The sequence below is a fragment of the Lynx canadensis genome, chromosome A2, assembly GCF_007474595.2.
Source record: "Lynx canadensis isolate LIC74 chromosome A2, mLynCan4.pri.v2, whole genome shotgun sequence".
NCBI classification, from domain to species: domain Eukaryota; kingdom Metazoa; phylum Chordata; class Mammalia; order Carnivora; family Felidae; genus Lynx; species Lynx canadensis.
In genome coordinates, this window is record NC_044304.2 from 69,524,021 (window position 1) to 69,663,216 (window position 139,196).

General features: G+C 39.6%; 1 protein-coding gene and 1 long non-coding RNA gene across 2 annotated transcripts; both read left to right on the forward strand.

Annotated features, from left to right (window-relative positions):
* Window positions 1-48,788: 48,788 nt before the first annotated feature.
* Window positions 48,789-110,147, forward strand: LANCL2 (LanC like 2). Its single transcript, XM_030307688.1, has 9 exons — window positions 48,789-49,263; window positions 74,329-74,446; window positions 88,697-88,904; window positions 89,962-90,109; window positions 91,125-91,271; window positions 95,310-95,492; window positions 103,651-103,827; window positions 104,103-104,175; window positions 107,531-110,147. The coding sequence occupies exons 1-9, from the start codon at window positions 49,060-49,062 to the stop codon at window positions 107,635-107,637; spliced, it is 1,365 nt and encodes a 454-aa protein (XP_030163548.1). The 5' UTR covers window positions 48,789-49,059; the 3' UTR covers window positions 107,638-110,147.
* LOC115508709 lies at window positions 76,577-77,252 on the forward strand. The gene is made up of 2 exons (XR_003967088.1): window positions 76,577-76,610; window positions 76,660-77,252. It is a non-coding gene; the product is annotated as an uncharacterized LOC115508709 (long non-coding RNA).
* Window positions 110,148-139,196: the final 29,049 nt, after the last annotated feature.

Below are 139,196 nucleotides of genomic sequence, written 5' to 3' on the forward strand. Positions count from 1 at the left end.
GAGAAACCATTCCCCTGCTTGGAGTGCATTTGGGAGGGGCACCAAGGCCTCTCCAGGGACAAAAGAACGGGGATGACAATGTGTTTCAGTGTTCCCAGGCATAGGAGTATTGAGGCTGGTGGAGGGCAGTGAGACTTGGTACCAGATTTCTGCTCCATTTTGCCATAAACTCCAAACTGCTACATTGGTTGTGTGACCACTTTTCTGGGACTGGCCAACAAACGGCAAATGTGTGGCAAGACCATCCCCCAGACGACCAGTATGGGGCCATGCCCAGTGAGTCCCTAAAATTTGGAGTTTAAAAACCCAACCACACACCTGAGATATGCCACCTGGCAGGTGGACAGCTTGGACACAGACAGGGTGAAGGCAGGAATCTGATGGAAGCTGGGGACACAAGAGGAGTGATTGTTTACCTTTCCGTGAGGGCTCCCTAAAGAGTGCCAGTCGCAGGCTCTTGGCTCCAGGGACAAGAGAGCAGGGCAAAGCCATTTTGACCCTGCCCATCAGCACTGACCATCTTCAGTGAGCTAAACAGCACCACCAAGTGGAGACTAGAGCCGCTTATACCAAGTGGAGACGAGAGCCGCTTACACCAAGCACCACCCCCTCTGCCCCCTACAGGTACATCTCTATGGGGGCAAGACAGCCCAAGAATCAGCACAACAGGCCCTTCCCCCCAGAAGACCAGTATAAATCTCTCACACACACTAAGTCTACTGCTCATAGAGTGCTACACAACTCCAACTCCAAGGGAAAAAGGATCTAGACTCCTGTTTGTTGTTTTAATTGTGTATATATATATATATATATATATATATATATATGTGTGTGTGTATGTATGTGTGTGTGTGTATAAATATATATATATACATATATATATATATATATATATATATATATATATTTTATTTTGGATCTACCTTCTTTTAGCAAGCAGACCAAAACACACCTAGGAGGTCTAGCTTTTTCTTTCTTTCTTTCTTTCTTTCTTTCTTTCTTTCTTTCTTTCTTTATTTCTTTCTTTCTTTCAGACAATATGACAAATGGAGGAATTCACCCCAAAAGAAAGAACAGGAAGTAGAAGTAATGGCAGGGAATTAATCAATACAGATATAAGTAACATGTCTGAACTAGAATTTAAAACAACAACTATAAGGATACTAGCTGGACTTGAAAAAGCATAGAAGACACTACAAAATCCCTTCCTGCAGAGATAAAATAACTGAAATCTAGTCAGGCTGAAATTAAAAATGCAAACCCCGAATGGTTGCCATGACAATGAAGATGAATGAATCAGGGGAACTAATCAGTGATACAGAAGATAAAATTATGGAAAATAATAAATTGAAAAGAAGAGGAAAAGAAAGGTATTGGATCATGAAGGTAAACTTAGTGAACTCAGTGACTTCTTAAAATGTAGTAACATTTGTAACTCCTATTATAGGAGTCCCAGAAGATGAAGAAAGAGAAAAAGGGGAGGAAGGTTTATTTGAGCAATCATAGCTGAAAACTTTCCTAACCTGGGGAAGGATGCAGACATTGAAATCCTAAGAGCACAGACAACTCACATTAAATTGAACAAAATCAGGCCCTGACGTAGACATATAGTAAAATTCACAAAATACACAGACAAGGAAAGAATCCTGAAAACACCAAGGGAAAAGAAAGTCCTTAACCTACAAGGGAAGACAGATCAGGTTTAAAGCAGCTCTGTCCACAGAAACATGGCAGGCTAGGGGCGCCTGGGTGGCGCAGTCGGTTAAGCGTCCGACTTCAGCCAGGTCACGATCTCGCCGTCTGTGAGTTCGAGCCCCGCGTCAGGCTCTGGGCTGATGGCTCAGAGCCTGGAGCCTGTTTCCGATTCTGTGTCTCCCTCTCTCTCTGCCCCTCCCCCGTTCATGCTCTGTCTCTCTCTGTCCCAAAAATAAATAAATTAAAAAAAAAAAAAAAAAAAAGAAACATGGCAGGCTAGAAGAGAATGGCAGGATATATTCAACATGCTGAATGGGGAAAATATGCAGCCAAAAAGGCTTTATCCAACAAGGCTGCCATTCAGAATAGAAGGAGAAACAAAAAGTTTCCCACACAAACAAAAATTAAAGGAGTTCATGACCACTAAATCAGCCCTGCAAGAAATATTAAAGGGAATACTTAATAGGGAATAAAACTTAGTAGGGAATAAAATGCCAAAAGCAACAAACACTAGACAAGAATACAGAGTATCATCAGAAACATCAGCTTTACAGGTAACACAATGGCACAGAATTCATAGTTTTAAATAATCACTCTGAATGTAAATGGACTAAATGCTCCAATCAAAAGATATAGTGTATCAGAATGGATAAAAAAACAAGATCCATCTACATGCTGTCTACAAGAGATTCACTTTAGACCTAAAGACAACTGAAGATTGAAAGTAAGGGGATGTAGAAATATCTATCATGCTAATAGACTTCAAAACAAAGCTGGAGGCACCTGGGTGGCTCAGCCAGTTTAGCTGACTCTAGATTTCAGCTCAGGTCATGATCTCACAGTTGTGTGATTGGGTCCCACGGTGGGCTCTGCAATGGGCATGAAGCCTGCCTAAGATTCTCTCTCACCCTCTCTCTCTCCCTCTGCTCCCCTCTAGCTTGTGCACTTGCTCCTTCCTTCTCTCTCTCTCAAAAAACAAAAACAAAAACAAAAACCTTCAAATTCTAAAAAAAGAAAGAAAACAAAGCTGGGGTAGCCATGCTTATATAAGACAAACCAGATTTTAAACCAAAGACTGTAACAAGAGATGAAGAAGTGCATTATATCATAATTAAGGGGTCTAACGATTCTACCATGAAACTCATTGGTAATAATACAGTAATAATAGGGAATTTTTAACACCCCACTTACAGCAAGCATCTAAGCTTACATATAAGCAGAAAAATCAACACGGAAACAGGTGACTTTGAAGAACACACTGGACCAGATGGACATAACAGATGTATTCAGAACACATGGAACATTGTCCAGAATAGATCACATACTGGGTCGCAAATCAGGCCTCAACTACTACAAAAATATTGAGATCATACTATGCATATTTTAAGACCATAATGCTATGAAACAGGAAGTCAACCACAAGAAAAATTTGGAAAGACCACGAATACTTGGAGGTTAAAGAACCTCTACTAAAGAATGAATGGGTTAACCAGGAATTTAAAAAAGAAATTAAAAAATACATGGAAGCAAATGAAAATGAGAACACGATAGTCCACAACCTTTGGGATGCAGCAAAGGCAGTCCTAAGAAGGAAGGATATTGCAATATAGGACTATCTCAAGAAGCAATAAAAGTTTCAAATACACAATCTAACCTTACACCTAAAGGAGCTAGAAAAGGAACAGCCAATAAAACCTAAAGCCAGCAGTGGAAAGGAAATAACAAAGATTACAGCTGAAATAAATAACACAGAAATAAAAAAAAAAGAGAAAAGATCAAGAAATTAAGAGGTGGTTTTTGAAAGAATTAATAAAATTGCTAAATCCCTAGCCAGAGTTATCAAAAAGAAAAAAGAAAGGATGCAAATAAATAAAATCGTAAATGGAAGAGGAGATATCACAACCAACACCACAGAAATACAAACATTTGTGAGAGAATATTATGAAAAATTATATACCAACAAACTGGGAAATCTGGAAGGAAGGAATGAATAAATGTCTAGAAACATACAAACTGCCAAACTGAAACAAGAAGGAATAGAAAATTTGAACAGACCTATAACCAGTAAAGAAATTGAATCAGTCATCAAAAATCTCCCAACAAACAAGAGTCCTGGGCCAGATGGCTTCCCAGGGGAATTTTATCAGACATTTAAAGAAGAGTTAATCCCTATTCTTTTCAAATTGTTCCATAAAACAGAAATGGAAGGAAAACATCCAAGCTCCTTCTACAAGGCTAACATGACTTTAATTCCAAAACCAAAGACCCCATTAAAAAGGAGAATCACAGGCCAATATCCCTGATGAACATCAATGCAAAAATTCTCAACAAGATACTAGCAAATTGAATCCAACTATATATTGAAAGAATCATCCACCACAATCAAGTGGGACTTATTCCTGGGCTTCAAGGCTAGTTCAATATTCACAAATCAATCAACATGATACACCACATTAATAAAAGAAAGGATAAGAATCAAATGATACTCTTAATAGATGCAGAAAAATCATCTGACAAAATACAGCGTCCATTCTTGATAAAAATTCTCAACAAAATAGGGGCGAATGGAACATAGCTCAACATCATAAAGGCCTATATGAAAGACCCACAGCTAATATCCTCAATGGGGAAAACCTGAGAACTTTTTCTCTACAGTCAGGAACCAGGCAAGAATGTCCACTCTCACCATTACTACTTAGCATGGTACGGGAAGTCCTAGACTCAGCAATCAGGCAACAACAAAGAAAGAAAGGTATCCAAATCAGCAAGGAAGAAGTCAAACTTTCTCTATTTGCACATGACATGACACTGTATGTAGAAAATCTGAAAGACTCCACCAAAAAATTGCTAGAACTGATACATGAATTCAGCAAAACCACAAGATACAAAATCAACGTACAGGAATCTATTGCCTTTCTATACACCAATAATGAAGCAGCAGAAAAAGAAATCAAGGAATTGATCCATTTACAATTACACCAAAACCCATAAGATATCTAGGAATAAATCTAACCAAAGAAGTAAAAAGATCTATACTCTGAAAACTATAGAAAGCTTACAAAGGAAATTGAAGAGGACACAAAGAAATGGAAAAACCAAAAAAACAAACAAACAAAAAGAAATGGAAAACATCTCATGCTCATGGAGTGGAAGAGCAAACGTTGTGAAAATGTCTACACTACTCAAAGCAATCTACACATTAAATGCAATATCTATCAAAATACCACCAGCATTTTTCATAGAGCTAGAACAAACAACCCTAAAATTTGTATGGAACCACAGAAGACCCCAAATAGCCAAAACAATCCTGAAAAAGAAAACCAAAGCTGGAGGCATCACAATTCTGACTTCAAGCTATATTACAAAACTGTAGTTATCAAGACAGTATGGTACTGGGAAAAAAACAGACACATAGATCAATGGAACAGAAGAGAAACCCAGAAATGGACACACAACTGTATTGCCGACTAATCTTTGATAAACTAGAAAAGAATATCCAATGGGAAAAAACACAGTGTCTTCAACAAATGGTGTTGGGAAAGCTGGACAGTAACATGCAGAAAAATGAGGCTGGGCCACTCTTTTGCACCATACCCAAAAATAAATTCAAAATGAATAAAAAACCTAAATGTAGATACAGGAAGTCATCAAAATCCTAGAGAACACAGGCAGCAACCTCTTTGGCCAGAACAACTTCTTACTAGGCATGTTTCTAGAGGCAAGGGAAACAAAAGCAAACATGAACTATTAGGACTTCCTCAATATAAAAACCTCTGCACAGTGAAGGAAACAATCAACAATTTGATATTTGCAAATGATATATCTGATAAAAGGTTAGTATTCAAAATCTATAATGAACTTATCAAATTCAACATCCAAAAACCAAATAATCCAGTGAAGAAATGGGCAGAAGACATGAATAAATACTTTTCAAAGGAAGACATCTAGATGGTTAATAGACACATGAAAAGATGCTCAACATCACTTGTCATCAGGGAAATATGAATCAACCTGTCAGAATGGCTAAAATTAACAACACAAGAAACAATTGGTGTTGGCAAGGAGGCAGAGAAAAGGAAACCCTCTCACACTGTTGGTGGGAATGCCATGGGTGAGTCACTCTGGAAAACAGTATGGAGATTCCTCAAAAAGTTACAAATAGAACTACCCTATGATCCAGAAATTGCATTACTAGGTATTTACGCAAGGAATACAAAATCATAGGTTCAAAGGGTACATGTATCCCAATGTTATAGCAGCATTACTAACGATACCTTATAGAAAGAGCTCAAATGTCCATTGACTGATGAATGGATAAAGAAAATGTGGTATACACACACACACACACACTCACTCACTGGAATATTACTTACTCATCAAGAAGAATGAAATTTTGGGGTGTGTCAGTTGTTTGAGCATCCAACTCTTGATTTTGGCTCAGGTCACAAACTCATTGTTCATGGGTTCGAGCCCCTCCTCAGGCTCTGCCTGTCACTGAGGTGCCTGCTTGGGATTCTTTCTCTCCTCTCTCTCTACCTCACCACTCCCCCAACATAAATAAACAAACAAAAAAGAATGAAATCTTGCCATTTGCAAGGACATGGATGGAAGTAGAAGGTATTATGCTAAGCTAAAGAAGTCAGTAAGAAAAAGACAAATACCCTATGACTTCACTCATATTTGGAATTTAACAAACCAACAGAGGAACATAAGTGAAGGGGGGAAGAGCGAGAGAAACAAACCATAAGAGATTCTTTATGATAGAGAACAAACTGAGGGTTGATGGAAGGAATGGGTAGGGAATGGGCTAGATGGATGATGGGTACTAAGAAGGGCACTTGTTTTCATGAACACTGGGTGGTATATGTAAGTGATGAATCACTGAATTCTACTCATGAAACCAACATTGCACTGTATGTTAACTAACTAGAATTTAAATAAAAATTTTGGGAGCAAAAGTCCATTGTTTAATTTGCACAATTGTGTGAATTTTTCAGTTCTTCTGTTGATTTCTATCTTGATATTGCTGTAATCAGAGCATACACTTTGTATAATACCTACTTTTTAAAAATATATTAAGGCTTGGGGCACTTGGATATCTCAGTCAGTTGAGCTTCTGACTTTGGCCTAGGTCATGATCTCACAGTTCACGAGTTCAAGTCCCACATCAGGCTCTGTGCTGACAGCTCAGAGCCTGGACCCTGCTTCAGATTCTGTGTATTCTTCTCTCTCTGCCCCTCCCCAGCTCATTCTCTCTCTCTCAAAAATAAATAAAAACATTAATATATATGTATTAAGGCTTCACTTGGGACCTGGCATATGGTGGCTCCTGGAAAATATCCTATATGCCCTTGGGAAGAATGTTTATGCTATTGTTGTTGAGTCTGTGTTCTACTACAAACACTGGTTTATCATGTTGTTCAAGTTCTCCATTTCCTCACTTATATCTCTATGGTTATTCTATTCATTATTGTAAGTAGATTAAATCTTACACTATTATTGTAGAACTATTATTTTTTCCTTTTTATTCTGTAAGTTTTTGCTTCATATATTTTCATGGTCTGTCATTGAGCACATAACTGTTTATAATGGTTATATCCTCTTGCTGTATTAAACCTTTTATTAATATGTAATGTCTTTCTTTGTCTCATAAACTTTTAAAATTTAAATTCTATTTTGTCTGATATCAGCAGAACTACCCCTGCCTTCCTTTGGTTACTATTTATGTGGAATATTTCTTTTCATTCTTTCATTTTCAAACTGTTTATGCCTTTGGAGAAAAAGTAAATAAATCTCTTGTAGACAACTTGTAGTTGAATTGTGTTTTTACCCATTCTGTCACTGTCTTTTAATTAGAAAGTTTAGTCCATTTACATACAAAGAATTTCTGGTAGAGACGTATTTAATTTCTGTCATTTTGCTCATTGTTTTCTATGTGCCTTACAGCTTTTTTTTGTCTCTCATTTCCTACCTTACTATCTTCTTTTGTGTTCAGTTGATTTTTTTGTTGTGAAATGTTTAAATTTCTTTTTCACTTTCTTTTATGAATATTCTACAGCTATTTTCTTTATGGTTACCATGGAAACTACATTTAATAGCCTAACATTACAGCACTGATTGAAATCATACCAGCTTAACTCCAAAAACAAAAAATCTCCTTTACAGCTCTGTTTCCACTTATTTTGGTTGCTGATGTCACAAAATCATACCTTTATACATTGTGTGCCCCAAAACATAAGCTAATAATTCTTTCAAATGCATTAGTCTCTTAAAGTATGTAGAAAATAAGATTAGTTGTTGTAAACAAATGTTACAGTAATGCTAGCTTTTATACTGTTTTTTTTCTAATGTATGAGTCTCTTAAATCGTGTAGAAAACAAAAAGTAAAGTTATAAACCGTTGTTACAATAATGTTAGCTTTATAATCGCCATGGCATTTATCTTTGTTGAGAGGTTTATTCCTCTGTATGGCTTCAGGTTACTGTCTAGTGTGCTTTCACTTCACCTTGCAGGACTCCTTTGAGCACTTCCTGTAGGGCAGTTCTACTGGTGATGGACTCCTTCAGCTTCTGTTTATCTGGGAATGCCTTAATTTCTCCCTCACCACTAAAGGATAGTTTTGTCAGATATAGGATTCATGGTTAATAGTTCTTCTCTTTTAGCACTTTGAATATATTGGCCCACTGAGTTCTGGCCTCCGAAGTTTCTGATGAGAAATCTGCTTTTGATCTTGAGGGACACTTGTATGTGATGACTCACTTTTCTCATGCTGTTTTCAAGATTTATCCCACAAAACTTTTAGACCCTATTTACCTTTTAAAGAATCTTTTTTAAATTATCTGTTCCTCAGTGTGAGAAGTAAGAGAGATGATTCATTTTCAGAAATACCAAATAAAAGCTGTGCTGTCCCCTTAATAATAGGTTTACAACCTACTGGAATATGTTTGAACCCTTCCCACAATGGAGTCCCAAACCCTTAGACACTTCACTTCCTGGTTCTTCTTCCTCGCTCTGTTTCATGGGCTTATTTTTGCAGACTTAGTTTCACAGGCTTAGTTTCATGGGCTTTGCAATAGGCATGCCCCATAGGATAAAGGGAGTGACTGAAAGTCTTGGTGTCACCTCAGGGAATGTATGTTTGCTCCATCCAGACTACTTTTTGCCTTATGTGGACTTAGGCGACATCTGGGTAAGGCTGTAACCTCGGTAGCACTTAGCCAATGAGGAACCAGGGGAGGAACTTGCATGCTAGGAGATAAATTGCCTGCTGTGACTGCCCGGGGCGTGCCTGTCCATCAGACACCTGCTCTTGAATGAACATCGATTAAAGCCTCTCTTCACTGTGCTCCAGTCTCCAAGTCCCTCCTTTGATTGGGTCAGTGGACTCATTTCTCACACTCAGATTAGATAATCTCCATTGTTTTATCTTCAAGTTTGCTGATCCTTTTTTCAAATGCTCAAATCTACCTTTGAATCCATGTAGTGAACTTTTCATTTCAGCTATTGTACTTCTCAGCTCCAGAATTCTTTTGTTTCCTTTAAAGTTTCCTAATCCTTGGGGCGCCTGTGTGGCTCGGTCAGTTGCATGTCCAACGCTTGATTTCGGCTTGGGTCATGATCCCAGGGTTGTGGATTGAGCCTCAGCATGGAACCTGCTTAGGATTCTTTCTCTCTCTCCCTCTGCCCCTCCCTCACACAAGCTCCCTCTCTCTCTATCAAATAAAAAAAAATAATTAAAATTTTCCATTCCTTTATTGATATTTCCCATTTTTTCGCACTGTTTTTTGTTTTTGTTTGTTTACTTTCCCCATTTTCTTTCTCTGAGCATGCTAAAGACAACTATTTTTATATCTTTGTCTAGTGTGTTCATCATTAGATATTTTTCAGGGACAATTTCTATGGATTTAGTTTTTCCTTTGAGTGGCCCATACATTCCTGTTTCTTCATATGTCTTGTGATATTTTTGTTGAACAGTGGGCATTTTACTCTAACAACGTGGTAACTCTTAAAATCATATTCTTCCTATTCCCCTGGTTTGCTGTTTTTTGTTATCATTCATTGTTTTTGTTTATATATTTATTATAAGCTTTCTCTGTACCAACTATGGTCTTAAACATAAACTTAACATCTTCTCAGATCTTTTCTGAACTAATTAGTTTTATCTACATTTCTTTTTGCCTTTGTTCTCCACATCATATCCCATTACATATCTGTTCTTAAGACAAATGATAACTAGTCTTCAAGTAAGAGGACTTACAGAATCATTTGTCACACACAGTTCATCCTACTTTCACCTGGTAATTTGTGGTATCCACCTGTGTTTGCAAATTGCTTTTATCCAAAGGAAAAATAACACTTCTCATATTTTTATGACAGGAGATAGGTTTATAACTTGGAGCAGGTGCCCTCCCACAAAATCTTTCTTAATATTTAGGTTTCAAGGAGCTCCCAAGCCCTTGACAAAAACATCCCTGGGTTGTAAAACTGGCAAAAAGATTATTTAAATTTTGTTTACATATATCTTTAAGGGACAGAGAAAGAAATCACAAGTTTCCTAAAGTAAATGTTCTAAGGAAAGTGGAGGTAGGGGGAGTCTTCACTTTTTGCACAAAGAAAAATTCCTTTTTTTTTTTTTTTAAGATTTGTATTTATCCTTATGCCAGCATCCAAGTAGGCTCCCTCTGCCTCTGTTTTGGGGATCCTATCACCACTCACTGCTTACATGTTTTGCTGCAAGGACTCAACTGACTCAAATATTCAGGGCTAAAGTTTATTATAGCAAAAGTCCCAGTGCAAGAAATCTAGAGGTCAGGCACAGGCTTCCCAGTCCTCTCTTTGCTGCTTGACCAGCTGCAGACCACAGACACAGGACTCCTTTACTGCCCAGGCAACCTTACTTGAATTTTACAGTCTGGAGTCCTTAACAGGAAGCTAGTCACATGGACACATGCCTGCTACATGACCAACTGTGATAGAAACTGAGGGGCTCAGACCAGATACCAGAAGCTGTCAGGGAGGAAGATCTTCCTCTGCCCGTGGTCCTCATAGCTGGACTTAGAATCAAACTGACAGGAGACAGACTAGCAGGAGAAAATCAAATTCAGTAGGTGTACCTACTGGGAATCCACACAGATATGAGATCCCAAAGACAATGAGGCAACACAAAAGCTTATATGAGAGTAGAGGGGTAGATTTGAGGGTACAAAGGGGAGAACGTTCATTAGCAAGAAGGTGAAAGAAGATATTTGGAAAAACAAGGTTGCCCTATCATGCAGATGAATTCTTTAGGTAAAGGAGGGTCCCCATTAATGCTCTCCTCCTGTTACAGGATCTCCTTTCCAATGAGAATTTAGGCAGTTGTGAGGGAGGCAGAGAAATTTTCCTGCATCTGCTGGGTTTTCATTACTTTTAACTCAAAATCATCTTTTTGCCAAAGTGGTCCATCTTGGGGCAGCCTGCCCTGGGCCCCTACAGTGCACCCCATGAAACGTGGTGTTTATGTTACACACTGCTGACAGCTGGAACATTCTTCCCTCACTGCCTTCGGCATACAAGATGACATCACTAAGCAGTGATTGTTGTGACCATTCCAGAAGCTTGATTTTGGTCAAGGCCCATTATCAGGATTCAAGGTGTCCTCAGAGAGAAGAACTGAGTGCAGAAGACCTGCTGTGTCCCATCTCCTCACACTCTGACATACAGAAACCTCCAGAGGGAATTACTCCTCTAGCCTCTAGCAGAATTTCTTTGACTTATTTTGAAGTCATGTTTACCAGTATTTTATTTCTTCTTTCTGCTGAGTAGTGTTCTATTGTGTGTATAAACCACAACTTATTGACTCATTCTCCTGTTGATGGATATTTGGGTTGTTTCCAGTCTTGAGGTCATATGAATGCAGCTGCTATACACATTCTTGTGTTGGCACTGTAAGCCTGACTCCTAATTCCTGTTTAAGTGCTCTGGATAGCCATTCTTCAGCTTCCTGGTGTGAGAGGCAGTGGGACAACAGCAGCAGGAGGATGGGCTTCCTTATGGCATAGCCTTAGTGATAGTCTATGAAGTAACATCCTTCATAGTAGTAAGGACTCACATTTCCTGCCATCATTCCAGGAGGCCTTGAAACTGCTTCTTCCAAACAACCTTCCAAGTACCTAATTCCTGAATTAAATCTATGACTCATTAAAGTACTTGGAGTGATTTCTGTCTCCTGTTCCAAATCCTGAATGACACAAGCAGTAATTTCAAATTTGCCCTTCAATGGGCAAAATGTTCTGTTATTTAAATATTTCTAGTAATTAGCCCTGCTTCTTAGGACTGAAAGCTTCTGAGTCTAGTCTGAAAGCAGGAGGATGGTAGAAAGCACTGATAGTTTGCAAAACTGTGGGTGTGGATCTTTGCGGATTGTTTTGTATTTAGGAAATTATTATCCTCTCTAATATCAATAAAGTCTCTGAAAATTAGTGTTTGTCCTCAGAAGATTATGTAACGTGCGTGCGTGCGTGTGTGTGTGTGTGTGTGTGTGTGTGAGCGCGCACGTGTGTGTGTGTGTGTGTATTTAAGCAAATTGATGTGGAGATGTTGGGGTTCAGAGTGAACGGACAAGAAGGAATTTTTGAGATGTCTTTGGTCCCAAAAGGTGTTTTTATTAAAGTACAGGGACAAGACCAGTGTACAGAAAGAGCTGCACTGGGGTTGTGACAGGTGACTGATTATATACTTTCAAGTTGGGAGGGGGTTAGGGATAGCATAAGTCTCTAAGGAATTTTGAAAGCAAAATTTCCAGGACCTCAAGAGGGCTAGCTCTTGTTAGGAAAGGGTCATTTACTACTGTCTAGTAAAACCTTAGTCATGAGACCCTTCAGATGTACATCAGTGGGCCATATGCTTGGAGGATGATTGCTAATATATATTTGGGGTGGGGAGATAAAGCAAGTTTCCAAAGGAATTTTTATATGTTAAAGAAGATTTACAGGATCTTGGAGTCTGGGATAATGTTAAGGTAAGATTGCCTTTTGCCCATAGTAAAGTGTTAACATCAAGGTAGTTGAGTTCCTAGAAGAAGGTCACTCTACCTGTCTCAAGGAATTGTCAATAGGTTGTAAGTTGTAAGGAGATTTAGTATTTTTTTTCTTTTGTCTTTGTTCTCCACATCACACACCATTTTCTATTAGTTGACTGAGCATTGTTCTGCTGAAAGTTCCTCCCTTACAACTTGATATTGCTATAGTTTGATTAAATCAGATTTAGGAAACATACTGATGTGGTTATCACAGTATAGGAATATACTTGTGGGTGAGGAAATAGATCCCAGGGTGACATTAATTCCTGGAGTAGATAACTTAGTCTGGATTCCCCCACATACATTAGATGCAGTTAGTTTATTTGGAAAGAGGATCTCAGGAAACAGAGCAGAAACAGGGAAGGGAGAAAAGTCAATAAAGGGTGTATTTTTGAGCTGTAATTACTGTAGGCAAGTGGGGCTCAACCCATCTGGCAGGCCTTTGAGAAACTAAGTAGTAGACATGTCTAAAAAATGCCTCAGGATGACTGGGGCATGTGTCCATGGGTTTCCATCTTTCATGAGCTGAGGGTCACCCCCAGGGGCTTTAAATCTTTTGCTCTGGAGCATGGGCTGAGTGTCCTTCTAGGCCTTGGCAGAAAGCCTGTGAGACACTGGTGGTGGAAATCTGATGAGCCCAAGACATAAGCAAATTGTAAAGTTAGGGATGGAGTTTCCCTAGAAGTGGAGATTCATGCTGAAGATGTTTTGGGGAAGGAAGCCAAGTCTTCAGGACAAGGAGCTAGGCTGAGAACTGGGAAGTATCCTAAGAGAAACTCTTATAAAAGTTTATCATATACTTTATTTTCCCAAGAACAATGAGACTAATTGTATTTCCCAGTAGTGCTCAACATTTAAATATTCTCTAGATAGCATGAAACATCTACATAACAGTTATCTAAATTCATCTACTGTTCATATTTTGTCACATTTTCATTAGCTGTATGTATTGTATCTATTTGTATGTGTGCAAAGTGTATGTTTTATATAACATAAATATATTAATAACACAAATATATTTTGTATATAGTTTATATATAATTTTTATAATTTATATAATAAAATATATAGAGATATAAAACAGATGACTTAAAAGTAAGCTATAGACATTATGTCATTTCACTCAGCATGCTTCTCTTAAGAATGACATTCTCCTACAAAACCGTTCCCATAGCTACAAAGATAATTCAAGAATATCATCTAAGAGAGAAACTACATTCAAATTACCCAATTGTCTCAAAAATGTCATTTAAAGCTTTTGTTTTCCTGGATCCAATTAAATTCACACATTGTAACTTATTAAATGTTAGTTTCTGGGGTGCCTGGGTGGCTCAGTAGGTCAAGCCTCCAACTCTTGATTTCAGCTCAGGTCATGATCTCAGTTTGTGAGTTCAAACGCCACGACATGTGGGGATTCTCTTGAGCTTAAGATTCTCTCTCTTTCCCTTTCCCTCTGTCCCTCCCCCACTCTTGCTCACTTTCTCTCTCAAAATAAATATATTTTTTTAAAAATGTTACTTTCTTCTAGTCTAGAACTTTCCCCATGATTCTTCTTCTTTTTTTTTTTTTAAATGATAATTGACTGTTTTCAAAGAATTCAGGTCAGCTGTCAAGTAAATTTGTCTGACAGTTTCCTTATAAGGTTCAAGCTAAATACTTTGGAGGACAGTACTACCCAGAAGATATTATATATTTTTTATTACATCACATCATGAATTCCTCAAAGTTAGATTTTCCCACTATTGGTGGTATTAAATTGGATCATTTGGGTAAGGAACCAACCAATTCCTCAATTCTGAAATTACATTTTCCCTGTTATAATTAGTAATTAATTTATATATCTGTGGGATGATTTTTTGTGTATAATATCCTGTCCCCACGACATTTTTTCTTATAGTTTTATCATCTAGCTAATAATTATTGTTTAACTCAATTACCACTTTGCAGTGTTGCTTAAAATTCTATCATTCTTTTGCTGGTATTTGTTAATAAGAGTTTTCCCTCTTCTACTTTTTCTCCTTCTTTCTCTATTTGAATATTATATGTATTCATGTAATATTGTACTTTGTTATAACTCATTATTGTCATTATTCTTTTTGACAAACTGACCAATTTTTGGACAGTGGGAGCCTCTTCCAGACCATTTAAAACAAATTTTAATGTTTATTTATTTTTGAGAGATAGAGACAGAGCCTGAGCAGAGAAGGGGCAGAGTGAGTGGAAGACACAGAATCCGAAGCAGGCTCCAGGCTCTGAGCCATCAGCACAGAGCCTGACGCAGGACTTGAACTCACAAAACGTGAGATCATGACCTGAGCCAAAGTAGGACGCTTAACCGACTGAGCCACCCAGGTGCCCCGACCAATTTTTTTTATTTATTTAAAAAAAAAAATGTTTAGGGCGCCTGGGTGGCGCAGTCGGTTAAGCGTCCGACTTCAGCCAGGTCACGATCTCGCGGTCCGTGAGTTCGAGCCCCGCGTCAGGCTCTGGGCTGATGGCTCAGAGCCTGGAGCCTGTTTCAGATTCTGTGTCTCCCTCTCTCTCTGCCCCTCCCCCGTTCATGCTCTGTCTCTCTCTGTCCCAAAAATAAATAAACGTTGAAAAAAAAAATTTTTTTTTTAAATGTTTAACATTGATTTATTATTGAGAGACAGATAGAGACAGAGCATGAGCAGGGGAGGGGCCGAGAGACGGGGAGACACAGAATCCAAAGCAGGCTCCAGGCTCTGAGCTGTCAGCACAGCCCAACGCGAGGCTCAAAACTCACAAACCGCGAGATCATGACCTGAGCCGAAGTTGGACGCTCAACCGACAGAGCCACCCAGGCACCCCCCCAACCATTTTTTTTAATTATTGTAAATGTTATTGAGAAATACAATAAAAACAGAAAAGTAAATCCTGTGTCCTTTTGGCCTGATCCATCCATCTTTGAAAATTTGCTTGATTTCTGATAAAACAAGATGATATCTAGGCTTCAGATCAGACTCCCTAGACCCACTGTCAGACATTTCTTCAAGGAGTCTTGCTTCCCTTTTGGGAAAAATGGGATTTAGGAACTAAGATCAGAGTCTTACATGTGCTCATTGCTTCTAGGCCATTTCATTGTATATACCTTAAAAAGGGAATATATAGTATTTTTAAATGGTGACATGGCATTAGAGAAAAAAATAAAATCAGAAAGAGAGGGCAAGGATAACAATTTTAAAAGAAAATAAAGGAATAGGGAATAGGGAATGAGAACAAATGGAAGAGTAGAGCATGAAGGTGAGCACAGTCTTCTCCATGGCCACCCTCCAGATGAAGCTGGAAAGAGGGCAGAGGTAGTGTTGAGTTTGGAGGAAACCAGCAGAATGGCAGGAAGTAGTGGGAGGAGCATGTTGCATGGAGAGGCCATGACAGCTGAGAGGACAACTCAGGAACAGACTCAGAACTAACCCTCTCTCCCAACCATACTGGAGAGAAGTGGGTACCTGTGCTGAAGGAGTGGGGTGAACAAGGTATGGCGTGAGAATCTGAAAGGATTACATAACCATGGCCATTTTGAAGAGGGATGATCATTTTGCATCACAGATACATTCATTTGTTCATCTAGAACATAGGCCAGTTGTTCACCAATATACTACAACAAGGCAGACTTTTGGCATAGCTACTCACTTCACTGTTGAAAGTGTCTTAATCTTTCATCATTTCTTCAGGAAAATCTTTAGGAATAAAGTTATCTTAAGGGTTTTTTGATACATCTTGGGGCTTTGATTCTGTGAACAGGAATTGGTTATGGACTAAGTCACCCTGTTTCAAATTCTATTAAAGGACCTACACTTCTATTTTACTGAGAAATTCAAGATATAAAGCAATGGTCTTCTGATAGATCATATAATTTTCTTTGATGGAAATCATATTTTTTTACATTTAATTCACACTAAAATGATTCTATACAATTGTTTTCTTGCCCATTTAAGTGCCAAGCTCATTGTTTGAGATTTTCTTCCATTTAAATGTGTATAATTTTCCTCTAAACATTGCTTTAGCTGTGTTTCACAAGTTTTTATATGTGGTATTTTTATTACCATTCAGGTCAAACTATGGTCTAATTTTCATTATGATTTTAGACCTACAAGATTTTGGAGTTATTTTTTTGTTATTAATTTATTGACTGTTTTTGACCACATTGTGGTCAGATAATGAAATCTGTTTTATTCCAATTGTTTGAAATCACATACACACGCGCACACACACACACTTTATATATATATATACTTTACACTAAGAGTGGAGGTATTGGAAGTCCAACATTGTGGGAAAGGATCAGGCTCTGGGCTTTCTTTTTTCCTTTCTATGATGTAACTGAAGTTGTATGGTGTGTGGATGAAAAACAAACCTCAAGTTCTCCAGGTTTGGCAAATACTCTTGCTACGTAAACAGGGTACAGTGATGCCTGTCCTTAATCTAGAAACTGGCCTGACAATGCCTACCTCTCCATCATGTCAAAAAAGTTTTTAAGGAGGGTAAACACAAATTTACACAGGCGTTTTCGTGGTTTTCAAGCAAATTGGTTCATGTGGGTATCTAGCTTATGATTTTACTAAAAATGGATGCCCTTGAAGCTGTGTTTTGCAGTGACCTTGAGGCTCTTAATTATATATAAATGAGCAGAGAAACCACGAGGCTCAGGGTTCAGTGGAGGACGAAGGAAAACTTGGTTGAGAAAGTAGTTTAAAGGAGTGGAAGGACTCTAAAATAAAGCCATTTTATGGAGAATGGTTCTGTTTGATGTAATGTTTACATTGGTTTTTATTTTAATGGTTCAATTGAGCCTTTCCTTGTACCAGCTGTAAACATTTTTCAGGGTACAAATATTGTATTACCTACTATTCTATGATGTACCAGATTCAATGTTTTTTACTTCTTTTCTCTGTGTTTGAGCAAAACCACAATCCAAATCATTTCTTGGAAAAAAATGTTTTGGGAAAATAATTCAAGAGTTTTTAAATTTCTTAAAATTTCATTTGATCCACTGATTGTACTGCCAGGAATAGTTATGGTGAAATAATTCAATATATGAAGAGATACAAATAAAAGTATTTCTCAAGTGTTAGTAATAACATAGAGAAACTGAATATACATTAGAGTCCAAAAATAGGGGACTACTTAAAAAGTTAGGGTGTTTGGGGGCACCTGGTTAACTTAGTCACGTTAGCCTCTGACTCTTGATTTTGGCTCAGGTCATGAATTTATGGTTGGTGGGTCAAACCCTGCATCAGGATCCATGCTAACAGTGCAGAGCCTGCTTAGGATTCTCTCTCTCTCTCTCTCTCTCTGCTCCTCCCTACTCTCTCTTTCTCAAAATAAATGAATAGACTTTTAAAAAAGTCAGGATATTTTCATTAGATGAAACATTACACAACCCACTAAGATTACATTTTGGCAAACTGCAGCATAGCTTGGGAAAATGCAAATGACAAAATGTTTATGGTAAAAGTCAGGATATATATCTATATGTAGCTATATATTTATTTGAAAAGTATATAAATATATTTATATATTTATATATTTATATATTTATATGGCTCAGTCAGTTAAGCATCAGACTTCGGCTCAGGTCATGATCTCACACTTAATGAGTTCAAGGGTCATGATCTCACAGTTTGTGGGTTCGAGCCCTGCATGGGACTCTGTGCTGACAGCTCGGAGCCTGGAGCCTGCTTCACATTCTGTGTCTCCCTCTTTCTCTGCCCCTCCCCCATTTGCGCACACACGCGCTCTCTCTCTCTCTCTCTCTCTCTCTCAAAAGTAAACGTTAAAAAAAAAGATAACAGCAGATAAATGATGGTGAAAGCTTTCACATAATTGCTAAACATTTGTTGATGGAACAAAAGATATATTTGATGGAACAGTTAAGCATTTAGGCCCCTGACATGTTTTTGGATGGATAATTAGAATATTACCAGAAAAGGGGAGGGATGAGAACATGTAAAAACTGAATTAGTAAAATATTAGACTAGTCATCAAAAATATTGCAGTACTGAAATTCTTTTTTTTAATGTTTATTTTTGAGAGAGAGAGAGACAGCTCAAGTACCCGCTCACAAGTGGGGGAGCGGCAGAGAAGGGGGACAGAGGATCTGAAATGGGCTCCATGCTGAGAGCAGCAAGTCTGATGTGGGGCTCAAAGTCACAAACCTTGAGATCATGACCTGAGCCAAGGTTGGACGCTCAACCAACTGAGCCACCCAGGTGCCCCTGCAGTTCTGAAATTCTTGGGCAAAATTGTACATACTTTCTTACAGATTATTAAATAAATAAATGCAAAGTCTCAGTCTTTCATCCAAATTATAATTAATGTCACCAGCAGAAACAATCAATACAAAATACTGGCAACAATATACTGCACACAGAAAAATGTTTGTTAGATATTTTATAAACCTGATAAAAGAATCATGTTAAAATCTAGAACTCTTGACTTGGTAGAATTAACAACAAAAAAATAAACTCTGAATTTCTAGATTTTTGTCACGAGAAATCAATTGCTTTAAAAGTGTAGTAAATAAATTTTCCATGATCAATTTTATTGAAAGTTTATTCCCAGACTAACTGAGAAGGATAGATAGTTTCATTTAATTTGTAGACCCTCAAATAGCAGGACTAGTCTTCCTGGAAAGTCAGCAGGAGCTCAGAAAGGAGCAGTCATAGGGTGAACATGGGGAGAATGGAACGGGCGTCACTGTTGAGGTGGTCAAGAACCTATACGAGAACCCCATAGCACAGAATGAAGCAGAGGAAAGCCCCACCTGCAAGGAACCAAAAGACCTTGAACAAAGGGCAAATTGACAGTGACTAGTGTGATCTACAAAATGATGGGCTTTTCTTCAGTGATCTGGATCCTTTGTGCTATTCTTGTAGAAGAGACAACATCTGTGCTGGTTATATTCTGTTCTTCTCTGGCCCTAACCCCTTAATTCTACACTTTCTTCTATTCTGCTTTGTGCTTACCCTCTGGCTTTCTGAATGGTTTGGCCAATGAGAGGCGCTGACTAAAGTTCAGAAAGGGAGGAGAGAGAGAGGCCAAAGACACATTTTCTTTCTCCTTGCTTTGGCATGTTCCTGGCAGGGAATGCATCATTCTATGAATAGATTTTCTTCCAAAACTCTAGTTTTCATGCAGACTCTCATAACACCATTCCCATTGCCACTTTGGATGTTGGCCTGATAGTTTCCCATTAGTATTAGTCTCTGGGTACCTCAGCACACAGTATGTGTCCCTTAATCCTGCTTAATCTCTATAAATGTTTCCTCCATTTAAAAGTCTCTTCAAACATTCCAGCCAACTGTGAACTATTGCCATAAACTCCATATGGGTTCTATCTCAAAAGCATAAGAGGATACCAAACCCAAGTGGACTAATCAGGACTGTTGGCACCACTACCATATTAGAAAGGAAGTCAAGGTCATTTGCTCAGGGGAGAGAACAAATTCTTCAAATCATAATCATTTTCTATATGCTTGGCTGTCATGTACCTGCCTTTTTTTTTGATTCAAAATTGAAGGAGGCTCTGGGTATCTGTGGGAACTGTAAATACAAGACAACTCGTTCTAAATTGCCACCCTCTTGTGCATTCTTTAGAAACCAGCACACACACCACCTCCCTTTTTCATCTAGAGGTAATAGAACTTCCCCATAACATAATGTGTTCTTCTCAACTGAAGAATAATGAAATTAATGTTCTCAAAAATAGGGCATTTTGAAAGGATTCTAGGAAGATGGTAGAATAGGAACCACCAGGAAATGCCTAGAATAGTCAAAAGTATAGAGACAGAAAGCAGAATTGTAGTTTCCAGCAGATAGGGAGGGGGATGGAGAAAGGGTGAATTTATTGTTTAATGAGTTTCAGTTTTGTAAGATAAAGAGTTCTGGTGATGGGTGGTGGTGATTGATGGTTGCACATCGATATCAATGTACTTAATACCTCTGAACTGTACACTTAAGAATAGTTAAGATAGTAAACGTTGTTATATGTATTTTACAACCATAAAAGTTTGGGGAAAAAAGAAAAATTGCCGGTTCAGTGACCACCTTTAGTCTTCTCAAAAGCTCAAGGAGGAAAACAGGGATGTGGCTGCCCAGAAACCTCACATTTCCAATCTTGTTTGCCAGTAGCAATGGCCAAGACCTGAAAAAGGCGGGGGGGGGGGGGGTCTCCACCAAATTTCCTTCCATCCAAATCTCATGCTACTGTATCACATTGGCATAATTCAATTCTTATCCAGAAGAGTTTGAAAAATGTAATTTTAGCTTTGCAATTATTTCAAATAGAAGGAAGATCCAACAGAGGTTGAGAAAATTAATCCAAGTATCTTCTGCAATGATTTTCTATATCTTAGGATAAATAACATTGTTAAGCAGCATGTTGAGTCGAGTGAATTCCAGCAAACCATAGAATTAATGGATAATGATGGGGCATCATATACTTGATTAGAGAGAAGGAAGTTTTGGCATGAAAAAAGTCACTGGAAAAATGGCAGAGCAGGAGGATCCTAAGTTCACCTCATGTTAGGGACACATCTAGATAATAGCCACATGAGTGCACCCAACCTGAAAAATGACCCAAAGACTAGCAGGCAATTATAGAAAGGAGGTCCCATCAAAAATGGCAAGAGTGGTGGAGATGTGATCTGGAATCAAACTGCCAATGAGACAAACCACAAACGGGAGTGACATCACAAGCACAAAGAAAGGGAGAAGCAGACCTCACACCAGACATCCCAGGCACAGGTGTTCTGCACTGGGAAGATGAATCCCCATAACATTAGGCTTTGAAAACCAGAGGGGTTTAACTTTGTGTGTTTTTATAACCAGCAGGGCTTATCTGCAAGTACTTTAAAAATCAGGAGGCTTGGCTCTGGAAGATGGGGACTTGAGTCCCCACCCTTTAAAGAGAAAGCATGACAAACAACCCGCTGAGATACAGCATACACGCAGCAGTTTGAAAAGCGCGTGGAGTATACTTGAAGGAGATATATTTATTAATCTCAGAATAGGGGTTGGAGATACAAGGATCTTTAGGAGACTTCAAGAATAAAATATCTAGTGGGCACCACTTCCCTCCTCCTGTCCCCATCCTAGACAACAGGACACCTGTGGGGACCAGTGCAAACACTCTCCACCTGTCTTGTTAACACATATGGCCCAGTACTGCTTTGTCCTGTGGATCCACCCTATCCAACCAGCCCCACCAGCTCTGGAGTACCTCCAGAGCAGCTCCTTCCCTTCTCATCCCACAAGTAGTAATAGTAGGGACCAGCACCACTCCAAAGTGACTTCTTCTCTGGGGAGAGAGAAAGATAACTACACACACTAATTTGATTGCATCCCTTCAGGAAAACCTTACAACTGGCAGTACAGAGAGTGCCCTACTGATCAGTATGTCTGCAGCAGCAGACTGTAGGGGCAGGTATCTGATCTGACTGCCAGCCTTGCCCATCAACAAAAACCTCTCAGGGGTAGCACAGGGAGGGAACTCTGAAGTTCAGGGTCACTGCAGTCTGGGCAGATGGATTGGAGGCAATTATCTGGTTTGTGTGCAGACTTTAACCACCAACTAAGGCTTCTCAGGGGACCACACAGGGAGAGTGACCTCAGCAAAGGGACTGAGGACAGGAATCTGGTCTGACTGCTGAAAATGCTCAACTACAAGCCCATGATGGCTCCAGACTGGCCCCTTCACAGCATAGGAAGCAAAACTTTCCTACAACAGGCAAAATGGGTCATTGTAGCTGACTCAACTAAAAACAAATGAGGCCCAGCCACAACATTATGTAACCTACATAGGAGACACCCCTGAAATGTCTAGTTCTGGAGAACAGGGGACACTGTGCTACAGGGAACAAGCCTCTTCATAAGATCGCTACTTTCAAGATTAGTTAACATAAGTGACTTTCTGAATACATAACAACAAACACAAAGAGTTAGACAAAATAAGGAGACAGAGGAGTAAGTCTCAAATGAAAGAAAAGGACAAGGCCCCAGCAAATGGGCTAAATGAAATGGAGAAAAGCAATATGCCTTATAGATCATAAATCTATCTGTGCCTTATAGTATAGATCCGTACTTACTGAACTTGAGAAAAAATGGAGAATCCCAGTGAGACCTTGAAAAGAGAGATAGAAAATATTTTAAAAGAAAGAATCAGAGATGAAGAACTTAACATCTGAAATTAAAAATACACTAGAAGGGTGGTGCCTGGGTGGTTCAGTTGGTTAAGTATCCGACCTCAGGTCAGGTCATGATCTCACGGTTCGTGAGTTCGAGCCCTGCATTGGGCTCTGTGCTGACAGCTCAGAGCCTGGAGCCTGCTTCCAATTCTGTGTCTCCCTCTTTCTCAGTCCCTCTCCCCCTCATGCTCTGTCTCTCTCTCTCTCAAAAATAAAAATAAAATGTTAAAAAAAAACTTAAAAAAATATACTAGAAGGAATCATTAATAGACTAGAGAAGGCAAAAGAATGGATCAGAAAAATGGAAGACTGAGTAATGGGAAACAACCAAGACCTCCCCCCCCCAAAAAAAAGAACAGCAAAAACAAAAAAAGAATAAAAATAATTGAGGATAGGTTAAGGAAACTCAGCAACATCATCAAGCATAACAACATTCACATCATAGGAATCCCAGAAGGAGAAGGAGGAGTAAAGGGAGAGAGAAAAATTATTTGAAGAAATAATAGCTGCAAACTTCCTTAATTTGGGCAAGAAAACAGACTTCTAGATCCAAGAGGCACAGAGAGCGTCCAACAAAATCAACCTAAGGAGGTCCACACCAACACACATAATAATTAAAATGGCAAAAGATAGTGATAAAGAGTAAAATTTTTAAGCAGCTAGAGAAAACAAAACAGTTCCATACAAGGGAAAAAACCATAAAGCTATCTGCTGATATTTCAACAGAAACTTTGCAAGCCAGAGGGGAGTGGCATGACATATTCAAAGCTGAAAGACAAAAACCGGCAACCAAGAATACTCTATCCAGCAAAGTTATCATTAAGAATAGAAAGAGAGAAAAGCATTCCTAGGCAAACAAAAGTTAAAAGAGTTCATCTCTCCTAAACCAGCCTTACAAGAAATGCTAAAGGAAATTCACTGAGTGGAAAGGAGGGCCCATAATCAGGAGTAAGAAAATTAGGAAAGAAAAAAATTTCACAGGTAAATATGAATATAACAAAAGTAGTCGATTATTCACTTAAAACTAGTATGGAGGTTAAAGCACAGAAAGAGTAAAATCAATTTTATCTATAAATCAGCCAAGGGATTCACAAAATAAAAGGATTTAAAGTGTGACATTATAAGCACACACACAAAAAAGGGATTAAGATTTAGTGCTTTTAGAATGGGTTCAAACTTATATGACCATCAATTTAATATAGACTGTTATGTGCATAAGATGTTATATACAAGCCTAATGGTAACTACAAATCAAAAACTTCTAACAGATATGCAATAAATACAGAGAAAGAAATTCAAGCATATTACTTAGGCAAGCCATAAAACCATAAAAGAAGTGAACAAGAGAAGAAAGAAACAAAGGCCTACAAAAGCACCATAGATGAAGTAACAAAATGTCAATAAGTACACACCAACAACAATTACTTCAAATGTAAGTAGACTAAATGGTCCATTCAAAAGACATAGAATGAATAAATGTATAAAAATAACAATGACAACAACAACACCCATCTACATGTTGCATACAGGAGACTCACTTCAGACATGCAGGTTAAAAGCAAAGGGATGGAGAAACATTTACTATGAAATGGAAGCAAAAAGAAAATTGGGATATCAATACTTAAATAGAACAAAATAGACTTTAAAACAAGACTGTAACAGAGACAAAGAAGGACATTACATAATCATAAAGGGAATAATTGAACAAGAAGATATAACAATTTAAATATTTATGCACCCAACATTGTAGGATCTAAATACATAAAGCAACTATTAACAGACATTAAGAAAGAGGCTGACAGTAATACAATAATAGTAGGGGACCTTAACAACCCACTTATATCAATGGCTAGATCATCCAAATAGAAAATCAACAAGGAAACCATGGCTTTGTATGACACATTGGACCAAATGAACCGAACACATATATTCAGAACACTCCATCCAAAAAAGAGCAGAATATAAATTCTTTTTAAGTGTATGTGAAACATTCTCAAAAACATATCATGTTAGGCTGCAAAACAAGTCTCAATAAATGCAAAAGGATTGAAATCATGTCATGCATCTTTTATAACCACAATGGTATGAAACTAAAAATCAATCACAAGAAAAAATCTGGAAAAACAAAAATCTGTGGAGGCCAAATAATATGCTACTAAACAATGAATGAGTCAACTAATAAATCAAAGAGGAAATTAAAAAATAGAGAGAGACAAATGAAAATTAAAACAACAACTCAAAATACTTGGGATGCAGCAAAAACTATTCTGAGAAAAAAGATTATAGCAATATAGGTCTACTCAAGAAGCAGAAAAAGATCTTAAATAAACAACCTAACTTTACTGCTAAAGGAGCTAGAAAAAGAAGAATAAACAAAGCCCAAAGCCAGTAGAAGGAAGAAAATAATATATAGTAGAAATAGATGAAACCAAAAACTAAAATAATAATAGAACAGATCGATGAAACCAGAAGCTGGTTTTTTGAAAAGATCAACAAAATGGATAAATATTTAGTCAAACTCATCAAAAAAGAAGAGAGAGGACTTAAATAAAATCAGAAATGAAGGAGGAGATATAACAACTTACACCACAGAAATACAAAGGATAATGAGAATATTATAAAAAATTGTATGCCCAAAAGTTGGACAACCAAGAAGAAATGGATAAATTCCTATAAACATCACCTTCCAAGAATGAGTCAGAGGGCTTCCTGAGTGGTTCAGTTGGTTAAACTTCTGACTTTGGCTCAGTTCATGATCTCACAGCTCATTAATTCAAGCCCTGCGTTGGGTTCTGTGCTGACACCTTGGAGCCCAATTTGGATTCTGTGTCCCCCTCTCTCTCTGCCCCTCCCTGCTTGCACTCTGTCTCTCTCTGTCCCTCAAAAATAAATAAATATTTTAAAAAATAACAAAAAAACAGAAAACAAAAAACAAAAAAATGAGTCAGAAATAAATAGAAAACTTGAAGAGACTGATTATTAGCAATGATACTGAGCGAGTAATCAAACTTCTAAAAAACAGAGATCCAGGAAAAAATGGCTTCATGGGTAAATTTTATGAAACATTTAAAGATGAGTTACAACCCATTCTCCTCAAGCAATTCCAGAAAATAGAAGAGGGAAGAAAACTTCCAAATTTATTCTACCAGGTCAGCATCATCTTGATGTCAAAACCAAATAAAGACACTCCAAAAAGAAAACTACAGGCCAATGTATTTTATGAACATAGATGCAAAAATCCTCAACAAAATATCAGCAAACAGAATCTAACAATATATTAAAAAATCATTCACCACAATCAAGTGAGATTTATTCCAGGGATGCAAAGGTGGTTCAATATTCACAACTTAATCAACATGATGCATTGCATCAATAAGAGAAAGGATAGAAACCATATGATCATCTCAATAGATGCATAAAAAGCAATGGACAAAGTACAACATCCATTTGCAATAAAAAATTCTCAACAAAGTAGGTTTATAGGGAATATACCTTAATAAAGGCCATATATGAAAAACCAACAGTGAGCATCATATTCAGGTGGTGAAAAGCTGAGAACTTTTCTCATAAGATCAAGAACAAGAAAATGATGTCCACACTCACCATTTTTATTCAACTTAGTACTAGAAGTCCTAGCCAAAGTAATCAGACATGAAAAAGAAATGAGGCATCCAAACTGGTAAACAAGAAGAAAAACTTTCATGATTTGCAGATGGCATAATACTATATGTAGAAAACCTTAAAGACTACCAAAAAATTAATAGAACTGATAAATTCTGTAAAGTTCCAGGATACAAAATCAATATACAGAAATCTGTTGCACTTTCTATACATTGATAATAAAGTAGCAGAGAGAGAAATTAAGAAAGCAACCCCATTTATAATTGCACCCAAATAATAAAATATCCAGGAATAAGATTAACCAAAGACCTGTAGCCTAAAAATGGTAAAACATTAACAAAAGAAATTGTTGCGCTATTAGTGGGAAAAAATTGAAGATGACGAAAACAAATGGAAAGATATTTCATGTTTATGAATTAGAAGAACCAAGCAATTTACAAATTTAATGCAATCCTTATCCAAATACCAACAACAATTTTTACAGACCTAGAACAAATAATACTAACATTTATATGAAGCCATGAAATACCATGAATAGCAAAAGAAATCTTGAGAAATAAGAAAAAAGCTAGAGGTATCACTATTCCAGATTTCACGATATAGTACAAAGCTGAAGTGATCAAAGAAGTGTGGCATTGGCACAAAAATAGACACATAGATTAGTGGAACAGAACTGAAAGTCCAGAGATAAAACCAGGATAATATGGTCAGTTAGTCTATGCCAAAGGAGGCAAGAATGTGCAATGAGAAAAAGGCAGTCTCTTCAGTCTCTTTAACAAAAGGTGTTGGGAAAACTGGACAGCTACATGTGAAAGAATGAAATTGGACCATTTTCTTACACCATCCTCAAAAATAAACTCAAAATAAAGACCTAAATGTGAAACCTGAAACCATAAAACTCCTAGAATAAAATATAGGCAGTAATTCCTTTGACATCAGCTGTAGCAACATTTTCCTGGATACATCTCCTGAGGCAAGGTAATCAAAAGCAAAAATAAACAATTGGAACTCCATCTAATTAAAAAGTGTTTGCACAGTGCACAGTGCACTAAAAAGTAGTACACTGAGTGGGAGATGATATTTGTAGATGATAGACAAATGAGGGATTAATATCCAAAATATATAAAGAACTCATGCAATGCACACATACACATAATAATGATGATAATAATAATAATAACACTTTAAAAATGGGCAGAGGACTTAAATAGACATTTTTCAAAGAGATATAAATGGCCAGCAAATACATGAAAAGATGCTTAGGATCACTAACCATCAGGAATATAAAAAGTAAATTTACAATGAGATATCATCTTATACCTGTCAGAATGGCTAATATCAAAAATACAAGAAATAAAAAAGATTGGTGAGGATGTGGAGATAAAGAAAACTTCATGTACTATTAGTGGGAATATGAATAGGTATAGTGACTGCAGAAAACAATATGGAGGTTCTTAAAATATTAAAGGTAGAATTACCATATGATCCAGTAATTCCACAACTGGGTATTTACCCAAAGAAAATGAAAACACTAATACAAAAAGATAAATGCATCACTATGTTTATTATAGCATGATTTACAATAACCAAAATATTGAAGCAACTCAAGTGCTCAATGATAGATGAATAAACAAAGAAGATATGGTGTATATATAGTATGGATGTTACCCAGTAATAAAAAAGAATGAAATCTTGCCATTTGCAACAACATGGATGGACCTAGAAGGTATAAAGCTAAGTGAAATAAGTCAGCCACAGAAAGACAAATAGATAATGATTTCACTCAGGTGTGAAATTTAAGAGACAAAATAAATGAACAAAAACTAAAAAAAAAAAAAAGACAAACAAAAGACCACACTCTTAAATATAGAGAACAAACTGGTGGTTGCCAGAAAGGAGATAGGTAGGAGGATAGGGGAAATAGATAAAGCAGATTAAGGGTACACTTATCTTGAGGAGCACTGAGAAATGTATAGAATTGTTGAATCATTATATTGTATACATGAAACTAATACAACGTTCTATGTTAATTATACTCGAATAAAAAAAGAAATGCAGATGGTACATAAGCATATGAAAAGATGCTCCACATTATATGTCATTCAGGAAATGCAAATTAAAACAACCAGTTACAATTACACACCCCCTGGTGGGAATGTAAAATGTGCAGCTACTTTGGGCAATTTCTTAAAAAACTAAATATACTCTTACCATATGATTCAGCAGTCACATTGCTTGGCATTTACCCAAAGAACTTGAAAACTATCTCCACACAAAACCTGCACGCAGATGTTTATAGCAGCTTTTTTCATAATGGTCAAACTTTGGAATCTAATCTACTTCAGTAGATTAATGGTTAAATAAACTGTGGTCCATCTAGACAATGAAATATTAGTAGTAAAGAAAAGTTAGCTATCAAGCCATGAAAAGTCATGGAGGCATCTTAAATGTATATTGCTAAATAAAAAAGCCAATCTGAAAAGGTTACATACTGTATGATTCCAACTCTATAACATTCTGAAAAAGGCATGACCGTGGAGACACTAACTAGATCAGTGGTTGCCAGGGTTCGGAAGGAGAGAGCAGAAGAGAGATGAAGACATGGCATAAAGGGGATTTTAGGGCAGTGCAACTATTATTCTGTATGATACCTTATGATGAATACACATTATTACACTTTTTCAAAAACCATAGAATGTGCAACACCAAGAGTAATCCTAAAGTAAATTATGGATTTTGGTTAATAATAATGTACAACATTGGTTCATCAACTGCAACAAATGTACCACATTAGTGTGAGATGCTAGAAATACGGGAAATTGTAGGGCTGATGAGTTAAGGGATTATACAAGTATCCTGGGTACTTTTCATTTAATTTTTTCTGCAACCTAAAACTGCTAAAAACCCATTAATCAAAAAAATAAAGGTTTTATCTTCTTAGAGTAAGAATATAGATGAAGGCAGACAAAACCAGGGTTTTAAATTTGTTTTAAATTTTCATTTGTAGTTGACATATAATATTAAATTTAATTTCAGGTGTACAACACAGTGATTCAAAAGTTACATACATTACAAAATGTTCGCCACAATAAGTGTATCACAATATGATTTACTATATTCCCTATGCTATACTTATCCCAGTGACTTATTTATTTTATAACTGAAAGGTTGTATCTTTTAACCCCCTTCACTCATTTTGTCCACCATCCCCAACCCACTCCACTTTGGCAACCATCAGTTTTTTCTCTATGAGTCTATTTCTCCCTTTTTTGTTGTTGTTGTTTGTTTCTTTCTTTTATTTTCTAGATTCCAAGTATAGATTAAATCATATGGTAATTTATCTTTTTCTGTCTGGTTTATTTCACATAGCAAAATACTTTCCAGGTCCATCCATATTTTAAATGACAAGATTTCCTGCTTCTTATGGCTTAGTAATGTTACATTATGTATATATACACATCTTTTTTTCCCCTTTGAGTATAGTTGGCACACAATATTACATTAGTTTAAGGTATACAACATAGTGATTTAACAACTTTATACGTTATGATATGCTTACTACAAGTGTAGCTACCATGTGTCACCATACAACACTATTACAGTATCATTGACTTTATTCCCTATGCTGTGCCTTTTATTCCCATGACTTAATTATTCCATAACTGGAAGCCTGGATCTCCTACTTCTCTTCACCTATTTTGCCCATCCCTCTCATCCCTCTTCTTCTCTCGCAACCACCACTTTTTTCCCTGTATTTACAGGTCTGATTCTGATTTTTGTTTATTTATTTATTCATTTTGTTTTTCTTAATTCCACATATAAGTGAAATCATATGGCATTTGTTATTCTTAGTCTGACTTATTTCATTTAGCAGAATATCCTCTAGGTCCATCCATGTTGTCGCAAATGGCATGACCTCATCCTTTTACATGGCTGACTAATATTGCAGTGTGTGTGTGTGTACCATATCTTCTTTATCCATTCATCTATCAATGGACACTGGGGTTGCTTCCATATTTTGGCTATAGAAAATAATGCTGCAATGAACATAGGGGTGCATATATCTTTTTGAGTTAGTGTTTTCATTTTCTTTGGGTAAAAACCCAGAAGTAGAATTACAAGAACATATGGTATTTCTAGTTTTAATTTTTTGAGGAACCTCCCTACTATTTTCTATAGTGGCTGTACCAACTTATATTCCCACCAATAGCGAATAAGAGTTTCCTTTTCTCTACACCCTTACCAATAAATGCCATATATGACAAACTCACAGCTAACATCATCATCAATGGTGAAAAATTGAGAGCTTTTCCTCTAATATCAGGAATAAGACAAGGATGTCCACTCTCACTACTTTTGTTTAACATAGTACTGGAAGTCCTAGCCATAGCAAACAGACAAGAAAAAGAAATAAAGAGAATCCAAGTTAGTAAGGAAGAAGTAAAAGTCACTATTTGCAGATGACATACTATATATAGAAAACCCTAAAGTCTCCACCAAAAAAACTATTATATTTAATAGATGAATTCAGTAAAGTTGCAGGATACAAAATCAATATACAGAAATCTGAGCATTTCTATACACTAATAACAAAAAAGCAGAAAGGGAAGTAAAGAAAACAATCCTATTTACAATAGCATCAAAGAGAATATAATGCTTATGAATAATTTTTTGTTATTTATTTCTAACTTATTTAAATTCAAGTTAGTAAACATACAGTGAAGTATTTGTTTCAGGAGTAGAACCCAGTGATTCATCACTTACATATAACACCCAATGCTCATCCCAAAAAGTTCCCTTCTTAATGCCCATCACCCCTTCCACCTCCCTTCCAGAAACCCTCAGTTTGTTCTATTTAAGAGTCTCTTATGGTTTGCCTCCCTCTCTGTTTTATCTTATTTTTCCTTTCCTTCCCATATGTTCATCTGTTTTGTTTCTTAAATTCCACATATGAGTGAAATCATATGATATTTTTCTTTCTCTGACTGATTTATTTCACTTAGCATAAATACACTCTAGTTCCATCCACGTATTCTTTTTGATTGCCAAGTACACACACACACACACACACACACACACACACACACACACACATCTTCTTTATCCATTCATCAGTTGATGGACATTTGGGCGTAGGAATGGTTTCAACCAAAGGGGTAAAGACTTGTACTGTGAGAACTAAGGCATTGTTAAAAGAAATTAAACATCCAAAGAAAAGGAATGGTATACAATGCTTATGGATTGGAAGAACCAATATTGTTAACATGTCTATACTGCCCAAAGCATTCTACATACTCAGTGAAATCCCTATCATGTTACCAACAGCATTTTTCATAGAACTAGAACAAATAATCCTAAAATTTATATGAAACTACAAAAGATCCCAAAGAGCCAAAACAATCCTAACAAAAAAGGACAAAGCTGGAAGTATCACATTCCCAGATTTCAAGATATACTACAATGGTATAACAATCAAAACATCATGGTACCTGCACAAAAACAAACACAGAGATTAGTAGAACAGAACTGATAGCCCAGATATAAACCCATGCATATATGGTCAGTTAATTTATGATAAAGGAGGCAAAAGTATACAATGAGGTAAAAACATTCTTCAATAAATGATACTGGGAAAACTAGACAGCTACCTGCAAAAAAATAAAAACTGGACCACTTTCTTAACACTATACACAAAAATAAACTTAAAATGGAAGAAAGACCTAAATATCAAACCTGAATCCATAAAATTCTTAGAAGAAAGCATAGGCAATAATTATTTTAATGAATTTATTTCTTTTGAGAGAGAGAGAAAGAGAAAGCATGAGGAGGGGAGGAGCAGAGAGAGAGAGAGGGAGAGAGAGAACCCTAAACAGGCTCCACACTCTCAGCATGGAGCCCAACGCAGGGTTTGAACTCACGAACTGTGAGATCATGACCTGAGCTGAAACCAAGAGGGAGACGCTCAACTAACTGAGCCACCTAGGTGCCCGGCAATAATTTCTTTGACATCAGCTGTAGCAACATTTTCCAAGATACATTTCCTGAGATGAGGTAAGCAAAACAAAAATAAACAATTGGAACTACATTTAATTAAAAAGTGTTTGTACAGTGTAGAAAACCACCAAGAAGACGAAAAGGCAGTATACTGAGTGGGAGAAGATATTTGTAGATGATATATACGATAAGGGGTTAATATCTAAAATATATAAAGAATTCATACGACCCACATCAAAAAATACCCAAATAACATGATTTAAAAATGAACAGAGGACCTGAATAGACATTTTCCCAAAGACAACATACAGATGGCCCGGGGACACATGAAAAGATACTCAACATCTCCAATCATTAAGGAAATGCAACTTTAAAACTACAATGAAATATCACTTTATAACAGTCATAAAGGCTAGAATCAAAAATACTACAATGAAAGTTTATTACTCTCAGTTACAAGTAAACTTCCAAGGATCAAGGAATATAAATGTAGCTTGTTTCTCCAGTTACAACTATAGTTGGGGTCCAAGCAGACAAAAATATACGAGTTTATAAAAGTACAGGTTACCAAGGATTGGAGCCAATCTTCTAAGTATCCTTAGATCCTTCAGGAGGAAAAAATATTGCCTGAATTCTTTGCTTGGCTCTAGTTTTTGAGCTTGGCTCTAGTTTCGTATCTGCAGAGATTGGTAGAGTGGACCTTGGTATAACAAACCAAGTGGGACTTTTCTATTTGTCCCAGAATTAATGACTAAGGTTTAATGCCAAGGATAGGAAGATGCTGAGTATACCCACCACAGTCCAGCTCAGATATTGAACCCTGCCCCCAGGACTGAAAAAGGAGACTGTCTCTCAACTGCATCTCTCCACCAGCCTCACCCGAAGGAGTAGCCTGAGGAAGAGTTGGGGTGGATTGGTTAGTGAGTTACCTGAGTTCCAGCATTAATGGTGAGAGAACTTCTCCTTTCTCCTTCTACAGAAAAGAAGAAAGTGCTTCTCTTGCCAATCTATTCCCGTCCAAAGCCAAGAGAGGAGAGAAGTATTAGAAGAATCATTTATGGGAATTATAATCACCTGAAAAAATATTGGTCTCTCTCTCCCTGGTTGATGCTTTCTTTGGTATGAAGTTTGCCAAAGTAATCCAGGCCAACAAGGTGAGAAGGGCCCACTGTGGAATGTGCCTGAGAACAGGACAAAGTTACTTCTCCCTCTATCCTGGATCTCTGAAGATCTTGGAGACATAAAGGGAAGCTAAGGCATTCCATTGGATGCCAGAGGACAGCAGGAGCCCTAGAGTCACCCAGGCAAAGGGTCAAATAGGACAAGTGCCACCCTGAACAGATGTTGTAGACCTGGACTTGTTGGTGTGACTATCAGAAGAACAGCAGCCCCCCTTTGAAGGAATACTCTCTGATAAAGGGTAGTCCTGAGTGAAGTTGAAGGCTGGCCCCTCCCAAGTAAAGTACACATCCCATTTATATAGAGAACAGCATAGCAGAGAAGCCACCAGAGTCAGATTGAAACAATCCAAAGCAGGGTAGGTCCAAAGGGAAGGGGCAGGTTAAGGTACAGATGCGGCCACACAGCCCCCCCCCCCCCGAGCCCTTGAGCCACAGTCCCTGAGGGGATGACAGTGAAGGCTCATATCAGGTACAATTGGATCAGATTTCATTTAGGTGGGGTTTTTTTCTTAATAAATTTTTGTTTGAATGAAACACACATATAGAAAGTGCATAAGTGATAAGATTACAGCTTCATGAATCATCACAAGGTGTATACAGCCCTACATATAAAAGGACTGAACATTTCCCAGACCCCAGAAACCCACTCCTGCTCCTCCCAGTTACTGTTCCCTCCACAAAGGCATTCTCCATCCTGACTTCTAACATCACAGATGAGTACTGACTACTTTCTAACTTTATGTAAGTGGAATCATAAGTATGTTGTCTTTCCTTCAGAATTATGTTTTTGAGATTCATCCATGTTGGTGTGTGTAGAGAAGCTCATTTATTTCTCTTGCTTTATAGTATTTCATTTTATGGTGTATTCCTTTCCTCTGCTGCTGTAACGAATTACCAGAAAAAAGTGGCTTAAAATGCCAGAAATTTATTCTCTTATAGTTCTGGAGGCTAGGAATCCAAAGTCAATATCACTGAGCCTTAACCAAGGTGTCAGCAGAGATGCATTTCTTTCTAGACTGAGGGAGAATCCATTCTTTGCCTCTCCCAACATTTGGTGGCTATAAGCATTTGTTGGCTTGTGACCACATCATTCTGTCTCTGCTTCCTGGGTCACTGTGCATTCTCCTTTACTGTGTATATTAAATTTCTTTCTGTTTACCTCTTATAAGGTACTAGTCACATTTACAGCCTCCCTGAATAGTCTCCCCATCTCACGAGCTTCAGCTTAATCACAAGGTAACATTTACGGTTCCAGGGATTAAAACCTAATATCTTTGGGAGGCCATTTTTCAGCTGTATCACATACAACTATACCACAATTTATCCATTCTAAAATTGATGGCTATTTTGGTTGTTTTCAGTTTGGAGCTTTACAAATAATGCTAATAGGAATGTTTCTATATATGTCTTTCAGTTCGTGCCGGCATTTGTGTGGGCTAAGCCTACTAGTGGAATGGTGGATCATAGGATGCGTGCAAATTCAACTCTAGCTGTTACTGCCAAACAGTTTTCCAATAAAATACAACCCATATTGCATGAAAGTTCCTTGTTACTTCACATTCTTGCCTACACTTAGTATGGAAATTCTTTTTAATTTTACCTTTCTGCTAGGTGTGCAATGGAATCTCATCGTGCAACTTTAATTTGCATTTGTGATGTTGAGCACCTATTAATTAGTCACTTCAATATCCTTTTTTTGTGAAGTGTCACTTTGGGATGTTTGAGTATCTGGTCTACTGTATTGTCTTTTTCAAAAAATAAAATTTCTTTATATATTCTAGATATAAGTTGTCAGTTTAATGTACTACAAATATCTTCTCCTAGCCTATGGCTTAATCTTACACTCTTAGTGATGTCTTATAAGTTTTCATCACAAGGAAAAAAATTTGTAATATGTATAGTAACAGATGATAACTAGACTTCTTGTAATGATCATTTCACAATATATATAAATATTGAATCATTATGTCGTACACCAGAAACTAATATAATGTTGTATGTCAATTATACCTCAAAAAAATAAAAATCATATCGTCAAAATTTAAAGCCTGGGAATAAATCCAATGAAATATATGTAAGATCTCTATACAGAAAGCCATAGACTAGTATTAAGAGAAAATTTAAAAGATCTAAATAAGCATATAGATGTATGTGAGGGATTTGAGACTCAGAATTATAAAAATGTCAGAATTCCAGAAGTTCTTTTTTTTAATTGACAAGCAGATTCTGAAAGGTGTATGAAATTGCAAATCACCTAGAACACCAAGACAATCTTGAAGAAGAACCAAGTGGTAGAACTTTCCTACCTGACTTTAAGACTTAATACAAAGTAACAATAGTTAAAATAGTATTGGGAAAAGGATAGACAAATAGACCAAAGGAAACAAGAGAGACCAAGAACAGACTCACACATGCATGCATACTTGACTTCTGACAAAGTTGGCAGGATAGAATAATCAGTAAAGGCAATAATGCTGGGTCAGTTGGATATCCAATGGGGAAAAACTTAAAAATTGTCCCTACTGATGCTATACACATAAATAATTCCAGATGGGTTATATATATGAATATTAAAGGTTTAAGAATAAAGCTGCCAGATAATAACATGAAAATAGCCTCATGGCCTTGAGTTGGCAACAGTTTCTTAAACAGAGCCCAAACAGCAACATAATAGGACTACATTAACATCTGGATTGATTTAACGTCTGAAGGTGATCAAAGAGTTTGAAAAAATAGGCTACCAAGTAATATATTAATAATACCAATAATTGCTATTTATTGAGCATTTACTGTGTATACAGTAAGCAGCCTACCAGGCTTCAAAAGCCTTATCTCATTTAACCCTTACTATTATTATCATTATTAATAGTAATTATTAATAATATGAGAACACTAAGGCACAGAAGGTTTAAGTATCTTGCCCAAAGTTATTTTCACTGCTAGTAAGGAACAGAGTTGCAGTGAGACTCTGGAGCCTACACGCTTAATGATTCACCTGGTGCCTATTTAAGTTATTGGATTTATATGTTGTAGGCATTTAACTGACATACTGATGCTGAACCTGAAGAGGACGTGTAGGATGCAAATATGTCAGGAGCCCCCAGATCCATCTGGATACATCTCAGTGTTACATACTAAAAGACGCTGAAAGATAACAAAAATATTATAAGCGTATGAGCTGAAGATTCTATAGATAAATATCTTAGAAATCAGGTCAAGATCATACTAGTAGGTTCAATTTTCCTGTCGTCCTAATCATGTTTCCACAAAGGTACATGTGGATTGTTATGTTGATGGGAAAATATTTTTAAGACTTAATGGAAACTAGTTTTTAGACTTAAATAACCCCTTGTCAGAATGTACAACTTTCAGCCAGCCTTGGGGCTTTGCACTGCCTGCTTTCATTATATCACCAGGTTATCATGTCACTATCCACCAGTAAAATATCTGAAGGATCTGTGAACCCAAGAAAGCCATAGGTAGCCATGTATTGGTAGTGGTAATGACAAACTTGACATTAATGAGATCCATGATAGCCAATCTACAATTTTCCTTTTTCATTAATCTGGCTGTGGTGTATTGGGCTCTCTCTCTATCTTTGTTAACCGGGTACTAGGAGATGGACGAATCCCACATTTGATGGGACACAGTATAGATGGAACCAATCTTAGTTAATACTCAATCGTTTTAAAGAACTGAAACCTCCTGATACGAATTCTGGGTATACACTGTTTACTAAAGATAATAATAAAAAAAAGAGCATAGGGAGACTTTCTACTCAAGCAGATAGAATGCCCATGATATTCATATTGCCAGGGAAATAACATAAGACTAGAAGAAGTTACCATCATGTGAGTCAGCCCTACCCTTGCCAATTCTTTTCCTGACAGATGGACAGATAAAAGATCCCAAACTGTGTCTGTAGATTAACATTCTAAAATTTAGTCACTTGTAGGAATATAATATTAACACTCATTTGAAAAGATTTGGCTTATGGGACCCCAACTGACTTCATCCAGAAGGAGCTTAGTCATTTGAGACACCCACACGAGGTACTTTCTTTCCATTCCTTCCCTCTGTCCTTTTTTTTTCTTCTTCAAGTTTTTATTTAAATTCCAGTTAGTTAACACACAGTGTAATATCAGTTTCAGGTGTAGAATTCAGTGATTTTTCACCTACACACAACACCCAGTGCTCCTCATTTCCTTTCATCTTTTTTTTTTTTTGTCTTTTTCTCTTCTTCTTTCCCTCACTCTCTCACCCCTTCTTCCCTCTTTTCCTCCCTCCCTCATCCCTCTCTCCCTTCCTCCCTCCCTTCTGTTCCTTCCTTTGCAATAGATGTTTTATTGTCTTACTTGTATAGCCTTATATATAGTCAATCAAGATATTATTCTAGAAAGGAATAAAAGAAAAGTAAATGTAATTTTTAAACTCTCATTATATCCAAAGTTCTCTCAATCAAAATTAGAATCTTTAAAATACCCAGTTCAGCAAAGAAACTATAATTATGTCATTTTTCATGAAGATGTTTTCTCTTTTAAGCCAAGAACTATCCAGCAAGAGAGTTCCTAAATGTAAATCAGCAATAAAGAACATTCTCTTTGGGGTGCCTGTGTGACTCAGTCTGTTAAGCTCAGGTCATGGTCTAAGGTTTGTGAGTTCAAGCCCACCCCCCCACCCGCGTTGGGCTCTGTGCTGAGCACAGGGCCTGCTTGGGATACTCTCTCTCCCTCTGTCTCTGTCCCTCCCCTTCTTTCGTGAGAACGCTCTCTCTCAAAAAAAATAAAATAAAATAAAATAAATAAATAAATAATAAAATAGAAATAAATTTTAAAAACCAACAACATTCTCATCTCTTCTTTGTTACGCAAGTCTTCGAACATGCCCTGTGGTCAAGGTGCCACTCTCTGCACTTACACAGATCTATGCTAATTCCTGGAGCTGATTATTGGGGACAACAAAGAAGGAATAGGCTGAAGGGTCAGAGAAGGTGAAAGAGATTCAGATACACCAAAGAACCTAAGCACAAAGCAGGTAGGAGTGTAAGAAAACATCCTGTGAATTTAATACCATATGCAATCCATGCTTTCCACAGCAACACAAGATGTAGACAGCCCAATAAGGGCATGCCTAGTAATTTCATGATTAACAACAAAGATGTTATTTAGTTCCAAGGCTTCAACTCATAATTTTACTGGCATCCTCAAGTGCTTCATACCCTCTTTTTCCCTGACAGGACCCCAGGGGCTCCTAGACGTGGCCACAGCACAGCACAGCTCTTCAGGGTGCTAAACACATCCTCAATTCTGCTCCAGGGACGTTTCAAAGACAACAGTGGGAATGGCCCCACCCAAAGTTGGACAATGCAGTGCTACTGTCACATGATTGTGTTGGTGGCCATTAATATCTTCTTTTTTTATTTTTAAGTTTATTTATTTTGAGAGAGGGAGAGACAGAGAGAGAGAGAGAAAAAGTATGAGCAGGGGGAAAGACAGACACAGAGAGAGAGAGAGAGAGAGAGAGAGAGAGAATGAGCAGGGGGAAAGACAGACAGACACACACACAGAGAGAGAGAGAGAGAAGGAGAATCCCAGGCAGGCTCTGCACTGCCAATGCGGGGCTCAAACTCCCGAACTGTGAGATCATGACTTGAGCCGAAACCAAGAGTCAGACGCTTAACCAACTGAGCCACATTAATATCTTCTTGTTATTTTTTTCTTCAAAAGCAAACAGAGGGGGGCGCCTGGGTGGCGCAGTCGGTTAAGCGTCCGACTTCAGCCAGGTCACGATCTTGCGGTGCGTGAGTTCGAGCCCCGCGTCAGGCTCTGGGCTGATGGCTCAGAGCCTGGAGCCTGTTTCCAATTCTGTGTCTCCCTCTCTCTCTGCCCCTCCCCCGTTCATGCTCTGTCTCTCTCTGTCCCAAAAATAAATAAACGTTGAAAAAAAAAATTTAAAAGCAAACAGAAACAACTAAATGTCTAATAGTGGACTGGTAAAATAAATTCTGTATAAAATCTTGCTATAGAATCATATTTAAGAGGAATTCTGGCTGCTACAAGGGAATGATTTTGCCAGACTGTAACTCTTTAACTATTATAAAATCTGAACAAAAAAACTTAAAAAGACAAAAGTGTACAGGCTCTGGAGTATGACGCAAAGCAGGCAGAAACTGGAGTGCAATTGTTCTTTGAAAATCAGAAAGCCCATTAAGCAAGAGATTTGCAGTTATACAGCTTCTGGCCTGAAGGTTCTCCTCAGTCCGCAGGCAGTTCAAGGCAGCCAAAAGCCTCAGCCTTACTTGCTTAAAATGTCAGATGACAAAATTCGGGGGCTGGCAGAGCCAGCAGATAGAAAGCTAAGGAAGAAATCCTAGACAAGATGGAGACATAGAGGGGATAAACCCCCAAATCTGATTGTAAATTCTGCCCATTTCTTGGCTGATTTGCTACACTACACGTGCATGGGGAGACTCCAGGGAACCCAGCAAAAAAGTAACAGCTGAAAATGAAAATAATAGAGATTTCGGCTGCTGTTCCCAGCAGAGGAAAGAGTTTGATTTTTTTCTAATTATATTTATTAATATTTTAAGACATACGTTAAAGATGAACACCGTATTGTGTTTATAACATATATAGATGATATAAACATGTTAACAATAACACAAATTATAGGGTGATGTAACTGAACCATATACCTTTTGTTTGTTGTTGTTTTATTTTATGGTGGAAAAAAAAACACCTAACAAGATCTACCCTCTTGACCAAATTTTAAGTGCACAATATGTTACTGTTGACTATAGGTGCAAAGCGGTACAGCAGATCTCCAAAACTTATTCATTTTGCTTGACTACAACGTTATGCCTGTTGGTTAGTAAGTCCCATTTCCCTCTTCCCTCAGTCCCTGGCAACCACCATTCCACTTTTTGATTCTACAAATTTGACTATTTTATTCAAGTTCTTAGTCCATTTTTTAATCAGGTTATTAGTTTTTTCCTACTGAGTTGTAGGAGTTCCTTGTATATTTTGGCGATTAACCCCTTATCAGATACACGATTTGCAAATATTTTCTCCCATTCCATAAACTGCCTTTTTTACTCTGCTGATTGTTTCTTTTGCTGTACAGAAGCTTTTTAGTTTGATATAGCCCTAGTTGCTTATGTTTGGTTTTGTTACCTTGGTTTTTGGTGTCACACTGGTGAAACCATTGCCAAGATCAATGTCATGAAGGTTTTTCCGTGTTTTAGGAGTTTCACAGTTTGGGGTCTTATGTTTAAGTCTTTGATCATTTTGAGTTGATTTTTGTGTGTGGTGGGAGACAAGGATCTAATTTTGTTCTTTTGCATGTAGATATCATTTTCCACCACCATTTCTGGAAGAGAAATTGTGTATTCTTGTGTATTCTTGGCACCCCTGTTGAAGATCAGTTAACTGCATGTATTGTCTGTGACAGAGTCACATGTCATTCCTCCTCTACTAACCTTATTTCTGAGGTTGGAGAAGGCATACCTTAGCCCTGGGAAGATGACAGGGCCACTATTTACATAAATCACCCCAAATATATCAGCCTCATTCTTGTGGCCTGATCACTCTCCAGGCCACTCTCTTAGAATCTGGGTCAGGCATGGAGACCCTAGGAAAACCCCAGAGATAGTACTCCTGGAGCTCCTGGTGTATCTGGTTTGTACCCTGCCAGGGCAAGTGCTCTGAAGGAAAGACATGGGAAGAGGCCCTTGTGTGTTTTTTCAGGGCTTGGGGCTCCCTACCCTGATGGCACTGCCAGACTTCCCCAATCCTAGGATAAAAGAGGAACTTAGAGAATTCTGAGGAAGGGCCTAGGGAGGCATTATGTTATCTCTGTCTTTTCTCTTTATCTTTTTCCCTCTCTTCCTCTGGTCACCTTGCCAGGTCTCATGGGGGCCATATCAGAGCCCATTTGAATGATGCCATGCAATACCCACTCCCAGAGCCCTCTTTCTGTACAACAACCAATAGTAAATCTGTGTCCCAACATGGAGCCCAGGTGTCTTGAGTCTCTCTACCTCACATAGTGCAAGTTAGAACAGTCCTTTCTTTCACCTATATTTTTTAGAGAGTAGAATCAGAGCTGCTCTCCAGCACTTGGCTATCAGTCTCTCCATTGTTTTTTTGTGTATAACAGCTTTATTGAGATGCAATTCATTTATCATATAATTACAATTTGCTGGGATTTAGTATATCACAAAGTTTTGCAACTATCACCACAACCAACTTTAGAACATTTTCAACACCACACAAAGAAACCTCATACCTCCTAATCATCACTTCCCAATCTCCATTCTCCTAAACCCCACACAACCACTAGTCTATTTTCTGTCTTTATAGATTAGTCTATTCTGGGCAGTTCAAATAAATGGAATCGTACAATGCGTAGGGTAGGAGGGGAATCTTTCCATGTCATTATTTGCTTAGGAAGTCAGAGAGTTAACTAGTCAGTCAACTCTTTCTTCATAAATGAAGGGTAGTGGGGGGGGGGTTGATGGGGGGACACTGTCCTAAATGAAGTTCAGCTTGCAATCAGGAGAGGCCTGTTTCTTGCATGGAGAAGAGCTCAGGAAATAATCAACTAGATGGAGGCAGAGCAGCCATCTGAGTATAGAAGATATCTTATAGTTTACTCATTTCCAAAAAATACCGTATTTTTTCCCAGAAAGACCTTATCTCTGCAATTGCTCTGAGTACCGTGGGGCAGATCCCCCTAGCTTATGAATAAGGTCACATGAATAGGTCACTGGCTCATTACCTGCAAATTGATCCCCACCGGAACATACGGGAGTCTTCATGGTACATCTCCTATGTTCATGAATAATTCTGCTCCCTGGGTGCTGCCTCTATTTTGCACTATCTCTGCTGTCTGACAGGCTGTGCCTGGTCTGTAGTAAGAAGGGAGAAATGCACAGGCTCCACAAAACCCATCTTTCCTTCCGTGTGCCTTTCTCTTTTCCTACCACCCATCGCAGGTTGAGCTGAGGACAAGCTCCAATCCCACATTGTTCTCAGAATCACACCATGCCTGCACACAACTGAGGCTTTGTTCCTGGGCCAGATGGTTATATCAGGCTCCCAGGGCATAAAGAGAAGACCAACTCTTGTAAATAGCCTGGTTTGGGGGCTGCCCACAAGTCCCCAGACCTTCTCAGAGATATCTGAACCCCAGCAGTGAGATCCCTGCTGTACCTTTAATTTCTCTTATATTCTGGGGTGCTCAAGATGAGCTTGTCCCTGAGCATGCTGCTCTCAGTGTGGCCTTTCTCCTAAGGCCAGGTTCCAGAAGCACAGCTGAGGAATGGTTTCAACAAGAGACTAGGGTGGAGATGGCAATGTTACCACAACCTTGGGTCTAAATCTCCCATATGAAGTCCAGTTACTAGCTTTTCATAAGCACAGTGTTGGTGTTGCTGTTGTTGTTTTAATTTTTTTAATGTGTATTTATTTTTGAGAGAGACAGAGACAGAGCGTGAGCAGGGGTGGGGCAGAGAGAGAGGGAGACACGGAATCTGAAGCAGGCTCCAAGCTCTGAGCTGCCAGCACAGAGCCCGATGCGGGGCTCAAACTCACAGGAAGTGAGTGAGATCATGACCTGAACTGAAGTCAGATGCTTAACCGACTGAGCCACCCAGGTGCCCCCATGAGCACAGTGTTTTAAGTTCAGCTCCTCCTTCCACCTTAGGTCTCGACCTCATGTTCCTCAGGAGCCTGTGTGAGGTGTGGTGCCCAGACTGAGTCCTGCAGTGATTCCTCAGCAATGCTTCTTGCTCCCTTCCTAACCTTCCCTGTGATCTAACCAATTTCTGGGTTCCTTTTTGCCTTGCTGTCTATCCCTTAGTCTGGAACAAGTTAAGCCCTTAGGGCTTAGGTTCCTAAGCCTAGAAACCAAACTAGATATTTTGGACAGTCATGATAGATTTTGATCCTACCGAGGAAAGGAGTATGGAAGAGTATGGAACTGTCTGTTTTGACTCAGAGATTTCTAAGGATGACCACGCCCTCCTCTGGTAAGAACCTTTTTAACAGTCCCCACCAAGTCTGAGGAGAACAGTGGCCCTGTGCTTGGCCACCAGGGGCCGTGCCACAGATACCCCACGCTGACAGCTGTCACAGGGACAAAAACAGCAAAAGATGCTCTCCAATGTGCCATCTTTTCTTCCCGGGAATGCCTACAGAACCCAAACTTGGTAAAAATCAAAAATGCTTTTGGATTCTACAACGATAAGCATAAAAAGTGTAAACATAGCATCCCACTTACATTCTGAATTCCAGCAGAAGCCTTAAATCTCTTGAAATATCCATGACTAGGCACAACATTCGGGCATCTTCTAACTCTCCTTTGGCATGTTTGAAGAGATGCCTAGCCTTTCTTTGATCATCACCTTTCAGTCATAAATTGAGTCCCACAAAGCAAGAAAGTATATGGATGATGTCAAAATATGGGAGCTGTCACAGGGAGGCCTAGTAAAAAAAGACAACAGGAAATAGGAAACATTAGCGGGTGATGTAAGTGCTCTCGGCCAGGCACACTTTGCAGCATTCATCTACATGTTGGACTGCTATGAACTTTCCGTATCTCTGAAATGAAATATCCCTAATGGAACAGCTTGCTGAAGGCAGCAGCTCTTACACTGTAGTTCTCAGGGGATGCCTGGGTGGCTCAGTTGGTTGAGTGTCTGACTTTGGCTTGGGCCACGATCTCACTGTTCGTGGGTTCGAGCCCCATGTCAGGCTCTGTGCTGGCAGCTCAGAGCCTGGGACCTGCTTTGGATTCTGTGTCTCCCTCTCTCGCTCATGCTCTCTTTCTCTTTCTCTCAAAAATAAATAATAAACATTTAAAAATTTGAAAAAAAATTGTTGGTCTCAGAATCTCTTTACACTCTTAAAATTTATTGAGAATCCCAAAGAATTTTTGTATGGACGATATCTATTAATAGGTACCAATTTAGAAATTAATCCTGAACATTTTTAATTCTTTATTAGTTTGGCAACATAATAAATGACATACTATAGGTTAATGTAGGCAACACATTTTTATGAAAGGTAACTACTTTCAAAACCAAAATAGGGGCGCCTGGGTGGCGCAGTCGGTTAAGCGTCCGACTTCAGCCAGGTCACGACCTCTCGGTCCGTGAGTTCGAGCCCCGCGTCGGGCTCTGGGCTGATGGCTCAGAGCCTGGAGCCTGTTTCCGATTCTGTGTCTCCCTCTCTCTCTGCCCCTCCCCCGTTCATGCTCTGTCTCTCTCTGTCCCAAAAATAAAATAAACGTTGAAAAAAAAAAATTAAAAAAAAAAAAAAAACAAAATAATATACACGAGGGAAGTGGCCTCATTTTACATTTTTACAAATTTCTTTACACCTAAGAGAGATTAACTGAACTCTCATACTTGCTTCTCTATTAAATCTGCTATGACGTCTTATATCACGTTGCCTCTAGAAAACCCCATTGTACACTCAGGAGAAAATGTTAGTGAAAAAGGCGAATAATAGAAGAGAGTTCTTCTTGCTGGATTCCACTGTCTACCTAAGTGCCCAGGGCGCTCAGTGTCCGGTCACACACCTTGCAAGCGATGAGTCTGACTCGCAGAGTACCAGCTGGATGGGTTTCAGCAGTCCCTGTTGCTGCTCAGACAGCTGCCATGGTTTACCTAGTTTACAAAAGATTTTATGTTCAAGATCATTGCAGCAAAGCCACCGCACACCTTCACATCCAGAAAGACAAGCCCAATGGGTACTGCCATTGTTGGTGGTCCACGAATTTCCCAACCTGTGAGGTACTGCACACAAAACACAACGAAGAAACTGGGGACAATATGAGACCTCTAATCAGGAAGAGATAAGACATTTAAATGGATAGTTTTGAGACTGCAAACCAATTTCTCATGATGTTACCTAATTGGTTTTTGGGTTGTTTTTTTTTTTGTTTTTTTAGTTTTTATTATTTAAGTATAGCTGACACACGTTATATTGGTTGCAGGTGCACAACATAGTGATTTGACAATAGTATATGTTATGCAGTGCTCACCATGATAAGTATAGTTACCATCTCTGGCCATACAAAGTTATTATGTTATCAACTATGTTCTTTATGCTACAGGGACCACCACCAGTTCTGTGCAATGCACCTGCCCTGGTCTAATACCCTCCCAGGGGTATATTGCAAACTGCAGCTTTCCTATTCATGACATTTACCTTATTTGCTACATCATGGTACAAAGTTGTTTAAATTTTTTTAAAAAGGAAAAACAACCTCATGGCTTGTGAATTATTTTAGTTCTGTGAGGATCTGTTTCTTTATATTTCAAATAATGACATTAGAAGATAGTTGTAGGTTGAAGTTAACATGTTAAATTGCTCTCAAAATTTTAAAAAAGAGAAAAAAGAACATTTTTGGCCTCACAGCTGCCCCAAAAGATTCCTGATCATACTTTGAGAACCAGTTGCCAGCTTAAGGGATCAAATTTATCCTAAATTAGGGGTATAAAGCACATGTAGTGTCTGTATATGGCTTGTAGCTGGAAGGAACCATCTTATGTATCGAGAATGGGGATAACAAACAAATCCCTCCTCTGTACCCCCTGGGCTAGCCTGTTTCTTCCCCAACAAGCCAACAACCCAGACCCTGATGGATGGACAGAGTGGAGGGCAATCTCAAGAGCGATTTGCAGGGTAGAAGAAGGGAATTTGGTGGCCTGCTTACTGTGACTTCCTCTTGTACCACCCAGAGGAAAGGCCTTCATCATGGAGGCCTGGGTGGCTCTGGCAGGGACTGGAGGACTCACTCAGGGGCTTAGGAACATGGACAAGTCTATGACATGCACATGAAGAATAAATAAAATAAAAATATAAGTATTTAATAAACCAAAACACGAACAAACAAAACCTCAGGACTTCACATGTATTCAATAGATGCTCCTTCACCTGCTCCCCCAGCCCCCCGGCCAACATGCACGCTATCTAGAAGTTTCCATCATGTAGCCCCACTCACCGTCTCAGGGCAACCTATCTCCTACAGGAGGAAGACTCACACCTTCTGCATTTAAAAGCCTCAAAGAACTGTTACTTCTCTGCAAAACAGTGTAAATGAAATTTCCACTTACAGCAAAGTTGCAGGTCAGACAGCGTTTAGAAAAAGATGCCAATTCCTTAAACTGGGTGTAAATTTTTTAGTCTTTCAAAATATTGGTGATCCTTCAGGTACGTTTGTGTCCTTGGCAACAATTGTTCACAGGTTCCCACCAGCTTTTAAGAAGGAGAAAAACTACCTTCACCTCATAGCAGGTGGGAGAGAGACAGCAAGGTCACCAGATTTAATTAACAGCCTAAAGCCTGCAGTGGCTGTTTCGGCAACACCTGTCTGTGATGTCCTAGTCTAAACAACCCAGGCTTTGGTGAACATCTGTCTAGTGAAGATGCTATTTTGTCTAGTGAAGCCTCCTCTGAGGTGGGAGAAGGATGAGCATCAGTGGTTAGGGGATTAAATTTCCTTCAAGGGAAGGCATGAAAGTATGGGAGCAGTAAGAAAATTTCTTCTGCTGAGGGTGGGACCCCAGGACAGAGACGAAGCAGAAAGGGGAAGAGTCCCTCAAAGGATGCAGCTGTACAGTCATACTTTCACACCAGTTGTTTCCTTGAACTCTGAGGATAGTTATGCTGACTAATCCCTTTAAAATTATTTCCTCCTACATGTCATCGCCCATGGACATCCTATCAGTAGGGGGTGTTTCACATGTACAATCCTGTGCAGTTGGGGGAGACAATAGTACAGTCAGTAGTGAGAAGCCAGGCCACAGAGGCAGGACTGGCCCTTTACTGTAGGGTACTGTGTTTTCCTCTATGTCACTTTTCGTTATACTAAAGCGTAAGCATACTGCTTGGTTCCAGAAAAGAAAAAAAAAAAAATTCTTACCTTTCTCACCCACTAACTTGGAGCTGGAAGGGCAGAAAGTATCTTTCTAATATCTGTCATCACCTAGCATCATCTGGCATTCAATCAATGTTTAAATGCGGGGTGGGGGGGAGGACTGAAATAAGATATTTTCTTCAAGGAGAAATTATTAGATCTATATGGTCCCAAATAATGAAAGTAACAAGAACAATGAGAACCAACAGACTGTTTTTAATCATATTTGGATTATATAAAGGCAACATATATTCGCTTGTGTCCTTTTATTATATTCTGTTCCTGGGCAATTAATATTGGAGGAATCTTTCGGGCCAATTAAATATTTAGATGATTAAGTATGCTTCCACATTACTTCTTGTCACCAAAGATATGTTTATTCAAAACAGTGGGACTGAAATAAAACGTGAAAAGGAAAAAAAAAAAAAAAAGGCCTGTGGCTCCTCCTCCAGACACCCCCCTCCCAACTGTGATGAATAGGAGGGACTGTTTCCCCCCCTGCCCCTGGGAGACACTATCCTTGCAGTGTTTTAGGCTGTTTTGAAATTCTTTTCTTTGGAACAATTTTTCCCCCTTAATATCAAAGAGCTGCTGCTGCTCGCGAGGCTGGCGCACCAGGGGCCGAGGACACCAGAGGCACCGCTCGGCTGGTGAAAATGCAGATTGATGATGGCGCGTCCAGGGACGCGCCTTCCCTGTTCTGCAACCCGCACACACCTTGAATGACAGCGAATTATTCTCTACAGGTTTTTCCTGCGGGAAAGTACCCCGCGCGGCCGTTCGGCTTTCTCTAGAAAATCGTGAGACGGGCTCGGCCGCAGAAGAGGAGCCGGAGCGGCGATCCCGGGAGCGCTTCCAGAGAGCCCGGGGGCTCCGGCCTCTGCCGCGAGCGTCTCCTCGGACCGGCTGTGCGGGCCGCGGGCTGGGAGCGGACGGCGGCGGCGAAGAGACCGTCAGACGTGAGCGGACTCGGCCGCCTGGAGCAGCGGAGGGCCCGGCTTTAGTGCTCCCCGCCGGGCAACTTTCACCGGAGCCCGCGCGGCCGGGGCTGGGCGGCCCGGTCGGCGTCCAGGGGGGGCGGGGGCACCACGTGGAGCACACCGGCTGCCGCCAGATGTGCCAGCCACCCGCTCCGAGGCAGGCCCCTCGGAGAGGCTCCAGCCCGCCCCGAAGCCCTGCCGGTGCTCGCAGCTGGCGGCCTTCGTAAAGAAAGCCCTCGCCTTCCGCCGCGCTAAGTCCCGGGGAGAGGCGGCGGCGCGAGCACTCCCGGCTCCCAGAGCGTGGCTCGAAGCGAAGCGCCTCGGCAGGAGGTTTGTCCCCGCCCGCACGCCGTGCCGCGCGGCCCCAGTGGTGGGGCACCGGGCGCGCGGCGGAGATGGGCGAGACCATGTCAAAGAGACTGAAGTTCCATCTGGGCGGGGAAGCGGAGATGGAGGAGCGGGCGTTCACCAACCCCTTCCCGGACTACGAGGCCGCGGCCTCGGCGGTGTTCGCCGCCGGAGCGGCCGAGGACACAGGCTGCGCTCGCCCCCAGCCCACCGCCGACGAGCTCGGCCTCCCTTTTCACAACGATGGAAAGGTGAGTCGGCAGCTGGCCTCGCCCGGGCCTTGGGCCGCGCCAGGTAGGGGGGGAATCCCGCCGATGGTAGAGTCCATCCGCCCCTCCCCGCCCCCGTGTGACGTCACCGGTCCGCGCCCGCGCGAGAGTCCCAACCTGGGAGGGCGCAGAGATCGGAGGCGACTGTCTCGTGGGCGCTTTCTGTGTTACGAAGCTGCGCTGCTTCCGGGAGGGAGGGCTGTGGGTTTTGTTTTGTTAGCCACGTTCCCTTTGATAGGCACCACTTTTGATATTAAGACTCATGCTTCAAAACTGAAAAGTCTTGCCAGCCTTAGCCAGCTTGCCCACACAGAAAACCAAGAATCCTTTTTCACAACTTTCTGTCCACTCAGCTTTTATCTCTTATTCTGGAACAACCAGTCCTTTTACTTGAGGACACAGTTGCACTTTTTTTTTTTTCTTTAACAAAAGACATGTTCTTCATATTTTTCCTTATCCAAAGAAATACATTGTGTTTTTTCTTAGCCCACTTTTAATACACTGTTGTTTCCTTTTAACCTTGTTATTTCTATTTGTTTTAAGGACATGTATTGACTAGAGAATTCTTAATCCTTGGAAACTTTTATTTCTAGTAAAAACTAAGAAGTAAACAATTACGGATTGCCTGTTCCACAGGTATTCTGCAAATTGGCTATTCTATGAATTTCACGATTTCTAGAAGTATATTCATCCTTCCAGTAAATTTTTCAGTGTGGCACACCTGTTTACCAATGAACTTAAATAGCTTTAGTTCCTTTAATAAGAAGCCAAAAGTAGCTGAACGTATGTTCAGTAATCAGTGCCTCAGAATTTTATTTGGAAATGATCTAGACATGATGTGGGAAACAAAGGCAAAGGAACTGTAGATAAAATTAAATTTCCATTTAACCTGCAGCCCATTGACAGATACTTGAGAAAGGCAGAGTCTGACATTCTTCCAGGAACTCCCACCTGTCTTAATGCTAGGTAGAGGGAAAAACAACTTTAGCTTGACAATAGCTAGGCCTCCAGGATCCTGTGATTCTTCTTTAGCAGGTGAAAGTCCTTTTGGAAACTTCCTTTACCTCCCCCAACTCCCAAGCATATTATCAGTCACCCCTCACAAGCACAGTGCAGCTCTTTCTGCCCAAGGGTCCTGTCCCCGTGCTTCAGTAAAACCACTTTTTTGTACTGAAGGCATCTAAGAATTCTTTCTTAGCTGTCAGCTCCAAATCCCAACACTCCAAACCACATCAGAGATTTTAATTTACCTGTTGTTAATAATTATGTGTAACTTATTAATGAGAATTTCATGAGACATTAAATAGGTAGCCTTCATATGAAGTTGTTTTTCTGGCTGACAAATTTTATAAGAGATAACATGACCTTATGACTAGTGCACCCAGATAGAATAAAAGCTTTATGTCTGCATTATATTTAATGCTGAGAATGTCGAGAACTGACCTCTGTGCTGTGGAGCCGTAATATGTAACATGAAGACAGAGTTGGAGAATAAAGAAGGAAAATAGTTTGTTACATTGCTGGGCAAATGAGGCTGCAACAGGCTAAGGCCTTTAAAAACTGCAAGTCCCCCACAGAAAAGGGCTGGGGTGGGGGAGGTTTATAGGAAAATACAGGATCTAGCAGGTTTTGACTGGAATTGGGTGCTGCCAGCCTCCTACCTCTTGCCTTTAGGGTGGTACCAGGTTCCGGAAACAAAAGTCCTTAAGAATGGAGGAAGGGAGCTTTGCAGAAGAGATGAAAAAGGTTACTTTAAAATTGAGCTTTACTGAAGCATGAGTGCAGCCATTTTGATTTTTGTTCAACTTTATGCTTTTAACTGGTTTCGGTAACCCTTAAGACATGCCTATTTTAATTGAACCAACAAAGTTTAACTGGCTTCTGTTTACCGAAGACTATCCTAGATCATGTGAATTTGAAAACCATTTGGATTCGTTTCTGTGTTTCTGAGAGTATACTTAATTTATGTAAGCACTTATTTTTCGTTACGCTAATTAAATAAAGCTCTTTTCAAATTAGTTTTGGCTGTAACATTTGTAGCTTAAAAAAAAAAAAACACCCCATCGTTAACATACATGTATAGACATACATAAAAATACAGGAAGGCAAAACAGATCTTGTGGTTCGGGGTTCCTAAAGATCTTGTAGAACATTTGCATCTCAAAGGCACAGAGAAAGGATATAAATGTCTGCAAAGGGCATATGTTTCCTAAGTCCAGATCTTTTACTGTATCTGCAAGACTTTTGAGATGAATAAGGTGAGTTCTGGGATTGGTAAAAAGGATAGATGGACTTTGAATGGGTTCGAGAGCTACATTGCTTTTCTGTAAAGCCTTATTTTGTAAGAGAAGTACAGTCGTTTTTAATTCCTCAAAGAATTGGATTGCAACCTGAATGATATCAAGAGGCTGACCTAGCCATCCAGCTATATTATCTTCAGTTTGCTTCTTCTGGTTCACTAGGTAGAGGGTAGAATCTGCATTTTTAACAAGCTTCCAGGGAATGCAGATGTTCGGGTTCACAGATCCCACTTTGAGGAGAAAAGCTCTAGAGTATACTCCCTCCCTAACCCCCACTTTAGTCCATTTAGAATCAAGAAAAAAAGCATTATATTTCTCTGGACAATTGAGAAGTGCTGATTTCCTTATTTTTCCCTAATACGCTATGAGGTTAAACAAATTTCGGAAGTAAAAAAGCATACACTTTAAAACAAAACCAGAAAATTGTATAAAGAATTATAAAATAAAACATTTCCAACAGCTCAAGATTATGTCAAATTATAGATACCATGTAAGAGTGTTCTTTATCTTCCTTTTTTCTCTGCTGAGAAAGCTTTCAAATTCTTAGGATCTGTCAAATCCTTCAGAATTGGCTCCAGTCTACCTCTTCAGCCTCATTACCACCCAGGGTTATTCAGGCTCCCTCCTCTCTAGTCATATTTTACCCCTCGCCAGTCTCTTAACGTAGTTTCTTGTAAGTCCCTGTGCATGCAGCTCTCTCCTTAATCTGTCAAATCTGTGCTGTTAAATTAATTAAACAAGGAGGCCATTACACACTGGGGTGGCTCTCATGCCCTGGTGGTCTACATAAGCAAACCAAGATCTAAGTCAATAAATACCCCACGGTTACAAAATCAAAACGCTAAGGATAACCAATCACAGACAGCAAAGTAGGCTTAAGCTACAGCCAGTCGAATAATTTCCGTCCTTTGCTTCTGTCTCTCCCCTGGCTCCTGTCAGCAGAGAGCTCCTAACCACTTCTGGTTTGGTGCTGTCCAATTCAAACTGATTTGTCCTTAAATAAATTTTTAATATGCCTCAGTTTATCTTTTTATCAGTTCTGGTGTCAGAAGAGGGACCTCAAGGTCCCTCCCCCCCACCCATGGGTCCCAGGTGCAGTGAACGACCAACCAGGCAAAAGTACCTGTTGAGCCCCTGTGGCTGCTTTCTCATTGCCTCTGGAGGTCGCCGCTGAGTCCCTCCTTGGATCCTAGCTCTGCAGCTTTTGCATTATGAAGCTTCTGACTTGACTTAAACATTTCTTTTTCCAGACTCAATCCAATTCAACAACCAGACTGGGTCTGGGGTTGGGTGGGGTCTGATTTAAAACTGAACTGGGTCCCATGTGAGAGTTCAGATGAGTAAAATTTTGTTTTAAGACTCAGGCTTAAAACCTTAACCTTATCAAAAACAATCTTGAATTACAGTGGCCACAATCGAGAACTTTTTTTTAAAAAATTTTTTTTTCAACGTTTTTATTTATTTTTGGGACAGAGAGAGACAGAGCATGAACGGGGGAGGGGCAGAGAGAGAGGGAGACACAGAATCGAAACAGGCTCCAGGCTCCGAGCCATCCGCCCAGAGCCTGACGCGGGGCTCGAACTCACGGACCGCGAGATCGTGACCTGGCTGAAGTTGGACGCTTAACCGACTGCGCCACCCAGGCGCCCCGAGAACTTTTAACCATCCTAGATAAGCTTATCCATTTATAAGTTGCCATAGAGAAAAAGGGTGTCAGCCAAGCACATGCCTTAGAGGGTACAGGGAAAATTATTTCTCCTCCAAAGTTTGAGGACTAGGATGAGACCCACTAGGATATCCTCTCCAGAGCCTACAGATCCTGAGAAAACCGTCAGAAGCTGGCAAAACGTGAGATTCTTACTAGTCAGCTCTCCCAGATCTCTACCTGTGGTTCCGGGTCCGGAGAGGAAGGTCAATTTTATGTTGTCCCTTCCTTTCCAAATTCAAGTTGGCAGGAAAAAACATTTGTCAAAATTATATCCCTGAATGTGAGTCATGAATTGGCTTTCAGGTACCCACTGGTTATTGATCCTTTCTCTCCAAGGGACAGCTATTGCCTTCTTATTTTTCTCTTTTTGTGTCCTGAGAACTTGGCTTGGGTATCTGCCTGCCTGGAGCACACATGTCCTTGTGTGTGTAGGCGGTTCAGCTGTCAGGTGGGGTGCTCCAAAAATACGGCTGCACAGAAATGTGTGCTGAACTCCATTTGTGGCTGGGGTCCCACCACGTGTTGCTGGCTTTCAGAGTAGTTGTCTGAGTTCTTCCTTGGGCTATCTTTGGGAGTGGCTCCAGATCTTGGGAGGTTAGTGTCCTTTGCACCCAATTTGGGATGCTTCTTGCATCCAAGGGGTTTCTCAATACAATCAGAAATATTTACTTTCAGAATCCCAACTGAAACCTGACAAGATATCTGAAAGGATTTTTTTTTTTAAGTAGCTCTATGGTCAGCAGTTGGCCAAATGGAAGCTGATATTCAGAACCTGAAACTTTTTTTTTTTTTTGAGACCTCCCCTAAGCTAAAATGAAACTATGTACCCAGAGGGAAGGAAAAATATTTTGGAGCCACTGTGGAAGAATTTACTAAACATTCCAAAGACACAGCTCTAAATCTAGAACATAAGACTCTTCTGATTTCCATCTTAGTTGAAAATCTTCTCCCTGATATAAAGAAGCAAACTGAAGATAATATAGTTGGATGGCTAGGTCAGTCTCTTGATATCTATCATTCAGGTTGCCATCCAATGATCCAGAAACTGCATGTAACAGATCCCCAGGCTAGAGCATTAGTATGCCTTTTGCTTGGGAGGAGCACCGCTCTACAGTTTTGTTGAATTTTTTAAAATATGAACTTGGGGCACCTGGGTGGCTCAGTCAGTTAGGCATCTGACTTCTGCTCAGGTCATGATCTCATGGTTCCTGCTCTCAGCACAGAGCCCACTTTGGATCCTCTGTCCCACCCTCTCTCTCTACCCGTCCCCCGCTTGTGCTCTCTCTCTCTCTCAAAAATAAACAAACATTAAAAAAAAATTTAATAAAAAAAGTCGGATGCTTAGCCAACTGCCAGGCACCCCACTCCTGCTGTATTTATTTTTTTTTTAAATTTTTTTTTTTTTCAACGTTTATTTATTTTTGGGACAGAGAGAGACAGAGCATGAACGGGGGAGGGGCAGAGAGAGAGGGAGACACAGAATCGGAAACAGGCTCCAGGCTCCGAGCCATCAGCCCAGAGCCCGACGCGGGGCTCGAACTCACGGACCGCGAGATCGTGACCTGGCTGAAGTCGGACGCTTAACCGACTGCGCCACCCAGGCGCCCCCCACTCCTGCTGTATTTAAAGCCTTATTCATATTCAGCAGTTTGGTTCATGCATAACTTGAAAGCTTACCTTATGTTTTTAGGATTCCTTTATATGTGCATGGTTTTTGTTTGTTTGTTTGTTTGTTTTAGAGAGAGAGAGCATGCAGAGCCGGGGAGAGGCAGAGAGAGAAGAGAATCTCAAGCAGATTCCAAGAGTTCAATCCGGAGCTCAATCCCAGGACCCTGGGATCATGATCTGATGTGAAATCAAGACATTTTACCAACTGAGCCACCCAAGTGCCCCATTTAAACACCTATTTACATTTCACTTTTCTATTTAAAGATCATGATTTCTTTACAGATTTCTGTTATTTCCTCAAACACAACTTTCATCAGAAAGTACAGAAAAGGGCCGCGTGGGTGGCTCAGGCAGTTGAGTGTCTGACTTCCGCTCAGGTCATGATCTCTGGGTTCCTGGGTTCAAGCCCCACACTGGGCTCTGTGCTGACAGTGTGGAGACTGCTTGGGATTCTCTCTCTCTCCCTTTCTCTCTGCCCCTCCCTCGCTCTCAAAATAGATAAACTTTTTTTAAAAATATAGAAAAAACAAATATTTTAGAAAGAAAATTATTACATATTCCTTACTTTTCATACAGGACTACTTGTTTTTTTCAGAAAATACCATGTCTTTCACCTAAACATCTTTTTTGTTTCCTCTTTGTACTGCAGCATAGAGTGCCTTCCCCTGTACTTTTCACATGGCAAACTCATCCTTCTAGAGGACTCATGGTAGATGCTACCTTCTCTGTGAAGCTTTATTTCATTTGTCATAGGAATCTTTGTTACTTGGCCACACCCAAGCCATTCAAAGGGTTAACTAAGTAAGTTGTGTTATTTCTCTATTGCTGCCATAAATTATTGCAAGTTTAGCAGCTTAAAACACCACCTATTTATTTGCTCACAGTTGTGAGGCAGAACTGGGAACAGTGTGGCTCAGCTGGTTACCTGCTTCGAGTTTCACGAGGCCAAAATCAAGGTGTCAGCACGGCCGCCTCCCTTTCCGGCAGCTCTGGGGATGAAATGCTTCTGGTCTCATTCAGGCTGTGAGCCCAAACTTGAAGAACTTGTGGGGGTAGCACTCTGGTCCTTATTTCCCTGCTCTTGCCTTCCAGGGGCTGCTCTTTGCTCCTTGATGCTGCCTGATTCTTTCTCATGCTCTCCTTGTGGCCCCTTGTCACCTCTCACATGTCAGGTCTCCCCTGTCTTCTTCACCTTCTCCCACATCCTTCCGACTCTACACAGAGAAAGTTCTTGCTTTTAAACGTTTATTTATTTTTGAGACAGAGAGAGACAGAGCATGAACGGGGGAGGGTCAGAGAGAGAGGGAGACACAAAATCTTAAACAGGCTCCAGGCTCTGAGCGGTCAGCACAGAGCCTGACGCGGGGCTCGAACTCACGGACCGCGAGATCACGACCTGAGCCGAAGTCGGCCGCTTAACCGACTGAGCCACCCAGGCGCCCCAAAAGTTCTTGCTTTTAGAGGTTTGTGTGATTAGACTGGCTCTACCTGGATACTCTCCCTAAAGTCTTAGACTTGTTTCAGGTTCCAGGGATTGGGGCATAGATGTCTTTGGGGCTGTTTTGCCTATCATAAAAGTCCTTAGCATATTGGTTAAAAGTTTGGAATCTAGAGCTGGCTACCTGGGTTGAGATTCCAATTCTACCACTTATTGTTTGTATCACTTTTGGCAAATTACTTTACCTCTCTCCCTGTGCCTCATATTTGTCATCTGCAAAATAGGGGTAATAATTATATCTTACCTGTAGGGTTGTGTCGATGACAGTGACGATGACTGATGAAAGGGTACTAATGGACTTAGAGGACATACATTCTTTTAATGGAGCTTAGGAAACTTTCTGCACACAGCTATGCAAAGGAGGCTCAGCAGTGGTTTTTGTTTTTGTTTTCCATTGGAGGAACAAGCTTTCATGGACTTCTACCCTACAAAGTGCCCCACTAATGATACCCCCTAACCAAAGAAAGGTCTCCTCCAGTCTCACAGGGGTTGTTAATGCCTTTCCATCTCCTCTTCACCCTTCTGAACACTCTGGCTATACACTTGCCTACCTTCAGAAGCAAGGATTTAAGAATAGCCATAGTGAATTCATGAAGGGTGAGTTGAAGATGGTTTTCTAAGATGTATCATTTTCCTAGAAGCTCCAGGCTGTAACTATGTATGAAATCTCTCTTCCTCTCTCTCTCTCTTTGTCTCTGTCTCTCCACACACACACAGACACACACACAGACATTTATTATGTAGCATCATAATTATCTTTATGTCTGTCTCATTAGACCAAGAGCTCTGGAGAGTAGGAACCCAGTCTTATTCACCTTTTGGCCCAGTAACAGTGCCTGGCACACAGAAAACAATGATTATTTATTTTTCAAAAGAATAACTGAATAATACTAAGCTCAACATTTGCTAATAATCCATATCATGTTTCTGCTTCTTTTTCTCAACTTTACTTTTTATTTAAATTTTAGTTAACAGGCATTGCAATATTGGTTTTAGGAGTAGAATTCTCATCACGCATGCAGTGCTCATCACAAGTGCCCTCCTGAGTACCCATCCCCCATCAACCCCCCCATCTTCTACCCACCTCCCTCCGTCAACCCATAGTTTGTTCTCTATAGTTAAGAGTTTTTTGTGGTTTATTTCCCTCTCTTCTCTTTTGTTCCCCCTTCCCATATGTGCATCTGGTTCGTTTCTGAAATACCACATGTGAGTAAAATCATGGTATTGATCTTTCTCTTATTGACTTACTTCACTTAGCATAATATATTCCAGCTCCATCCACGTCATTACAAGTGGCAAGACTTCATTCTTTTTGATGGCTGAGTAATGTTCCATTGTGTATATATACCACATCTTCCTTATCCGTTCATCAGTCGATGGACATTAGGGCTCTCTCCATAGTTTGGCTATTGTTGATAATGCTGCTATGAACATTAGGGTGCATCTACCTCTTTGAATCTGTATTTTTGTATCCTTTGGTAAATACCTAATAGTGCAATTGCTGGATTGTAGGGGGATTTCTATTTTCTTATGGAACCTCTATAATGTTTCCTAGAGTGGCTACACCAGTTTGCATTCCCACCAACAGTGTAAAAAGGTTCCTCTTTCTCTGCATCCTTACCAACATCTGTTGTTTCTTGAGTTGTTATTTTAACCATTCTGACAGGTGTGAGGTGGTATCTGATCATGGTTTTGATTTGTATTTCCTGGATGATGAGTGATGTTGAGTATCTTTTCATGTGTTTGTTGGCCATCTGGATGTCTTCTTTGGAAAAGTGTCTATTCATATCTTTTGCCCGTTTCTTCACCGGGTTATTTGGTTTTTGTGTGTTGAGTTTGATAAGTTCTTTATAGATTTTGGATACTGTCCTTTATCAGAATTGTCATTTGCAAATATCTTCTCCAATTCCATCAGTTGCCTTTTAGTTTTATTGATTGTTTCCTTTGCTGTGCAGAAGGTTTTTATCTTGATGAGGCCCCAGTAGTTCATGTTTGCTTTGATTTCCCTTGCCTTTGGGGATGTGTCTAGTAAGAAGTTGCTCTGGCCAAAGTCAAAGAGGTTGCTGCCTGTGTTCTCCTCTAGGACTTTGATGGTTTCCTGTCTCACATTTAGGTCTTTCATCCATTTTGAATTTATTTTTGGGTATGGTGTAAGAAAGTGGTCCAGTTTCATTCTTCTGCATATTGCCGTCTAGTTTTCACAGCACCATTGTTGAAGTCTGCCTTTTTTCCACTGGATGCTCTTTCCTGCATCCAACTTGTTGAAGATTAGTTGGCCATACATTTGTGGGTCCATTCATCGAACTCTGTTGTGTTCTATTGATCTATGTGTCTGTTTTTGTGTCAGTATCATATATCTTGATGATTACAGCTTTGTAATATACCTTGAAGTCTGGCATTGTGAAGCTTTGAGTTTTGGTTTTCTTTTTCAAAAATTACTTTGTCAATTTGGGGTCTTTTCTGGTTCCATACAAATTTTAGGATTGTTTTTGTAGCACCGTGAAGGATGCTGGTGTTATTTTGATGGTGATTGCATTGAGTGTGTCGATTGCTTTGGGTAGTATAGACATTTTAACAATGTTTGTTCTTCTAAACCATGAGCATGGAATGTTTTTCCATTTCTTTGTGTCCTCTTCAGTTTGCTTCATAAGCTTTCTGTAGTTTTCAGTGTGTAGATCGTTTACCTCTTTGGTTACTTTTATTCCTAGGTATCTTATGTTTTTGGTGCAATTGTGAATGGGATTGATTCCTTTATTACTCTTTCTGCTGCTTCATTATTGGTGTGTAGATATGCAACCAAATTTTGTACGTTGATTTTATATCCTGCAACTTTGCTGAAGTCCTTGGTGGGGTCTTTGGGGTTTTCCCTGTCGTCTGTGAATGGTGAAAGTTTGACTTTTCCTTGCTGATTTGTATGCCTTTTATTTCTTTTTTATTGTCTCATTGCTGAGGCTAGGATTTCCAGTAGTGTGTTGAATCACAGTGCTGAGAGTGGACATCTCTATTGTGTTCCTTACCTTAGGGGAAAGCTCTCACTTATTCCCCATTGAAGATGACATTAGCTGTGGGCCTTTCATATATGGCTTTTATGATGTTGAGGTACGTTACTTCTGTCCCTACTTTCTTGAGGGTTTTTATCAAGAAAGGATGCTGTATTTTGTCAAATGCTTTATCTGCATCTATTGAGAGGTTCATATGGTTCTTATCATTTCTTTTATTAAAGTGGTGTATCACCTTGATTGATTTGTGAATACTGAACCAGCCCTGCAGCCCAGGAATAAATCTCACTTGATTATGGTGAAGAATTCCTTTAAAGTACTGTTGAATTTTGTTTTCTAGTATCTTGTTGAGAATTTTTGCATCTAGGTTTATCATGGATATTGGCCTGTATTTCTCCATTTTAGTGGGGTCTTTGTCTGGTTTTGGAATCAAGGTAATAATGCTGGCTTTGTAGAATGAGTTTAGAAGTTTTCCTTCCATTTCTATTCTTTGGAACAGTTTGAGAAGTATAGGCATTAACTCTTCTTTAAATGCCTGGTGGAATCCCCCCCTGGGAAGCCATCTGGCCCAAGAGTCTTGTTTTTTGGGAGATTTTTGGTTATTGATTTAATTTCTATACTGGTTATGGGTCTGTTCAAATTTTGTTTTTCTTCCTGTTTGAGTTTTGGGAGTTAGGGAGTTTCTAGGAATTTGTCCATTTCTTCCAGATTTCCCAGTTTTTTGACATATACTTTTCATAGTATTCTCTAAGTGTTTGCATTTCTCTGGTATTAGTTGTGATCTCTCTTCTTTCATTTGTAATTTTATCTATTTGGGTCCTTTCTCTCGCTCTCTCTCTCTCTTTTTTTTTTTTTTTTTTTTTTTTTTTATAAGTCTGGCTGGGGGTTTATAGATTTTTTTAATTCTTTCAAAGAACCAGGTCTAGATTCTATGGTCTGTTCTAGCATTTTTTTTTTTTTTTATTAATTTTTTTTTTTTTTTCAACGTTTATTTATTTTTGGGACAGAGAGAGACAGAGCATGAACAGGGGAGGGGCAGAGAGAGAGGGAGACACAGAATCGGAAACAGGCTCCAGGCTCTGAGCCATCAGCCCAGAGCCCGATGCGGGGCTCGAACTCGCGGACCGCGAGATCGTGACCTGGCTGAAGTCGGACGCTTAACCGACTGCGCCACCCAGGCGCCCCTGTTCTAGCATTTTGTTGTTGTTGTTTCTTTATCATTTAATTCTGTATTCTTTATTATTTCCCCACTTCTGCTGGCTTTAGTCTTTATTTGCTGCTCCTTTTCTAGATCCTTTAGCTTTAAGGTTAGGTTGCTTATTTGGGATGTATCTTGCTTCTTGAGATAGGCCCAAATTGCAATGTACTTTCCTCTTAGGACTGCCTTTGCTGCATCCCAAAGGTTTTGGACTGTCGTGTTTTCATTTCCTTTCCTTCATGTATTTTTTAATTTCTTCTTTAATTTCCTGCATAGCCCATTCATTCTTTAGTAGGTAGCGCTTTAACCTCCATGTATTTGAGGATTTCCAAAATTTTTCCTGTGGTTGTCTTCAAGTTTCATAGCATTGTGGTCTGAAAATATGCATATTATGATCTGAATCTTTTTGTACTTGTTGATGGCTGATTTGTGACCCAGTATGTGATCAGTTGTGGAGCATGTTCCATGTGCACTCAAGATGATGTGTATTCTGCTTTAAGATGAAATGTTCTGAATATATCTGTTAAGTCCATCTGGTCTACTGTGTCATTTAAAGCCATTGTTTCCATGTTGTTCTTCTGCTCAGATGACCTTTCCATCGCTATAAGTGGGGTATTGAAGTGTCCTACTATTATGGTATTGTTATCAATGAATTTCTTTATGTTTGGGATTAATTGATATATATATTTGGGTGCTTCCAAGTTGGGTCATAAATGCTTACAATTTTTAGTTCTTCCCTTTGAATAGACCCCTTAATTATGATATAATGCCCTTCTTCATCTCTTATTTCAGTGTTTGTTTTAAAATCTAGTTTGTCTGGGGGCGCCTGGGTGGCTCAGTAGCTTAAGCGTCCAACTTTGGCTCAGGTCATAATCTCATGGTTCGTGGGTTCAAGCCCCATGTCGGTCTCTGTGCTGACAGCTCAGAGCCTGCCTGTAACCTGCTTTGGATTCTGTGTCTGCCTCTCTCTCTGCCCCTCGCCCACTCACAGTCTGTCTCTCAAAAATGAATAAATGTTAAAAAAAAAAATTAAAAATAAAATAAAATCTAGTTTGTCTGATGTAAGTATTGCCACCCCAGCTTTCTTTTGGTTTCCATTAGCATGATCTTCATCCCTTCATTTTCCATCTGTAGGTATATTTTGGTCTAAAATGAGTCTCTTGTAGGCAATATATAGATGGATCTTTTTTTTTTTTTTTTATCCTTTCTGATACCCAATGTCTTTTGATTGGAGCATTTAGTCCATTTACCTTCAGAGTGATTATTGAAAGATAGAAGTTTAGTGCCATTGTATTTTGTTACCTGTAGAGTTGGTGTCTCTGGTGGTGCTGCTCTCTGGTCCTTTCTTGCTTTTGTTACTTCTGGTTTTGTTTTTTTGTTTTCGCTTTTGTTTTTTCCTCTACTTAAGAGTCCCACTTAAAATTTCTTGCAGCGCTGGCTTAGTGGTCAGAAACTCTTTTAGTTTTTGTGTATGTGTGTGGGGGGAGGCGGGGGGAACTCTTTACGTCTCCTTCTGTTTTGAATGACAACATTGCTGGATAGAGTATTCTTTGCTGCATATTTTTCCCATTCAGCACTTTGAGTATATGTTGCCACTCCTTTCTGGCCTGCCAAGTTTCTGTGGACAGACCTGCTGGGAACCTGATTGTTTTCCCTTATGGGTTAACAATGGGTTCTTGCAATGGGGAACTTCTGGGTTCCCTTTGCTGCTTTCATGATTCTTTTTGCATTTTGTGAATTTAACCATGATATGTCTTCATTATGGCCAATTTTTGTATAATTTAATGGGAGTTCTCTGTGCTTCTGGGATTTTGATGTCTCTGTGTCTTTCCCCATTTTCAGCTATAATTTGCTCACATAAACATTCTTCCCTTTTTTCTCTTTCTTCGTACTTTGGGGCTTTAATGATATGAATATTAATACATTTTAATAATTGCCGAGTTCCCTAAGTCTGTCTTCATGATTCCTGACCTTTGTTTCTCTCTTCTCTTCAGCTTCATTGCTTTCCATCATTTTATCTTCTCTGTCGCTAATTCGCTCCTCTGCCTTGTGCATTCTTATTTTTATGGACTCCATTTGGGTTTACATCTCATTTATAGCATTGTTAATTCTGCCCTGACTGGATTTTAGTTCTTTTATCTGTGCAGAAAGGGATTCCCTGGTGTCTTCTATGCTTTTTTTCATGCCCAGCTAGTATCCTTATAATTGTTGTTTTAAATTCTAGTTCAGATGTCTTATTTATGAAATCCCTCACCACCATTTCTTCCTGTTCTTTCTTTTGAGGCAAATTCCTCTGTCTTGTCATTTTAGAAGAAGAAAAAGCAAGAATAATAAGAATAATAGTATTAATAATAGAATGAAATAAAAATTAAAATGTTGAAAAAAATCAAATAAAGGAAGCTAGATCCTAGGTGTGTTTTTGTCTGCTTGTTAATTAAGAGAAGCTTGATAGAAAATAGAGAGAAAAATTTAACAATTACGATATAAAAATAAAAAGCAATAAAATAATATAAAAACAAAATTAAGTAAAAAATCTTGCTCTTTCTGAATCCAAGAAACAAAAGAAAAACAAAAACAAAAACAGAGGCAACAACCACAAAAAAAACGAACAAAGGAAAAGATCCAAATGAAGCTAGATCCAGTTTCTCCTAGAGCTGAAACTTTGCAGCAGTCTATTATCGGTTGACTAAGCACATGGAAGGGATTTGTGCTGATCTCTGGGAGAGGAGAGATTCTCTGGGAGAATCTGCTGCTCTGATTCTCAGACCAACTTGCCCTAGTGGAGGTGTGTTTTGAAGGCACAGGGGGCAGGGCTTGGTGGAATGGTTCCATTCTCCACTTGATGGTGCTGTTTAGCTCCCTGGGGTTGATCAGTGTCGGTGGGCCAATGGTGAAAATGGTTTCAACCCACTGTGTAGTCTCCAGAGTGGGAAGTTCTTGCTGTCACAGGCCCGTGACCAATTACTCCCCTGTGTCCCTTACTTCCATCAGCTCCCTGCCTCTCCCTCTCTGTGAGCTATCTGCCTACCATGTGGCGCCTCTCTCCAGAGTTTTATATCAGGCACAGCTGTGTTTCAAAACCCCACACTTCAGAGACCCCCCCCCCCGAGGTAGTAATGCACACTGATCTTCTGGGGGGAGCATCTTGCCCTGGCCAGGGCCAGATTGTTCTCCAGAAAGGGTTGCGCCACCACGCGGTGGCAGCAGCTCAGAGTTTATGGGAAATCACAACACACAATTGGTGCCAGTGTTTGTTGCCTTCAGCTGGCATCTCTCTATTCCTATAGAGTTGAGTGTGGTGGCTTGATGGTGCCCACCAGGTCTTTTGCCCATGGAAAGGCTGGGTCACCTGTACCAACTGCACTCCGAATAGGTGAATCACTTCTTCCTGGCGACCCTGGGAATCCTTAGACCACGCTGTTCGCCCCACAGGCTCTGCCCTCATTCCTCGATGGAGCACCACCAGGGGCTGACCTCTGAAACTTCAGACTCTGCTCTCCGCTGTGTATAAAATGCTGGCAGGACTGAAACTCTCTCCTTTTTCCCCTATCCATAGTTTTGGGGAACAGTTTTCTTGTGCAGTCCCGTGTGTTTTCACTCTTTCTAGCTGCTTTCAGGGGGTGTGCTTTCTTGCACCAACCCAATGTGCTGCTCTCTCTCCCCCTCTGTCTTTCTCTTCTTTATGACAGCGGCTCCCTCCCTTCTGTGGCACCTTGGCTCTTCTGTCCCCCAGTTTACCTCTCCACATCATGTACCTGCCATGTGCTCTCCCTCAAATTATGCAGATTGGTCTGTTAATCCTCAGATTGAATTCCTAGGTGTTCAAAATGGTTTGATGTTGATCTAGCTGTGTTCAAGGGACCAGACAAACCCAGGGACCCTTACTACTCCATTTTAACTGCTCCCTCAAATGTTTTATAGGTATCTGACGGTTACAGAAAGAGACACAATGTTGGGTATTTTATCATATGTTTAGTTAACACATCAATTATGCTTTATACCATGATTCAAGAAAATCTGGGCCTTTATCTTCAGTAAGAGGTTTTTTTTTTAATGTTAATCCATTCTAATCACCTATAATATTTGTAAAATTTATATCTACTTTTTTTTTCCCCCAAATGCAACACAGAACATAGCTTATGAACTTTCTGAACTGAACCCACAGGTTGTGTAAAATCTAGAGTAGAGACAGAGAGGTGCAGAATATGTGCATATGTTCATGTTTTAGGGAATGACATAATAGAACAGAAATTATTTCCCTTAATTCTTGTGAGGTAATGTAGAAAATATCATGCCTAAAAAGGAGTTTAATTTCCTTAAACTTTTATCAAGCCTGTATCTGGGGTAATTTGCATGCTGAAATACCACACAGTGTCTTTATGTTTACCTGTCTTATTCTTTTCTTTCTCTGAGTAGAGCTGTCTTATCCTAATTCCAAGATTTATTACCATGAAAAACATTGTGAAGAAGAAAAATAAATCTCATTATAACATGCATTGCACACGGGTGCAGTGACACCTGACAAGTTCTGTTATAGCCAGTGATTAATACCTCTTCCAATATGGTTTTGCTTTATAACATTTTGGAGCATCCTTGTTAGGGAACATTGCCTATTATGTAGGAAAAGAACATTTTCTTCTGATTGCAATGCAATTACTAAAAAGCAGTCTCTGATCAGAGGTAAAACCTCCAAAATTCTTTAATTACGCCTGCTTTTTCTATATTATGTGGCCGATATGTATTGTATTTATATGGTGTGTTTGAGGGAAGGCTGTTAAGTCTTTTGAAAATCTAATGGTAAACTGTACATATAGAATCAAAGATTTCACAATAATTACACAGCATGGGGAAGCCCAGGAACTTTGAAATTAGACCATAGAGTCAGAGCCCCAAGAGTCTTGTGACTTTGGGTAAGCCTCAGTTTTCTCACCTAAAAACAGAAAAGCGTTTGGTGATGTGAAGAGTAATTGAAATATCATGTAAAGCACTTAGTGCCAGTCATGTTATAAGTGCTCAGTAATTGTTAATTATCTTTATATAATACTGCTATTAACTGAGATGAGCCAGTTAAAAATTCTCCTGGTATGGTAATCTTTATCACATGCAAACAGAATTCTGGCATAATAAATTTTCTTCTTTGTTTATAAGAGTGTGGTTCTCATATAAACAAATTAGAAGTTTCTTTTATGAGGGAGAGAAAATAAAGAACTAGAAAAGCCACCTCAAAGCAGAGGCAGACAAATTTTTACAGTGAAATTTTGGCAAGTATTAGTAGGGATTAAATAATAATAAGTCTTAGAGCTACATTCCAGTGGCATTTATGAGGAATAAAGCATATACTTTGGGATAAGGTTATTATAGCAGAGCCAAGACTGTATATAAATATGAGTTCGGCCTGCATTCAGCTACAATAAACAGAAGTCTCAATTTTGGAAGTATCTTAATCAGCTTATTTTTCCCATATAGCAGGTCTGGAAGTACACAACTATTGGTGTTGACTTATTTCGACAAGATCAGGGCCTGGATTTATGAGATCATTTTGGTGTTTCTCTCATCTTCTTTGTGTTTAGTAGAAGATGGCTGCTACAGCTCCAGACTGCATGTCTAATTTTATAGCAGGGAAAAGGGAAAAAAAAGAAGGGAGTGCCAGCTGTATCCTTCTCTTTCATCAGGAAAGAGAAGAACCTTCTAAGAGGTCCTAGAAGACTTGTACTTATGCCTCATTGGTCAGAACTATGTCATGTGTCTGCCCCTGGTCCTAAGGCAGCCTAGAAAAGCAAGTAGCTCTTCTGGGGCTGGATGCATTGCTGCCCTGAATATAATCAGAATTCTGATGGTAGGGAAGAAGAGTATGGGAAATTGACCTGGACTGGGTACCATCTTATGGGTAGTGCCATACCGGGTATCAAACAGGTGCTTCTCCAGTCTTTTTCTTGTCATGCAAATTATTCTGTATCCCTTTGATTCACAGTAAAAGCCAAAGCACAAGTCTCATGAAGTTCAAGCTAATAACTTCTAGTTAAAAGGTCTTCAGACAGTTAGATGGAGAATCAGCCATTCTTGTTGGCATATTCATTAACAGCAGTAACATATTAATTCTTCTGGTTCATGAACACAGGATCTCTTTTCATTTGTTTGTCTTCAGTTTCTTTCATTTCAGAGTTATATAGTCTCATAGTCTTATATAGTCCACCTCCTTGGCAAAATTTATTCCTAAGTATTTTATTGTATTTGGTGCTATTGTGATAGAATTGTTTTCTTTGCTTCTTTTTAAACTGTTTTGTTAGTATATATAAGCACAGTTGATTTCTGTATGTTAGTTTTATATCCTGCAACTTTACCGAATTTGTTGATTACTTCCCTCAATTTTTTGGCTGTGTTTTTAGGATTTTCTGTATATAAGATGATGTCATCTGGAAATATAGACAGTTTTACTTTCTCCTTTCTTATTTGGATGCCTTTTAATTCTTTATCTTGCCCTAACTGCCCTAGCTAGGACTTCCATTACTATCCTGATTAAGAGTGGTTAGAGTGTGCACCCTTGTCTTGGTCCTGATCTTAGAGGAAAAGCTTTCAACCTTTCATCTTTAAGTGTGATGTTAGCTATAGCCTTGTTGTATACACCTTTATTATGTTAAGGTGTGTTCTTTCTATTTCCAATTTGTTCAGAGTTTAATCATGAAATCAAGGAAGGGTCAATTGTATTTTTTTAAATCTGTTGAGGGGATCATATGATTTTTTATCTTTTGTTCTGTTAATGTGGTGTATCGCATTTATTGATGAATCATCCTTGCATCCCAGGAATAAAGCTCACCTGATCCTGGTATAGTGTCCTTTTAATGTGTTTTTGAATTCAGTTTGCTAATATTTTACTGAAAATTTTGCATCCATGTTCATCAGGGATATTGATGTGTAGTTTTCTTACGGTGTTCCTTATCTGGCTTTGGCAGTGTTGGTCTTGTACAATGCATTTGGAGTATTCCCTCCTCTTTAATTTTAGAAGATTTTGAAAAAAAAAAAAAGAATGGTTAATTTTGCTTGAAGTGTTTGGTAGAATTCATTATCTCATTTGAGGAATTCTTCTTGGGAAGGCTTTTGATTGCACATTGAATCTCCTTGCCCCTGTATTGCTCTGTTCATATTTTCCATTTCTTTCTGATTTGGCCTTAGCTGTATGTTTCTAGGAATTTATCCATTGCTTCTAGGTTATCAATTCTGTTGACATACAACTGTTCATAGAAGTCTCCCATGATTCTTTACATTCTTTGGTATCACTTGTAATGTCTCATCTTTCATTCCTGTTTTTATTTTATTTTTTTTAAGTTTACTTATTTTGAGAGAGAGAGAGAGAGAGAGAGAGAGCACACACATGTGTGAGAGAGGGGCAGAGAGAGAGAGAGAATCCCAAGCAGGCTCTGCACTCTCGGCACAGATGCCAATGCATGGCTTGAACCCAGGAACTGTGAGATCATGACCTGAGCCAAAATCAAGAGTTGGATGCTTAACTGACTGAACCACCCAGGTGCCCCTCATTTTGTTTTTATTTATTTGAGTCTTCCTTTTTTTTCAGACTGGCTAAAGGTTTGTCAATTTTTTCTTCTTTCTGCAATACGAGGTCTTAGTTTTGTTAATTTTTTTCTACTTTTCCTCTGGGCTCTATTTCATGTACTTTTGCTTTGATAATTATTATTTTTCTCCTTCTGCTAATGTTGGGCTTGGTTTATTCTTTTTCTGGTTCTTGAGATGTAGAGTTAGGTTATTTATTTAAGATCTTAATTTTTCCTGGGATGCCTGGGTGGCTCAGTTGGTAAAGTACTTGACTCTTGATTTAGGCTCAGGTCATGGCTCTCACAGTTGGTGAGTTCAAACACCCCACTGGGCTCCACACTGACATCGCGGAGTCTGCTTGGATCCTCTCTCTCTCTTCTCCTACCCTGCTCATGCTCTTTCTCAATATAAATAAATAAACTTTCTAAAAAATCATTTTTTTCTTAATATAGAAATTATCTATATAAATATTATCCATATAAACCTCCCTTTTAGAATTGCTTTTGCAGCATCCCATAATTTAAGTATGTGTGTTTCAATTTTCATTTGTTTCAAGTTACTTTTTTAATGTCCTTTCGATTTCTTCTTTGGCCCTTTCATTATTGAGGGGTGCATTGTTTAATTTTCACATATATGTAGATTTTCCAGTTTCTTCTTATTGATTTCCACTTTTATAACTTTGCCAGTAAAGATAATTGGTATGATTTCAGTCTTCTAGATTTGGTAACACTTGTTTGTGATTGTATGAAGATATGATCTATCCTTGAAGAATGATATGTGTGCACTTGAGAAGAATGTGTATTTGGTTATTGTCTAATGGAATGTCTTCTATATGTCAGGTCCATTTGGTTTAACATATTGTCTAAATCCAATGTTTGCTTGTTGATTTTCTGTTGGGATGATCTATTCATTCTTAAAAAGTGTATATTAAACTCCACTTTTTTCTTGTATTGTTTACTTCTCCCTGCGGATCTGATTATATTTGCTTAATGTATTAGATGCTCTCATGTTGAGTGTGTATATATTTTCAATTATTATGTCTCCTTGAAGAATTGGTCCCTTTATCTTTATACAATGACCTTTGTTTCATGTTACTGTTTTTTACTTAGTCTGTTCTTTTCTTATTTTTTTCTGATATAGCCACCCTTGTCCTTTGGTTTCCACTTGCATGGAATATCTTTTTCCATCCCTTCACTTTAAGCCTATGTGTGTCCTTAATGCTGAAGTGAGTCTCTTTCAGGTTTGGTCTTGTTGTTTGGTTTTTTTTTTTTTACCCATCAAGATACTCTTTGCCTTTTGGTTTAAAAAGTTCAGTCCACTTACATGTACAGTAATTATTGACACATAAGGACTTACTGGCACCATCTTTTTAATAGCTTTCTGCCTGTTTTGTAGTTGTCTTTTTCCTTTTTGCCTCTCTTGCTGCATTCCTTTGTCGATTTGTGATTTGTCACTGTTGTATGCTCTTTAACTTTTGTGAATCCACTATAATTTTTTGTTTTGTGGTTACTATGAGACTTACCTAAAACATCTTATAGATCTAATAGTCTCTTTTACACTGATAACAGCTTAGCCTCAATCTCACATGAAATCGCCACCCTTTTACTCTCCTCCTTTTATGCTTTTTAGTGATGATTTGTCCCTTTTTATATTGTGTATTCATTAGCAAATTATACTAGTAATACTTATTTTTGCTACTCTTGTTCTGACCTTTATAGTAAAATGGGTAACACACTATCATATTATAGTATTAGAGTTTTCTGAATTTGACTGCATGTCTGCCTTTATCAGTGTGTTTTATATTTTCGTATTTTTTTTTATTTTTGGTTTTTAAATATTTAATTGTGAGAGAGAGCAAGTGGGGGAGGATCAGAGAGAGAGGGAGACAGAGAATCCAAAGCAGGCTCCATGAGGTCAGTGCAGAGTCTAACATGGGGCCCGAATCACAAACTGTGAGATCATGACCTGAGCCAAAATCAAGAATTGGACACACTTAACCGACTGAGCCACCCAGGCAGCCCTATATTTTCATGTTACTAGTTAGCTTCCCTTCATTCCAGCTGGAAGAACTCCTTTCAGCCCTTCTCATTAGGCAGGTCCAGTGGTGATGAATTCCCTCAGCTTTTGTTTGTTTGGGAAAGTCTTTATTTTCCTTCATTCTTGAAGGATAATTTTGCCAGAAAGTTTTTTTTTTTTTTGGGGGGGGGGTTGTTTGTTTGTTTGTTTTGGTTTTGGTTTGCAGTTATTTTTTTCTTTTGGCACTTTGAATATATCATCCTAGTCTTAGCCTGTACAATTTCTGCTGAGAAATTCACTGATACCCCCATTGAAGTTCCTTTGTAGGTTATATATAATCTCTACTCTTGCTACCTTTAGGTTTCTCTCTTTTTTTGTTGTTGTGTTAGAAGGTGGGAGAGGGACAATAAAGTATCCTCCAAATGGAGAAGGCACTTTGAGACTGAGAAACAAAGAAGGCAACTTCTTTTGGTTTACACAGTGTTTTATTCAGGGGAACTTACTGATGGGGGGATCAGGCCATAGATGATCCAGTTGCTTTGTAGTTATTCTATGCAAAGTCAAGACAGTAATCCACAGATTTTATAGAATGAGAGGACACACAAGAGGGCAATGTAGTGAGATTGAAGGGTTTACATGCATCTCAAAGGGGTTTGCATGTATCTAATTTGCAAATAATCTTTAATTAGATATTATGGCACCCCTGTGCCACCAGGAAGGGGCAAGACTATGTTATCTCTAACAGATTCATGGGAGGCCAAAGCAAGCCTCTCCCCATCCTGGCCTTGGTGGTCTTTTCTAAGGTATGCATATTAATCTTCAAGGGGTCTAGATATGTAGCCCCCAAGAGAGGTCATCAAGTGAATATGAACAAGATAGAGTCAGTGCTGTCAGCACTCTACAGTTTGGTTTTTGATGTTTCTATTGTGATGTGTCTTAGACAAGGACATTTTGAATGAAAATAATGGGGTGATCTATTTATTATGTCTAAATCTTTTCCCAGAATCTGGAAGTTCTTTGCCATCATTTCTTTAAGCTTTCTGTTCCCTCATCTCTTCTCTTTGTGGAACTGATTCAGAAATTTGTTTTTGTTTTGTTTTGTTTTATAAGTGTACTATAGATCACATAGGCTTTCTTCACTCTCTAATTTGTTTTTCTTTTTTTGTCTTCAGACTGGATGTTTCAAAGTGCCTGTCCTCTAACTCATTCTATCTTCTGTTTGGTCTACTCTGCTTTTGATTCTCTCTGTTGTGATTCTATTCCATTAAATTCTTCAACTCCAGAGTTTATCATTGATTCTTTTCTATGATTTCTATCTCTTTGTTAAATTTCTCATTTTGGTCATGTGTTCTTTTCCTGATTTCCTTAAATTTTCTTTCTGTATTTTCTTGTACTCATTGAGTTTCCTTAAAACAGCTTTTTTGAATTCTTTATCGGGTAAATCATACATTTTCATGTCTTTGTTTGGGTTTGGTTTTTGGAAGATGATTGTGATCTTTTGGGTATGTCATGTTTCCTTGATTTTTCATGAACCTGATGGAGTCTGGAACACATACATCAGCAGGAACTATATCCCTTTTATGCTCTCTGAGAATCTTATATACTACAGCCCTGATTTGCCTCCTCTCCCCATTCATGGAGCTCTCTAAGTGATGCTCTGGGTGCTGTGAGAGAAAAATGAGTCTCTTCAGCAGAGTCCTGCACAAATTTGAAAACTGGGCATTCATTCATGCCCAGGCTCTCCCTTTTCCCTGTGGGAGAAAATACAGGCCATCTATTTAGCCCTGTGCTGTACACCTTCAAGAAGGGGTGATGTTGATAAAGACAAGGTCTTACCCAATCTAGTGCCTACAAACTTGTTTTTTTTCCTCTAGTGGATGTTGGACCTTTTCCTCTGGAAATCAGGACTTCCCCCAAAGGCTTTATGATCTGAAAGTGATTGCTTAACTCACTGTTCTGCATGCACTCCCAGATCACATCTGAGAGGGGTGGGAACCAATTCACAGTCTCATGTAGGTTCTACAGCCAGTACTGATATCTGGTAGACCGGTGAGCTAAACCCACTGTGGGTCCCGTGGTGCAAGGCGCTGGGTTCCACAACTCACACAGAAGCGCTTATGTTTGTGGATTTATTTTTATTATTGCAGGACAAAAATAAGGTGTGCCCAATGCTGCAGTGATGCCGATCTCACCCTCATTTAGATTTTTACTATTTATCAATTAATTTTTTCCTCAATGTACACAAGAGGTTTCTGGATCAGAGATTTATTATTTATCAGACAGACTATAGCCAGTGAGTGGTTGCACGTGTCTCAGGTCTTGCCTATGGGACAACACAGTGAAGCCAGGTCAGATGTCCTCCACACACAGTCTATGTATTGTAGGCAAATATTAAAAAAAGAAATAATTTTTCTCTGCTTTTTACAAATGGAATAGAGGAAACTTCTTCCGTTCTTCTGAGAGAGTTTCATTGCAAATATCTAAGTCTTTGGCGGGGGGGGGGGGTGTAAATAAATCTCTCAATGAAAAGATAAGCCCACTGGTCTTCAGTTTTACTATTCAGAAATACATACAGCCCCCAGAAATGTAAACACATACCTCTGGGATTAAGTAAACCTCTCTGGAGTCCTCACAATGTATTCAATTGTAACTTAATTCCTAAAGTTTACTTTTGGCTCAGAACCCCAAATTTCAGTAAAATTTGCCCTGAAAGCCCTAACTGTGCAATAACACAAAAACATTTTCTCTATAGTCCCAGAGAGGGACATTTCATTAGGATAACAAGTCACTCTGTCAGGAGGACATACAGTCATAAATTTGTCTATGTCTAACAACAGAACTACAAAATACATGAAAGCAATAAATAAATAAAGGAATAAATAGAAAACCCCATGACCATAATCACGTATCTTAATATACCTCAGCAATTTGTGTAGCAGTAGATTTTTCAAAAATCATCAGAGACATAAAAATCTGAACACTATCAGCTACCTATTTAAGAATATTTCTGGTGCTCCCGGGTGGCTCAGCCCATTGGGCATCAGACTTCGGCTCGGTCATGATCTCTCAGTCATGATCTCTCAGTCCGTGGGTTCAGGCCCCATGTCGGGCTCTGTGTGAACAGCTCAGAGCCTGCAGCCTGCTTCAGATTCTGTGTCTCCCTCTCTCTCTCCCCTCCCCCACTTGTGCTCGCTCTCTCAAAAATAAATGTTAAAAAAAAATTGAAGAAAAAGAAGAATATTGCTGTTTCTCTTGAGAAAGACTACCAGCAGTGAAAAAGGATACTTGTTTCTGTAGCTCCTAGCAGCATAGGGACTTCATATTTTTCAATGTTATTATTTGTTAATCTGATAAGGCAAACCATGGTACTTGTATTTATTTTCTTTCTGATAATTTCTAAGTGATTGAATATTTTTGATTTTTTCTTTTTAAAAAGTACATCAATAATTTTATATCTATTTCTGTATTATTGTAGTCTTTTTTTATTATATTGTTTTCTATTACAGTTATTTCCCCCTGGTCATTAATTTTTGAATCATCTTTTTCTTATATTCTTTAACTTGTAGAAGTTAACATTTAGTTGAATCCATCTTTTTTTGTTTAGTCTAATCCATCTTTTTAAAAATTTTTATTTTAGAGAAAGAGCACAAGCAGGGGAGGGGGGGGGAGAGAGAGAGAGAGAGAGAGAGAGTGAGAGAGAGAGAGAGAAAGAATCTTAAATAGGCTCCATGTTCAGTATGGACTGGATGCAGGACTTAATCCCACGACTCCAGGATCATGACCTGAGCCAAAATTAAGAGTTGGATGCTCAATCGACTGAGTCCCCCAGGTGCCCCAAATCCATCTTTTTTAAGAAATAGTTTTTCCTTTGGTTTCTATAACTTATTTTTTATAATTTTACCAATGACTTATAGTCCATATAGGGCATTATCTCATTTAACAATTTTCCTTATAAAATCAAAGTAGAGACCCTATAACCAATGAAGCATTGAAATGGGCCAAGTAATATGATTACTGTCTCATGTTCTGACAAGTTAGACTACTAAAGTATTTATTACAATATTACCCTACTCTTATGCAATTTAAATTTATGTCTTCTTTTTGGTTCTCAGATCATTCATAATTTCACAAGGCGAATCCAGACCAAAATCAAAGATCTTCTACAGCAAATGGAAGAGGGGCTCAAGACAGCTGATCCACATGATTGCTCTGCTTATACTGGTTGGACAGGTGAGAATATAGGGTATAGTTAATTGATGTTCTGTTTGGGGATTGCAATTGTAACACTTGAATTTAAAATTTTTCTTCTTTTAAAGTGGTAAAGTTTTATACCCTTTAAACAAAATCTTGAACTTCTTCAGTGATGAGATACTTTGGAATTTTATTTCTAAAGAAATCTTTTCTGCCTGAAATTTGAACTTTGATATGTAGTATGTCATATTTTTATAGCATTATTTATTTGAACTATTATGTGGGTATCTATGAAAATGTATAATAAGAGATAACTTGCTGTAGGTTCAGTTTTTTATTTGCCTTTACACGTTGATCTTTGTGACAAGTTGTGGTATGTGATTTCTCCATTGTACCTAAACTATTTAACCTATTGCTTGTACCCATTTGACTCATTTGGACACATAAAGATTTTGCTTTTGAATTTAGTGATAATAATTGAATAAGCAACCAGTAATACACTTTACACCCAAAAACTTAATTTCAAAATTAGCTTGCCTTAACTAATCTTTATATTCTTATTTTACTGTGTAGCCAGAACATTATGATAACTACTTAGGGAGTATAAGGAAATAAAGACCTTCTTCTGAGGGATTAGACTATACAGTATGATTAGTGCCAATAATAATTTTCATATTGATTTATAGCCTTTGCTAAACTTTTATAGTTTAGTCAATGAACAGCATAGACATAAGTATACATGTTAGAATACTGAGAACCGATACAATACCTGCTTTTGCAATACACAACCGAACAAGTTCCTAATCTTTTTTTATTTGTGTTTATTTTTATATTTGTTTCTGTGGTGCTTTATTTATATTTGCCTATTATGAATACAACATTTACATAAATGACGTTAAAATTAAATTTTTCAAACTTTTAAACCCAGGAAGACATGGAGTTAGTTCAACTTATACAGCCAAAGAAATTTATCTTAATATAAATTTAGATAATTTTGGCTAACTTGAAGTAAATTCAAAGAAGGATATTTTGAAAGGAAAAACAACATAGTTACTCTTAGCACAGATTTTCCCTAAAACACCTTTTTCTTTTTTCTTTTCTTTTATTTCAAAGTTTTATTTAAATTTTACTTAGTTAACATATAGTGTAATAATGGTTTCAGAAGTATAATTTAGTGATTCATCACTTACATATAACACCCAGTGCTTATCACAAATGCTCTCCTTAATGCCCATCACCAATTTACCCTAACCACCCCCCCACTCCCCCCCCTGCCCATCAACCCTCAGTTTATTCTCTATAGTTAAGAGTCTCTTATGGTTTCCTTTACTCTCTCTTTTTTTTTCCCTTTCCCCTATGTTCATCTGTATTATTTCTTAAATCCCACATATGAGGGAAATCATACAGTATTTAATCTTTCTCTGACTGGGGCGCCTGGGTGGCACAGTCGGTTAAGCGTCCGACTTCAGCCAGGTCACGATCTTGCGGTCCGTGAGTTCGAGCCCCGCGTCAGGCTCTGGGCTGATGGCTCAGAGCCTGGAGCCTGTTTCTGATTCTGTGTCTCCCTCTCTCTCTGCCCCTCCCCCATTCATGCTCTGTCTCTCTCTGTCCCAAAAATAAATAAACGTTGAAAAAAAAAATTTTTTTAATCTTTCTCTGACTGACTTATTTTGCTTAGCATAATACATTCTAGCTCCATCCATCTCATTGCATATGTCAAGATTTCATTCTTTTTAGGCTAATGTCCCATAGTGTGTGTGTATGTGTGTGTGTGTGTGTGTGTGTGTGTGTATCTGTATATCACATCTTTTTTTTTTGTTTTAAACATATGTTTTGAAGTAGTTTTTGTTGTTTAGTTCAAAATTTTAGTTAAATTCTAGTTAACATATAGTATAATATTGGTTTTAAGAGTAGAATTTAGTGGTTCATCACTTACATATACCACCCAGTGCTCATCCCAACATGAGATGCCTTCCTTAATACCCATCACCCATTTAACCCATTTCCCCACCCACCTCCCCTCCAGCAAACCCTCAGTTTGTTCTTTATGGTTAAGAGTCCCTTATGGTTTGTTTCCCTCTCCCTTTTTATTTTCTCTTTCCCCTATGTTCATCTGTTTTGTTTCTTAAATTCCACATGTAAGTAATAAGTCTTTTACTTAAAATATTTCCTCTTGTTGAAATAGGAGTTTTAATTTTATTAGGTCCTAAATGCTAATTTTAACATCCAATCTTAGGTCCTAATTTTATTAGGTCCTAAATGCTATGCATCAGAAACACTCAGAGGGCTTTATATTATGAGCCTTCATCCCAAAATGACAAAATGAGGATCTTAGGTGGAGGAGTCCAAGAATCAATATTTCTTAAAAATCCTCATTTATTGTCATCTTTTAGAATCACTGATAGAGCTATGATAGAGGTATTTGGTGTGAATGATTAAAAGTAATATTTAGGACTCTGGGATTCAGGTAGCACTATGGAATGTATTTATATCCATGCTTCTCCTATCTTGTCTCCTAAAACTGTATAATCAAGAAGAATGAATGAAGTACCCACAATTTAATTTTTAGGCAAAATTGTGAGATAGAGAGTACACCAAATAATAATGGATGAAAAATAAATCGCACCCAAAATGACTGTGGAAAACCACAATGGTGTCCAGGTGAAGAAAGCCAAAGGAACCATGGGTGGCAAGTTGTATTCTGCAATTCCCTGTCTCCCAAATCAAGAAATAATTATTCTCAGAAAGATGAGACACCCAGAGAGGGAGTTTTTGCAGGCATATCTGAGTATGAAGTGGGCAAGGAAGAGAGGCAAAAAAAAAAAAAAAAAAAAAAAGGTATGGAGAGTATATTATAGGGAACAGAGGAATAGAATTTAAAATAATTTTAATGTTTATTTATTTGTAAGAGAGAGACAGATTGTGAGTGGGGGAGGGGCAGAGAGAGAAGGAGACACAGAATCTGAAGCAGGCTCCAGGCCCTGAGCTATCAGCACAGAGCCCGACGCGGGGCTCAAACCCATGAACCACAAGATCGTGACCTGAGCTGAAGTTGGACGCTTAACCAACTGAGTCACCCAGGTGTCCTGAGGTTACAGAATTTTTTAAAAACCATTCCAAAAAGAGGGATTGTTGTATAAGGCAGGAACTGCATCCCTGGTGGCACTGCTAATTGTGTAGGTAAGGAAGGAAACATCAGTGATAGGAGCCCTTGTGAAACCAGAATGGGTATGTGAATCAAAGGAAATCTGGTCACCCCAAGTCACCATATACGAATAAAGTTTGTCACTTAGTAAGAAGAGGATGCCCTTGAGATGAAGGCTTTTTTAGCTGGGAAAGATATCCTCATCCTTTCCCTCTTTTAGAGAATCTTCCTGTTAATAATAGTTGATTGAAAAAAATTCATCTAATTCAAACTTAAGGAAAAAATTCAATTGTATACATAATATTAGAAAAAGCAGGAATATCACATGTTGTTAATAGAAGAAAAAACATCAGGAAGATACCATTACAATGTGGAGAAAATTTGCAGCATTTTCAACAGTGATTTTGGAACTTACTTAAGCAATTGGGTCACAAAGCAGAACCAAGGGAACTCAAAAAAGAGATGGAAAGACAATGACATAATGTGAGGCTGAATAGTGATACTACAGAAAGCACAGCAATACCATATAAATGGAAAAAAAAAAAAACATAAAATGAAGAGAGTTCTAGTTTCTGGTCTGGGATGCAATGACTTTAGAAGTTGCCATTGCACCCTAACAAGTAAAAATCTGAACAAACTGAGAGAAACAGTTCTTACAGCCGTCAGTATGGTGAGGTCATAGAACAAATGGCTACACCAAAAATAGAAGAGATAAACAGGGAGAGAGAGAAAAATCACAGTTTACTGGAGAACAGATCCGCAAGAAGAAACCTCCATGGGAAGCTGTGTGGGGAAAAGAAATTTAAACTTTAACTGATGAATTTCTAGAGGTCGAGTCTGAACGAATACGAGAGTACAAAAGCCTCTAGGTAGACCCAGTTATGAGGAGGCTTCCACACTTTTTTGTGAGGTCAACTCCGGGAGATCTCTCAGGTCCTCACTGTGGATACTGGAGAACAATCCCTTTGTGCTTCTGGAAAGGGGAGGGAAAAGGAACCATTCTGAAATATGCCAGAGCAATCTTTTTCATAACAAGACCAGCCCTCAGGAGAAAAGTTTTTACCAGAGCCTTACCCACTGGAGTTTTATTGAACCCAGACTTCCCTGGGGGAAGGGAAATACCCAACTCCAGCCCCCTTATAACTATCCTGTCCAGCCTACAGAGAAGAAAACACTGAGAAGCTCTAGTGAAGTTCATAGTCCAGGGGCATAGACTCACAAAAAGACTAAGACCTAATCATAGAACCATAGAAATCTCCCACTCCCCTATTCCTTACTACCACATCACTAAAGGACGAGATACTGCAGTTTCTTTTACCCAGTACATTATATCTACCTTGCATAAAAAATGACAAGGAATGGGGCGCTTGGGTGGCTCAGTGGGTTAAGCATCAGACTCTTGAATTTGGCTCAGGTCATGATCTCATGGTTTGTGAGTTAAAGCCCAACATCAGGCTCCATGCTGACAGTGTGGAACCTGCTTGGGATTCCCCCCCCCCCCCCCCGCCCCCTCACTGCTCCTTCCCCACTTGTACACTCTCTCTCTCTATCAAAATAGAAGAATAAACTTAAAAAAAATTACCAGGAATACTAAAAGGCAAAAAAATAAAATAAAACATTTTGAAGTGAGTAAATAAACATTAGACCTAAAATCAGATATAGCAGGAATGTTAGCATTATCAAACCAGGAATTTTTAAATACTATGATTAATATATTAAGGATTTTAGTGAAAAAAGTAAACATGCAAGAATAATAATGTAAGTAGAGAGATGGAAATTCTTTTTTTTTTTAAGTTCTTATGTAAATTCCTGTTACCAGAAGTCCTAACTAATGCAATGAAACAATAAAAGGAAATAAAAAAGTATACAGATTGGGAAGGAAGAAATAAATCTGCCCCTGCAGATGGCATTATCATTCTATGTAGAAAATCAGAAATAACCCAGGGGCTCCTGGGTGGCTCAGTTGGTCAACTCTTGATTTTGGCTCATGTTATGATCCCAGGCCCAGGGTCATGAGATCAAGCCCCACATCAGGCTCTGTGCTAGGCATGGAGCCTGCTTGAGTTGCTACTCTCTCTCCCTCTCTGTCTTTCCCTCACCTGCTTTCACTCTCTTGCTCTCTCTAAAAAAACAATAATAAAATAAAAAAATAAATAAAAAATCAATAAGCACTTACTGCAAAGTTGCAGGATATGAGGTTAATATACAAAAATGAGTTCACTTCACTATATAACAATAATGAATAAGTGGAATTTGAAATTAAAACCCAATATCATATATATTAACACCCCCCCAAATGAAATAGGTATAAATTTAACAAAGTATGTACAAAGCCTACGTGAGGTAAACTACAAGTGTCCTATGAATGATATCAAAGGAGAACTAAATAAATAGAAAGATAGTCCATGTTCATGGATAGGAAGACTCAATATTGTCTTTTTTTTTTTTCACCTTGATATATAGATTCAATGCAATGGCAGTTAAGATTGGAGCAAGTTATTTTGTGGATATTGACAAGCTGATTCTAATGTTTATATGGAAAGGCAAAATATCCAGAATAGCCAACTCAGTATTAAAAGAACAAAGTTGGAGGAGTGTTACTACCTGAAAGTAGGACTTGCTATAAAGCTACAATGATCAAAACAGTGTGGGACTGGTGCAAGAACAGACAAACAGGGGTGTCTGGGTGGCTCAGTCAGTTAAGCATCTGACTCTCGATTTTGACCTCAGGGTCGTGAAATCGAGCCCCACATGTAACAGGCTCCATGCTGAGTGTGGAGCCTGCTTGGGATTTTTTCTCTCTCTCTCTCCCTCTGTCCCTGTACTCTGCTCATGCTCTTTCATAAAATAAACTTTTTTTTTTTTTTTAAGAACAATAGACAAATAGATGGATAGAGTAGAATAGAGAGCCTAGAAATGGACTTGCTTAAATGTAGTTTAGCAAATATAGTCCACTGGTCTTTGACAAAGAGGTAAAAGTAATACAGTGGAGCAAAGATAGTCATTTTAACCAGTGATGCTGGCACAACTGGGCATGCACATGCAACAAATTACTTTAGACACCTTTCAAAAAACAGAATTCACTCAAAATGGATCATAGGCCTAGATGGAAAATGGAAAATGATAAAGCTAGATGATAACATAGATGAACACCTAGATGGCCTTTTTATATATGACACCAAAGGCATGATTCATGAAAGAAATAAATGATAAACTGGCCTTTGTTAAAATTAAAAACTGCTCTGAGAAAGATAATGTCAAGAGAATGGGAAGACAAGCCACAGACAAGGAGAAAGTATTTGCAAAAGACATTTTTGGATTTTTATGGAATATACACAAAGAGCTCTTACTACTCAATAAGAAACAAACAAACAACCCTATTACAAAATGTGCAAAAAAACTGAAAGGACCCTCACCGAAGAAGATAATACAGATGGGAAATAAGTATATGAAAAGATGTTTAACACCTTATGTTATTAAGTGATTGTCAAAATCCAAAACGCTGATGATACCAATTCCTGGTCATAATGTGGAACAGAACTCTTATTGCTAGTATATATTTAGTTCCCCTTTCTCCACATCCTCACCAACATCTGTTGTTTCCAGAGTTGTTAATCATAGCCATTCTGACAGGTGTGAGATGGTATCTCATTGTAGTTTTGATTTGTATTTCCCTGATGATGAGTGATGTTGAGCATCTTTTCATGTGTCTGTTGGCCATCTGGATGTATTCTTTGGAAAAATGTTTGTTCATGTCTTCTGCCCATTTCTTCACTGGGTTATTTGTTTGTTGAGTGTTGAGTTTGATAAATTCTTCATAGATTTTGGATACTAACCCTTTATCTGATATGTCGTTTGCACATATCTTCTCACATTCTGTCAGTTGCCTTTTAGTTTTGTTTATTGTTTCCTTCAGTGTGCAGAAGCTTTTTATCTTGATGAGGTCCCAATAGTTCATTTTTGCTTTTATTTTTCTTGCCTCTGGAGACATGCCAAGTAAGAAGTTGCTGCAGCTTGGTGGAAATGCAAACTGGTGCGGCCACCCTGGAAAACAGTATGGAGGTTCCTCAGAAAATTAAAAATAGAACTACCCTATTACCCAGCAATTACACTACTACGTATTTACCCAAAGGATACAAAATGCTGATTTGAAGGGGCATATGCACCCCAATGTTTATAGTAGCACTATCAACAATAGCCAAATTATGGAAAGAGCCCAAGTGTCCATCGACTGATGAATGGATAAAGAAGATGTGTGTATGTATATATACAATGGAATACTACTTGGTGATGAAAAAGAACGAAATCTTGCCATTTGCAACAACATGAGTGGAACTAGAAAGTATTATGCTAAGCGAAATAAGTCAGTCAGAGAAAGAACAAACTGAGGGTTGCTGGAGGGATGGTTGGTGGGGGAATGGGTAAAACAGGTGATAGGCATTAAGGAGGGCACTCTTTGGGATGAGTACTGGGTGTCATGTATAAGAGATGAATCGCCGGGTTCTACTCCTAAAGCCAAGACTACACTTTATGTTAACTAATTTGAATTTAAATTAAAAAAAAAAAAAGAAAAAAAAAGAATTTTGAAATAAACAGAAGAATATGCATCAGAGACTGAATAAGCAACTCTAAGCCTAACATAAAGTTGCTATCTGGCCATTTACAAAAAAAAAAAAAAAAAAAAAATAGGTCCCAACCCTATAGTGGAGAACTAGCTAAAATATTGAGGAAACACAGGCATAAGCTTATGGTAACGTTGATTACTTATAATCATAGACTTAAGATTCAAACAAGTTGCAGATAGGGAAAGAAGACACAGAAACATGATAAATGAAATGGGGAAACAATTGAAACCAAGGAAATTTTAGAAACCACGTTTCTTTTTACTGTCTATAAATTTATTTCACAATATGTGTGAAATGGATAATTCTTGTGAATATATAATCTACTAAATCTCAGCCTAGAAGAGGTAGAACATCTAAAAAGACAACTTCCAAACAAAAATTTGAGACACATTTCTTGCTTGATAAGGAATTCAGATTAATTGTTTTGAAGGTGCTCAATAAGCTGCCAGAAAACACAGAATGAAATCAGGTAAACAATACATAAAAAGTTAAGCAGAGAGATAGAAACCATAAAAAAAAAAATCAAAGAGGAATTGGGGAGCTGAAGAATACAATGAATGAAATGGAAAAATGCAGTTGAAAGCACCAACAGCAGAATGAGGCAAGTGGAACAAAAGAATCTGTGAACTTAAAGGCAGGATCATTATACTTATCCAGTCAGAAGAGAAAAAAGTAAAAAGAATGAAAAAAGAGTGAGAAAGCCTCTGTGAATTATGGGATATCATCAGGTGAAACAGTGTATGCATTAGAGCAAGGAATTAGCAGCAAGGAATGAAGCCAGAGGTATCATTCTGATTTCATAATATATTGCAACGTTATAGTAATCAAAGCAATATAATACTGGCATGAAAACAGACACAATAGCTGAATGGGACAGAATCGAGAAGACAGAAATAAACCTATGCATAAATGGCTAATAATCCTTGACAAAGGCAACAAGAAAATCATCTCTTCAATAAATTGTATTGGGAAAACTGGAGAGCCACATGCAACAGAATGAAACTGGACCCCTATCTTTCACCACTCTCAAAAATTAGCTCACAATGGATTAAAGGCTTTAAATATAATGCCTGAAAACTCCTAGAAACATATGTAGGGGAAAAGCTCCTTGACATGGATCTTAACAATGATTATTTGCATATGACACCAAAAGCATAGGCAACAAAAGAAAAAATAAACAGGTGGTACTACATCAAACTAAAAGGATTCTGCACAGCAAGGGAAGCAATCAACAAAAATGTAACTCACAGATAGGGAGAAAATATTTGCAAACCATGTTTATGCTAAGGTGTCAGTATCCAGAATATATAAGAAACTTATTAGTAAATAATAATAATAATGGTGATGATGATGATAATAGTAATGATTTAATTAAAATGGGCCAAGGACCTGGGTGGATAGTTTCTCAAAGAAGGCTTATACAACTGGCTGACACATACACAAAAAAGTATTCAACTTCACTAATTATCAGGAAATGCAAATCAAGACCATAATAAGATATCACCTCACACCTATTAAGATGGCTTTTATCAAAAATAGAAGAGATGACAAATGTTGCCAAGGACATGGTGTAAGGGGAACCCTAGTACACTGTTGGTGAGAATGTAAATCAGTGCCGCCATTATGAAAAACGCAGGATGGAGGTTCCTCAAAAAATTAAAAATAGAACTACCAGATGATCCAGCAATTCCACTTCTGGGTATTTTCCAAAGGAAAAACTTAACTCAAAAAGATGTATGTAGGGGCGCCTGGGTGGCTCAGTCGGTTAAGTGGCCGACTTCGGCTCAGGTCATGATCTTGCAGTCCGTGAGTTCGAGCCCCGCGTCGGGCTCTGTGCTGACAGCTCAGAGCCTGGAGCCTGTTTCAGATTCTGTGTCTCCCTCTCTCTGACCCTCCCCCGTTCATGCTCTGTCTCTCTCTGTCTCAAAAATAAATAAACGTTAAAAAAAAATTAAAAAAAAAAAAAGATGTATGTACCCCTATAGTCATTGGAGCATTATTCACAATAGCCACGAGATGGAAACAACCTTAGTACATATCGATGGTTAAATGGGTAAAGAAGTTGTGATACCTACCGATATCTAAATCTGTATCTACATCTATACCTACATCTGCATGGATGTAATGGAACATTATTAAGTCATGAGAAAGAACGAAATCCTGTCATTTGTGGCAACATGGGTGGTCCTAGAGGACATTATATGAAGTGAAATAAAGGAGACAGAAAGGAAAAAATTCAGTGATCTCACACATGTATAAATTCTAAAAAAAAAAGGAATTGAGCTCATAGAGACAGAGTTCAGTGGTGATTACCAGGGCTGGGGTGGGGAAAATGGGAGAGGTGGTGGTCAAAGACTACAAACCTTCAGTTATAAGACACATCAGTTCTTTAGATGTAATGTACAGCATTGCAACTATAGTTCATAATACCGTATTATATAATTGTAATTTGCTAAGAGTAGATCATAAGTGTTCTCATCACACACTTTAAATAAATGGCATGCGAGGTGGTAGATGTGCTAACCTGGTTGTGGTAATATTTTCACAATGCATAAGTATATCAAATCACTCTGTTGTACACTTACATATACACAATTTTGTCAGTTTTGTCTTAGTAAAACTAGGGGAAAACAAACAACAAACAAAAAAAGACAATTTCCTTAAAAGAACAGGAAATCCCAGTGCTACTTTTTTTGTGAGACTACATCAAAACAAAAAGCTTTTGCATAGCAAAGGAAACAGTCAACAAAACTAAAAGACAGCCTATTGAATGGGAGGAGATATTTGCAAATGACATATCTGATAAAGGGTTACTATCAGAAGTATATCAAGAACTTAAACAGCTCAACACCAAATAAACAAATAATCCAATTAAAAATGGGCAGAAGACATGAACAGACATTTCTCCAAAGAAGACATCCAGATGGTCAGATGATCAACAGACACATGAAAAAATGCTCAACATCACTAATTATCAGGGAAATGCAAATCTTAACAGCAAGGAGACATCACCTGACACCTGTCAGAATGGCTAAAATCAAAAACACAAGAAACTAGTGTTGGCAAAGATGTGGAGAAAAAGGAACCCTCTTGCACTGTTGATAGTACAAGCTGGTGCAGCCACTCTGGAAAACGGTATGAAGTTTCCTCAAAAAATTAAAAATAGAATTACCAAATGATGCAATAATTTCACTACTTGAGTATTTATCCAAAGAAGACAAAAACACTAATTTGAAAAGATAACATGCATGCCTATGTTTATTGCAGCACCATTTACAATAGTCAAATTATGAAGCAGCCCAAGTGTCCATCAATAGATGAGTGGAGGGGCGCCTGGGTGGCGCAGTCGGTTAAGCGTCCGACTTCAGCCAGGTCACGATCTCGCGGTCCGTGAGTTCGAGCCCCGCGTCAGGCTCTGGGCTGATGGCTCAGAGCCTGGAGCCTGCTTCCGATTCTGTGTCTCCCTCTCTCTCTGCCCCTCGCCCGTTCATGCTCTGTCTCTCTCTGTCCCAAAAATAAATAAACGTTGAAAAAAAAAAATAAAAAAAAAAAAATAGATGAGTGGATAAGGAAGATGTGGTGTATATATATATGTGTGTGTGTATATACACATATATATATTTGTATGTGTACATGTACACATATGTACAATGAAATATTAGCCATAAAACAGAATGGGATCTTGCCATTTGCAACAACATGGATAGATCTAGAAGGTATAATACTAAGTGAAATAAATCAGAGAAAGACAAATACCATATGATTTCACTCATATGTGCAATTTAAGAAACTAAACAAAGGAAATCAAAACAAACCAAAAAAAAAAAAAAAAAAGGAAGAAAAAGAACCAGACTCTTAACTACAGAGATGGAGATGGTTACCAGAGGGGAGGTGGGGGGAGGGGCGTGAAATAGATAATGGAGATTAAGGAGTGCATTTGTGATGAGCAGTGAGTAATGTATGGAATTGTTGAATCACTATATTGTACACCTGAAACTAATATAACACTGTACCTTAACTGTACTGGAATTAAAAATAAAATAATAAAAAAAGAACAGGAAGTCTCAGTGTTCCTTTTTTTTCTTTGCTCCTTTTAAATGTTTCAAAAGATAGGAAAATAAGGAATACTTCCTGTTATTTTATGAAGCAAGGATAATACTGGTACCAAAACTGACATAAATATTTACCAAAAAAATAACCACAGCTCAGTCTCCCTTACTAATTATTAATTTGATAGTTAAAATGCTACTTTGGCTTATAAAATAGGTTTATATATTTTAGATGTTTATACTGAAATTTTCAAGGGCAGAAAGTTAGGATGTCTTTTAAAAAAAAAAATAGTTTGCCTGTCATTTACTTTAAAATGTTTAATCAGTGGAGTGCCTGGGTGTCTCAGTCAACTGAATGGCCAACTCTTGATTTTGGCTCAGGTCACAATCTCAGTCAGGGTTGTGAGATTGAGCCCTGTGTTGGGCTCCATGCTGAGCATGGAGCCTGCTTAAGATTCTCCCTCTCCTTCTCCCTCCCTCCCTCCCTCTCTCACTCTCTCCCTCTCTCCATCTGCCACGTTCCCCTGCTTGCTTGTCCTTGCTCATAACTAACTAACTAACTAAATAAATAAATAAATAAAATATTTAAGCATTGAATACATGTAACTATAGGTTTTTAGGGTCACAAGCTGACCACATCATCATTCTATTTTTACGGATTTCTCAGTCAATCATGAAGTACTTATTTGTAAACCTTCTATAGTGATTATGTTTGAAATTTGTAACTTTTAACTTGCTTTCTATGTTTATAATGTCAATTTTTTGAATACAAAAAAACCTTAACTCTAGGAGTTTATAAGCAATTCATATGGAAGGCTATTTTTTCTAGGCTTACAAATATGGTACTTTTATAGCTGTTCGACTTAAAAGCTTTAAAGAAATGAGTAATGAGAAAAGGTCTTTTCAAATATATGTAGAGAGAGAGATGTTAAGAATTTGAAAGGGAAGTAGGATACCCTGAAATGGAGAGTTAAAGAAAAAAGAAACTACCTATTTAGAGAAATGTAAAAAGCAAAATGCATAGTGTACCATACAAAGATGTTGAATGACCATGCTGTGTCGTGCACGTGAAACTGCTGTGACATTGTGTGCCAGCTATACTAAAGTGAAAAAATTAAAGCAAAATGAAAAATAATAGAAATGAGAGTGGATATTAGACAAAGAACATAATATTAGAGAATCCCAGTTGAAACATGAATAAATATTTTGTGTGTCCTTTTCACCATCATATCATTTCCATCAATACTTTTTCTGCAGTATATTTCAGTAAGTATGTATTTATACAGATTCATTTCTTTTACTTAGCTGTCATAGTGACTGGGGTCCAGGAATAATAGCAGGCTTTCAGAAGCCGAACAGGTCATCTTCTATAGGTTTCCAGAAAAAGGCTCCTCTCTGGTTCACTTGAGTGCCTGGATTTGTTCCTTAATCTAAAATAGGAAGGTTGTTGGGGCACCTGGGTGGCTCAGTTGGTTGAACGTCTGACCTCAGCACAGATCATGATCTCATGGTTCGTGGGTTCAAGCCCCGCATGGGGCTCTGTGCTGACAGCGCAGAGCCTGGAGCCTTCTTTGGATTCTGTGTTCCCTTCTCTCTCTGCCCCTCCCCCTGCTCACCTCTGTCTCTCTCAAAAATAAAAACATTAAAAAATATTTTTTTTAATAGGAAGGTTACATACATGATAAACTCTGTCTTCTGTGTTCATTACCTTACTCTGCATCAGATAGCTAGTCCGTAAACAGTGAGTTGATCACTGGTTGGTTGGTCATTTGGATATGTTGGTCACTAAAGAAATTGAAAAATTGTGAGAAATAGGAAAATTGGAAAGAAGAGGGTGTAAAATTTAGAAAGTGATAATTTAATTTAGGATGAGATAGGAGGAAACGATGATATGAGAAGTAAAAAGGATCCAAGTTAGCTTAAAATACAGAGGAGAAGGGATAAGATCTTAAAATGAATGTACAGAAAATGGGAGTGCGTGGGAAGTCATACATTTTACCTTGTCTAGGAGGTATTGAATCACTATCAGAGCAATTAGTAGGATAATGGATTTAAACTTGGTTTAGCCTTTTCTACCCTGAGTTTTTTTTTTTTTTTTTCTGTTTTTATTTTCCTTTTTTTTTTTTTTAACTTGAGAGACAGAACGATAGAGAAAGCACAAGTGGAGGAGGGGCAGGTAGAGAGAGAGAGACTCCCAAGCAGGCTCCACTCTGTCAACGTAGAGCCCAATGTGGGGCTCGATCCCACGAACCATGAGATGATGGCCTGAGCTGAAATCCTGCGTCAGACACACAACTGACTGAGCCACCCCATCTTTCTGTTTTTAAAAGATGTATCATGTGTAATTTGTTGGATGAGGCTCCTTCAGAAACAGGTTTTATGTAGTTTTTCGTGTAATCATAAAATAACATCCTGAAGGTGAAAAAGAAAGGTAATAATGCTTTTCTTTGGGGGTGGGGCATTATTCTAGGCATAGCCCTTTTATACCTGCAGCTGTACCGGGTCACATGTGACCAGACCTACCTGCTCAGATCCCTGGATTATGTAAAGAGAACACTTCGGAATCTAAATGGCCGCAGGGTCACTTTCCTGTGTGGAGATGCTGGACCCCTTGCAGTAGGAGCTGTGGTGTATCATAAACTCAAAAGTGATTGTGAGTCCCAGGAATGCATCACAAAGTGAGTTTTTAAAACTGGAAGTATTTTCTCTAAATTCTCAATTCAAGGTGTTGCTGTAGAAAGATATTCAAAAAGGAAATTATTTTTTAATTCATCTCTTGTTGCAAACAGGCCTTTCCAAGAAGTGAAGAGGTTATATATTAATTGGAACATAACGATAAGATCACATGTCTCCTTTCTATCCAAGCCTGTGTCTGCCTTCATTTGGGGAGCAATAAACATGTTACTTCATGTTACTTTAATCTTTTCCTAAGTAATCTTGGTTGCCTTCATTGCATGAAAATTAACGTCTATGCCTTAGGTTCGCTATCATAACTAAGTTATTTTTAGGTTCAATTGTTTTGGAACAATTAGTGTAAAACTTTTATTGCACCTAAAATAACTGGTTTATATTCTCTTTTGAAGAGGGAGAAATCAGGGCTCACACCCGTGGTCTGGTGGAGTGTGTGGCACATGCTAGTTGGTTGATGTTTTTTGGAAGACAGAATGACTAAAGCTAGTTCCCAAGCATTGACTACATTTTAGTACTCTTTTCTTTTAAATTTTAAATCATTCTGATTTTAAAATTGAATATCATCCCTTACATCGTTTAGACTAGATGTAAAGTAGATTGTTTTTGTTTTTGTTTTTTTTATTCTGAGAGAGAGCAGGAGAGGGGCAGAGAAAGAGGGGGAGAGAGAGTCCCAAGCATGGTCTGCAGGGTTAGCACAGAGCCTGATGCGGGGCTTGAACTCAGGAACTGTGATATCGTGACCTGGGCCAAAGTCGGGCGCTTAACTGACTGAGCCCCCCCAGGCATCCCTAAAGGTAGATATTTTGAACCGAAGGGTGTTTTGTTATTAATTTGATATCTGAGAGAGAAATTAGTGTAGTGGAAAAGTTTTGGTTGTTTGGGTGGGGTGGGTTTGTTTTTTTTTTTTTTTTTTTCCAGTATGTTGTAAAATCGGTTTTAAATTTAAAGTAACAGGTAATTCCTAAAGTGATGGGGTTATTGACAGTTTCAGGAAGAGGTATCTCAGACACTGTCCAGGAAAACAGAATTTTTCTTGTTGGGTAGACTTCTGCAGCTCCAGAAGACGATTGTGTGCCGAGATTCGGACCTTCCCGATGAGCTGCTCTATGGACGGGCAGGTTATCTGTATGCCTTACTCTACCTGAACACGGAGATCGGCCCGGGCACCGTGTGTGAGTCAGCTATTAAAGAGGTACAGTGGGGTTGCCGGCAACGGTGGATGCGCACTCCTGTCTACCATCCCAGCCTGTCAGCACAGAGCAGCATTAGTGGCTGGACTCTGCTTCTGGGTAGCAGTAATTTCTTAAGGGATGTCATAAAATCACTGAATAGCTCCTCTTTTTCCTTTCTAGGTAGGTTTTGTAAAAATCAGTCCTCTTAGGCCACTATTAATTCACCTGTTTTTACTAGAACCAAACAACAGCATCTCTCAAAAGATAGGATGTTTATTTCTGGTCATGAGGTATCTGAACTGGTTAGGCAGTCCTGGGAATATGGCTAAGGATCCAGGTTCTTCTGTCTTGTTCTGCCATGTCCTAGGGGCAGGCCCTTATCTGCAAGACCCAAGCTACTTGAGCAGCAAAGCAGCTTGTTTTTTAAGGCCACAATCTAGAGGTTGTCTGCTTCACTCCTGCTCACACTTCACTGCCAGAACTTGTTCAGAGGACCGTGTCTGTCTGTAGCTCAGAGCCCAGGTGCCCAGCGAAAACTTGGAGCACTGTTACCAAAAGTATGAGGGGAGAGAGGATATGAGGAAACGGTTTGTGTCTTTGCCATGTAGTCATTACAGGTATGATATTCTTTGGATTTAACTAAAACCCTGCATGCTGCGGGCATTTCATTAGCCGTTCATAAATAAGGCCAGTTCCTCCAGCCTTTCCTGGAAGATGTAGGGCCGGTCTTTTGGAGAAAACATTGAAGTTACAAGGCAACTAAGCAGTCTGGGAAAGTTCTTTTAGGAAGTTTTTCTAGATTCCAGTGAACTGTTCACGCAAAGAACTTTTAATTTCTTGGTTTGACTCCCTGATGTCTTTTTCTACTCTGAGATTGTCTTCTGATTTCTCTCTGCCTCTATTTATTAATTTATAAAGTAAAGATAACGGTGCTATTCACTGCTTACAGATTTTTGGATTAAGTAATCTATGTAAAGACATGTTGTTAATTAGACAAAAACAAGATACTTAACGCTGTCTTCGTAATCTCCGTAGGTAGTCAATGCCATTATTGAATCAGGCAAGACCCTGTCAAGGGAAGAAAGGAAGGCTGAGCGCTGTCCGCTGTTGTATCAGTGGCACAGGAAGCAGTACGTTGGAGCAGCCCACGGCATGGCTGGAATCTACTACATGTTAATGCAGGTAAATAGGAATACTCTGGAATACCAATACAGTGACTACAGTATAAAATATTTGATCAGATGGGAAATGGGGCCTGAAATGTTAGTGTAAATCCAGCAGACTGAAATTAAATAAGGATCCTACACTGAATCATGGATATTTATGCTCTGCTTCATGAACCCCAAGCAGTGAAGTCCAAGAGTGTGCGTCCTGCATGCACTTTTGTACTGGGTTAGTGAGGTGCCTGCTGCCCGCATTTTTCTTCTATGTCTTTCTGCTCATTGTAGTAGGAACTCTTTGAATGGAGGGAAGCAGAAAAAGCCTCCAGCATCCAGACTGGGTAGAGACTTTCTCTTTCAGATACCCCCAACTTGGTGTCAGTTGTGTTCTAAATTTTCAACTAGTTTACTGTTGTCGCGATGATCTGGTCTCTCAATCATCCGTGACATCTGCTGAATTAAATACTCACTTCCATCAGGCAGGCAGAGACCCCACCCCAAATATTGCTTCAACCTGCTTCCAGCCCCATGGCCTGGACCTCCCTTCCCCCCTGTAGACACAGCCTACTTTTTTTTTCTTTAATTAAACCTTTCTTTATCTACCACACCCATAAAAGAGTAGTTAATTAATGCTGAAAATCGTGAAGCTGGTAAGTCAAGGAGCATGGATTATTAGAATTTAGATCTTTTTTACTAAAAATCTTTATACTTCTTTTTAAAAATTTTACTTCACATCCTTTTTGAAAGCCTACTCCATCATGGGGCACCTGGTGGCTCAGTTGGTTAAGCGTCCAACTTTGGCTCAGGTCATGATCACACAGTTTGTGAGTTCGAGCCCCATGTCGGGCTCTATGCTGACAGCTTGGAGCCTGGAGCCCTGCTTCGGATTCTATGTTTCCCTCTCCCTTTGCCCCTCCCCCACTGATACTATTCTCTTTCTCAAAAATTAAAAAAATTTTTTTCAAAAACTTACTCTATCACTAAGGGAAATTCATATTTAAACAGGGCTAAACCCCCATTTTCTGGTAACTAGTTGTCGTTGTTTATTCTTGAAAAATAAAACATATACTCCAATTCGTGAATTTTCTTTATAGTGCAGACACGTGTTTCCAAAGTAACTAGAATTGCATTTCATTTAAAAATAGCACTGTTGGGGCGCCTGGGTGGCGCAGTCGGTTAAGCGTCCGACTTCAGCCAGGTCACGATCTCGCGGTCCGTGAGTTCGAGCCCCGCGTCGGGCTCTGGGCTGATGGCTCAGAGCCTGGAGCCTGTTTCCGATTCTGTGTCTCCCTCTCTCTCTGCCCCTCCCCCGTTCATGCTCTGTCTCTCTCTGTCCCAAAAATAAATAAACGTTGAAAAAAAATTAAAAAAAAAATAATAATAAAATAAAAAAAAAAAAAAATAGCACTGCTATTCTGGGAAGTTGGTGATTTGTGTGTGTTTTCTGTTTCCCCAGAAAAATGTTTTGACACTAGCTTTTGAAACTTTTCTTCTTAAGTGACACCCTTATGGGAATCATAACCATATGAAAACCACACCAATAAGACATCACTTAGTTTAGATTGAGGTGTCTAGGTTAATTTTGTTAGATAATAAGGGTTTCCTTGAGAGAAACACAGGTCACAAAATTGTCCCTTTGTCTGCTTTTAAAGTGAAGAACATGGCACCATTATTTACCCAGAATTCTGTATGGAAATCAGCGTCGGTTTTCTTGTAGCAATCTCCTAAGCAGCTGTGTGCCAAAGCTCGCTCACAAGGGCCAGGTACACGCGGCTCTTCCCCCACCACCCCTGCGTTTAGTGCCAGTCTACCATGCAGCCGTGGGTCAGTGTGGCGGTGGAAGGTTCTCCCATGCAGTTTCATTTGGAAGGCTGTCACAACAGTACACACAAAAAACTTTTAAAACATGACTGAAACTCTACTTTCAAGATGGCAGAATAAACACATTTCTCCTCTTGAAAATCATCCCAAAACAGCAAGGACAACAATAAACCAGAAACCTAACTTCCTTGATGAGACTAGGACACATCTGGAGCCCCAGACTACAAATGTGTAGACTGAGAGTAGATGAAAGAATGGCAGGTGACCAGGCAGGACAGAGCAAGATCACACATAGGTGTCTCAAGAAGAGGATGCCAGCAAGAAGCAAGCTGGTTTGTCCTGTAAAACCCAGCACTCAGGAACTTAATGTGCCGTTACTATCAAAGACCGAGAGACATGTGCGTGTGGGGCATGGTGTTTGGGCAGCGAGGGGGCTTCTTTGAAAACTTTATACAGAGCAGTTGGACTTCTGCCGATAAGATCACCCTGCACAGTGACTGGCCCTCCCCTAACTCCTATTGGAGACAAAAGGAAATGGCCTGGAGAAACCGAACCAGATCTTTCAATTCAAGAAAGCCGGTGTAGAGGACAGTTGAAGTGAAGCGTAGAACTGAATACAGGGGGCTTGGCTGGATGTCTTCAGGGTGTGAGGGGAGACCTCCCTGTCCCCACGGCCAGCATCACGCACTACCGCCTCTCTTACCCGTTGGCATCACTGCCTTCACCTCACGAGGGGGGTTGAAGTGGGATGTTTTGGTTGTTTTTGGAGAAACCGCTCAGGTAAAGGTCTACAGATACAGGTGTTTCAAAGTTCCCACTAAAAATGTTAGCTAGCTGTCTCTGATAGTTAATACTGTGTTTCAGTTTGGCTGGGCCAAAGTGTCCAGGTATGTGGTCAGACATTCTTCTAGATGTTTCTATGAGGGTATTTGGGGTGAGATTTACATTTAAATGGTGTAGGGGCGCCTGGGTGGCTCAGTTGGTTAAGCATCGACTTCAGTTCGGGTCATGATCTCACCATTTATGAGTTCGAGCCCCACATCTGGCTCAAATTCTGTGTCTTCCTCTCTCTCTGCCCCTCTCCCACTCACTCACTCACTCTCTCTCTGTCTCTCTCTCTGTCTCTCAAAAATAAATAAACATTAAAAAAAAATTGAATGGTGTTAGAACGTAAGGGAAGGGATGGTAAAGTATCCCCCAACTGAGAAGGCAGAAAACAAAGTAGGCCACTCCATGGAGTTTACACAGACTTTTCTCCAGGGTACCTTACTGACGAGGGTCGGGGTGGGTGGGGGGGAGTGTCAGTAAGGGATGATCCATGGCACCTGCAAAATTATTTTCTGCAAAGTCCAGACCTTAGTCCGTAGATTTTGTGGAGGGAGAGGACATGCAGAAGAGTGTTGCAGTGAGATCAGAGGGTTTCCACACACCTCAAAGGGCTTGCACACACCTAATGGGCAGCTACCCTTTAGTGAGATCTCAGGGCCCCACCTGTGCATCAGGAAGGGGAAACACTGTGTTATCTCTGACAGACTCCTGGGAGGCTAAAACAGGCTTCCCCCATCCTTGCCGCAGCAGTTATTTCTAAGGAATGTATATTAATCTCCAAGTGGCCCAAAATTCACGGCCACAAGAGAGGTCCCTGAGCAAACGTGAACAAGATGGAGTCGGTGTTGTTGGCACTCTTACGAATGCATGGACTTCTTCTAGTAAAGAAGTTTGCCCTCCGCAGTGTGGGTGGGCCTCATCCAGTCAGGTGAAGGCCTACCCTGAGCAAGAGGGAATTCTCCAGCAGATGGCCTTCGGACTGTCTTCAACGTCGAAAAAAATTGAAACAAAAGGTCTATCCAACTCTTAAATAACCAGATAATTGAATTAATTTTAATTTTAGATGCTCCTCAGTATTCCAGGTAATCGATGCTTTATTATACTAGCTACAGTACAAAGGCTTAAAAAAGACATAAGGTGGGGCGCCTGGGTGGCGCAGTCGGTTAAGCGTCCGACTTCAGCCAGGTCACGATCTCGCGGTCCGTGAGTTCGAGCCCCGCGTCGGGCTCTGGGCTGATGGCTCAGAGCCTGGAGCCTGTTTCCGATTCTGTGTCTCCCTCTCTCTCTGCCCCTCCCCCGTTCATGCTCTGTCTCTCTCTGTCCCAAAAATAAATAAACGTTGAAAAAAAAAAATTTTTAAAAAAGACATAAGGAAAAAGAAATTAAATGTTTTGTTTTTATTTGTTTAAAGCCAGCAGCAAAAGTGGACCAAGAGACCTTGACAGAAATGGTGAAACCTAGTATTGATTACGTGCGCCACAAGAGATTCCGATCTGGGAATTACCCTTCGTCGTTAAGCAATGAGACCGATCGCTTGGTCCACTGGTGCCATGGTGCCCCGGGCGTCATCCACATGCTTACGCAGGCTTACAAGGTCAGTACTCCCATGTGTACCACAAGCATTTACTGTTCAGAGCTTCAGTTTTTCCACCAGGTTCTCAGTTAGATTTTGGCCAGCACATTTGATTGCAAACTAAAAGCTTTTTAGAATTAATGTTTTTACAAAATGAAGTCTCCCTGTTTCACTTGGTCACTCCTATGGTTGGAGCTATAAGTGTGTGTGTGTTGACAGCGATTATATTCACTTGTAAAAGAAAATCTAGCCAAGGGCAGAGTAATGATTTTTATCCTGAGTGTGAATATCCAGTAAGGCAATAGGCACTATTATAACCAAATGCTTTTTTGTTTGACTTCCCATCATTTTATTTTCTTGCTTGAATAAGCCTTTATTGCTGGACGATGATGCTTATTCAGGGGCTTTTAAATTTGAGTTTAAAATTGTTATAAAATTATTCATAAGGGATGGGTGTGATGTTCAAAGTTTTACACATACGGAATATTATCTGAAAATAGGCAGTACCTTTACTGATTTCTTCTGGTACTGTCCAGATGCATTTGGGCACAATATTAAGAATACATTTGATTTCTCTCCTGGACTAAGAATTATCTTCTAAGTTGAAAGCAAACAGTGCTGCTTCTTTGTTTTCTGGTGTTTTTTAAATGTGTTTTCTTAATATTTTATTACATAGAAGTTGAATTTACAAACAGCTTACTATATTCTATAACCCTTAAGTGTTTTGTCCTTTCTTGGAAAAAATAATGGATGTTCTCAGAGAAAAAATGTTTCCAAGCACGTTTTTTAGGAGACTTAACACATTTTATTACTTTTTTAATTTTTTATTTGAACATAGTCGACACACGATGTTGTATTCGTTTCAGGTGTACAACATAGTGATTCCACAAGTCTATATGTTCTCCCAGGCTCACCACAAGTGCGGCTACCATCTGTCACCATACAACACTTGTATAGTATCTTGGACTCTATTCCTTAGGCTGTGCCTTTTATTCCTGTGACTTACCCCCCAGCTGGAAGCCCGTATCTCCTACTCTCTTTCACCCATGTTGCCCGTCGCCCCACCTCCTCCCCCTGGGCAACCATCAGTTCTCTGTATTTGCAGGTCTGATTCTGCTCTTTATTTTATTCATTTTTCTGTTTGGAGTCCACATACAAGTGAAATCATATGGTATTTGCCTTTCTCAGTCTGACTTATTCCACTTAGCACAATACCTTGATGGTCCATCCATGTTGTCCCAGATGGCATGATTTCATCCTTTTATGTGGCTGAGTAATATTCCATTATATATTTTATATATATATATATATATATATATATATATATATATATAAAAAAACACAAACATACCACATCTTTCTTATCCATTTGTGTATCACTGGGCACTTAGGTTGCTTCCATATCTTAGCTATTATAAATTTTTTTAAATGTTTTTACTTATTTTTGAGACAGAGACAGAGCATGAGCAGGAGCAGAGAGAGAGACACACACACACACAGAATCTGAAACAGGCTCCAGGCTCTGAGCTGTCAGCACAGAGCCCGACGCGAGGCTTGAACTCACGGACCACGAGATCATGACCTGAGACGGAGTCGGACGCTTAACCGACTTAACCAGGCACCCCTAATCACTTTTTTTTTTTAATTCTTTTTTCTGTGTAACTTTAAGTTTCAGATGGATTTATCTTTTGTCTTAGATTCATGTTTGATTTTGTTTGTTTGAAGTAAGCTCCGTGCACACCCTCTTAGCTATTATAAATAATGCTGCAATAGACATAGAGTACACATACCTTTTTGAATTAGTGTTTTTGTTTTCTTTGGGTAAATATTTAATAGTAGAATTATTGGATCATATGGTATCTCTATTTTAAAATTTTTGAGGAACCACCATACTGTTTTCCATAGTGGCTAAACCAATTTACATTCCCATCAGTAGTGTACAAGGTTTTTTCTTCTCTACATCCTCTCCAACGTTTGTTATTTCTTGTCTTTTTTATTTTAGCCATTCTCACTGGTGTGAGGTGATATCTCGTTGTGGTTTTGATTTCTGTTTCCCTGATGATTTGTGATGTTGAGCATCTTTTCATTTGTGTTGGCAATCTGTATGTCTTCTTTGGAAGAATGTCTATTCAAATCCTCTGCCCTTTTTTTTATAAGTTTATTTGTTGATTTTGAGAGAGAGAGCACAAGCAAGGAAGAGGCAGAGACAGAGGGAGAGAAAGAATCCCAAGCAGCCTCTGTACTGTCAGCAGCAGAGCCCAACACAGGACTCCATCTTACAAACCATGAGATCATAACTGACTGAGCCACCCAGTTACGCCCTCTGTGCATTTTTTAATTGGATTGTAACCAATGCTTTTTTCATAATTTTATTTTTTAAATACATTTTTATTTATAATATTTGATGTTGGAGGTTGTTGCTCATATATCAAAGTATATGACAATAATCACAAAGATTGATTAGTGTTTTGGCAAAATCCCTTAGTTTTGAGGAAGTAGATGGAATTAATGAAGCAGAATTCACATTTCTACCTGAAAATAACAAGAGAACTGGTCTCTGAATCAGTTTTATTTTCCTCTTGTGACTGACTATGTATCTCTCATAATTTAGTCAAATTTTTCAGAATCTTTTAGTCTCCCTACAATAGTAATAGCTAAAATATTCAAATAATATAAAATTCAGGTATGAGCATTCAAGAAAATAGAAAGTTAGGATATTTGGTAAGAGCAAGGCACAATGAAATACACTGGAAATCAGACGAATTTAATGATTCGTCTTCTTAACTATTAATACCTCAGCCTTTAAATTAAAACAGAATTTTGTTCAAGTCACTGCCTCCCTGTATTGGAGCTCTAGAGCAATCATTGGAACTTCAGTGACATAGAGATAAGTTTATAATATTATAAATATCCAACCATAATATCTAAGTATATTGTTGACAAACAAGGACACTCTGATATTCAAAACAGATGTAGGACTTTGTTAAAATATGAAAGCTTTTGTTTGCCAGACTCCCTTTTCTCTTTCACATTAAAGGGGATAAACTGTAGAGGGGGGCACTCCTGGTGGCCCATAGTCTTGGCTTCTGAGGGTCTCCCCCACCCCCACCCGAGCCAGTGGGAAGCAGTAATGAGGCGTCAGGGCTTCCAGCGGGGCCGTCATCCTGGGGAGGTCCATGTCTATTAGCCCTGCTGACCGTCACCACCATCCGTTTGCACCTGTGCTGGTCACACGTAGCAGAGCTCTGCTCCTGGTTGTGCCACAGGTGGCACAGACCCCCTGCTGCCTGTGCGGCTTTCACTCAGAATATCATTTGAACGCCTGTCCTTGCCCTGCTTATTCCAACACAGAAATTCCTGTCTTCTAGAAAGTGTGGAGCAAAACCCGTTAAGATCCCATTCTTCATCACTAAAACTTAATTTTGTCCATTTACATCACCAGTCAAACATGAGGGCGAGAAACACCAGAATCTTTTGGGGAAGAGGGCATCAATGGCAATTTGAAAAGGCTTCTAGGGGTGCCTGGGTGGCGCAGTCAGTTAAGCCTCCGACTTCAGCCAGGTCACGATCTCGCGGTCCGGGAGTTTGAGCCCCGCATCGGGCTCTGGGCTGATGGCTCGGAGCCTGGAGCCTGTTTCCGATTCTGTGTCTCCCTCTCTCTCTGCCCCTCCCCCGTTCATGCTCTGTCTCTCTCTGTCCCAAAAATAAATAAAAGTTGAAAAAAAAAAAAAAAAAGAAAAGGCTTCTAGAACATAGTTTTACAATTAGGGGTAAAAATATATTTTCAGAGTCAGAGAGTAGAGGGTGAGATTTTTGTTTGGCCGAGACAGAGGGTGGTGTGAGCAGGAGCGGGGTTGGAAGTGCAAAGCTAGAGAAACACAGCTCTAGGCACCATTTTCTCTCATGTTTTTGTTAACTCAAGAGGGTCTGCGTTCATTGAAGGGGTCTCAGAATTAGGAAGTGCTTACATTGTGTGTAATAAGTTTTCAACAGATTCTCATGCTGGCATGTCAACTCATAAGTTCTTCAAGAATGCTTATGAAAGCATAAGGCTTTCATGTATTTGAAAATTTATTAATATCCTTCACACATGAAACTATAGGAGCACCTGGGTGGCTCAGTTGGTTCTATGTCCAACTCTTGATTTCGGATCAGGTCATGATCTCATAGTTTCTGAGTTCAAGCCCAGCATCAGTGTCAGCGCTGACAGTGAGATTCTCTCTCTTTCCCTCTCTCTCTCTGTCCCTGCCCTGCTCACCTTTTCTCTCTCTCTCTCTCTCTCTCTCTCTCTGTCCCCTCCCTCCCCACCCACCCCTCAAAATAAATAAATAAACTTAAAAAAAACTATAAATTGAGTGGAGGCTCACTTAATTTGTTTTCCCTTCCTATAGATGCTAATCAAGTTGCAGTGGGTAGTTGAGTGTACTCCACTTTGTATGAACATGTATTATTTGTTAATTTAAAATTCTATAGTAGTTTAGATGATCCTTGAAAAAAATGTCAGGGTCTTAACAATATGCTGTGTTAGGAATTTTATTAATTTCAAATGACTTTCTAACAAATTATGTTTGTAGACACTATAGCTGGAAGCTATTTTGCTGAATAGTTATAATCAGTTCTTGATTATCTGACAGTAAATTACAGGTAATGATAACAAATTCTACCTTCTTCTAACTACACATATGGACCCTCTGGTATTAGCAGTTTGTATGGATTCAGCCACTATAAACAAATGCCAACATTGGTCAGATGAAAATTGTATTTGGAAAGGTATTTACAAATACGATGCCAACAAAAACCATGTAAATCATACCAAAGTGGTATCAACGTAATGTTTCGATTTCACGCTCAAGTGTGAAACCACTATGCCTTCCCTACTTCTGTACCTACGTGCTGGCACCGAAAACCCCAGAATAGAATTCTAGCAGAAATGCTCCCTGATGGTCAGCTGTTGACCATGCATCAGAAAATGTTTTCATATAAACTGTGTTCCAGAGGCTCCTTTGTAAGTCAATTATTTGAAATATGGAATACTTAGGGGTGCATATCAGACTCACCTGGAGAGATTCTTTCAGACTCTACTTTCTTTCCTCCTTCCTCAAGATCATGATACCTTCCTAAGTTTAAAAGTCACTTCCATAAACATAGCACAGTTTATTAATTTGTTTTCCAGTTTCACTTATTTTAATGAATAAGCTGCGATGAACACTTGTACAGGTCTTTGGGGCCAATACCTGGGAGTAGAAATGCTGATCAGAAAGTAGCTGCAGTTTTGTAAGAAACTGCCAATGCTTTGCACAGAGTAATAGTTGCGCCTTTTATAGTCCCATCAGCAGTGGAAGAGGGTTCTCCTCATCTTTGGCAACAGTTGGTATTCTAAGTCATTTTGATTTTATTCTGGTGGCTATTTCATTGTAGTTGTAATTTGCATCTTCCTAAAGATTAATGATGAGCAGATTTGCCTGTTCATGGGTGATTTGTATATCTTCCTTTGTTAAATTATCTCTTCATTTCTTTTTCCCATGTTGTTTTATTCTTTTATCTTTTTATTACTGGGCTGTAAGAATTCTCCGTATCTTCTGTTACAAGTCTTTGTCAGGTTATATGGTTTGGAAATAATTTTATAGTTGACCTAATCATCATCTTTATGGTATCTCTGGATGAAGAGAGTTTTCGATTCTGATAAAGTCTGTGTTTTATCAAGTGTTTTTAATGGTAATTTCTTTTTGTGTCTTGTCTAAGAAATTGTTAAGCTAAAAAATAAAACAGCCAGTTATTTTACCAGCAAAATGGGCTTATTCAAGAACAGCAGAGAATTACATCCTGGCATGTGCAGGCTATGGCAAAACCACAGGCAAGTCCAACAAAGGAGAGAACCGTGTTATGGAGAAGGAGGAAGGGGGAGGACTTGTTTTGAATGTAAGTCCATTAGGAAAAAGCAAGAGTTCAGAGTGATGACAGCTTCTCATTGGCTGCGTTGCAGGGGTAGTCGATTTCTTGTAGAAGACGCAATGAACCTTATTCCCTGTTGGGGCCTGTAATTGATGATTCTTTTCTGTTTCCTCTTCTGGTGGGGTCTGGAATTGACAAGCCTTCCTGGAAGGGACTTTAGTGCTGAGGCTTTTCCCTTCTAACCTCCCAACTCCACTTTAGTGAGATTTCCCTTTATCAGTTGTCACAAAATTTTACTTACCCCCAGATTATACAGAGAATATTCTCCTACAAACTGCACAGATTTAGATTTTACATTTAGAACTATGAACTATCTCCAGTTAACTTTTGTATGTTACGTGTATATTTTGTATATTAGGATTGTGCATGTGAGGTAAGAAGAGTGTGTCTTTGCTTTTGCTTTTAATTTTTTTAATGTTTATTTTTGAGAGAGAGACAGAGACAGTGTGAGCGAGGGAAAGGCAGAGAGAGAGGGAGACAGAATCTGAAGCAGGCTCCAGGCTCCGAACTGTCAGCACAGAGCCCGATGCGGGGCTTGAACTCACGAACCCAAGATCATGACCTGAGCCGAATGAGCCGAATGCAGATGCTTAAGTGACTGACCCACCCAGGAAGCCCAAGAGAGGTTCTTTGTTTGTTAAGCATCAGGAAATCTGATTCTTTCTACACTGTTTATTGAAAAGACTTTTCCCCCCCATCTGATTGACTTGGTGTCATTAATACGCATAAGAAGCCACTGAGGTGAGGAAATAGTATCCTTTTATAGTTGAGAAAACAGACCTAAGAAGTTCAGTGATTTGTCCAAGGCCACACAGAGCTGAGATTCCAACTCAGGCAGTCTGACCCCAGAGCCCACATCTCAAATGGCTTTCATGGGTTAGTCTTGCATCTGACTCTGGTAAACAGACTCTTGATCAGGAATAGTGAGTAACATGCAAATGACCCTCTCTTTTCCCTCCTCCTACCCTCTACAGACCCTGATTCACACAGTTCACCCTTTTTTTTTTCTTTGAGGTCACTACTAATCACTGACAAGTAGATGAATCCTATTTGCTACCCCTAAAAAGATCAGCTCTAATGACCCCCTTGCCTCTAATTCATTGCCCAAAACTCATTTGCAGTAGAATGGAATGAGGTGATAAGCAAGTGGAGATTACAGACAGCAGATTCCGAGGGAAGGACTATAGAAACAAAATTAATGAAATGTGAGGAGAAAGAGAAGACAGTTTAAAAGGGAATATGAGGAGGCAAAAAAAAACAGCTTCCTCTTACCAGGCATTTGTCTTTGCTGAGCTCGTTTGTGTCTGTCCATATAAACCGCTAAGTGGAATCAGTGCCATTAAGTTCTGCAACCCAGGCATGTCTGCTCCAGCAGGAGGCTGTGTGCGGGTTTCCCTGTGATAGATCATGACAGATCTCGCCCGCCCTGATAGTGCCAGGCCATCAGGGTCTTACTGATAATGTGGCTGACCCAGGATGTTGAGTATTCGTCAAAACGTCTTACCAAAGAGTTTCTGGTAGCTTTTTTTTTTTTTTAAGTTTATTTATTTTGAGAGAGAGACAGAGAGAGTGGGGAAGGGGCAGAGAGAGGGAGAGAGAGAATCCTAAGCAAACTCCACATGGTCCGCACAGAGCCCGATATGGGGCTCAAACCCACAAACCACGAGACCATGACCTGAGCTGAGATCAAGAGCCAGGCGCTTAACCAACTGAGACACCCAGGTGCCCCATTTTTTTTTCTGACATCTTTTATTCTGATTTTTTAAACTAAATTTTAGAATTACTTTTGCAGAAGCCTGAACTAGGAGGACAAGGGGAAGAGATGGGTAGATTGTGAGGTGCTGCACCATGGTGTTGCTGGGGGTGCTCATTTTACCCCAGGAGCCACTTCAGGTTTCCTAATGTTGTGTAATTTACTAACCAGAAAGGAAACTATTTTACTAACTTACCATTCAAAACATCTTTTTTTTTTTTTAATTTTTTTAATGTTTGTTTATTTTTGAGAGAGAGAAAGAGAGCACAAGTGGGGGAGGGGCAGAGAGGGAGGGAGACACAGAATCCGAAGCAGGCTCTAGGCTTGGAGCTATCAGCACAGAGCCCAACACGGGGCTCAAACCCACAGACTGAGAGATCATGACCTGAGCCAGAGTCAAACGCTTAACCCACTGAGCCACCCAGGCACCCCTCAAAACATCTTTTTAACACTGCTTTACTTTTCATTGCCCAGGTCTTTAAGGAGGAGAAATACCTGAAAGAAGCCATGGAGTGTAGTGATGTGATTTGGCAGCGAGGTTTGCTTCGCAAGGGCTATGGTATCTGCCATGGGACGGCTGGGAACGGCTATTCTTTCCTGTCCCTGTACCATCTCACACAGGACAAAAAGTATCTCTACCGAGCTTGCAAAGTAAGGAGCCTTTATGTAAACAACATTTGAACACTCGGGAAAGCGTACGCAAAATCCAAAAATACAGTTCCTCTCCTTTCTTAACCTGTTTCTCCCTCCACGGTCTCCCCTGCTTCTCCTGGCATAGCCATGCCCTAGCCTGTCTGTGCCCTGTTGACCCCTCTCTGGTTGCCTGGGAATCTTCTTTATTAGATTCCTGGCGAATTCATTGCAATGTCTTGTTTGTTGCCTTTTCACCAAGTGAAATCTCCGCTCTTAAATATGCTTCCTCTTAGTTTGCAGAGTGGTGTCTAGAATATGGAGCACATGGGTGCCGCATTCCTGACAGACCTTATTCTCTCTTTGAAGGTAAGAGCGAGCAAAAAAGCTAGGTTTAAATATGTGGGTGGGTGAATTTGGTCCCCCTGTCCCTGTGCACTGGTTCTAGTCCATTTATTCTTACTTGAATAATACCTCCACAACCATAAAATAACCTGAACCAAGTAGTTTGTTGCTGAAAATTATGAGTCTCTTTGCCTTACTTATTTTGTGTACCTGCGAATGTCCTTCAAATATTTCTTGATCTTTTGTCAAGACTACATGCAGACAGAACATGGGATGTTTGCTAGTCAGTAATAGAAGAAATAAGAAGTTTGCTCCTCTGCATTTCATCTGTTATGTTGTGTACGTATAATATTGATCTATTCACAGGAAACATGTTTAGTTATTTAAATACATTTAACTATTTTAGATATATAAATAAGTATGAATAATTGATATTAGTAACTCGACAGTATTAGCAGTTAGAAGTAGTTGTAGTTGGTAAAAATAATAGCGTACAGAAGAAAGTTCTGAAGAATGAGCAATGACAGGAAATACAATAATTCTGCTACAAGCTAGAGAATATAATTCAGGAAAACAAAATAGAAATCCTACGAAGAGGACTCCTACATTTTTTACATTTATAGTGTGTGTGTGTGTGTGTGTGTGTGTGTGTGTGTGTGAATTGGATAATTTATCATTTAAGCCACAGAAATCAAAGGGCAAAGGATAAATTGATGATAACTTTTAATAACTTGTTGCTCTAAAAGGTACATCTTATATTAATTCCAAAGTAAACTTCAGAAGGTATAAATGATTGAATATTTTTTTAAATCAAATAAGTGGTGTTGAATTTTGTCAAATGCTTTTTCTGCATCAGTTGATACGATTATGTGATTTTTTTTCCTTCTTTAGCTTATTAACATCATGGATTATTAAATATTAAGCTAGCTTTGCATTTGTGGGATAAACCTCATTTGGTCTTTTTATATATTGCGGAATTGCATTTGCTAATATTTTGTTGAGGATTTTCACATCTATATTCGTGAGAGATATTGGCTTAGACTTTTCCTTTTTTGCACCATCTTTGTCTGGTTTTGGTATCAGAGTTAATTCCTAATAAACTGGTTTGAGAAATATCCTTTTCTATTTTCTGGAAAAGATAGTGTATTAATTCGTGGAAGAATTGGTGTTAATTCTAACTTAAATTATGGCGTAAAGATTTTTTGTTTGGGGAGTTTTTAAACTCTAAGTCCAGTTTATTCAGTAGTTTATAGGGTTGTTCAAGTTATCAATTTCATATTTGGTAAGTTTCAGCAGTTTGTGCTTTTGAGACACTGCTCCACTTTACCTAGGACATTAAGTTTATGTGTGTAAAGCTGTGATAGTACTTCTTTATTATCCTCTTACGTCTGAATTGTCTGTAGTGAAATGCCCTGTTCTATTTCTGCTATTGGTAGTATTTTTTAATCACATATTAGAAATATGAGCAGAAAGTAGAGCATTTGCTCTTATCTTTCACAGGATAATATCCTTTTAATATTCAAAGAAATCATAATAAAAAAATAATTCTCGGAAAAAAGTTTTAGTCTTTTACATCATAAAACGGCAGTGTATTTGCATCAGATACAACAGAGTTGATACCTGAACTCTAAATGGAGTTCATTCAAGTTTATTAATGGCAGCTAAAACCCCAGGAGGTCGAAGTCTTGAGTGTACAATTCCGTAAAGGCTGGGAAGGTCTCCGATTCATCTGTTCCCCTGTGTCTCACAAGTGCCTGGCTGTAGGCTCTGCATAGATTCTTGTTGGATGGGTGGTAAGTAGTAACAGTGAATACGTGTGTGGAGACTACTAGGCTGAAAGGGATGCTGACATCCATGACCCCTTCTGGAACTTTCTCCGTCCCAAGTGCTCCATCTAGGTGAATCTGCTGCTCCCCCTCACCAAAACAAGAGAACAAAGCTCATCTCAGCCTGGCCACTCTAGGACCCCTCCTGAGGGTTCTAATAAGTCAGTGGTTTCCTAGAACCCTTCCTTCAAACAAAAACTTACAGGGAAGTCTGGGAACAACCGAAATGTAGGAAAACAGCCAATGACACACACAAAGCATGAATGAATTGCAGAATCATTGAGGCAAGAAGCCAGACACAACAGGCTATGTACTATGTGACTCCATTCACAGGACGTTCTGAAACAGGCCAAACCAGTCCACATCAGGGTTGATGGTAGGGACAGGCACTTCTGAGGGTGGTAATGGAAATTTCCACATCTCTTGATAGGAGTTTAGTTTACACGAGTGTATGCACATTTGTCAAAATTCAGAGTGAGTCTACTGAAGACTTGTGTGTTTCGTTGCATGTACATTTTACATCAAAAGAAGAACTATAAGCAAACAATAATCCAATTAAGGGAGGAATTTTTCTATTGAAAAGGGACCTGAGGGGTCTGGAGACTGGAGCCAGCTAACAGGCTTCCTCACCCACCCTCCATAGGTCAGTTGAAAGCCCAATGCTGGTGCAGACTGCAGTGATGATTTGGAGTGTGGATTTTGATGAAAATAAAGTTCATTTTCAAGTAGCATACATTTTAAAGTAGTACACACACACACACACACACACACAGATATTACTCAGCCATCAAAAAGAAGGAAATCTTTTCAATGACATGGATGGAGCTAGAGAGTATTATGCTAAGCAAAATAAGTCTGAGAAAGGCAAATACTATATGATTTCATATGTGGAATTTAAGAAACAAAACAAAAAGAAAAAGAGAGAAACCAAGAAACAAATCTTCAACTATAGAGAATAAACAGATGGTTACCAGAGCGGAGCTGAGTCCGTGGCAGGGGGGTGAAGTAGGTGAAAGGGTTAAGAATACACTTTACTTTGATGAACACAGAAATGTGTAGAGTTGTTGAATCACTGTATTGTACACCTAAAACTAATATAACACTGTATGTTAACTACACTGGAATTAAAAACTTAAAAAAATTAACATTCTTAAAACTTGAAGATATGAAATGCAGCCTTTTGTTTGAAATAAGAATAAAGCTGTGAGAGAGGGAGTTTTATGGTTAAAATAGCACACTGGCAGCACCCATAACTTTTTTGATTTGTTCTGTGCGCTCATCGTAAAGTTTCAAGATACGGGATTAAAACCCAGAACCCAATTTTTAGGAAAGGTAAGGCAGGGAAGAAAACTGGTATCATTGCCTGCTGGGTGCTGATATAAGGATTTTTGAGGTAAACTGTTTTCTGGTTTTTTTATGAAGTCATCTGTAAAATCCTCAGCACCTTTTCCGACATCCCTCCAGCCCCTGGTAAAGGAAATGATTAAGGGCCACTTTCTTTCAGACTCTACCCTCATGCCCTTTCCTAAAAGGATCTACATTTTACATTGCAGGCATGGCTGGGGCGATTCACTTTCTCTCCGACATCCTGGTACCAGAGACATCACGGTTTCCAGCATTTGAACTTGCCCCTTCGCAGAGGGATAAAAAGATGCAGTGAGACCGCTAAGACACCTACCTGTTTGGACCAAAAGCCAGATTGGTTAGTGCCTGACACAGAGCCAACTGTGAATCCTGAAGAAGGCAAAACAAAAAAAAAGAGAAGCAAACACCTTCACAGGCACCCCCTTCGTTGCAGAGACCCTCAAGTTAGAGCATGAACGACAGAAACCATCCCTTTGGCGTTTTGTAACAGTGTTCCCCTCACTGGTGTCAAATATGAATTCTTCACGTCCAGCCTTGTGTAGCATTTGCATGTTTCTGGTGTTTGTTGTCTGCAAATGTAAGTTGTTCTAAACAGAAAGCCCTTCTCTTTCCGTGAGCCCGGAGCTGACCGTACACGAGGGTACGGCAGCGGCCACTTCTCTGTATATAATATTTAAAGTGAGGTGTCTTGTGTACTGACAGGGAATAGTCAGGTAGTATGTCTCTCATCTATCGAAAGAATCTCTAAGGTGACATCCTAGGGCTACTTCTTCAGCATTTTCCATGAGAACCTTTCAGACAAGCATGAAGGAAAGACCACTCCAAAAATTGAAAAGCAACCAAATTAAAGGGGTTTTGCTGGAATGGTTGGGGGCAGGGGTTGAGCCTTTGCGCAAGGTGCTTGAACGCTCCCTCTTTGTGTTTTGTGTTCACCCTTTGTGCTTTTAAGAGGCCACAGGGCATGCATTGCTGGCCAGCTGGGGCTCCCTATTCCCAGCAGGGGTTTCCGGCTCCCACGTGAAGTTCCAGAGGCTCCTTACAATCCCAAGCAGTGGACGCCTGGGGAGTGGACTTCATGATAATCAGAGAACATTCAAGGGAAGCCTTTCGTGACCATGTTGTAAATCAAACAGCAATGACTAAGCATTGGCAATTCTAGATTTGGTTAATATTAAAACAGACTGCACCTCAATTTTATCAGCATTATAACTTATTATAAGTTCCGTGGATACAATTCCAGATGGTGATAAGTGGAAAGACACTCAGCTGTTCCCATGTCCCTGCAATTAAACTTATTTCAAAATTCGGTAACTTATCACAGTGTAAATTTGGGAGGAGTAGTCATTTTTTGCACACTTTTGGGTGATTGAAATCTCACATTTGATGAAATATATTAACCATAAAAGGCCTAGTCTGCATTTATGCATATGGGAAACATAGTGTTCTAACCAAGAAAATGACGGTGTTTGTCTGACATGTTTTATCTAAAAAAAAAATGGGCATTCATTTCGATTACTGTACCCTCAATAATTCTGTCATGTGGATTTCAGTTTTTAGAAGACTTTTGTCATCACAATACGAGTAGCCTAGGACTTCTACATACTTCTCGTCTTGTGAGCTGAGGCATGGATTGTAAAAGACTAAAAGCAGGTTTCTCTGGTCATCTGGTCCCGGTCTGTAAGGGACCGTCCAATCATTTATCAGCCCTCATGTCCACTCCTTTCATAAAGGAGCATGAATATCCACGTAGAAGACAAATCTCCTTCATGCATATGCAATTCTCGGAATGTTGCTGAGCCTTGTTTGTGGGGCCGGCACCCTAACATGACCTTCAGTTTCTAGATGATGCCTCATGGGTCCCTTCATTGCAGATACTTGTTTCTAACCCATGACTATTTTCTCTCAAACTAGGTGGATGGCTTCCATGAGTATAAACCCTCATGGTTCTATTTTCACCAACTCCCTGGGCCTGCTCAGGAACTTCTCAGGCACAGTATGCTGTCCTGAATGAGTTGAGGGGGACTATCTGGTAGGAGAGCTCACCACCAGGTATCACAGCCCAGCCAAACAACCCTCCCTCCCACCCACCTCACCCAAACCGCACACACAGAGCTTACGAGGTCTGGCCTGCCTCGTTCATGGCGGCACTCAGGGCTTCAGCTGTAAGCTCTGTCAGGGGAAGCCAGCGGGACGGCACAGGGGCTGTGCCTGTCTCAGCCAGAGGGAGCGCATGGAAGTCCTGGTTCTGGCCACGTGTCTCCAGACCAGAAACAGCAAGGGTGACTCACCTGGGCATCCCACTAGGTCTGAAAAATAAGCACGAGGCTTCTTTCTGACTAATGTACTGAGGGAAAGATAAAATACTTGTGGAATAAACGGAGGTTTTATTTACGGTTTTTTCTTTTTTAACCCAGCTGGGTTGACACCTTCCTACTTACCCACTAGATGTTCACAGATGTGCAGCTCTGTGACTCCACGTCAGCCCGCTTCCTGGCGTCTGGCACGTAGCTGCTGCCTGAGGACAGTTCCAGCTCTTGGTCCCTGAAGGCGGAAGAGTGATGGCATCCACGCCAAGGAGCAGAGGACTCACAGAAGTCAGTTTAATAGATGTAGGTCTGAATTTAGATCTCAAAACATCTCACAATGATTTCTTGATTTCTTTGTGTCCTTCAAAATGTGTCTGAGTTGAAACAACTACGTGTATGCACAATACCATTTTAAAATTTGGAAGAAAAAATAGTTGATGTTGGAAAAAGTGTGTGGGGTTCTTTGGTTTTGTTAGTAAAGACAGTTTTGTGATGATGACTGGTGGGATCTTCATTTGTTTTCACCTCTTCTCTGCATTTAAGGGTGACGGTTACGAGCATTGGTCACCAGTCTGAAGATTTCATTGTTCACTTAAAAATGTGGCGGGTGCCCACCTTACGATGTGCTGAATAATTCACTGGGATGATTGCTGAAGGTCTCTACACATGCATTCTTTTCCTATCCCAAGGCCCTCTGAAACCTGGGCAGTGATGGTAAGAGCAGCATCTATGTGGCTGGCATAGTGTGACAGGCCTTTGCACTCACGTCCTTAATGGCGACAACACTGCAGGAGGGGGGCACTATTACTATGTTTCACAGGTGAGAAAGCCAACAGCCTTGCCCAGGGTAACAGTCAGAATGGAGGACGCGCAGATGGTTGTCACCAGTGGGCACACTCTGACTTGCACTCAACGTCCCTTCCCCTAAGTGCCCCAGGCAGAAAGGAGGAAATTGACACCTGGGGGGAGAGGCCTTGGTCAGGAGCACGTGACTGGGAAATGGAGCAGCCGGGCCTTCTCCGTCCTCATCTGCTCCTCCCTCACCGCCTTCTGGGCCGCGTGGGGGACTCTGACCCTGCCTCCTGCGTACTGCTTTTAACGTCTGTTACTTCATTTGCCGAATTCATAAAAGCAGTGATCCAGGTTTAAAGCCCAGGTTCCCTAAACATTTTTACGGACTGTCCTTAGGCCCTCCCAGGCTCTTTGCTGCAGCTTGGAGAGGCCCTTCCTTCCAAGGGCCTCAAATCAGGCATGAGGCCAGGCTTGTTGTGGGGATGGGACCATGGTGGTTTTGAGGTATCTAGGGGCCCATTAAATTGTGTGCAGAATTTCCTGTGCATACGCCTATGAATATCTGGAGAGGCAGCTGCTAGTTTTCACCAGGCTTTCAAGGTGGTCTTTGACCCCAAAAGGTAGTGGTGTCAGGTTCTGGATTAAAGAATGCGTGCTAGCAAGCTGGGCTTCAAGTAGGGAGCAGGGATGCTGTGGAAGACTGGCGTGGCAGGGGTGTCTGGAATCAGGAGCCACCCCATCCAGTTAGGAAGACCCCTGTCGCAGCGGGTGACACCACCTCCAGTCTCCATTTTTCCATATGTCATCAGGAGAGCCGGATGTCAATTTTCGAAATGGCTGTCACCTCCTGATGCCTGTCAGCCTGCTGTTGAACTGGACCATGGCCCTGGAAGGCTGTGTTGAATCATTGCCTCCTGATCAGCGTGAAGTTACAGCCTCCTTCAAGGACCCATTTTACCAAGACTGGCTTCCTAGAGTTAGATCGCTAGAAGCACCAGTGATCCCAGATGGCTCGGGCTATAATGAGGGCCAGTCTGCTTCACAAATATTACCACACCCATTTCCTTATCCACTTGGGAGACGGGAGGCTTGAGTCCTTCTTTCAGCACGTGTTTATTATACACCCACAGTGTGCCAGGCGTTGTGCTAAGTGCTGAGCGTGAACTGACAAACAGTCATGGGTCCTGTCCTCATGAGGTTCACAGTCCTGCTTGATGAACACCTATTGGGAGGGAGTAGCCTTGAGCTCAGACTCGGGAGGCCCTCCCTTAGCAGATGTCAGACAGTTCCTCTGCAGTGGGGGGTGGGGGCAATAAGCCTGGTTGAAGAATCCCGTGTGCATTTTCCAGGAAATGGCAGGAGGGGACCACAGGTAGATGAGCAACCCAGCCTTGCAATGTGACACCCTCTGGCATGAAGATGAGGCTGATCTCTGCCATCAAGGGGCATATGTAGTGGAGATTAAGAATCTGAATGCCTGTGTTTAGCTCTGAGCTCAACCACTTGTGAACTTGAACGAGAACTTGCCTGAGGCTCAAGGGTTTTTTGTTTCTTTGTTTTGTTTTCCCAGAAATCCAGGACAATAATCAGGACAGCCTCATTTTGTTGGTGGGAGGATTAAAATGAAATAACAAGTGGAGAAGGTGTCTAGCTCATGTATGTGTTCTGTTGGGGAAAGTGAAGGTATTGGTGCAGTGCTGTTATGTGAGGACATAGGCTCACCTCCTGAGTAACAGAATGAAAACCCAGATCTGTCCAGTTCCAAAATTCCATGCCTCATGACAGCTCAGTGTCACTGCTGTGCCTGGCAATCTGGAGCTTCCAGCCAGCTGTGTGTGTGTGTGTGCGCGCGCGCGCGCGTGCACAAACCTCACTGCCCAAGGTCTATCAAGGGGAGGAAGAACCATAGGAGCAAGAAGGAATGAAGCCACAATTTCAGACTTATGAAAAATCTGAACGTTTAGAGAGGTTGTGTTCTCCATGTCTCTGGTCTATTCTTTATTTAGTGACCCACAGAGATCTTCCGGTTCTATACTAGGTAGACTCTTGTGGCCTTCCTAGGATCATCCACCAGAAGCAGTGCCAGTCACATGTCAGTAGGGACCTCACCCCACTCTTTCAAGTATTGCCCAGGAATAAAACATGTACCAAGTAACATAATCACACCTCCTCCCATAATCATGTAAATACTCCCAACAGTTCCAAGAACTGATGAGGCCAGCTTTGCAAACCATTTCTTTACAGAGGCCATAAGAGAAGTTGTCAATGCCCTATCAGCTATTGGGAACTAACAGGGGGATAAGGACCCAAGGAGCCCTGAGTCTCTCCAGTAGCAGGAAGGAGGGCCACATTCCCTCTTGGCAATTGGGCTAAATGTTCTGGGACCTCACGTGCCTGAAAGTTGCCTTTGTTCTGCACTGACACTTAAATTACAGATTCTTACGGGGCCCCTGGGTGGCTCAGTCGGGTAAGCTTCCGACTTCGGCTCAGGTCATGATCTCACAGTTTGTGAGTTCAAGCCCCGCGTCGGGCTCTGTGCTGACAGCTCAGAGCCTGGAGCCTGTTTCAGATTCTGTGTCTCCCTCTCTCTCTGACCCTCCCCCATTCATGCTCTGTCTCTATGTCTCAAAAATAAATAAACGTTAAAAAAGTTTAAAAAAATTACAGATTCTTATAGAATTCTGCACTAAAAATCACTTTCCTGCTGAAATTTCAAGGCATGGCTGCACTGTCTTCTAGCTTCCAGTGTTGTGTCTGAGAATTTTGTAGCCATTGTGATCCGTGTTCCTTTATACTTAATTTTGTGTTTTGTATGTAATAATTTTTCAAGTTACAGGTTTTTTTGTTTTTTGTGTGTGTGTGGTTTTTTTTTTCCTCTCTGGCATGATGAGCCAGTCCTGGGTTCTTGATGGGCCCTTCCGGTCTGGAAACTCATGTCTTTCAATTCTAGGAACTTTTCTTGAGTTATTTCTTAATGTTTTTCCCCCTCTCATGTACTTGTCTTTTTCTTGAATACCTGTTATTTGGGTATTAAACCTCCGATGATGATCCCTAACTTTTTTTCTATTTCATACCCCTTTGTATTGTTGTCTTACTTCCCAAGAGATTTCAACTCTGTTTTCCAATTCTTCTATTGAGTCTTTCATTTCTTTATGTCCATGAGTTTGTCTCATTCTTACGGTATCTCTTATATATATTGTCTTCTTATTTCTTGGCCACAATATCTTATCTCTCTGAGGATGTTAATTTATTCCACAAATAGTCATTAAGAGCTTCTTCAACACCACACACACTATTCTAGGCACCTGGAATCCAACAGTGAACAAAGATGCTTACCTTCTAGGGTTTGCAGTTCAGCAGAGAGAGATAAGCAATGAACATAAATAGGCAAATCATCTCGCATATGAAGGTAATAATACAGAAAAAAGAAAACAGAATAAGAGGGACTGACGGTGGCTGAGAGAAGACAGATTACTGTTTTAAACAGGATGATCAGAGTAAGACTGGAGACAGTGACATTTAAGCCAAGACATGAAGAAAGTAAGGAAGTTGGCCAGATGACTGTGGGAGAGCACCCAGACAGAAGTCCTACTGGTGCAAAGGCCCTCACATGGGTGCATGCCACTCACATTCATGGAGAGACAGAAAAGCCTGGTTGGAATGGAGTGAATGAGAGGACAGAGGAAGGCTAGGCCTGGAAGGGCATTCTTAGGAGTTCAGCTCTCATTCTGGTTGATGTAGAGAGCCATTGGAGAGTTTTAAGCAAAGGAAGGACATTATCTGGTTTATGTTTTAAAGGGATCATTCTGGGAGAATGCAGCATAGCACGGAAACCAGAAGACTAGCCCAGGAAAGAAATGATGGTGGTAGCTCACCCTGGTACAGTTAAGAGCAGTGAGGTTGGTGAGAAGTGGTCAGAATCTAAATGTACCTTGAAGGGTCAATAGAATTCCCTATCATCAGGAGCGCCTGGGTGGCTCAGTCGGTTGAGCGTCTGACTTCAGCTCAGGTCATGATCTCATGGTTCATGAGTTCGAGCCCCTCATTGGGCTCCCTGCTATCAGTGCAGAGCCCACTTTGGGTCCTCTGTCTCCCTCTTTCTGTGCTCCTTTCCTACTCACGCTCTCTCTCCCTCTTTCAAAAATAAACATTAAAAAAAATTCCTATAATCAGGTGAAGAGTAGAAAAGACTAGACAAAGATAGCTCCAAAGTGTTTGTCCCAAGCAACCGGAAGGGGGGAGTTGCTAGAAGCTGAAATGTGGAGGATGTCAGGCAGGAAGATGAGGGCTCAGTCCTATTGAGTTTGAGATGACAAACATGGAACATCTGGAGTTGAGAGAGAAATCTAGGGTGGAACTGTCACTTTGAGATATATCAATGTTACTGAAAGTCATGGGGCTGGATGAGCTCACCCAAGAAGTGAGGATAAAGAGAAGAGAGAAGCAGCCAAAGACAGAGCTTTGAGCCACACCAGCACTAAGAAGTTGGGAGAAGAGAAAGAACCAGCCAAAGAGGGAGAGAAGCAGTCACTGGGGTAGGGAGCATGTTTTCTGGGAAGCTGGGGAGGAGAACAGATATATATATGTAGAAGGATGTGAATAGCTGACCCAGATACTTCTGATAAGTAAGAGAAAGACCAAGAATTGACCATTAGATTCAGTAGCTGAGAGGTCATTGGTGAATATGTCAAGAATATAGGCAATCCTTTAAAGCAGTTTTGTTGCAAAAGAGAGGAAAGAAATGGAGCCATAGTTGATGAGACAGAGAAGATCAAGAAAAAACTTTTTATTTATTTTTTTATGTTTTTGAGAGAAAGTCCACACAAGCAGGGGAGTGGGGCGGAAGGAGAGAAAGAGACTCTTAAGCAGGCTCCACACTCAGCATGGAACCTGATGCGGGGCTCACTCCCATGATCCTGAGATCATGACCTGAGCCAAAAATAGGAGTCAGACGCTCAACCAACTGAGCCACCGAGGTGTCCCTAAAACTTTTTTTTTAAGTTCAAAAAAATAATAGCATGTTTGTAAATTGATGGGTGTGAGTGAACCTGTGGACAGGTAAACACACACACACACACACACACACAATAAAAAGAGACATACAACAGACAAGAGGCAGCACTAGAGTGATGTCCTTAAGAGGCAGAGGAGGTGGGAGGCAGTGCCTGAGTGTGGGTCAGCTGTGGACAATGGCTCAGACCCTATGCTGTGGTCAACAGCACAGACGCTGGTGGGCGAATGGGGGGTGGTGGCAGCTGTGCAAATTCTCTTCTGATTTCTTCAGTTTTCTCGGTGAAGTAGGAAGCCAGGCAACATCTGCTTAGTGAATATGGAGGAGGCGGCAGTGTTGGGATTTGAGGAGAGAAAAGAAAAGGAATTATTTCCCCGGAGGGTGGCAGAAGGAATGAGTGGTTCCCAAACTTCGACATGCTCAGAAAATGCTTGGAGGACCGGTTCAGACACAGACTGCTGGGCTAGTGTCTGATTCACTAGGTCTGGGGAGGGGCCTGAGAGTTTGTTTTCTGACAAGTCCCAGGGCGACACCGATGCTACTGCTCTGGGGATCCCACACTTCAAGACACATCCTCTGGCTCCTTCTGCTGGTTCCTCAGGTCCTGACTCACCGTGTGCAAATATGCCCTGATGGCATCACCAGTCCACAGGCTCATGAACATAGGTGAGTCCGTTCAGTGGGCTGGGAATTTTTCTCTAGCCCTGTTCAGCTGGCTTTTTAGTTTAGTCTGTCTGAATTGCTTTTTCCTATTTGTTGGCTTTAGTTTTTACCTTTCCTATTTTAGGGTTCCCTGGTGTGTGCTGCAAAAAACTGCCCAGAGTTGTCGGGAGATTTTTGATTACTGATTCAGTTTCTTTGCTGGTTACCAGTCTGTTGAAATTTTCTATTTCTTCCTGTTTCAGTTTTGGTGGTTTATATGTTTCAAGGAATTTATCCATTTCTTCCAGGTTGCCCAATGTTTTGCCGTAGAATTTTTTCATAATATTCTGTTTGTATTTCTTTAGTGTTGGTTGAATGATTGATTGATTCATTCTCACTATGATTTTATTTATTTGGGCCCTTTCTATTTTCTTTTTGATAAGTCTGACCAAAGGTTTATCAATTTTATTAATTCTTTCAAAGAACCAACTCCTAGTTTCATCGACTTGTTCTACTGGGGTTTTGTTTATTTGTTTCTGTATCATTTACTTCTGCCTTAATTTTTATCATTTCCCTTCTTCTGGCTTTAGGCTTCATTTGTTCTTTTTCTAGCTCCTTTAGGTGTATGGTTAGGTCCCATTTTTGAGATTTTTCTTTCCCCTTGAAGTAGACCTATATCGCAATATACTTCTCTCTCATGACTGCATTTTCTGCATCCCAAAGGTTTTGGACTGTCACGTTTTTGTTTTTCTTTCCTTCCTTGTATTTTTTTTTTATTTCTTCCTTACTTTCCTGGTTAACCCATTCATTCTTTAGTAGGATGTTCTTTAACCCCCATGTATTTGTGGTCTTTCCAAATTTTTTCTTGTGGTTTACTTCCTGTATTATAGCATTGTGGTCTTAAAATATGCATAGTATGATCCCAGTCTTTTTGCTGAGGCCTGATTTGTGACCCAGTATGTGATCTATTCTGGAGAATGTTCAATGTGCACTCAAGAATGTGTATTCTGCTGCTTTAGGATGAAATGTTCTGAATATATCTGTTAAGTCCATTCTAGTCCAGTGTGTCATTCAAAGCCATTGTTTACTTGTTGATTTTCTGCTTAGGTGATCTGTCCATTCATGTATGTGGGGTGTTAAAGTCCCCTATTATTATTGTATTATTATCAATAAGTTTCTTTAAGCTTGTTATTAATTTATATATTTGGCTATTCCCAAGTTGAGGCATAAATATTTACAATTATTAGATCTTGTTGAGTAGACCCCTTATTATGGCACAGTGCCCTTCTTCAACTCTTGTTACAGCCTCTGTTTTAAAGTCTAGTTTGTCTAATATTAAGTGTGGCTACTCCAGCTGTCTTTTGATGTCCATTAGCATGATAAATGGTTCAGGTATCTTTAGGTCTGAAATGAGTCTCATGAAGGCAGTATATAGATGGGTATTGTTTTTCTAACATTAAAAAAATTATAATGTTTATTTTTGAGAGAGAGAGAGAGAGAGATAAAGAGAGAGTGAGAGAAAGAGAGAGAGAGTGGGTGAGGGGCAGAGAGAGAGGGAGACACAGTATCCAAAGCAAGCTCCAGGCTCCAAGCTGTCAGCACAGAGCCCACTGTGGGGCTCAAAATCATGAACCGTGAGATCATGACCTGAGCTGAAGTCTGAAGCTTAACTGACTAAGCCACCCAGATACCCCGGGTATTGTTTTTTTTATTCATTATGATACTCTATATCTCTTGATTAGCATTTAGTCCATTTATGTTCAGAATGATTATTGATAGATATGAATTTAGTGTCATTGTATTACCTGTAAAGTCATGTTGCTGGAGATTTTCTCTGTTTCTTTCTAGTCTTTGTCACTTTTGGTCTATCTTTCCTACTCAAAGAGTCCCCTTTAATATTTTTTGTAGGGCTGGTTTAGTGTTCACAAACTCCTTCAGTTTTTGTTTGCCTGGGAAACTCTATCTCTCCTTCTATTCTGAATGACAGCCTTGCTGGATAGAGTAATCTTGGCTACATATTTTTCTCATTCAGCACATTGAATATATCATGCCACTCCTTTCTGGCCTGCCAAGTTTTTGTGGAGATTTCTACTGCTAACCTTAGTTGTCTTTTCTTGTAAATTAGGGATTTCCTTTCCCTTGGTGCTTTTAGGATTTTTCTCTTATCTCTATATTTTGCAAATTTTACTACAACATGTCTTGGTGTTGGCCTGTTTTTGTTTATTTTGATGGAAGTTCTCTGTACCTCCTGGATTTGGATGTCTATTTCCTTCCCCAGATTAGGGAAGTTTTCAGCTATAATTTGCTCAAATAAGCCTTCTGCCCCTTTTCCCCTCTCTTCTTCTTCTGGCACTCTTATGATATGAATGTTATTACACTTTATGAAGTCATTGAGTTCCCCAAGTCTGAATTTGTGACCCAAGATTTTTCTTTCCCTCTTCTTTTCAAGTTCACTGTTTTCCATAATTTTATCTTCTATATCACTTATTTGCTTCTCTGCTTCTTCCCTCCTTGTGGTCATTACATCCATCAGGTTTGTGCCTCAGTTGTACCATTTATTTTTATTTTGGCCCGACTAGTTTTTAGTCCTTTTATCCCTGTGGTAAGGGACTCTCTGGCGTCTTCTGTGCTTTTCTCGAGCCCAGATAGTACCTTATGATTGTTGTTTTAAATTCTGGATCAGGCATATTACTTATATCTGTTTTGATTAGATCCCTGGCCATGACCTTTACTTGTTCTTTTGGGATGAATTCCTCCATCTTGGCATTTTGTCTAGGTTTCTGTATTCTTCCATGTGTTAGGAAAGCCTGTTGTGTTTCTTACTTCTCAGAGTAATGGCTTTATGAAGAAGAGGTCCTATACTGTCCAAGGCCTGTTGCTTCAGGAAGTGTTCTGGTATATACTGTGTGCACTCTGGTGTTGCATTTTGGCTGCTCTTTCCCACAGGTCCGTCCTCTGTAGAATTTCTTCTTGCCTGCAATGGGGATTTTTTGGGCCTTATACCATGTGTGGTGAATTTTTCACTAGTCATGCTTTGATCTGCTTATTAAAAGAGGCCAGATCCTACTTCCACTAGAGCAGAACTATGAGCACATATGAGAACATAGTGCACTCTATGATCAGTAGACTTGTATGGGGGTTGGGGGTTGTGCTGGTCTTCTTGGGAAGGGGCCCACTGCTCTGGTTTTCAGGCATACTTTCCCTAGTAAAGAAGCACCTGCAGAGTGCAGGGCAGGGAAGGAGGGCTTGTTATAAGAGGCTCAAGCCTCCACTGTGGGTGCTGTGCTGCTCACTAAAGTTGGTCTGTGCTGGTGGGTAGAGTAACTATGGCATCATTCAGCTCCCTCATCCCTGGAGAGGGGAGTTCATGTCCACCACTTTCCAGGAAGCCCTCACAGAAGAGCAAACAATCTCCCGTCATGTATCCCAGGCATCCCTCAGAGCCTTGCCTTCACCGTGTCTGTGTCTGCCTGCCTGGCAGCACAGTTCACCTGTGTTTTATCTCAGGTACACCAGCTGAGTTTCAAAACTCCAAATTTTAGGGACCTGGAATGGTACCAACCCACACTGATCCTCTGGGTAGGATCTCACCATGCTGGTGCTGGTGCCAGTTTGTCTCAGAAGGGCAGTTGCACCAACGTGCAGGGGCTTGGAATTTAAGGTGCAGCAAAAAGCCAGTGTCCAGGTTAACTGCCCTCAGCAGGTGTCTCAGTTCCTATGTTAATGAATGTAATTGTGTCCACCAGCTCTTTTGTCCCTGGAGAGGCAGCGTTACCTTTCCCAAATGCACTCCAAGAACGGAAACTGTCTTTCCCAGTATGACCCAAGGGCTCCTCAGCCCACCCTCTCTACTCCCGGGCCTCTGCCCTCCTTCTCCATAGCAGCCCTGCTACACACACTGGGCTCCATTCTGGCTCCACTTCTAAAACTTTAGTCTTCGAGCTCCACTGGTTATTAAAAACTCATGATAATCAGCCCCTCTCCTTCCTAGCCAATGGTTTTTCTTGTACAATGCCCTGCACATTGCTCTCTCACTCTCCCTCCCTCTCTCCTTCCCTCTCTCTGTCTCTCCTCTCTCTCCTCTGTCTCTAATGAGGTCTCCCTCCCCTCCACAGCATCCGTGATTCTTTTCTCCCCAAATCTTTTCTCTGCACCTCCTACCTTCCACAATGTGGCCTTTTTTTTTCTCCCTCTAGTTGTGCAATTTGTCCTCTCAGCATTCAGATTGACTTCTTGGGTGTTCATAATGATTTGAAACTTACCTAGCTGTGTTCAAGGGACAAGGCAGGCAGAGGGTCTCCCTACTACTACTCAAGAACTGCCCAGAATTATGTTGAGGGACTGAAGCTGATAGAAATTCTGGTCCATGTGGTATGATCTCATTTGATCCCTCAGTTGGCGCACTGGTGGAGTCCGTTTCTGGGGCCCCTCAGTCCCTACTAGGCTGACCCCCAGCCTTCTGCCTGCAGGTGGCAGAAGGAAGTGGGGGCAGTGAGCTGGGTGGCTACCTTCACCAGATGGCACTTCAACCTTCAATTAGATCTAGTGTCTTCTGGGCCAAAGACTAGAACTCTTTTCAGAAAAGAAGCTTCCAGTGTTTTGCTGGGGTTGGGGAGATGGTCATGATGCTATTAGATAGGTAAGGGGACATCTGGAGAACTGACTGGTATATAAATCAAACAGACTCAAGCTCCTTTCTGCCACCCAGAGGCTCTGGAGCTGTCAGTCCCACAACTTTGGGTGGGGTCTGAGTAACTGGCCGGGTGGCTCTTGCTCTCCTTGCTGGGGACTCTGGGCTCACTTTGCTCTACGTTCCTCCTGCTGGGGTGCTGCCTTCTTCTGTTCAGTCCTTAATCACCTATCCACCCGTGTTTTGGCTTCCCCAGAAGTGTGTGTATTTCCTACCCTTTGGAGGTCATGCTCTTTGTGGGAATATACCTGGGAGGGGGGTGGCAAGGCTGCACTCCAGCAGACCTTGAGAATGTGCTCCCCAACCCTGCAGTTTCACTCTCCTGAGGCTCCCAATATTTTAGAGCCCATGAAGGTTTTTATCTCCACAATATTCCTGGGACTCTTCTAAACTGTACTAAGCCACCAGCCACCATAATCACCACAGACTGAAAAGAGTTCAAACATCCCTTTACTCAATTGTCATCATCACTGGTATGTGTTCAAACAGGGACTAGTGAAGGATGGGCGCTGTTTGCCACACTGAACACCCCAAAACACTCCGGTTTTCTGAAGTTTTCCTACATTGAATTGTCTTGCTAACATCTTAATTTTCTGATTTTATCCCATATGGAAACCCTGCTATTTTTGTCAAATGGGAAAATTTGTAAATGAAATATGTCAAGAGTTTGCAAAACACCATAGTTTCTCTGTTGTTGGCTGGAGCAGGGGGAAAGGGAAGGGAATTGGGAGCCACAGTGGGCCTGCAGGGCAGCTGCAAAGCAAGCCACTCTCCTGTCCCACTTAACCTCCCCTGCCTCAAAAAGCATTCAGCATATGCTGACACCTGAAATCCCTGCATTCCACATCCAGAGAGTTGTAAAATCAAAGTGCTTTGGGGAGATGAAGGTACATTTTATACGGTAGCTCATCAACATTTATAGACACTGAGACAAGAATGGTCTCTGACATCAGACTCTCTGGGTTCCAGTCTGGGCTCTACCACATTCAGTACTTCCTTATGGGGTTGTTAGCGGGGGATTAAATAAAACAATCTCAGCAAAGCACCTACCACAGTACAAATGTTCACAAAATCGATGTCACCTTTACAGTTAAATTAGGGATGATTCTCTAGGGAACGGACTTTGTACTAATAGAACTTTGTGGCTTCTGAGCTGGCCCTCTCTCAGAGGTAAGCCAGGTAAGGCAGCTTTTATCAGCCTTTTCCCATTCCAGCTGCTTCTGCTTCTGGTTATTCCATGGCCTTCCTTCAGGGAGCTGCTTGCTCCTCCCACTTAGATGCGGCAGCTTCAGCACACACACACCCCACATATGGCGAGCTCTTGCAGAGATGTGGTATTTAATTTAAAACTAGCACATTCTGAATCATTGGTAATGTTCCCAGTGGCCCACTCAAGGGTAAAGCAATAGGGATTCTTTATTCTGGGCCCTCGTACATTTAATGGGTTTAATCGCTTGAGTGCATTTCATTTCTAATGCACAGTGATAATATTGACCATTTATGGAGCCGGGCACTGTGTGAAGCATTTGATAAGCATCATTGCATTCGCTTATCCCATTCAGGCCTTACAAAAGTCTCTGAAGAGGCTTCTCAGCCACACTTTACTAGCTCGAGGCAACTCAGGATCGGGAGAGCTGCCCAATATAATACAGCTACTGAGTTGTGGGGCAGAGATTCAACCAGACCCAAATTTATGGGGGTAGCATCAGACATTTCAAGGTCAAGGATAAAAATGGAACTAATTTCCATTCTTGTTGAAGGAGTGAGCATAGTGAAGGAAGATAAACCATTGGTATGAGCGGTACAGTGACAGCTTAACATCTAAAGCTTAGTGGACAGAGGCAGCCAAAAAATGTGCTCAAAGTGTAAGCATTAAAATCAGCACCTGGGTGCATGACAGGCACCTGGGTGGCTCAGCAGTTTAAGCATCTGACTTCGGCTCAAGTCATGATCTCACGGTTCGTGAGTTTGAGCCCCGCATCGGGCTCTTTGCTGTCAGCGCAGAGCCCCCTTCAGATCCTGTGCCCTCCCTCTCTCACTGCCCCTACCTCCCTCGCTCTCTCTCAAAATTAGACGTTAAAAAAAAATCAGGCACATGAGCTTCATATTCTTGTTTTATACCCTCTTCAAACAAGCATGGTTTTCACTGCTTCACCCTAGTAGACATTTGAAGGAAAAATAGAATGTAAATGTTACTGCTTTGCTTCTTAATTAATTAAAGTCGGGGCAATTACCCTCAGTGGCTATCTGGAGACAAGTTGTGTACCTTCTGCTAGAAATATACACCACCACCTCTCAAGTAGATCTTTACAACAAAACAAAAATCTGAATCTGATCAAGCTTCTCTATTTAACTATCAGTTTAAGAAATACAAATACATGGAAATGCAATGAACAAATTCCAGACTGTGGATATACCTGCAAGATAAACAATCTGGTTTCTTTTACAAAAAGAAAAGACAGATAAAAAAGAGAAGAGAGGGAAGGGAAACCTATATATGTAAAGAGATGTAGAAATCAGATTCATGGTATGACTTTATTTGGATCTTGATACAAATAAATTATTTTTAAAACTTGCAAGACAGTCAAGAAAAATGTAAATATTGATTGGATCTTTAAAGATATTAAAGAATTATTGTTGATTTTAAGTGTGATAATGCTACATGCTTAAATCAATTACAGATGAAATGTCTGGTATTTGCTTCAAAATAATCTAGGGAAGGGCCACAAGTAATATAGATGGATGAAACAGATGGTCATGAACTTATAATTGTTTATGCTTAATGATGGGTACATAAAAGTTCATTATCCTAATATTTCTTTTGATGTATTTTTAAAAATTTCCTCTAATTGGGGTCTAATTGAGACTGGAACCATGGGGATACAATAATTTGGAAAAAGGTGGTGGGAAACCAGGACTCTGAAACAGAAGACTAGTGGTTGATCAAGAAGGGATAAGATAGGGAAGAGAGGAAGAGCCATGTCTCTTGGAAAGAACTGGAAGAAAAAGCAGTGTTCAGAGGAAAATGAAGATGTATGAAGTGAACAGGATTCACTGCCCTGTGGAATGGAATTACGGTCTTTCAACCACTCTTTTTTTTTTTTAATGTTTATTTATTTTGAGAGAGAGAGAAAGAGAGAAAATCCCAAGCAGGCTCCATACTGCCAGCGCAGAGCCCGATGTAGGGTTCCATCTCATGAACTGTGAGATCATCACCTGAGCCAAAATCAGGACTTGGACGCTTAACCAACTGAGCCACCCAGGTACCACTTGTCTTTAAACCACTCTTAAGGCTATGCCATTTTCCCAAACCACTGTTTCAGTCTGATAATCTCTAATTTCAGTTGATTACTGAGGACAAGTGTCCAAACCATCATCAAAGCTCTGGACCAGAGTACATAATTTATCAAATATATAAGTGAATTTATTCATTTATCCATTCAAAGGAATGGTCTTCCCCCAAGATCCTTGCAGTATCACTGATCTATTGCTGTGTAATTAGTTACCTCAAAGTTTATGGGTTAAAATAACAATAAACATATCTGTATCCATGGGACAGAAATTCAAGATCAACTTAGCTGAGCAATTCTGGCTCAGGGCCTCTCATGAGGTTGCAGTTAGATGTTGCCTGGAGTTGGAGGAACATTTCCAAGATGGCTCACCCACTTGGCTGGCAATTTGGTGCTGTTGATGGCAGACAGCCTCAGCCTCAGTTACCGTCTGTATTCATTTCCTGGATATGCCACAATCTAGGTGGCTTGAAATAATAGATTTGTTCTCTCACAGTTCTGAGGCTAGAAATCTGAAGTCAGGGTGTCTGTAGGGCCATCCTCCCTTCAAAGGGTCTAGAGGATCTGGTCCCTGCCTTTCTCCTGGCTTCTGCTCTTCCCAGCCATCCTTTGCACTCTTGGCCTGGCAGATACATCACTCCAATCTCTGCCTCTGTCTTCCATGTGTTCTACCCTGTGTGTCTGTTCCCCTGTTTTACTCCTATAAGGATACCAGTCATATTGGATCATGGGCCTGTCCTGCTCCAGTATGACATTATCTTAACTAATGACATTTTCAATGATCCTATTTCCAAATAAGGTCACATCTGGGTCTAGAAAGGACATAAATTTGTGGGGGGGGGGGACACTATCTAACACAGTGCACTGTCCATGTCGGCCCTCACAGAAGTGCTTGAGACTCCAAATGAATGGCAATTGGATCTCTCAGACAAGGTTCTACGTAAAAGAGCCAATGCCATTCGTTTATGGCCACACATCAGAAGTCACAGACCATCACCTCTACTGTGTTGTATTCAGTGAAGGGATTAGACTAGGGCACAAATATCAGGAGACTGGGATCACTGAGGGCCATCTTGGAGGCTGGACACATGATACACATTTCTCCGCTTGACAAATACACTCATCCTCTCCCCAGGCCTCCCAAATGCTCATCCCATTACATCAGCTTCTGTTTGGTTGCTCAACACAATGACCTTCAGGTTCTTAGGAGCTCTTTTGTTGAGCTGAACAATTATCTGAAGTTTAGCACTAGAAGCTTCTTTTAAAACAAATCTTAAAAGATTTTGCAGCTACACTCTTGCCTTCCATTTTATATCATATTTTTTTTAATATTTATTCATTTTTTGAGAGACAGAGCATGAGTGGGGGAGGGGCAGGGAGAGAGGGAGACACAGAATCTGAAGCAGGCTCCAGGCTCTGAGCTGTCAGCACAGAGCCAGACATGGGGCTTGAACTCACGGACCATGAGATCATGACCTGAACTGAAGTTGGATATTTAACCAGCTGAGCCACCTAGGCTCCCCTATATCATATGTTTTTGACAGTATCCTGAGTTTTATCTTTGCTTGGAAGCCATTTCTTAAGTTTAATATTATTTGCCATCTGAAGGTCTGAGAATTTTCAAAACCAGCAAGTCCTGACTCTTAAGTTCAATAATTCTCTTTTAAGCTTCTTTCTCATCTCCTACATTTTGCAGGCATACATTTTGCAGGCATACCATGGAGATAGTGCAGATTCAGTTCCAGGCCCCTATAATAAAGTAGATGTCCCACTAAAGTGAGTCAAATGAGTGTTTCGATATCCCCATGCATATAAAAATTATGATTACGCTATACTGAAGTCTATTAAGTGTGCAATAGCTTTATGTATAAGAAAAGATATTGTACATATCTTAATTAAAAATACTTCATTTCTCCCCAAAAATGTTAACCATCATGTCAGCTTACATTAAGTCATAATCACTGATCAAAAGTCACCATAACAAATATAATAATAATGAGAAAGTTTGAAACATTCTGAGCATTACCAAAATATGACACAGAGACATGAATTGAGCAAATACTGCTGGAAAAAATTGTGCTGATAGACTTGCTTGACGTGAGACTGCCACAGATCTCCAATTTGGTTTTTCTTCTTTTTCTTTTAAAGTTTATTTATTTACTTAGGGAGAGAGAGAGCAAGTGAAAGTGGGGTAGGAACAGAGAAAAAAAGAAAGAATCCCAAGCAGGCTCTGTGCCATCAGCACAGAGCCTGATGTAGGACTCGAACCCATGAACCATGAGATCATGACCTGAGCTGAACTTTACTCATAACCTGAGTTAAGAGTTGGACACTTAACTGACTGAACCTGAACCACTCAGACGCCCCCAGACCTTTAATTTGTAAAAACTGCAATATCTGCAAAGCACAATAAAGCAAGGTACAATAAAAGGAGGTATGCCTGTATTCTAAAGACTAAGAAGAAGCCAGACAGCATCCTTAAGATTCTGCCTGGAAATCCTGTAAGTCACTCAATTCAGTAGTTACATTTTCTACTCTCTTAGAAGAGATATCATGCATGACGAGACTATTAAAAAAAATTGTTGTGTCTGCTTTAGTTTTCTCTCTCTTCACACAGACACATACATCTGTTACATCATTTGAAAGCGAGTTGTTGTAGATATTATGACCCTTTACTCATAAATACTTCATTATGCATCTTCTAAAAATAATAACCTGCCACATAATTCCAATACCAACATCATACCTGAAAAACTAATAATAATGTTATAATACCACACTATACCTATCTTTTAAATTTGTATTGTTTTTTTTTTTCCAGTCAGGATCCAATCTAGGTGAATGCTTTACATTTTGTTCATCTCTTCTCACCGAGGATAATCCTCCCATCAACTGTCACCTGTTTTTTAAATTTTGTTTTTAATGACATTGACTTTCTGAGGACTCCAGGAGTATTGTCTTACGGATGTGTCTGATTCTTTCCCCTAGGTGTCACTTAACTTGTTCTCCCATCTCCCATTTTGAGTAACTTGGAGGTAGGTGTAGACTCTAGAGCTACATTTCCAATATAGTAGCCAGTAGCCACATATAAACATGTGAATTTAAATTACCTTCTGAAGATTAACTTAAAAATCCAGTTCCTCCATCTCACTGGCTTCATTTCAAGCATTCAGTAGCCACATGTAGCTAGTGCTTACTGTATTGCACAGTGCAAATATAGAACACTTCCATAGTCCTAGAATGTTCAATTGGACAACACTGCACTAGATTCAGTTATATATCCAGCATAAACATTTTTTGGCATGACTACTCCTTTAAGTTTTTATTGATTCTGGTTAGTTAACATACAGTGTAATACTAGGTTCAGGTGTATAATATAGTAATTCAACAATTCCATACATCACCCTAGGCTCGTCATGGTAAGTGCACTCCTTAATCCTCGTCACTATTTGACCCCTCCACCATCCCCCTTCCTCTCTGGTAACCATCAGTTTGTTCTCTATAGTTAAGTCTGTTTCTTAATTTAAAAAAAAAAATTTTTAAGTGTTTATTTATTTTGGAAGGAGATAGACACAGAGTGTGAGCAGGGGAGGGGCAGAGAGAGAGGGAGACACAGAATCCGAAGCAGGCTCCAGGCTCTGAGCCCTCAGCACACAGCCCGACATGGGCCTTGAACTCACAAGCTATGAGATCATGACCTGAGCCGAAGTCAGATGCTTAACTGACTGACCCACCCAGGCACCCCAAGTCTATTTCTCAGTATGTCTCAGTCTCTCTTTTTTCCCCTTTTCTCATTTGTTTTGTTTCTTAAATTCCACATGAGTGAGATCATATGGTATTTGTCTTTTTCTGACTTATTTCATTTAACATTATACTCTCTAGCTCCATTCATCCACATCATTTCGAATGGCAAGATTTCATATGAAATCTTTATTCATCAATTTATGGACACTTAGGCTGCTTCTATGTCTTTGCAATTGTAAATAATGCTGATATAAACATAGGGGTGCATGTCTCCCTTTGAATTCGTGTTCTTGTATTCTTTGGGCAAATGCCCAGCTAATGCAATTGCTGGATCATAGAATAGATCTATTTTTAACCGTTTAAGAAAAGTCCATACTTTTTTCAATAGTGGATGTACCAGTTTTCATTCCCACCAAGGTACAAGAGGGTTCCTTTTTATCCACATCCTCACCAACATTTGTTTCTTATGTTTTTGATTTCAGCCATTCTGACAGGTATGAGGTGATAGTTCATTGTAGTTTTGATTTGCATTTCCCTGATGGTGAGTGATGTTGAGCATCTTTTCATGTGTCTGTTAGCCAAAGGAATATCTTCTTTGGAGAAATGTCTACTCATATCTTCTGCCCATTTTTTTATTTGGATTATTCAATTTGAGGTGTTGAGTTTTATGAGTTTTTGATGTATTTAAGATACTAACCCTTTATCAGATAGGTCATTTGCAAATATCTTCTCACATTATAAAAGTTTCCTTATATAAGGGTTTGTTGAATGTATCCTTCACTGTGCAGAAACTTTTATATTTATTTTTATTTTTAAAAATTTATTTATTTAAATTCAAGTTAGTTATCATACAATGTAGAATTGGCTTCAGGAGTAGAAACCAGTGATTGATCACTTACATGTAACACCCAGTGCTCATCCCAACAAGTGCCCTCCTTAATGCCCATCACCCATTTATCCCATCCCTCCATACATCTCCTCCCTGCAGCTACCCCTAGTTTGTTCTCTGTATTTAAGAGTCCTTCATGTTTTGTCTCCCTTTCTGTTTTTATCTTATTTTTTCTTTCCTTCCTCTATGTTCACCTGTTGTGTTTCTTTTTTTTTTAATTTTTAAAAATATTTATTTAAATCCAAGTTAGTTAACATATAGTATAATCATGGTTTCTGGAGTAGAATTTAGTGATTCATCACTTACATATAAAATCCAGTGCTCATTCCAACAAGTGCCTTCCTTAATGCCTATTATCCATTTACCCATCCCTCCATGCAACACCCATCCATCAATCCTCAGTTTGTTCTCTGTATTTAAGAGTCTCTTAGGGTTTGCCTCCCTCTCTGTCTTTATCTTTTTTTTCTTCCCTGCTCCTATGTTCATCTGTTGTGTTTCTAAAATCCACATGAGTGAAATCATATTTGTCTTTCTCTGACAGACTTAGCATAATACACTCTAGTTCCATGAACATTGTTGCAAGTGGCAAGATTTCATTCTTTTCAATCACTGAGTAGTATTCCATCATATATATATATATATATATATATATACATACACACACACACATCTTCTTTATCCATTCATCAGTTGATGGACATTTGGGCCCTTTCCATAATTTAGCTATTGTTGATAGTGCTGCTATAAACATTGGGGTGCATGTGCCCCTTCAAATCATTATTTTTGTATCCTTTGGATAAATATTTAGTGGCAAAATTGCTGGGGTTTAGTGTAGTTCTATTTATTTAATTAAAAAAAATTTTTAATGTTTATTTATTTTCGAGAGAGAGAAATAGACAGAGTCAAACGGGGAAAAGACAGAGAGAAGGAGACACAGAATCTGAAGCAGGCTCCAGGCTCTGAGCTGTCAGCTTGAACTCACAAACTGTGAGGTTATGAACGGAGCTAAGTTCGGACACCCAACTGACTGAGCCACCCAGGTGCCCTATTTAAAAAAATTTTTTTCTTTAATTGAAAATGTTTACTTATTTATTTTTAGAGACAGAGAGAGTGCATGTGGGGAAGAGAAGAGAGAGAAGGAGAAAGAGAATCTCAAGCTGGCTCCACACTGTGAGCATAGAGCCCCAATGCGAGGCTAGATTTCATGAACTGTGCATGACCTGAGATGAAATCAAAAGTCTGACATTTAACCAACGGAACCACCTACGTGCCCCAGGGTAGTTCTATTTTTAATATTCTGAGGAACCTCCATACTCTTCTCCAGAGTGGCTGCACCAGTTTGCATTCCAACCAACAGTGCAAAAGTGTTCTTTCTCTGCATCCTCACCAATATCTGTTGTTTGCTGAGTTGTTAATTTTAGCCATTCTGACAGGTGTGAGGTGGTATCTCATTGTGGTTTTGATTTGTATTTCCCAGATGATGAGTGATGTTGAGCATCTTTTCATGTGTCTGTTGGCCATCTAGATGTCTCCTGTGGAAAAATGCCTATTCATGTCTTCTGCCCATTTCTTCACAGGATTATTTGTTGGGTGTTGAATTTGAAACATTCTCCATAGATTTTAGATACTAACCCTTTATCTGTCATTTTCAAAAATGTTCTCCCATTCCATCAATTGATTTTTAGTTTTGTTGATTGTTTCCTTCACTGTGCAGAAGTTTTTTATCTTGATGAGGTCCCAATAGTTTATTTTTACTTTTATTTCCCTTTCCATCTGAGACATGTCTAGAAAGAAGTTGCTGAGGCCAAGGTAGAAGAGGTTGCCTGTTTTCTCCTCTAGCATTTTGATGGTTTCCTGTCTCAAATTTAGGTCTTTCATCCACTTTAATTTTATTTTGACATGATCAAATAGAAAGTGATCCAGTTTCCTTTTTCTGCATGTTGCTGTCCAGTTTTCCCAGCACTATTTGCTGAAGAGACTTTTTCCATTAGATACTCTTTTCTGTTTTGTCAAAGATTAGTGGACCATACATTTGTGGGTCCATTTCTGGGTTCTCTATCCTGTTCCATTGATCTGTGTGTCTGTTTTTGTGTCAGTACCATACTGTCTTAATGATTATACCTTTGTAATAAAGCTTAAAGCCAGGAATTCTGATGCCTCCAGCTCTGCTTTTCTTTTTCAACATTTCTCTGGACATCTGGGGTCTTTTATGATTCCATGCAAATTTTAGAATTCTTTGTTCTAGCTCTGTGAAGATTGCTGGTGTTATTTTGATAAGGATTGCATCGAATGTGTAGATTGCTTTTGGGTAGTATCGACATTTTACCAATAATTGTTTTTCTGATCCATGAGCATGGAATGTTTTTCCATTTCTTTGTGTCTTCAATTTCTTTCATTAGCTTTCTGTAGTTTTCAGTGTATACATCTTTTACCTCTTTGGTTGGGTTTATTCCTAAGTATCTTATGGGTTTTGGTGCAGTTGTAAATGGGATCAATTCCTGATTTCTCTTTCTGCAGCTTCATTATTGATGTATAGAAATGCAACTGAGGGGCGCCTGGGTGGCTCAGTCGGTTGAGCAGCCGACTTCGGCTCAGGTCATGATCTCGCGGACCGTGAGTTTGAGCCCCGCATCGGGCTCTGTGCAGATGGCTCAGAGCCTGGAGCCTGTTTCAGATTCTGTGTCTCCCTCTCTCTGACCCTCCCCCGTTCATGCTCTGTCTCTCTCTGTCTCAAAAATAAGTAAACGTTAAAAAAAAAAAAATTAAAAAAAAAAGTTAAAAAAAAAAAAAGAAATGCAACTGATTTCTACACATTGATTTTATATCCTTTGACTTTCTGAATTCACATATCAGGTCTAGCAGTTTTTTGGTGGAGTCTTTCAGGTTTTCTACATAGAGTATACTGTCACCTGCAAATAGTGAAAGTTTGACTTTTTCTTTGCCATCAGGGATATTGGCCTGTAATTCTCCTTTGTGGTGGGATCTTTGGTTCTGGAATCAAGATAATTTTGGCCTTCAGAGAAGGAGTTTGGAAGCTTTTCTTCCATTACTATTTTTTTTGGAACAGTTTGAGAACAATAGGTATTAACTCTTCTTTAAATGTCTGATAAAATTCCCCTGGGGAGGCATATGGCCCAGGACTCTCATTTGTTGGGAAATATTTGATAACTGACTCAACTCCTTTGCTCTTTATGGGCTTGTTCAAATTTTCTATTTCTGATTGAGTTTTGGTAGTGTTTGAGTGTCTAGCAATTTGTCTGTTTCTTCCTGATTGTCCTCTTTATTGGCACATAATTTTTTATTGTATTCTCTTGTAATTGTATTTCTGTGGTGTTGGCTGTGATCTCGCCTCTTTCATTCATGATTTTATTTTTGGGGGTCCTTTCTCTTTTCTTGTTTATTCCTTCAAAAAACCAGATTTTAGTTTCATTGATCTGTTCTACTCATTTTTTTTTTTTTTTTTTGGTTTCCATATTGTTTATTTTTGCTCTAATCTTTATTGTTTTCCTTCTTCTGGTGGCTTTGGGCTTTATTTGCTGTTCCTTTTCTAGTTCCTTTAGGTGTAAGTTTAGGTTATGTATTTAGGATTTTCTTGCTTCTTGAATTGCAGTGTACTTTCCTCTTAGGACTGCCTTTGCTACATCCAAAGGGTTTGGGCTGTCATGTTTTCATTTTCATTTACTGCCATGTATTTTTTAATTTCCTGGTTAACCCATTCATTCTTTAGTAGGGTGTCCTTGAACCTCAATGTATTTGAGGGATTTCTACATTTTTTTCTTGTGGTTGATTTCAAATTTTATAGAGTTGTGATCTAAAAAGATACATGGTATGATCTCCATCTTTTAGTACCTGTTAAGGGCTGATTTGTGACACAGTACATGATCTATTCTGAAGAATGTTCCATGTGCACTCAAGAAGAATGCGTATTCTGCTGCTTTAGGGTGAAAAGTTCTGAATATATCTGTTAAGTCCATCTGGTTCAGTGTGTCATTCAAAGACATTGTTTCCTTGTTGATTTTCTGCTTAGGTAATCTGTCCATTGTAAGTGGGATATTAAAGACTCCTACAACTATGGTATTATTAACAATGAGTTTCTTTATGTTTCTGTTTAGTTGATTTGTATTTTGGTGTCCCAAGTTGGTGGCATAAATATTTATGATTGTCAAATCTTCTTGATGGATACACCCTTTAGTTATGATGTAATACCCTTCTTCATCTCTTGTTACATATGTTTTAAACATCTAGTTTGTCTGATATAAGTATGGCTATTCCAGCTTTCTTTTTACCTCTATTAGCATGACAGATGGTTCTCCATCCCCTCACTCTCAATCTGCAGGTGCTCTTTGGTGTCAAATGAGTCTCTTATTGGCAATAGATAGATGGATCTTGTTCTTTTATCCATTTTGATACTCAATATCTTTTGATTGGAACATTTAGTCCATTTACATTCAGAGTGGTTATTGAAAGGTATGAATTTAGTGCCATTGTGTTATTTTTAGATTTGATGTTTCTGATGATATTCTCTGGTCCTTTGTAGTCTTTGCTGATTTGGTCTTTTTTTTTTTTTTCCTCCACTCAGAGTCCCCCTTAAAATTTCTTGCAGGGCTGGTATAGTGGTCACGAACTTTTTTAGTTTTTGTTTGGGAAATTCTTTATCTCTCCTTTTGTTCTGAACGACCAGCAAGGTTAAAGGATTCTTGGCTGCATATTTTCCAATTCAGCATATTGACTATTTTCTGCCACTTCCTTCCAGCCTGCCACATTTCAGTGGACAGGTCTGCTACTAACGTTATGTGTCTACCCTTGAAGGTTAAGGCCTTTTGTTTCTCACTGCTTTTAGAATTCTCTCTTTATCCTTGTATTTTGCAATTTCACTAAGATACGTTGTGACGTTGACCTGTTTTCCTTTATTTTTAAGAGAATTCTCTCTGCCTCATGGACTTGAAAGCCTGTTTCGTTCCAAAGCTCTCAGATATAATTGATTAGCAAGTTCTCAGATATAATTTGTCCTGATAAAACTTCCACCACCTTTTGTCACTCTTCTTCCTCTGGGACTCCTTTGATATGGGTATTATTTTGTTTCATGGAATCACTTAATTCTCTAAGTCTCCCCTCATGATTTAATAATTTCCTTTCCCTTTTTTCAGCTTTATTATTTTCCATAGTTTTATCTTCTATTTCACCTATTCTCTCCTCTGCTTCTTCAATCCTCACTGTCACTGTATCTAATTTATTTTGCATATCAGTTATAGCATTTTAAAATTCATCCTGAATAGTTCTCAGGTCTTTGATCTTTGCAGTAAGGGTTTCTCTGGTGTCTTCAATGCTTTTTTTCAAGCCCAGCTAGTAGTCTTATGACTGCTGTTTTAAATTCTTGTTCAGCTATATCATTTATATGTTTTGAGCAAGTTCCTGGCTATGATTTCATCTTGATCTTTCTTTTGGGGAGAATTCCTCCATCTTGTGTTTTTTGTTAAGTTTCTGTCTTTTGCATGCATTGAAAACTTGGTATGTGTCCTGCACCTGAAAGCACTATTATATTAAAAAGGAATCATACAGTCTTCAGGGGCTGGCACTCCAGGAACTGTTTCTCGTATATGCTGTATGTACTCTGCTGTTGCATTTTGGCTGCTCTTTCCCACTGATCAGTCCTCTGCAGAACTCCCTACTTGCAGTGGTGGAGTGTTTGGACCTTTAACTAGGTGTGCTTTGATTTGTTTGCTGATGTAACTCTGGAGAAACAACTGGGGCAGGGTGGGGGGGAGGGTGGTGCCAATTCCATAAAGAGAGAAAAGGAAAGGGAACAACAACAACAACGACAAAAGCAAACAGAGAATCAAAAAAACCATAAGGCTGATTCCAAGGAATAAGAAAGAAAAAAAATCAGAAGAAAAGAGAAAAGAAGGGAAAATAAAAGAATTAAAAAAGCCTGATTAAAAAGATAATAAAACGATAAAAGGAAATGACACAAAACAAATCAGAATCTATGAGCCTGATTCCAAAAGGAAAAAAGGGTGGGGGGTGGCTGCGCCGGTCTGCAGGAGAGGCTGGCTGCGTTGGCTCAGAGTCAGTTTTGCCCTAGTAAATAAGCAATTGCTAGGCACAGAAGGGCAAGACTTGATGTAAGTAGATTCTGCCTCCACTGAGGGCTGCTGTATTGCTCTCTGAAGTCCCACCATGTTGGTTTTGGGGTGGGGAGGTGGAAATGGTGCCACCCCAATGTTTCATCCCCAGACCAGGGATGTGAACCCCTGCTATACAGGCAGCCCGCACAGAGTAGCGAGGACAGTCAGCTTGCTCTGAGCCATGGCAGTCCTGTGCCTTCTCCTTGGTGCAAGGCTGGGTTTCCAAACCCAAAGTTCAAGGACATGGCAAGGATCCACCCTTTCCTCTGGAGTAGATCCTCTCCACCCTGTTGATGAAAGGCCTTTGGCTGGCACCTTCAGGGTCATTTGTCCTTGGGAAGGCAATAAACCATCTTCCAAAAGTACTCCAGTCCCCTCCAGGAGGGGGACTATTCTCTCCAAGTGCACCCCAGAGATGTTTATACCATGCTTCACACTCTGGGGCCAGCTCCCTCCTCCCCAGGAGTGCATGCCATGGCTCCACTCTGGAGAATGTCATGCACTTCCAAAACCTCAGACTTTGAGCTGGGTTTTGCAAAAGCTGTTTGCAAAAAAGAACTGGGACACTTGGTACTTGTCACTCCCCAGTCTGCAGTCCCAAGAGGTTATCCTCTTGTGCTAACTTGATGCTACACTTTCTCAACCACTCTCTTTCTCTCCTTTTGTTTCTCAACAGTAAATGTTTCTTCCTCTCCATGACTCCACCATTTTCTTCCCCCCAAGTGACATCCACACACCTCTCATCTGCCAAGCTGTCTCTCTCCAACTGTGGAGATCCTTCTGCCACTCTGCAGATCTATTTCCTGGGTGTTCCAAGTAATCTGACCTCACTACAGCTATGTTTTGCTCTTGACAAAGAAAGCCCAGGGTCTCTGCCACCTTAACTCCTCCCCCAGAAGCTTTTTATTTTGATGTAATCTCAGTAGTTATTTTTTGCTTTTGTTTCCTTTCTCTCAGGAGGCATATCTAAAAAGAAGTTTCTATGGCCAAAGTCAAAGAGATTATTGCCTGTGTACTACTCTAGGATTTTTATGGTTTCTGTTTTCACATTTACGTCTTAATCCATTTTGAACTTATCTTTTTGTGTATGGTGTATGAAAGTTCCAGTTTCATTCTTTTCCATGTTGCTGTCCAATTTTCCCAACACCATTTGTTGAACAGAGTTGTTTTTTTTTTTTTTAATTGCATGTTCTTTCCTGATTTTCAAAGATTAATTGGCCATGTAGTTAAGGGTTTATTTCTGGGTTTTTGCTTCTGCTCAATTGATCTATGTGTCTGTTTTTATGTCATTGCCATACTGTTTAGATTAGTATAACTTTGTAATATAACTTGAGGTCTGTAATTGTGATGCGTCCAGCTTTGTTTTGCTTTTTCAAGGTTTCTTTGGCTATTTGGAGTATTTTGTGGTTCCATGCAAATTTTAGGAGTGTCTGTTCTAGCTCTGTGAAAAATACAAATAGGGATATCTGTATTTTGATAGAGATTGCATTAAATGTGTAGATTGCTTTGGGTAGTATAGACATGTGAACAGTATTTGTTGTTCTGATCTATAAGTATGGGATGTCTTTACATTTCTTTGTGTCATTTTCAATTTCTTTCATCGGTGTTTTATAGTCTTTAGAGTGTTCTTTTACCTCTTTGCTTAGGTTTATTCATAGGTATTTTATTATTTTGGGTGCAATTTTAAACGGGATTGTTTTCTTAATTTCTCTTTCTGCTGCTTCATTGTTGGTGTATATATATGCAACTGATTTCTGTACATTATTTTTGTGTGTACACTATTAATTTGCCAATAGTGAAAGTTTCCTTCTTCCTTACCAATTAGGATGCCTTTTATTTCTTTTTGTTGTCTTATTGCTGTGACTAGGACTTTTCACTACTATGTTGAAGTGACGAGAGTGGTGAGAGTGGACACCCTTGCCTTGTTGCTGACCTTAGGGGAAAAGCTCTCAGTATTTCCCCATTAACAATGATTTTATCCGTGGGATTTCCATAGATGGCTTTTATTATGTTGATGTATGTTCCCTCTAAAACACCTTTGTCGAGGGTATTTATTATGAATGTGTGTTGTCCTTTGTCAGATCTTTTTCCTGTGTCTATTGAAATGATCATATGGTTCTTATCCTTTCTCTTATTGATGAGATGTATCACATTGGTTGATTTGAAAATATTGAACCAGGAATAAATTCCACTTGATTGTGTGGTGAATTGTTTTTTAATGTATTGTTTGATTTAGTTTGCTAGTATTTTGAGAACTTTTGCATTTATGTTCAATAGGAATATTGGCCTGTAGTTCTATTTTTCAGTGGAGTCTTTATCTGGTTTTGGTATCACTATAATGCTGGCCTCATAGAATGAATTTGGAAATTTTCCTACATTTTCTATTTTTTGGAATAATTGAAAAGAATAGGTGTTAAATTTAAATGTTTGGTAGAATTAGGGTTTAAGTCTGAACCCATTCTTTTCTCTTCCCCATGTTTTAGGTTTATGCTATTACACTTTATTTTTTATTTTTTACAATTTTTTAATGTTTATTTATTTTTGAGAGACAAATAGGGAGAGAGAGAATGAGTGAGGGAGGGGCAGAGAGAGAAGGAGAGACAGAGAATCCCAACCAGGCTTTGCACTGCTAGCACAGAGGCTGATGCAGAGCTCAAACTCATGAACCGTGAGGTCATTACCTGAGCCAAAATCAAGAGTCGGACACTTAACCTACTGAGTCACCCAGGCACCCCTATGCTATTACATTTTATAGCCTTTTATTTTGTGAGTTCCTTGACTGATTTTTTATAGAAATATTTATTTTTACTGCTTTTGTGTTTCCTGCCTCTATACTATCACTTTTGGTCTTTCCTTTCCACTCAGAGTCCCTTTTAATTAATATTTCTTGAAGGGCTGGTTTAGTGATCATGAACCCTTTGGTTTTTGTTTGTCTGGGAAACTGTTTATCTCTCTTTCTATTCTGAATGATAGCTTGCCGGATAGAGTATTCTTGGCTGAAGATTTTTCCCATTCAGCCCGTTGAATGTAAGGTGGCACTCCCTTCAAGTTTGCAAAGTTTCTGTTGAAAAACCCCCTGGTCTTTTGGGTTTTCCCTTGTAATTACTATCTTCTTTTGTTTTGCTGCTGTAATTTTTTATCACTATATTTTGCCAATTTAAATACAATAAGTCTTGGTTTGTGTCTGCTTTTGTTGATCTTTATGGGAGTTCTCTGTGCCTCCTGAATCTGGATGTCTGTTTTCTCCCCCAGATTCAGGAAGTTTTCAACGATTGTTTCTTCATATAAATTTTCTGCTCCCTTTTCATTCTCTTCTTCTGGGACTCCTAAAATACAAGTGTTATTATATTTGATGGAATCGCTGAGTTCTCTTATTCTCATTTTGCATATTTTTTCTCTCTTTTATTCAACTCAGTTACTGTCATTACTCTGTCTTCTAGGTCATTAATTTATTCCTCTGTTTCTTCCAGCCTGCTACTCATTCCATCAAGCATGTTTCTCATTTCGTTTATTTTGCCCTTTATTTCTGCTATGTTATTCCTATCTCTGTGTTAAGGTTCTCACTCATGTCTTCCCCTCTTTTATCAAGTCCAGTGAGTATCCTTATGATCATTACTTAAAATTCTTTATCAGGCATGTTACTTACATCTCTTTTTTTTTTTTTAATTTTTTTTTAACGTTTATTTATTTTTGAGACAGAGAGAGACAGAGCATGAATGGGGGAGGGTCAGAGAGAGGGAGACACAAAATCCAAAACAGGCTCCAGGCTCTGAGCTGTCAGCACAGAGCCCGACGCGGGGCTCGAACTCACAGACTGTGAGATCATGACCTGAGCCGAAGTCGGCCACCTAACCGACTGAGCCACCCAGGCGCCCCTGCATCTCTTTCACTAAAGATCTCTGTGGCCTCGTCTTGTTCTTTCATTTGGATAAATTTCTCTGTCTTCTCATTTTGTCTAAGTCTCTATGCTGTTTCTGTGTGTTAGGAAAGTCAACTACATCTCCTTTCCTTGAGGTTAATGTCTTTATGAAGAGGGCCCTGCTGTGTAGTGCCCCCTGCTCCCCAGGGCCTGGCACTTCCAGGAGTGTCTCCAATGTCTGCTGCATGTGCTCTGCTGTTACGTCCTGGCCACTTTATCCTCAGGTTAGTCATCTGAAGAGGTTCTTTTTGCCTGTTGTGGGCAGTGTTTGGTCCCTGGTCTGAATGTGGGATGCTCTGGTGTGTTTATGAAACTAGTCTTGTCACCACCGCCACCAGAACTGAGGCTCTGCAAAACTTGTGAGTGGAAAGACACAGTGTGAGCATAGGTTTGGGTGGTCTTCTGGGGCAGGTATGACTGGGAAGGGTAGTTCCACAGGAGTAGGG

Coding starts and splice junctions, on each gene's coding strand:
- LANCL2 (XM_030307688.1), top strand. CDS start 49,060: ATGGGCGAGACCATGTCAAAGAGACTGAAGTTCCATCTGGGCGGGGAA. Junction 90,110..91,124: donor GTGAGTCAGCTATTAAAGAG/GTACAGTGGGGT, acceptor TAATCTCCGTAG/GTAGTCAATGCCATTATTGA. Junction 103,828..104,102: donor ATCTCTACCGAGCTTGCAAA/GTAAGGAGCCTT, acceptor GCTTCCTCTTAG/TTTGCAGAGTGGTGTCTAGA.